The 144,179-nt window shown below is 35.1% G+C and overlaps 1 protein-coding gene across 1 annotated transcript; it reads left to right on the top strand.

Annotated features, from left to right (window-relative positions):
- The first annotated feature begins 72,709 nt into the window (after positions 1-72,709).
- LOC131845464 (dedicator of cytokinesis protein 1) lies at positions 72,710-140,580 on the top strand. Its single transcript, XM_059194529.1, has 39 exons — positions 72,710-72,848; positions 88,238-88,409; positions 91,149-91,251; positions 91,999-92,144; positions 92,982-93,105; positions 95,857-96,069; positions 97,744-97,835; positions 98,473-98,685; positions 100,065-100,188; positions 100,355-100,561; positions 101,132-101,230; positions 101,741-101,917; positions 102,439-102,628; positions 103,204-103,313; positions 104,878-105,041; positions 106,098-106,278; positions 106,888-107,018; positions 107,488-107,662; positions 115,415-115,519; positions 117,906-118,088; positions 118,680-118,900; positions 119,564-119,802; positions 120,720-120,872; positions 122,339-122,651; positions 123,199-123,385; positions 124,788-125,036; positions 125,590-125,725; positions 127,400-127,543; positions 128,542-128,640; positions 130,064-130,228; positions 131,130-131,279; positions 131,789-131,901; positions 132,971-133,095; positions 133,571-133,627; positions 134,086-134,158; positions 136,317-136,337; positions 137,066-137,212; positions 139,633-139,750; positions 140,269-140,580. The coding sequence occupies exons 1-39, from the start codon at positions 72,803-72,805 to the stop codon at positions 140,529-140,531; spliced, it is 5,928 nt and encodes a 1,975-aa protein (XP_059050512.1). The 5' UTR covers positions 72,710-72,802; the 3' UTR covers positions 140,532-140,580.
- Positions 140,581-144,179: the final 3,599 nt, after the last annotated feature.

Below are 144,179 nucleotides of genomic sequence, written 5' to 3'. Positions count from 1 at the left end.
ATAATGTAATAATAATATAACCACAAATATATAAGTATAATTTAAGAAAGCTATAAATTTCGTAGCATAAATCGTAACCTTATAGGTTAGATATCGAGAAACAAAACATTGAGACGTATGAGGGCGGCTGCCATTCGCTCGGACAGGTTCGCGTCAACGTTTTATCGCACCGCTCCCACACGGCGCCGCGGCGCCCTATACCGAAATGTCTATTATTTAATAATTATTTATAAAAATAATGATTTTACACTATCGATGTGCTAAATATTGAAATTGAGTGGCTAGGTGGCGCTTCTACATGTAACATAGCTCTCAGTAAAATTTAATTTTAAAAATACAAAACGTAAAAATTATCCATAAACTATAAGTGTCTTTAATTACTTACTATCTAAAAACCATGGGATACTGTTTGCAGATAAAACTATATACGTAAAGTAAATTAACAAAGTGGTTGAAGTCGAACTAAGTGTCAACTAGGAAATATAAACTGATGTGACTTTTATTGTTATACAATTGAGTGCTTTTAAATAGTTATATAGAGGGAAATATAAACTATATAAAAATATTAAAACTATTAACTATATAAGTACAAGTGTTAAATTAGTGATTTATCTGGATATTTAATTTTTATTGTAATGTGCGGGGTATATTAAACTCAGTGACATTTAAATATTCCGTACAACATAATTCAAAGAGAACATTATAACGACAAAGTAGTCTAGATATTCATACACAATTTTGAAAACAATATCAATTATAAGATCAGCTTAGTTTGGAAGTCGTCGGCTTTCTTGCCGAGAGGTTGTGTCTTCGAAACCGGACAACCGCATCTAGTTTTTGTATTGAAAAAAATTTTACCGATCATTCAATCTTGATCATCCGGGTTCAAATCTTACTGGATTGTTTTTAAAAAACTTACTAAATAGTTGTTTGTTCTTCGCCATGAATTTTCTGGATAACATTACTTTTCGAAGAATACGAGCTAAATCTGTCTCACTTAACAGTAGTGAAAATGAACAACTATCAGAAATACTTAATGAGTCGACAAATAGTCTACCCAATTTTTCGGACAATGACGACGATGAATTTCAAAAGTTAAAAACCCGAATTGATAATTTATCCGCTGAATTAGAAACTGCTCACAAAGAGGTTGAAACATTGTCATTAGAAAATATTACTCTTAAACGGCTGAACGACGAACTACAGAAAAAGAATAAACTACTAAAAAAAATTACTGACAGTCCTGCATCTAAAGTAAAATCTGCCACACCAAGAAAATGCCGTAAAATATTGCCTCAAAATATGGAATCTCAAACGGAACAGAATACACCAGAAAATATTACGCAAAACATGGTGAGAGAGAAAAATATTGATAAAAATAATGGGAAAGACAATCAATCATACTTTGCAAAAAAGCAAAACAATAAACGCAAACTATGTATATTAAGTACCAATAATACTAATAACATATTATCAAAAGCTGAGAATGCATTTGAAAACTTTAAAATAAAACATTATGTGACACCACATTGTGGAATAAAAATTCTACTAAATGGCTTAAATACAAAATTAAAGGATTTCACACTAGAAGACTTTTGTATTATATTAATTGGAGAAGAGGACTTCAAAACAACAGCCGATAATTACAATCTAATCTTGTATATAAGAAATACGCTTAAAGAAATAGACCATACAAATATAATAATTTGTTTACCCACCTTTAGATGTAATAATATTTCAAATATGTTTAATTGGAGAATTGAAAATTTTAATAGCTTATTATATTTAGATTCACTAACATATGAGTATGCGTACATTATTGACTCTAATCTAAATTTGTCATATGATCACAAAATGTTTAATGCATACAATACTGGGACTATAAATGATCATGGCATTAGGGTTATTTTTAATGACTTGTATAATTTAGTTAACGCTTTGCAAAAAAATTCTGACAATTCATATGGCTACAATTGTGTTATCAATAGTATTGACGATAGTAATAAACTTATTTCTGAGACAAATTTTTTTCGATAATAATTATATATACATACTACATCAGAATATAGCAGGATTAATCAATAAATCTGATAATTTAACTGTTTGCTTAGATGAATTATTGCAGAAAAATATTAATATTGACATTGTATGTATCACTGAACATTTTATTATGGCTGGTTATGAGAAGTTCCTTTATATACCTAATTTCAAAATGGCTGCAAGTTATTGCAGAAAGGACATTAAAAGAGGCGGAACATGTAAAAATATAATTATAGCGGGAGATTTCAATATTGACATATTAAAGGGGAGTGACATCGTTTTACAATTTGAATGTTTGCTTTCAACTTATAATTTCAAATTAGCAATACGGCAGCCCACGAGATTAAAAACCAATACATGTATTGACAATTTTGCTCACAATTTAGATAATCAGTGTAAATCGCAAGTTATAGATTTTGCGCTATCTGACCATACTTCCCAGTTACTGAAATGTAGAATAAAAAGAACTCCCATATTAAAATATTGGCGAGTTAAGCGACGAGATTTTTGCCAGGACAATATGACTAAATTTATAGAATGCTTAAAATCCTTCAAATTTAGTGACATTTACATTACAGATGACCCGAATGAAGCCTATAATATTTTTATTGACTACTTTAAACTTTTTTATGACTTGTGCTTCCCAACTAAACTGACGACAAAAAAAATGTTCAGTAAACCAAAATGGATATCACGAGGAATTAAAGCTTGCTGTAGAAAGAAAAGGAATCTATTATGGCATTACAGATTTAATCCAACAAATACTAATAAAGAAGCTGTAATAAAGTATTCTAAAATACTCAAAAAAATTATCAATCTTACTCAACTATCACAAAATAACCATAGGATAAATATGTCTTCCAATAAACCAAAGACGATTTGGCAAATAATAAATAAAAATAAATTAAACACGCCAAAAACTTCCATGAATACAGTGAAGCAAGATGGCAAAGTAATTAGTGATCCACAGAATATATCAAATGCTTTTAATAACTTTATTATTGACAAAATTACACCTAATCCAAACTCAGGGAATCAAGTAACGAATACCATAAAAACAAGTAAAAATTCAATGTTTATGGCCCCCAGTCTACCCCAGGATATATTAAAAATTATAGCATCCTTAAAAAATACTAATACTGTAGGCATTGACGATGTATCTACAAAGGTTGTAAAAACTGTTGCAGAATATATATGTTTACACCTTAGTCATATTATCAACCTTAGCATATGCTCAGGTATTTTTCCACAAAAATTAAAGACTACTGTCATAACTCCAATGTTTAAAAAGGGGGATAAATATTGTATGGAATGTTATAGACCGATTGCTTTATCTACAATATTTTCAAAAGTTTTCGAGAAATATATATATTTACAAATATATAACTACCTCGAAAAACAAAATATCTTAACATCAGAACAAAAAGGTTTCAGACAAAATAAAGATATCAACTTGGCAATTTATGATTTCTTGCAAGTAGTTTTAACAAACATGGATAAGAATATACCGGTATGCTCCATTTACTGTGATATGACACAAGCTTTTGATTATGTCGATCATACAATTTTATTAAAAAAATTATGTACGTATGGAATTCGGGGCAATGTTTTAAACTTATTAAAATCGTATCTTACAAATAGAAAACAATGTACTCAAATAACTAAAATAAACAACAAATTTAAACTAGAAGAAAACTATATTTCAGATCAACGAACTATCTTATATGGTGTACCACAGGGTAGTGTCATGGGTCCATTGTTGTTTATTATATATATAAATGACCTTCCCAAAATAACTAATAGACATATGTCACTATTTGCAGATGATAGTACAGTAACAATAGAGTGTCAAAATAAAGATGAATATGAAAATGACGTTAACCAAGCTTTGAAGAATATTGTAAAATGGTTAGATAACAATAATCTAAAAATAAATTTAAATAAAACTAGTACTATGCATTTCAGCCAGAGATCACCATTAAATAATAATATTAATGTTTGTTACCTTGACAATAAAATTAAAACGGTGGAGGATACAAGATTTTTAGGAGTCATAATTGACAAACGACTGAACTGGAAAGCGCATATAGATGATGTGTGCAAAAGACTGAGTTCTTCTGCTTACGCTTTGCATAAGTTAGTTCCAACCGTAAACAAATCGAGTATACTTGCTGCATATCATGGTATTGCTGGTTCGATTTTACGGTATGGTATTATATTTTGGGGAAATTCGACAAAGAAAGAATTTGCATTTAAAGCTCAAAAAAGGTGCATAAGATCCATGTTTAGACTTAAAACTACTGACAGCTGTATGCCTTATTTTAAGCAACATAACATATTAACAGTACCATCATTATATATTTATGAAGTATGTGTATTTGTTAAAATAAACAAGCACTTATTTCCACGACTTTCTGAAATTGTAAATCGCAATCGACGTGACATTGATAAATTATGTATTAAAAAATCTATGACAAAGCTTATGCATGACAGTATATTATGTATGGGACCTAAAATATATAATAAGTTACCTAAATACTTGAAGAGCCTTCCCAATAATGTATTTAAAAATAAATTAAAGAGGTTGTTGATTGACAAATGTTATTATAGTATATCAAACTTTTTAGATGATAAATTTGACGAAATGTTTTATTAATTTTATATTATTGTGCATATACTTAAGTTGTAGTTTTTGTATTATTATGACATCATTTTTTTTTTTATTATTGTTTAACATTTAAATTTAATATTTTATTGTAGCATTTAAATATATTGTATGCCATCTAGGCTAAACATGTCGGACAAATTCCTTGTATGTATATCATCTACTTATGTAATCACGCATGTTTTACAAATAAAGAATCTTGAATCTTGAATCTTGAATCTTGAATAATTAATACCAAATCTCAGTTAATAACATAATAAATACGAAATTCGACTATACTCCTAGTTATAAGTACGAGTATATTTTAGACAGAATCTAAATTATAGCAACTAGTGTTTACCGCTCAATGCAATATTTGAAGTTTGCTAGTTATCGACACTGATGTGAAGGGGTCAACGTAAATTGGTAATGATCGACGTTTTCATACAATATTACTTTCCGTCCAGTACAAGATGAAATTTTTCGCCAGGGATCAATGTCAATTGGTGGCTATCGACGTTTTCATAGAATTTTAGTATTCGTCCAGTATAAGTTGAAATAGAATCAATTAAAGTGAAAAATTGTAGTAAAATGATAACAATTTACCAGTTTCAGTTTTCATTTTTTCCTTTATATTCACCTAATTACCTATCTGCATGCCAAATTTGAACTTCCTAGGTCATCTGGAAGTGGGTTATAATTTTGATCTATACTTGATCAGTGATAAAAATGACGATTTTTGGACATTAATATCTAAATAACCGTTTGAGATATGTTTATGAAATTTGGAACACATATTTATCTCGCAAGTCTCAATATATGAACCAAATTTGACAGGTTTGTGTGATAGAGTTTTTGAGTTATGAGGGGGTCAAAAGTGGCTCCAAATGGTTCGTGTAAATATACACACGGTGCTGCAAGCCAGTTTACTTGAAACTCGGCTTGACACGCTGCCGCGTGTCTAGATGATCGTTAGAGGCTGTAGAACCTTTGATTACACATACATATGTACTTCACACTATTAACTTACTCTCGTATTATATAATATTTAATACTGTTAACCATTATTATATTTAAAATAATGTTTGGTGACGAAATGGACTCTGGTGACTTATTAAAATAGGAATATAATTTCTATTTCATTAAGCATAGTTCTTATTTAATTATTCATGTAGGTCTATTACAGATTCTTATCGATATGAAAATATAGATTAAAGAAATCTACCTGCATATCGCTGTAGGTACTAATTTATTAATATAGTTTTAATTTTTAACTATATCTATTAATAAATAACTCTGGACAATTAACACAGCGCCTCCTTAAACAGTCTAGATGTTTTCAATTCAAAATATCTTTATTCATGTAGGTCTATTACAGACTCTTATGATATGTCAAATTTACCGTCAGTTCGGAATGATTTCGATGTGAAAAGAACTGATAAGAAACTCAGCCCGTATTTTTTTCAAATAAATGTTGTACCTGTTCAGATTTGGTAGAATAGAGTGACCACCAACATATGCTATTACAAAAAACAAAAGATCTAATCAGTGTTCGTAACCTGAACAGACCAGTCCCCACAAGCAGCACCCGTTCACGAGTATGATGGATACATTTACATATAAACCGATATATGTAAACGTACAATGTTACTATACCTAATGTAAACAGAAACAGCAATTACGTGATGGTAGTAGGTACAGGATAAAATGAAACTGTCCAAACGAAATTCCCTTTAAAAAGTGCCTCATTGCAATTTTTAATCATCCCCATTACGCTGACACGGGTTGTAATTCACTTCCCGAGGCTATTTTTAGCCAAAATGTCAGATTATTGCAAATTTATTTTATAAAGAGGGACAAAAACAAATTTAAAATTAGAATATTTTTTATTTATTTATTAAGTATTTTTTATTAATATGGACTAAATATAATCAAAAACAAAAGTTAGTAATTGATTAATTAAATATATATTTATGACTACCTGTACACGCGACTTCGTCCGCGTGGAATTTAACTTTAATTTTCTAAAATAAAAGTGCCTAAGTTACTTCTTATTACATCAGCTGCCAATAAAAGTCCCGTCGAAGTCGGTCCAGCCATTTCAAAGATTAGCCGGAACAGACAGACAGACAAAAATAGTAAAAATGTTATTTTGGTGTATGTACCGTATTTATATTCATATATGCATGCATGTAGTAAAAAACGGTTATTTCAATATTACAAACAGACACTCCAATTGTATTAATTTTAATTCTATCCCCAAGGGAAATAATAAGTAGGGGTAAAAGTTTGTACGAAAATTTGTCAATTTTAAACCGATCGGGCTGAGACTTTTCAAGCATAAAGCTACTATGACGTAGGCATCCCCTAAGAAAGGATTTTGATAAATTCCATCCCTAAGGGGATAAAATAGGGGGTGCAATTTTGTATAAATCTTCTTAGATTTTCGACTGATTGAACTGAAATTAAAGATTGGAGCTACTATGATGAAGACGTTCGCTTAAATAGGATTTTGATACATTCAACCCCCATGGGGATAAAATAAGGGATGATGCAGGATGTAAATGTATTAATTTGAACCTAACAGTACCTAATGGAACGAATAAATTAAGACGAACAAAATATTTTTTAGTTCTTATGCTACTTTTATTTTAGAAAAATAACGTTAAATTCTAAGCGGACGAAGTCGCAGGAACAGCTAGTAGTATTATAAATATAAATATAATAATAGTATATTAGAACAATAATATAATAATATTATTAATAGAATTGATATAACGAAGAAATATATTAAAAAACATTGAGATTATGAAGTGGCAATGGGTATAAAACATAATCCTATAGAGGTATTATAAAATTTCCAACGGAGGACATTTTAAGTGCTTTTCTTTTAAGGATAATGTATCAGTGATCTGCCCTCTAATTCTTTTATGGATATTATGCGACCGAATAAGAAATTAAAACTGTTATAAGTATAAAGTCATAGATATAACGTATCATTACATAATATATTACTCACTAAACGATTACTTGAATGACGAGCGTGCATGGCAATAGTTGTTCATGCACTGAATTTTCATTTAATGTTAGACAAAGACACCTATATAAATATACATTGTAAATAAACTGGCTTTAAAAAAAAAGTAATTCAATTGAGTTTTTTGCCAGTTCTTCTCAATTGGATCTATATACCGAATTGGACGGTAGGGAAAAAAATTCTAATGTAAAAACTTGACGTTCATAAGCGGCTAAAATGTCCTACATGAATAAATGATTTTTGAATTTGAATTTGAATAGAAAACAAAGTCGCTGTTTCTGTCTGTCCGTCCCAATGTTTGCTCAAATCTTTAAAACTATTGAACGTAACGACTATTGAAGCGGTTTTAAGTAGACAGAGTAATTCAAGGAAGGTTTATATATATAATACAAATATATAGATTTTTTTCTAAATACATCCATATTATACATAGAAAATACCCAGACCGACACAAGCCATCATACTCATCAATACAAATTTTTGTGCCGTGCGAGGAATCGAACCCGCGACCATCGGTTAAGGTTGTGTATTAAACCACTAGACCATCGAGGCCGTTAAAACTAGAATTAAAACAAAATTAAAAGTGTAAGTTTAGTGAAATAATTTCTAATGACCAAAGAATGCAGAATGAAGAATCTTATTAGAGTTAGTTTGACGTCTCCATGTGGAATGCTGCCAACTCGGCAGAACATGTGTTCCGGATAATTTAATTACCACAGTAGTGGTAGTCTTTGAATGCCACATATGGTTTTATTATGCTTACGACTACATTTATTTTAATATTTATTTAAAAGAGTAACACACAATTTTCTTGTTTATTCTTCTTGTGATGAATCTGCATTCCGAATGAGTGGTAGAATAAAAAAACTTGAGTATTCAAAAGAGCTTATATTGAGTTTATTTGAATAATAAAGATTAATTCTGTTTCTATTTCTATTTCTACGAAATATATTCAAAAGTGCTTATATTAAGTTTATTTGAATAAAGATTATTTCTATTTCTATTTCTACGAAATACTATTAAACATGTTTCAACTAGAATTTCATCCTATTCAATAACAGTACTAAAAGTTCTTGCAATATTTATTTATGTCACATTTTTTTAAACGCGATAGTTTGTGAGTTTGAATGAGGATAGATTGGTTACTCTTTCACGCAAAAACTACTGAACAGATTTTGATGAAATTTTACACGAATATAGATTGTATATCTGAATAACACATAGGCTATATATATATATATTTCATAAGGGTGAAAATGCGGACATAGTGTAGACGGTAGTCGGTACCGAACTAACTTATTTTGAATCATATCTTTGTTGCAAATATTTCAAATATCTACTTGTCAGTTCTTCTCATCTCGAAATCATTCCAAACTGACGGTAGATTTGACATATCATAAGAGTCTGTAATAGACCTACATGAATAGAGATATTTTGAATTTGTAGGCGACTTAAATTTCATATTTACAGATTTATACGTTTTATATTTTATTAAATTATATTCACATATATAACTATAATAATATAAATGTATACATTTATACTCTTATTATATACATACACTATACTTATATACACATACAATCATAATTATTTTACAACAATAATTTAATTCATGAGCATACTCGAGCGAATAGTATGCGGTTGGCTGGACTTTCTGTGATGTACTTACCTGAGAGTCTAACAAATTTTGGGAGGCATCGCTTTGCTGCACCGTGCAACGTCCGCTCCCGCTCGGTTATAGCCAGTCGCGATTATTCTGTATTAGGTTATACCCGTGGCGATTGTACGCTCATTTCAATTAAATAATTACGAGTTTATTGGGAGTATTTTTAACTTTTACTCCAATGAATTGAATAAAAAAATTGAATATATAAATTAATAATTATTCTGGACAATTTACAAAGCGCTATCTACTCCCAAAATAAGCAAAGTTTATGTTACAGGTACTAGACAACTGATAGAAATACATAGATACCTAATTTGTAAATGCATATATAAAATATATAGAGAACACCTAGATCGTTACAAACAACTCATAAATATAAATGTTTGTACTGTGCGGTGAATCCGTCCCGAACACACTTTTACACACAAACACGACACCGTCCTCGCCGGCGAAGACGACGACCCCAAACACGCCATATCGCGCATTCAACCGGGCGCCTGAGCGCGCTCGGGCGTTCCAGACCGGCGCCCCCGGTCGCCCCTCCGATCAATCCCCCATCCAAATCAAACGGGGATCGATATTACGACCTCCTGCCTCGGCTCAGGCCGTCGTAATATCGAACTCCTAGCGGTGCCCTCATACTAAAGTCGTATCCGTCAGGCGGGAGTTAGCTTTCAGCCGCTCCATAAGTCCTTCCGCGGGTTTGGAATACCATCCGCATTCACCCTCTATCGTCCGGTGAAGCTGTAAAGGTCAGCTGCGGCCAATAGCATTAGAGTAGTCTGAAAAAAAATCTCCGATGAATCGAATCCGCGACCATCGGAAGTAAAACGGTATGCTAAACCGTTAGTTCACTACGGCCGTCGTTGCAATACTAGTATAAATTTACGTTCCACAAAATAACACCTATTTTAAAAACAATTTATTACGTGAAAACATTATAAGTGTAACATCAAAACAAATATTTCGAGCGCTGCCACTGTAATCCCTCCCGAATGAGTAGATTTCAGTTTCTGAACTTTACGAGAATGAAAACCGTAACTTTTGGTTTAGATAGTTTTTGCCCCATTTCAAAAACTATAGAATTATGTATGTATATATGTAATAAATGGTTGAGCGCAGTGATGGCTAGCTCACCCTTTATACTCGTGAACAGGTACTTGTAGGGACTAATTTAATAACTATAATGCTCTGATAAATATTACTGACTAGCTGTACCCGCGACTTCGCCCGCGTGGAATTTAACTTATTTTTATAAAAAAAAAATCTTAAATAAAAGTAGCCTAAATTACTCTTTATTACATCGGCTACCTGTCGATAAAAGTCCCGTCAAAATCTCTTTTAAATAATTTTATTGTTACTTTACTTTTTTAAATTGAAGTCTCATCACAAGATGAATGAGCAAGAAACTTGCATGTTGCTCTTTAAAATAATTTTATTGTTACTTTACTTTTTTAAATTGAAATGTGTGATCACAAGAAGAACGAGCAAGAAACTTGCGTATTGCTCTTTTAAATAATTTTTTTGTTACTTTACATTTTTAAATTGAAGTATGTGAATACAAACTACCGATTAGCACATTGTAACTGTAGATCTTTTGAGAAACTACGTGTATATTGTTAAAAAATATTCGTGGTATAGTATTATGGGAGATCTCTCGTGGCAAGAGTTCCTTATATATATAGTGTATAAATGTAAATATAAAAGTCTTCCATACTACATACGGGATAATATTCTGTGAGACAATTTATTTTTTCATACGTTATAGTCGTGAACGAGTGCTGCTTGTAGTGACTGGTCTGCTCTTATCACTACGACTGATTTAATCTTATTGTGTATTTATATTTGACACTAATAAATTAGTGCTGGTTGGTAGTTTGTATTCACACGTTTCGACTTGTAAATGTGAACTTACAAGGATTATTTAAAAGAGCGACACACACGTTTCTTTCTCGTTCCTCTTGTGATGAGACAGCCGAATGAGCGGTAGATTTAAAAATATGTCATGACTATTCAAAAGTGCTTAAATTAAGTTTATATGGATAAAGGATTTTCTATTCTATTCTATTTATTTAATTCAGGCTACATGGCCCACATTATAAATACCTTATAGACTAATAATAATAAAATGTAAATAAAATTGTCTCTATGATCACGGTACTGACGACGGCAATCTGCCACGGTAGCGCCGATACACCACAGCCTTCGGCCAGTAGTCCTCCTTCATGAAGGTGGGCAGCATGTTGGTGGGGCCCGGGCCACAAACGCCAATATAGTCACGGCACTAACGACGGCAATCTGCCACGGTAGCGCCGCTACATCACAGCCTTCGGCCAGAAGTCCTCCTTCATGAAGGTGGGCAGCATGTTGGTGGAACATGCTGCCTACCTTCGATCATGGAACACGGGCCGTAATGCAGCGTTTAATATGAATTATTTTGTTATAAGAAACTATTATTTAATTTTTATCAGTAATTAGCTGTTCCGAGTGGAATTGAACTTTATTTTTCTAAAATAAAAGATTTTTTCTGAAATTAAAGTAGCCTAAGTTACTCCTTATTACATCAGCTATAATAATAAATAAGTTCCGTCAAAATCGGTCCACTAATTTCAGTGATTAGCCGGAATAAACAGACCTACAGACAGACAGACAAAAATTGTAAAAATTATTATTATGGTGTATATACCGTATTTATATTCATTTGCATGTAGTAAAAAATGGGTATTTCAATATTACAAACAGACACTCCAATTTTGATTTATATGGATAGATGTATAGACTAGCTGTTCTCGGGACTTCGTCCGCGTGGATTTAACTTTATTTTTCTAAAATAAAAGTAGCCTAAGTTATTCCTTATTGCATCAGCTACCTGCCAAAAAAAATCCCGTCAAAATCGGTCCAGCCATTTCAGAGATTAGACAGAACAAACAGACAAACAGACAAAAATTAAAACAAAATGTTATTTTGGTCTATGTACCGTATTTATATTTATATGCATGTAGTAAAAATCGAATATTTCTATATTACAAAGAGACACGCCAATTTTATTTATATGTATAGATAGGACAGAGAGAGAGAGAGAGAGAGAGAAAGAAGAAAGAGATAACATGTGATGTAATGTTATATTTATTTAAAAGTAAACTCCACAAATATTACACCAATTATTTTAATTAAACACGTTCCTACTTTAACAATCCAGAGTCACTTTTGATATATAATATTATGTTAAGTACACAGTACTCACAAAGTTATAAGCAACCGAGTGTTATTCATAAAGTTAATATCAAAAATTACAAGAACCTAAAAGTAATCATTGAAATAACGATTATCTTGGAGTATTTAGGTAACTGTATATCTTATATATAAAATTCTCGTGTCACAGTTTTCATTCCCATACTCCTCCGAAACGTCTTGACCGATTCTCATGAAATTTTGTGAGCGTATTGAGTAGGTCTGAGAATCCGCCAACATCTATTTTTCATCCCCCTAAATGTTAGGGGCATTCCACCCCTAATTTTTTTTTATTTTATGGCAAAACAACGTTTGCCGGGACAGCTAGTTATATCTATACGTATATCTGTCTGTGCCGGCTAATCTCCGAAATGGCAGTACCGATTTTGACAGGACGTTTATGGGCTACAGCTACAGTAACTTAGGCTACTTTTATTTTAGAAAAATAAAGTTAAATTGCACGCGGACGAAGTCACGGGTGCAGCTAGTCTTATATAATATTTTTGTGACCAGGACAAATCACGTAGTGCACAAGTCTCAAGTTAAGCTGAACTTGTATTATGAGTTTATTACAGCACTGATATAAATATATAATTACTTTTTTTTTATAATTACAGATCAACACCAATAATTATACTTATAAATATAGATATTTATACTGTCCAAGGAATCGAACCCGCGATCATCAGAAGTACTAGCGGTGTGCGAAACCACTAAACCACGGAGGGTTTCAAATTGAAAAAAAATAAAAAATTACGTAATAAATATCAATAGTAACTCATGTTACAACGGCCTCGTTCCAATTAGCAATCCGTATGTACACTAACAAGAAGTTTTTTCACTCGAGTGATCATTTATACGGTCAACTACTCCAACCAATTCAGACCTTTATGGCCCATGAAATACGGACCGTAGGTACAAATTCGTGTTGCGGTTCAAGGGTCAGAGGTTTAAGAAACTTTCACCTAATTTATTACCAGTCAGTATCGAGGAAATGTGTCTGAATACAGACCAAGGGCAATGTCGGGAGAGAATAGATTTCTAGTACTGTATGAGTTTTATAATAAGCCTAAGCATTATTCCTGTAGGACATTTTAGCCGCTTATGAACTTCAAATACATAAAAATATCATAATAATCTAATCTAAATATATATAACTCAAAGGTGACTGACATAGTGATCTATCAACGAACAGCCCAAACCACTGGACGGATCGGGCTGAAATTTGGCATGCAGGTAGATGTTATGATGTAGGCATCCGCTAAGAAAGGATTTTGATTAATTCTACCCCCAAGGGAATTAAATTGGGGATGAAAGTTTGTATGAAATTTTGTCAATTTTGAACCGATCGAGCTGAGACTTTGCATGCATAAAGCTGCTATGACGTAGGCTTCCCCTAAGAAAGAAGTTTGATAACTTCCGGCCCTAAAGGGATAAATTAACGCGTGCGAATCCGCGGGCAAAAGCTAGTATTATATAATCTATAATAATACTGTTTTTGCTTCACATTTCCCCCGTTTTTACTAAATTTTTTACTTGTATTTTGCTACATTTCTCTTTTACTTTTTATGCATTTTTCACTATAACACGCAAGTTTTTTTGCTCATTCTTCTTGTGATGATTCTTTGTTCAGAGTGAATGGTAGAGACAAAAAAATATGACTATTCAAAAGTGCATATATTAAGTTTATTTGAATAAAGATTATTTCTATTTCTATTACAGCTACGCTCCTATTACTCGTAGCGTGTTGTTATATAGCGTATAGCCTTCGGTAATAATAATAACAATAATCTCAGGACAATTCACACAGCGCCATCTAGACCCAAGTTAAGCTAGATAAAGCTTGTGTTATGAGTACTAGATAACTGATACAAATACATAGATGTTTTTTTTGTAAATACATACTTATTATACACAGAAAACACCCAGACCGATACAAACAATCCATGAATGCTCTAAAGAGTTAAGAGTTTTTTTTTATAGCACATGGGACAAAACAGCTTGCGGCTCACCTGATGGTAAGTGATTATCGCGGCCAATCTGCACTCGACACACCAGGGAAATTGCAAGTGCGTTTCCGGCTTTCCAGGCTTAAGGACCTAAACTCCTTTATTGAAGGTTTCAATATCGTATTGGTTCGGAAATACCATTGCTATAAGGTGCTTCCACAATGTGGTAGTGCGTGACTTTTTTTTTTTAAAACGAGAGTCGGAGGATCGCCATTGTTCGGAAATGTGCGATAGTAGTTGAAGACCAACGAAATTCACTGAGTTTTTTTATACCACATTGGTGATTAAGCATATGGTCCATCTAATGGTAAATGGTGAAATCCATCCATGGTGTTTTAGGCATCGGTTAGTTTTACGGTAAGTTCGTTTAAAAATACCATGGCTGCCTTAAACACCATGGATGTCAAATGCGCATTCACGACTCTTAAGAGACTTAGATATACATTTAAATCCAACGTGATATGGTTAGGTCGTTACCCTATGATTTAATTGATTTGTAATTGGTGTTTCCATCATCGGTACGTCAATCAGAAATATAAGATTTACAAAAGAACACACAATGCTGTCAATATAATTACCACTTAGCTATATTACAAGTTTATATAGAGTTCCTGTTAATTTTTACTTCTCGATTGTTTCTAAATTTGGTTGAAACATTGAAAAATACGGATGTTAAGTAACCGATTGGCGTACTGCCAAATATTGCTTCCTTCCTAAATAGTAAACGTTCATCTGTCTGCCAAGAAACTTGAACTAGTCTCAGCTCTATTTTAGAACATAAATCAGTTCTATTTTTGTCCGATTCATATTCAAATTTATTGTGTAAAGTTAGTTTCATTTAGTTTGAGTAACACAAACACACGAGATACCAACGACTGATAGCCCGTAAGGGGTAATTGTCAATTGTCGACGTCATTGTAGTATGTGTGAGAAAGAGATGGAAGCATTATGTCGTCTCTATCACACACTGCTGGCGTCATGCGGGCATTAAGTTGTGAATGGCGAGTGAGAATAGAGGTGTGTATCTGAGGGTCGATAATTGGGAATACAAATAATAAAGTTATGATAAAATTTACTCTCCCGCGAAGGAAACACCGATAATTAAACATTGATCTAATAAACCCGCATATCTGTTAGGCCACTTCCTGCCATGTTGGATTCAAATATACCGAGTAAAATGTAGGCATGTTAAGTGTTGCTTTAACCATATAATCGACAGTTGACAATGCCTCTAGCCACCTCTTCTGGGATAACAGTCATGACGTTATATTGTTGTTGTATAGAAAAAAAATGTACATTATCATCACTATCATTATCACTGAGTAACACGCAAGTTTCTTGCTCGTTCTTTATGTCATGAGTCTGCGAATGAGTGGTAGAATAAAAATATGTGTGATTAATCATCATCACCATCAGCCTACTAAGCAATACGTAAGTTTCTTGCTCGTTCTTCATGCGATGAGTCATTAGTGGTAGAATAAAAAAATATGTCTATTCAAAAGTGCTTGTGTTTAGTTTATTTGAATAAAGAATATTTCTATTATATTACTACATATGAGAGCTATGTACTGTTGGACATAGCTCTCATATGTAGTAATAATTATTCTACATATATACCATTAGAAATAATTCTAAGTTTATTATTCGTCTGACCGTAGCGTTTCTATTATCTTAGGTCCGTATGTAATTATAAACCTAATGTATTTTTCCATACGCTTTAATTTCATTTCGACCTAAAAAGAAATATATATTTATACTCTCATTTTTAGTACATTTAAAATCTAAATAGACTACACAGAAATTCTTTTAAATAAGCTAGCGCAGTGGTCCGTGGGAATATGGGAGGCATTCATGTGGAAATATTTTTAGAGAGATTTTCCTACTGTACCGTACAGCCGCAAGCCAAAGCTATTTCAGTATACCATTTCAGGTTTTCAGGTATATCCAAATAGAGTATTTACGGTATGCATTTTTTGTATACGCCGGTCAGTTGCATTAGTCTGGGGAAATCGATGACGTTTTTTTTTAGAATTGCATAAAATATATTATTTTCTTTGCCCGCGGGTGAATCCGCGGGCAAAGAAAATAATATATGAAATTTATATCCTACTAGCTACTCGCCCCGGCTTCGCACGGGTGTACATGTATTATATATATAAACCTTCCTCTTGGGGGGAAGTTATTGTTAGTAATGTGTACTCATGACTCCATTACTAGCAATGTACCATGTCAGGTTAACCTCCACGCGGTTCCCCCTGCAAACCATCGTGATAACTTCTTAGTGAATTTGTCACGATGGGTTAACTCGTGTTCATCTTATCATCCTCCACTGGTGCCCCGCCAGCGTAAACGTATCATCCATAAAAAAAAACCTTTCTTGAATCATTACTAATCTATTTAAAAAAGCCGCTTCAAAATCCGTTGCATAGTTTTAAAGATTTTAAAGAAAGACGGACAGACAGCGACAGCGATTTTGTTTTATACTATGTAACAATATGTTATTCTGATGTATAAGCTATATTACTGTAAAGATTCATCAAAATCCGTTCCGTAGTATTTGCGTGAAAGAGTAACAAACATCCATCCTAACTTGCAAACTTTCACATTTATAATATGAATAAGATGATCGGGGGTTTAACACTAAAATTTTATTATAAACAAAGGTTTACGAGTGTTGTCAATGTCGAAGTTGCCAGAAGTTTGTTTAACTGCTACTATATTTCCAACAAATCACTCCAGTCCAGATATTACAGTCAGCTCGTTTAATAAACGGAAAAGTTTTATAATAACTATAAAATAGAATAGATATATTTTAATATTATAGTACTTTATTAACACACTATTTTAATTTTTTCACGTTAGGTCTACACTGGACTCGCAGGCCTGGAGTAACTATTGGTTGTATCTATATATATATATATATATATATGTAACTCAAAGGTGACTGACCGATCCGTCCAGTGGTTTGGGCTGTGCGTTGATGGATCACAACGCACAGCCCTAACCACTGGACGGATCGGGCTAAAATTTGGTATGCAGGTAGATGTTATGACGTAAGCATCCGCTAAGAAAGGATTTTGATTAATTCTACCCCCAAGAGGATAAAATAGGGGATGAAAGATTGTATAAAACTTTGTCATCAAACATTTGCATCATCTTCATCATCATCATTCTCGCGGAGCCTTTCACCATATCAATATATGTGTAATCCTTGTAGTATTTATGTAGTATAAGTAGTTTAATAACATAATTCATCTCATTATGTACAGTTTATTCATACTTAATATATTTTGATGAAGAGCTCGAAGTTTAATATTTATATATTTTTTTTAGTAATAAGTATAGGTAAGGAGCCAGCAGAATATCAGCGCTGCAGAGTTATCTGTAGCATTATGCTGAGTTGGCTGCCTTTTCACTTTTGCGGCACATAAAGCCACCTACATTTCTTTTATTAATTCGTGTTGTTTCTGTATCTCATGTATGTTATGTGTCTGTAATTGTGAATAAAGAATTTATCTATCTAAATCTGTGGGTACCCAAGTAACTTACTTTCTACAAACTCAACTCAGCAAAATCATGACGGTTAACCTTTGCCAAATCCTCCAATAATGGTAAATTGACCGTACATTAGAACGTTACTAAAACTGCACATAACCATTTTAATACCTCGATTTATCTTGTCATTAAACCAACATCTAATATATATGATCACGACTGTCGCCTGGAGGCCTGCCAATTTGGCAGGCTTACGTTAACTGCTGGGTCAGATGGTCACACATGGATGCTGTTTATTAAAAAAAAAAGCTCACTCAAATAGTCTGCGATATTGTTTTAATAAATTAAAGAAGAATTAAAGAATTTATTTAAACCAAAAACAAAGTTATAACAATAACATATTAAACGTAAACAACTACATTAGTTTACAAAAAACTGTGTTGCAGCTATTTGCGCCCATCTCCAGAGCAATTGTATACAATTTAAATAAAAACAAATGAAAATAAATGAATATTACTCCTTAAGAACATTTAGAGAAAGACAAAGTATATAAAATAAAACAAATGATATTTATAATTTATGAGCATTAGAACAAGAGTGTGTGTAAGTGAGTGCGTGTGTGTGTGTGTGTGTGTGTGTGTGTGTGTGTGTGTGTGTGTGTGTGTGTGTGTGTGTGTGTGTGTGTGTGTGTGTGTGTGTGTGTCTGTGTGTGTTTATTGCACCTCTGTATGCATTTTATGTATTCCTTTATTATTATTATTTTTTTTTTTTTGTTTTTGTATTCGCAAGCATAACTTTGTATCAGTTTTATGTGAATATATACTATAAATACAGCAATTAAACTATTAGATTTTCGGTTTCATCATAAGAGAGGTTCAATAACCAGTTAATTATTTTAATTTTACATTCGCGATGATTAAGGGAGTATATTTGTAAAATCTTATTCACTTGATTATAAACTTTAGAACTAATAAAACAAAAATGTCGATCCACAAGCCTGAGTCTACTTGGAAACTGTTTACAAATATGATCAGTCCTGCGCTTGTTCATAAATAAATTATGATCAAATACCATACTTGAATGTTTACGCAAAATTAGTTTCATAATAAACAATTTTCTGACAGTTAGAACTTTGCATTTACCATATAAATCAGTTGTTGGGTATCTAATAGGTTTACCTAATAATACCTTTAAAACAGCGCGTTGAGCTCGTTCTAGTCTTAGAAGCAAAGTTTTGGCTGCGCCACCCCAAGCTGTTATACAGTAGGTTAATATAGACTGTGTTAGAGTATAATATACCATTTTTAAGGTTTGTTCATCAAAAGAGTGTCGTAATAATTTAAAAACGAAAATCAATTTACGTGTACGGGCAATAATAGAATCTATCTGAGGTTTCCAACTCATAACGCTATCAATGAGAACTCCCAAATATCTTATACTATTTTCACGTGATAAAGGTGAACAATTACAGGATACAGGAGTAGTAAATTGGCAACTATGGGCGATGATAGACAATGATTGAGTTGGTTGTGACGCCATATTAGCAGAAAAAGTTACGAATTTAGTTTTATTTAAATTTAGAGTTAAAAGATTTTTGGCAAGCCATTTTACAAGAATATGCATTGCAAATTCCGCAGCCTGCTTGGCCTCAGTCCAAGATTTAGCTTTGATTAAAAGAGCAGTATCATCCGCATAAGATAAGATATTACAATTTGGTATAGACAGTTTACAAAGATCGTTAACGTATATTAAAAAAAGGGTGGGACCTAGGACACTACCCTGAGGTACGCCAGATGTAAGAAGTAAATCCCCACTAATATGATTGCCAATTTTCACTCTCTGAGTCCGATCACTAAGATAGCTTTCAAAAAGATTAAGTACAATACCCCTAACACCAATTTTCTCTAATTTATACAGAAGAGTAGGAACAGAGACAGTGTCAAACGCCTTGGATAGGTCGAGAAATATACCTATTGTTTTATGTTTATTATTTAAATCATTAACAACAGAGTTACAAAGATTTAATAAAGCATCCTCAGTCGATCGTCCTTTTTGAAAACCGAATTGGTTATTAGCCAATAATTTATTACTATTTAGATAATTAAGAAGTCTATGATTTAAAATTTTTTCCATTATTTTAGAGAAGGTTGACAAAATTGATATAGGTCTATAATTATTAACACTATCTCTATCCCCTCCCTTGTGTATAGGATGAATTATGGCTTTTTTGAAAACTTTAGGAAACACTCCACAAGAAAAACATAAATTAAATATATAAGTTAAAATAGGTACCAGCACATGGCGTGCAGCTTTAATTAGTGATGCTGAGATTTCATCCCATCCAGGTGAGCTATTTTTTAATTTTAAAATAATATGTTCTATCTCAGCTTCGTCAGTATTCAGTAGTCCCATGGAGTTTAAGTGAGACTGAAAATACCGATCAGGCTGAGACTTTGCATGCATAAAGCTACTATGACGTAGACATCCCCTAAGAAAGGATTTTGATTCATTCTACCCCAAAGGGATAAAAAAAGGGACGAAAGTTTGTATGAAACTGTGTCAAATTTAAACCGATCGCGCTGAGACTTTACATGCATAAAGCTACTATGACGTAGGCATCCCCTAAGAAAGGATTTTAATAAATTCCATCCCTAAGGGAATAAAATAGGAGATGAAAGTTTGTATAAATCTTCTTAGGTTTTATAGGCCCTAATTTCTTTCACACGCTAAACAAAAGTAAAGCCGCAAGAACTACACGCTAATTAATAATAATACTTACTACTACGCGAGCGAAGCCGCGGGCAAAAGCTAGTAAAATATAATTAGTAAAATTTCTATCTTGTCCGTCTTTTTGTCTGTCGTATTTGTCTCGTCAATGGTTCCGTCGGGAAACTAGGAAGTCACGTGTTATAAGCGGCCAGCAAGCAGTCCTGTCAAAAGACGCCGCAACAACTACTTTATGTAGTTTAATTAATTAACAGTTAACAAGCACAGTTACATATGACCATCTGAGCTCACATATGGATGGTGTTTATTAAAAAAGTCCACTCAGAAAAGTGTCTGTGCTATTGTATACAATAATAAAATACCTTATAGTGACATCACACTTAAAAAATAATTAAATAATAAATATTTACGATTAGTTGTATGTCTTATCGTCCGGTGAAGCTGTGTAGAAGTTCGAAAAAAAAATTATATATACACTCGAGAGCAATGAATGCAGGTCACCTAAAAAACCTATAAATCTCGGAAACTAAGAATAGCGTAATAAAATAAATAATGTTTAATAGACAATATAATACTCCTTAAATAAAAATAATAAAATTTATAAGTCACTACATTTTATTTATTAATAACTACATAAAGATAAATAATATACTACGACGATGACCTCGGTGGTCTAGCGGTCAAGCACACCGCTTTATGACCGATGGTCGCGGGTTTGATACCTCGCACGGCACAAACATTTGTATTCATGAGTATCATTGTTTGTATTGGTCTGGGTGTTTTCTATGTATAATATGTATGTATTTACAAAAAAAAATATCTATGTATATGTACCAGTTATCTAGTACCCATAACACAAGCTCTAGCTAGCTTAACTTGGATCTAGATGGCGCTGTGTGGATTGTCCTGAGATTATTATTATATTATTATACTAATAATTACGCATACTTAAAAAAATTATTAAATGAAAAATATATTTAATTACTTATGATTATTCTTATATATAGATAAGTATCTAAAACAGAACTCCCATATCCTTAAAACGTTGCAGTATGGAAGTAATTCTGTTTGTCACACCACCTGACGCGTTGGCTACTAGCCAAATTGATGACTGAGCTTGCTTCTTCTGACCATTCGAAACTGATTTTTATTTTTTTCATCTTAGAGCAACTCTTAGAGGGATGTACAATAATAATAATAAACACCCCATCAAAGGGAGAATGTAATATATATATAAAATAACAATAATAATAATGATAAATTTTATTTTGTGTCAGTGTGTGTAAACTGGAAAAGGTAAGTAATAATAATAATAATCATCATAGCATAATACAGAGAGAAAAGTGTACAAGAAATTAAAAACGAATATTGCGCTATGAGCTGAAAGTGGCTCCACTCGGTTGGTGCCGCATCGTGTAACTGCAGCGTTGCTTATCACCGGAATCGCTACTTAAAAAAAAACAAATAGCATTCTTGATATTTTTACTTTAAGTGTGTAATTGTAATATGAGTATAAGTATAGTATAAGTTATACTCAAACACATATTTACGATGAGAGCTTTTTCCATTTTAACAAACTTATTAATATATTTTTATACAATTGTTGTGTTGTATCGCAAATAGTATGTTATTAACAATTAGCATTATAATAGTATGGTAAACAAGCATACGTCCGATCTGATGGTAAACCTATGGACGGCGAAATTCCAGGGATGTCTCAACGCTTAAGAAACCTTAATATATCCGTCTAAAAACCCTATGCTATAGTCTCTAGAGAAAACCTCGTCAGACAGTTCATTCAGATTGTCGAATGAGCTGTACACGAGAGGAAGCTTCTCTGAAACCGCACTGTCCGAAACCACTTAGGTTCAAGTGTGAGGATGAATTCCCTGTCGAGCGGTTCGACGGTAAAATGTAGCCGTAGACATCACATCAAACAGTTCTTCAGGACACAGTCCGTAGTATATTCTATTTTTAATATGAGAGAGAGAGTAGGAAAATCCACATATATAAAAATGAATTGCCGTTCGTTAGTCTCGCTAAAATTCGCTAATTTTAGTCTTGAAATATTCGTGCAAGTCCAGGGATTGTTTAAACGGTTAATTTCTTCATATTTTATATGAAGAAATTGCATAGAAAATAATAAAAACAACAATATTATTTTCCCATACAAACTGCTGATACCTGTCAAAAATGGTGCGTTCAGAAATTTATTGCGTAAGTAAAGTAAACTTAAAAAATCCTCTGATATATTTAATTTTGAACCGAAACAGAGTTCGCAGAGTCATGTAATATATACACACAAATCAGAGTAACAAAGAAACACGTAAGAAGCAAGTAAATAAATACAATAACGAGTTTATCACGTCGGCGTCGCTCAAAACACCGTATCACATAAATCTTCATGAATAATAAACGTGAAATAAAATGATACTGTATACAGTTTTATTTTCTGAAATAACATTATTCACTTACTTTTTGACTTTTGGTGTATTTTATTTCATTCATAACCCGATGAAAACAAACCACTGGTTGCAAACAATCGAACGTGGTAATTCCAAAAACAAACCATCGATTGACAAAACGCCTACTGAATCTAGATAGGTTATACCTATATATATATAACCTCAAAATAATGATAAGGACAATAACGGGCCACTGTCCCTTAAATAAACACCTGTACACTATAGGTGCTACAGACAGTCCCCATTGTTTTTCGGGGCTGTGGGCAGTTTGTCGGGGCTGCTTTGAAGCTGAGGAAGCGGCTGCTCACGTAATGCTGGAGCGTAGCAGTGGACACACAACGAAAACAAATCCTCGGAACGGTGAGGTTGCTCCGTGAAGCCTGTCTAGGATTTTAATCAAAATCCTTCAACCCCCAAGGAGATAAAATAGGGGATGGAAGTTTGTATGAAACTTTGTCAATTTTAAACCGATCGCGCTGAGACTTTGCATGCATAAAGCTACTATGACGTAGGCATCCCCTAAGAAAGGATTTTGATAAATTCCACCCCTAAGGGGATAACATAGGGGATGAAAGTTTGTATAAATCTTCTTAGATTTTATAGGCCCTAATGTTTTACACACACTAAACAAAAGTAACGGATTTACTTTTGTTTAGCGTCTGTAAAAAATTAGGGTCTACAAAATCTAAGAAGATTACAAAACTACACCTAATTAATAATAATACTTACTACTACGCGAGCGAAGCCGCGGGCAAAAGCTAGTAAAATATAATTAGTAAAATTTCTATCTTGTCCGTCTTTTTGTCTGTCGTATTTGTCTCGTCAATGGTTCCGTCGGGAAACTAGGAAGTCACGTGTTATAAGCGACCAGCAAGCAGTCCTGTCAAAAGGCGCCGCAACAACCACTTTATGTAGTTTAATTAATTAACAGTTAACAAGCACAGTAACATATGACGGCTCGTTAAAAACACGCGGCCGTAAATCACAATTAAACTGTAATTAAGTGAAAGTTCTAGTTTGGACTGCGCAAACAGACTTTACTTGTGATTTACAGTTACACACATGTAAATTTGAAGATTTTGTGTACTTACATGCAATCGTATATTGTTTTGGGCCATTAAAAATGAATATTCTCGTTTCCAATGTGTTTTTATACTTATTAAGTCCAAAGTGTGCTCAAGCGTGGTGTAGACTTCACTCTAAAAACTATATATATAACTAGCTGTCCCGGCAAACGTTGTTTTGCTTTAAAATAAAAAAAAATTAGGGGTGGACTACCCCTAACATTTAGGGGGATGAAAAATAGATGTTCATCCGATTCCGATCCGATTCGATCCGATTCGATTCATTCCGACATCTATCTTTCATCTCTACCTACTCAATACGCTCACAAAATTTCATGAGAATCGGTCAAGCCGTTTCGGAGGAGTATGGGAACGAAAACTGTCACACAAGAATTTTATATATAAGATATAACAAGAAAATAACACTAACAATAACCCAATATTTAAATACATACATATAACACAAATAATGATGCTCATGAGTACAATTGTTAGCAAAATGCAAGGAATCAAACCCGTGAAGATTCGAAGTAAGGCGGTGAGCTAAACCACTAGACAACCGAGATCGTATGCGTAAACAGAATTTACGTCTGATATATAGTTACACACTTTTGTGTACTCATGCAATTGTAGATTGTTTTTAGGCAAATTAATTATGAATATTCTCGTTTTCATTATATATTTACCAGTTGACCCCGCAAATGTACTTTTACCATATGAAGTAAAATTGCTATTAAGAAATTATTAAATATTAATAAAAAAAATTATTGCGACATAAAAAAATATAATTCTCTAATGAAATAAAAATAAAATGTTAGGGATGGACAAGCCTTACCTACTCACTTAGGGGTATCAAAAATAGATAGTAGCCGATTATCAGACTTACTGAATGTGCACATAAAATATCATAAAAGTCGGTCCAGCCGTTTCAGAGGAGTATGATAACTAACATTGTGACTCGAGAATTTTATATACAGTAAAAGATTAAGATCAAACTGTATCTACGTGAGTGCAGTATGTCATTCTCTTCCACAGATCTCTATCAGCCGTCACATCTGAGCATTCTCTTCTTTTATTCATATCATCTCTCACACAATCCATCCCCTATAATTTAATAAGAAAATATTAATAATAACTTTAAACTATCCACACAGCGCCATCTAGTCCCAAGCTAAGCAGGTTTGTGTTATGGGTGCTAGACATTGCAGTTTCTTGGCACGTTGGCACTCTTCTGTTTAGTAAAATTTGGAAATCATCGTCCAATTAGTTACATAAAAGTAAATTAATATACTTCACTTCATACAATATAAGAATACGAGCTGAGTTTCTTGTCAGTTCTTCTCATCTCGAAATCTGATAGAGATATTCAGTGGATTACGTATACAGTTGTAAATATAATTTATTTCGTTCCAATTGCAGTTGCACGTTACACACAAACTGTTACTTAGCAACAATACTTATTTTAAATGTGATGGATTATACTTTTTCTACTTCAATCAATGTGCCTAATACGGTCCCTTAATCCATTACATTTAAGACATTCTACATCTCTACATTTAAATAACATACATAATATAAAACAATATACAGAAGAGTAAACAATAGAACTACTAGCAAAAAACATATCCAAAATTAAATCTGTTTAAATACTAACAATATCTGTTGGACCTAGTAAATATAATTTATTTCGTTCCAATTGCAGTTGCACGTTACACACAAACTGTTACTTAGCAACAATACTTATTTTAAATGTGATGGATTATACTTTTTCTACTTCAGTCAATGTGCCTAATAAAATCATTCCGAACTGATGGTAGATTTGACATATCATAAGAGTCTGTAATACACCTACATGAATAAAGTTATTTTGAATTTTGTATTTTGAATAAGTTATTCTTTTCTAAATGAAAACATTTTCAATATTCGCTTTCAGAACGAAAACTTCAGCATTGGAAACGTGGAAAAGTAACTAAAAAAAGAATCGTTTCAATTCCGCGCACTCGTTACTCACTACAGCTCTGCAAATATTGAATGGAATGCTACAGACAGCAGTGCCTACGAGTACGTAGCTATAGTACTTGAAACACATGAAATATGTGGACACGTAAACTATTGGACAAAGTAATATGAAACAAATGGTAACGTTTCCAAAGAAACCGACATGAGTGCGTCTAACTTATTTATTTTATTTACAGGACGATATTACGTTATTTATTTATTATAACTTGACGGCCTCGGTAGTCTAGCGGTTTAGCATACCGCCTTTCTTCCAATGGTCGCGGGTTCTATTCCTCGCATAGCACAAATATTTGTATTAATTGATTGCTTGTATCGGTCTGGGTGTTTTCTATGTATAATACGTATGTATTTACGATAAAAAATATATCTATGTAGTAGTAATTAGTATCACTTGTCTATTACCTACCCAGTAGCTTATCTTGGGTCTAGATGGCGCTGTGTGAATTGTGCTGAGATTATTATTATTAAAACTTTCATTGCATACAGTACAAAAAGTAACATATAATATAAGATATATATATATAAACTAGCTACTCGCCCCGGCTTCTCACGGGTGTACATGTATTATACATATAAACCTTTCTCTTGAATCACTCTATCTATTAAAAAAAACCGCGTCAAAATCCGTTGCGTAGTTTTAAAGATTTAAGCATACATATAGGGACAGACAGCGACAGCGGTTTTGTTTTGTACTATGTAATGATACCTTATAGACTAACATACATATGAATTATGAAATTGATACTAATATATTGTCTGCGTCGTCACGGTACAGATGACGGCAATCTGCCACGATAACGCCGATTCACCACCCCTTCGGTCAGTAGCCCTCCTTCATGAAGGTGGGCAGCTTGTTTGTGGGGACCCGGTCCATATATGCGACCAAGAGTAACCTGTCATTGAGGGTCTCCCAGCTGGAGAAGAGTCACAAGGTTTCAAGGCGTTTATGGCCCGGGACCCACACCTCGACTGCGTGACCCTCAATGTCAGGTTACTCCTGGTCGCATATATGGACCGGGTCCCCACCAACATGCTGCCCACCTTCATGAAGGAGAGCTATTGACCGAAGGGGGTGGTGTATCGGAGGAATAGATCTCGAGGACTAGAACCCACGACCATTGGAAGAAAGGCGCTCCGCATAATAACCATGACTGTTCTGTCAAGAACGTATCGAATGATAAAAGGTATAGGATATTGTGTTAAAAATAAAATGAACCACAAAAATGTACATTGAATGCGCAATTTATCAGATTTCTATAGGAAGCTCAACTCGTGGGGGCCATGCCATTTTCGTCTCAGATAATTATTCAGTGTCAAAGTGGGGCGAATTAAGGCATTCAGCGAATCATTAATCAAACTTGAGCGGAAAAAATCAATTCACTTCAGTGATAAAAAAGTGTTTCGAAATTGAGTTGAACGAATGCATTTTTTTTAAACACGACTAGTTATTGTCTGCACCTTCGCGTATTTCACCGATATTATGGAAACACGGCGTAAATTACTCTTTGCCAGCTTAATATTTGAAGTTGTAAAAAACAGACTCCGGAATATCTTTACGAAAAATTGAATTTCAGTTGTCGTCATTCACGCGGCGTTCATTTGTTCATAGAACGGCAGCATTAGTGGTAGTTTCCGCTATTCTGCTACGAAGTGCTGGAATAATATAAACTCCTCCTATAAAGGATATTTTAACTGTGCAGATTTTTAAAAATAAATTAAAAAAAAACTCCTCCTCACTCAGAAAACTGTGCCGTGATGTGTCTGCACTCCAAATGAGGGTAATGCAAGGTGTCAGCCTACTAGTGTCACCAGAACTTTATGTTTATTTTATGTTTCAGTGTGTAGTTACGTTTGATGTTTATTTATGTATGGTAGTATGTCGTAAATGTTCACTCTGTGTTATCCGCCTAGGTCTATGTATGTATGTGTATTATTATTATTATTTTATTATATTATATTAACCTATGAAGGTATCCGCAGAAACTCGTTACGACATATGCTGAGCGGAGACCTATTTGGTACTGTAAAATTAATAAAAACCAATAAAATGTAAATTAAAATTTAAAAATTATATTCAATGTACCAAATAAACAATTTTCTTTCTTTCTTTTCTTTTATTTCAGTTCTCGTGATATCTAAGTACTAAGTGAAATTTCATTAAAGTCAGTTCAAAAGAAAGAGATGAACTTCTTAGCATTTTTCATGCGTGATAATGGAATGGTACACCCGCCTGCGCTAACGGTCAAAGCTGGCGGGGCACCAGTGGAGGATGATAGGATGAGCATGAGGTGAGGTCAGTTAGCACATCGTGACAAATTCACTAGGAATTTATCGCGATGGTTTCCAGGCGGAACCGCGTAGAGGTCAATTTGATATGGTACATTGCTAGCAATAAGATCATCAATCCACATTATTAACAATTCAAGAAGGGGGGACCTTCTTAGCGTTTTTTTTTTATGGATGATAAGGAATGGTAAACCCGCCTGCGCTAACGGTATACGCTGGCGGGGCACCAGTGGAGGATGATAAGATGAACATGAGGTCAGGTCAGTTAGCCCATCGTGACAAATTCACTAGGAATTTATCACGATGGTTTCCAGGGGGAACCGCGTGGAGGTCAACCTGACATGGTACATTGCTAGCAATGTACCGTATTACGTTGACCTCCACGGGGTCCTCTCCGAAAGAGTTTCTTTGCTATTCCACATAGATATAAAAAATCGCTGTCGCCCGCACTGTGGACGCACCATGTCAGTGAGATATTTGAGAGTGACAAATTCACTAAGAAATTATCACGATGGTTTTTAGGGGGAACCGCGTGGAGGTCAACCTGACATGGTACATTGCTAGTAATGGGGTCATGAGTCCACGTTACTAACAATCCCCTTTCCCCCCCCCCCTTCTTAGAGTTGCATGGATTCACCGTGCGGGTGCCGGGTCCACCGAGTGGTAGAGAGGGAAACTCCGAGCAGTTCCAGAACTTGTGACCCGAGAATAGGTTTAAACTCACCTTCACCGCTCGTGTTTCTCTCCCTGTCCAGCCAAATCTGGTAGCGCGGTTTAAGATACACGTTCTAGTATAGAACTCTGAGCGAGTGTTAACCTACGTCGGCAAAGGCCCCTAAAACGTACACCCGGGTCACAAGTCCCGGGGACTTCTCGAAGTTTCCCTCTGTGCCACACGATGGACCTGGCTCCCGTAGCGTTAATCTATAGAACGTTAAGAAATTCTTCTCTTTCTTAACAGGTATATTAGTATCTCGTATGACGTTATTTTGCAGTTTTATTCTACGTCGGCAAGGGGCCCCTTACACCTACACCCGGGTCACAAGTCCCGGGGACTTCTCGACTTCTCTTCTTTCCCTCTGTGCCACACGATGGACCCGGCTCTCGCACGGTCATTCTATAGAACGTTAAGAAATTCATCTCATTCTAAACAGGTGCCCATATGTTATCCCGTATCTTGTATGACGTTATTTTGCAGTTTTATCACTTTCGCATTAGCTTTTACGATATTTTATATCAACAACGATGACATAAAATAGAAAGTAAATAGTCGTAACTCTCAAATATCTCACTGACATGGTGCGTCCACAGTGCGGGTGACAGCGATTTTTTATATCTATGTGGAATAGCAAAGAAACTCTTTCGGAGAGGACCCCGTGGAGGTCAACGTAATATGGTACATTGCTAGCAATAGGACCACTAGTCCCTATTACTTGCAAACGTCTTCCCCCTACCTCCCAGAGCAGGCGTGTTTTTTTTTTAATATGACAATGGAATGGTGCACCCGCCTGTGCTAACGGTTTACGCTGGTGGGGCACCAGTGGAGGATGATAAGATGAGCATGAGGTCAGGTCAGTTAGCCCATCGTGACAAATTCAACAAGAATTTATCGCGATGGTTTCCAGGGGGAAACCGCGTGGAGGTCGACCTGACACGGTACATTACTAGCGATATGATCATCAGTTCACATTACTAACAATCCCCTTTCCCCCCAGTGCAGGAGTGTTTTTTTTTGTGAATAATAATGGAATGGTGCACCCGCCTGTGCTAACGGTTTACGCTGGCGGGGCACCAGTGGAGGATAATAAGATGAACATGTGGTCAGGTCAGTTAGCCCATCGTGACAATTTCACCAGGAATTTATCACGATGGTTTCCAGGGGGAACCGCGTGGAGGTCAACCTGACCTCCACCTGAATCCACATTACTAACAATCACCTTCCAATCAATCAACAAACTGTCCCGCTGCAACTATCGCCTTGTTTCAACTTCCGCTACCTCTCTCTACTTTGTCCCCCTCCTCAGGGCGGAGTTAACCCAATACTAAACAGCAATCGTAAATTATTCCCCTAAACGTAATCTTTTGTTACAAATATTAAAAGAAAAGGACATGTTCATTCGGACGTAGCAGGTGCGAGTGGGACAGACATGTTTAGTAGTGCTGGACGTAAGAGGTGTCATAAAATATACCAATTTTCAGATGTATTATAACATCCAGAAAGTGTAAGAGACATTTATCATGGAATTTGGCGGGAAACCATAAAATATACGTTACTTTATGATGTTTTTGTTTTTATTAGAAGGAGACAAATATATACTAATAATGAAACTGAACAATTCACACAGCGCCATCTAGTCCCATGCTAAGAGCTTGTGTTATGGGTACTTGATAATTAATGGAAGTACTTAAATTTGTTCATAGTAAATACATCTAAATCGTGATCAGTATTACTGATATCTGTATATAGGCGAAGTGATCGATATCACGGAGATTTGTATATCGGATTTATGTATATAGGCGACAGTTCAGGTCTGACGACCTCGGTGGTCTAGCTTCTTTAGGTCCGCTTTACGTCCGATGGTCGCGGGTTCGATTCCTCGCACGGCACAAACATTTGTATTCATGAGTATGATTGTTTGTATCGGTCTGGGTATTTTCTATGTATAATATTTATGTATTTACGAAAAAAAATTATCTATGTATTTGTATCAGTTGTCTAGTACCCATAACACAAGCTTTAGCTAGTTTAACTTGGGTCTATATGGCGCTGTGTGAATTGTCCTGAGATTATTATTATTATTATTACAGTTACCACTTACCACTTACACTTTTACTGTGGAAATATTTTGAAACGTTTTAGTTCTCTTATTTCCATATCAACGATCTGTTTGGCAGTACGTTCAAGATGGTACCGCTCTAAGACGGTCCGCTGCTCTGTGACTGATCACCTCGTAATCCTCACGTACTGAACATCTGTCGAAGTATGCCCTCAATATAGAACTATATGCGTTGCAACGTGACGTGTATTACCATCCTGTTATATAGTACAGGATTTTTTTAATAGATGATAATGTAATGGTGCACCCTCCTGCGCTAACGGTTTACGCTGGCGGGGCTCCAGTGGAGGATGATAAGATAATGATGGCAAATTCAATAGGAATTTAACATCATGGTATCCGCGTGGAGGTCAACCTTACATACTACATTAATAACAATCCGCCCCCCCCCCCCCCTCCCGTAAAAAAATTTAATTTATTATATGTACCGTATTTATATTCATATGCATGTAGTAAAAAACGGTTATCTTCATATTACAAACAGACACTCCAATTTTATTTATATGTATAGATTTATAGATTACTATTATGTATGTTAGTCCATAAGGTATTTATAAGATGGGCCATGTAGCCTGAATTAAATAAAATAAATAAATAAAAATCATTATATCTTAGACCTCAGGAATAGTAAGAAATTAGTGGTACCGCGTGTGTAACATGATAACGTGATGTACGTAGTGCTGTTCAAGAAGGTACATATGCAACGGTTACAAATACCAGGTGGGATATCAGGTGTTGGATATTCCAATGACATAACAATTGTTACGTTACTGGGTCTTTACTGATAAGTCTTAGTAGGTAAGTGCTATAGAGAATATAATAAGTAGGAACACGGCTGTTTTACACTGCGTTTATTGACAGACAAGATGGGCGATGGGCTTCTTGTCCGTACGAAACGATCCACCCTCACAACATTATACGGCGCATACTCAACATTACATAACTGTAATGTTGAGTATGCGTACATAACTGTAATGTTGAGTATGCGCCTGAAGACGTCCGCGCCGCGATATTCGGACAGCCCAAAAACCTCGAAATGAAACACCACATACGAGGGAAAGAGTATAATGATATCAAAAAATGGTGTTACAAAATACTGAATAATAAAATTTTACAATTGTGTATATCAATCGATGAAAACGAAATAATATCGAGTTTCAGAAATCTAACAGCGCCATCTAGTATTCATTTCGGAACTAAATTACGTATACAACATTGGCATTCTACAGATAATCATTGTGAGATATATATAACTTATTTGCTACATTATTTTTATACTAACAGTACTATTTAATTATACAGATACTATATTTATAATTAATACATACTAGATATAGTGGCGCCCTCAACAGCGCCTTCTGATACAATTTACAGCGTAATTTTTCCCGTTTTTAAACAGCACTCGATACGTACTTGTTTCTTCAGGCCTTAAATATTCGGTTTTGTTTTTTTAAACCGCAAGTGTAGGTTATCAATTTACTTTGTAGTCATTTTTAGTGCCAAAAGCATGAAAAAATAATGTTAGGCACTAATAATAATTATTATTATTCCAATAAATGTTGAGTTTAACTACAGTACTACAACAAATCCAAAGTAACATTTCTTCTTCTTCTTTTCTTCTATGGCAATCGGTCGTTATTTTTAAGTAACATTTATTTAAAATGAATACGAGCTGAATTTCGTGTCAGAGCTTATCGTCTCAAAATCACTCTGAACTGTCGGTAGATTTGACATATCATAAGAGTCTATGTTAGGCCTAGATGAATAAAGATATTTTGAATTTGAATTTAACGGCACGGTACTTCGGAACCGATTTCATATTCATTTTGTTACTATTCTGTAATCTGTGCTACTAACAGTTCTAGTACCAGCCTAATAAAAGAAAACAGAAAATCGACAAACGATCGACTCGAAGTTCAAGCGAACTTAGGACGTCCTTTTCAAAGTCGGTTAAAACGAAAATTGCGATTGTTATGCTAGACTAGAAGCTATATGTTATCGTATTGAGAAAATTACATAGTTTGTATGCGTACGCCGTACACATATAATGAATATTGCGATTTTCATACATGACGAGTTGTGTTATATGTCGCTGTAGGGCGCCGTACTCGCAACCACGCTGTCTGATAGCTACATCAAATACTAGGGATGGCGATACAATATCGATTATTACTAGAATCGACTTCACCGGCCAGATGAAACTATTTTTAAATCGATATAGTACTGACTCGATTAAGTTTATCGATGTTTCACCCTAGAAATTCGACATTCGATTTTTATTGTGAAATCATCTATTTTTTTATAATTTTATGTGTAATCGTTTTAATCTTCTTTAATACCTGATACTTTGGTGGGTATTAAAAATAATTATTATTGTCGAAATCGCTGACTTTATTCATAAAAGGTCGTTTATTTTGGTATCTTTTCTTGTTTATCATATAATGTATTTATAAAACACTGACTTGAAATAAAAATCAGTTTTTATGTTAATCGATTCATCACCTTACGATTCGAATCGATTTAAAATCGACTACTTCGTAAAGAATAATGGCCAACTCTAAAATACATCGTTTTCATAATTCCGTCATCTGTTTTCTTTCTTTCTATATAAAATATTAAATAGTATAAAACAAACACTTTAAGGCTGTATGTCCCTATACCCTCTCCATACAAACCGTGATACTGTGAAAATTTTCTACAATAAATAATTAAACTCGATGAAATTTTGTTCACAGGATATCTAATATCAACTAATATCAACGTCACACTACAGTCTTTTTAAACATCTATGTTTTAGATGTATATACATAGACGTAACTGAAAACTAGATTTTCGCAATACAAGTTCGTATTTTAATCTATTTTGCATGAACAATCGAAGACGGTATAAAAAATTTAAAAATGTGTAAGAGGTTGAAAGTTAAAGTGTTAAAGAAGTTGTTGATGTAACTAACATCACAATTTTATCGTGTAAGAGGTTGTTGATGTAACTAACATCACAATTTTATCGTGTAAGAGGTTGTTGATGTAACTAACATCACAATTTTATCGTGTAAGAGGTTGTTGATGTAACTAACATCACAATTTTATCGTGTAAGAGGTTGTTAATGTAACTAACATCACAATTTTATTGTGTAATAGGTTGTTGATGTAACTAACATCACAATTTTATTATGTAACAGGTTGTTGATGTAACTAACATCACAATTCTATTGTGTAAGAGGTTGTTGATGTAACTAACATCACAATTTTATCGTGTAAGAGGTTGTTAATGTAACTAACATCACAATTTTATTGTGTAACAGGTTGTTGATGTAACTAACATCACAATTTTATTGTGTAACAGGTTGTTGATGTAACTAACATCACAATTTTATCGTGTAAGAGGTTGTTGATGTAACTAACATCACAATTTTATTGTGTAAGAGGTTGTTGATGTAACTGACATCACAATTCTATTGTGTAAGAGGTTGTTTTTCAGTATTCTATTCAGAAACCTTCCATCTCTCTCAGAGGAGTGTGTCTAACGCTCCTCCTAATTCTAACCTATGACGGCTTAAGTGGTCTAGAATTAGTACACTGTGTCTACGCCCAAAATAGAAATAAGGTTGGCAACACTGAACGAGTGTTGTCACTTCCGCATCTAATGTCATAGGTGGTCACACTGTAAAAAACTTATTACAAACAATAAACGACTTGAACTTTAAAATTGTAATTATTTTTTATCGAATCAACTAGTGATCGCCTTGATCACTGATCAATGCGATCACTGTCTTACTTTAAATGGTTGCAGGTTCGAATTCACGCACGATACACGTGTTAAAATCTGTCGCGTTAAAGCGCGAGGTTTTTGGTGGTAGCCAGTTCGATTCCCCGCACTATACAAATATTTTTATTCGTCCATATTAAAACCTGTCGCGTTAAACCGAGAGGTTTTAGGTGGGTAGCCGGTTCGATTCCCCGCACTATACAAATATTTTTATTCGTCCATATTAAAATTTGTCGCGTTAAACCGCGAGGTTTTTGGTGGTAGTCGGTTCGATTCCCCGCACTAAACAAATATTTTTATTCCTCCATTTTGAAATCTGTCGCGTCAAACCGCGAGGTTTTTAATGGTAGCCGGTTCGATTCCCCGCACTATACAAATATTTTTATTCCTCCGTGTTAAAATCTGTCGCGTCAAACCGCGAGGCAAAGCGAGTATAGACATAGGTATAAAACAGAAGATCAAAGAAACTGATATTACATCCCAACTTGCGACAGATGTTTCCGATATCTATTGGGAAATAATACGAAAAAATTCGTAACACCTTTATCTTGTTCGAGGGGAAAGTTAAGTGAACGAGTTTAACAAATTCCCAACAATAGTCGGGAAACTGTGATTTATATATATATATAGATATAGAAGTATATGAAGAAATTCTCTGTGGCTTAATGGTTTAGGACACGCGCGATAGTCTCAGGTTCGATCCTCGTAAAATACAGCTGCTTATTTTCATGTATACGTCTGTCTGGAAGCTTTTCATACAACTAATGTAATAATTAAAATATTATGTAAAACAAAATTAAGTATAAACCCTTTTGGAACTTAATTTTATCTGCATAACTATGAATGAGTGGAAGATATAAAGAAAGCTGTATAACTTATAAAACATGTTACAAGTCTCTAATTTCTTTGAATTTTCTTTTGACACAAGGATTGTGGCATTGTTTATATATATATAAGCAACGGTTCCACTTAACATCACGTGATTCATTTTTTTTATACTACTATGATCGCAAACAAGCTCGCCACAGTTTTCTCACGAGACTACATCCTAGGTCTTGCCATCATTTACCATCAGATGAGGTAAGACCAAGCGCAATCCCATTATTAATAAAAAAAAAAAGATTACAGCATGGGGTTTTATTTTTGGGGCAAGTATGGTACGACAACGCGCACTTGACACCCCTGGTGTTTCAGGCGTCCATAATCTACGGTAAACTTTACCATTAGATGGGCCGTATGCTTCTTTGCCGCCTAGGTGGTATAAAAAAACCTTCCTTACGTGTATGATAAACAGGGTCCTGTTCAATCGCTTGTATGTTTGACTTATTATATTTATGAAGTAAAAAATTTTGACTATAGAGGGAAATACGAGTAAAACAGTAAACAGGTAAATAACAATACAAACATAATGTTGTATGGATATCGGCGCCGTACAGATGTCTACGACGCGGTCGTGGCGTTTCATGAATATTCACAGAAGATTAACATTCTAATAATTCACGTTTCACGCTTATTCGTTTGTATTGTTTGGACCAATTCACAAGCGGAGAGCGAACATGAAAAAATCTTGGGATGGCTGGCTCATCCGTCATACGAGAAGTGCCGCTTGTAGAGACAGATCTGCTCTTATCACTACGACTGATTTAATCTTATTGTGTTTTTATATTTGAGCCTAAATAAATTAGTACTGGTTGGTAGTTTGTATTCACTTGTAAAATGTGAACTTACAAGGATTGTTTAAAAGAGCAACACACAAGTTTCTTGCTTATTCTTCTTGTGATGAGACAGCTTTCCGAATAAGCGATAGATTAAAAAAAAATTGTTGACTATTCAAAAGTGCTTAAATTAAGTATATTTGAATAAATGATTTTCTATTCTATTCTTGTATTTACACCCAACTAACTATTTCCACGTGACTTCGTCTGCTTTTTTTTTATACATATAATATAATATCTGGCAAACTTTAAAGAGAAAGGAAATCACTGTTTTTACATGTTCATACTATCAACTGACGTATACTACACTACGCTACAGCTATTTTTTATCTTCCATGTATAGGTTTAACTATGATTTTATATGTATTTGAACTGGGAGGAAATGGTTGGTCTTTTTACATGTTTACTAGGGTCATACTCCTCAACTCACTCTCGGAACCGCAGATGACTTTCAATAAGCTTCATAACATATTGTCACCAACTTAGAAGTTTTGGACCGAGAGAAAATTGGTCAATTTGAGTTATTCCTGGCTCGTTATTATATGTATTTCAATGAGGAAGCTTGCTTTCCTGTTGTAGTATAAACTTCCGTTCTATAGTCAAAATAGTAACTACGCTAGTTTCCTGTAACTTGTACTACACCACAATACCTCGTCCCATCCTCGAATTCCATTTTACGCATACACAGTCGAACGGACCCGTCAGGTGGGCAGGCAATAACTTCCAGTGGCCCAAATAAATATAAAATACATTATTAATGCTACACATTATGTGAAATTATTCGGATTGATACCAGCCGCTGAATTCCATCAAACAAACAGTTACGTACTAAAATTCCATTGCAACTATCTGGAATACAGTATGCGGTTTCATATATAATTTTTGGCATAGCATGCATTTTTTTTTAGATGATTGTAGTTCAGTAGTTTTTGCGTGAAAGAGTAACAAACATCTATCCATACTCACAAAACTTTCGCGTTTATAATATTAGATAATTATGTATATGATTAGAATGACAAACAAGCTGACGGTCCGCCTGATGGTAAATCGTAAATGGTCTAATATATTAACAGTACACCAGACATCAAGCAACGACTATGCTACCTCTCAAATGTCATCATTCTGGAGGACTACGAAATCATGCCTCTTTACGAGTATATTGAATTTTACTGCCATATCTCACCCAACCGAAACACATTGCACAACAAGCTGTGTGGCGACTGAAACAGGACAAAGTCACAATCATCATCTGCTTCTTCCTTATCCCATTTATTTGGGGTCGTCGTAATATATTTTTCCCTTCCATTCATCCCTGTTCGCAGTCATCTCGTTATTTACTCCCTATACAAAGTCTATGTCGGTAAATATGTAGGTATATCTCTTTATTTGTAACACCTAAACAAATATTAGATACGTACACATTCACTCTTCAGCACAGATGGAGACCAATTTAATTTTCTCTGCGCGGATACTTTGGAATATTTTCATACGAACTAGTTTTGTAGTATTTCACAAGGACTGTACCATTAGGATCAAGTTACATTGACATGACAGAGGCGATACGCACAAAATCGTATAGGAAACAATCAATTTACAGTTGTAGTCACTCGGCTCAAAGTTATGCTAAATTTATGTTTCTTTTACGGAGTTTCGATATTGAAAGCTTTAAGAAAGAGCTCATTCCTTCTTAAAAGGCCGTCAACTCACCCTGATGTTCTGGGTGGATGTGCTCAGGGGCGGCAGTAATCACTTACTATTAAATGAATCAGAAACTCAATTCTTATCGCATAGGGGATGCTATAAAAAATATATAGTTCTCTTTGAGTACAATTATTTTCAGTATTTCTACAGTAAATATCTGTTCAGGAAAAACTCTTTTATTATGGTCTACGTAAATATTATATTCCGATACAACAGTATTATAAGTTAAGCGTATAATAAGACTAATTGAGCTGTAATATTTGAATTTTAAGAAATAGAATTAGTGTAAATTTATATTTTAGTAATTACTATCAATTAAATAAAATTAATTCGAATAGTACATGAGTCATATCAAGTACTGCTCGCACAGCATCAGCTAGTTCCAAACTAACATAAGTTTTTGTATCGTGCGAGGAATCGCCCGAACTATTGAAAACGGAGACCGTCATATAGTATTTTATTCTGGACAAACACATGTCGAGGTAAATTTTCTTTTTTTTTTAGTCACGTGTGTCCTTCTAAAGAACCGCGTCTATCGCGCCATGTTTTCAATGTGACTCGGCCCTAAAAACGTCCAGTTAAGTGCTATAAATACGCAGCGACATATACAGCTACCTGTGCAGGTAGCACTCACGTCATTAAAACGTCGCTCTACTGTATTTATTTATTTAAACTTTATTGCACTAATCTATACATATAAATAAAATTGGAGTGTCTGTTTGTAATATAGAAATAACCGTTTTTACTACATGCATACTGTGCATACACCAAATTAACATTTTTTGTCTGTCTGTCTGTCTGTCTGTCTGTTTGTTCCGGCAAATCTCTGAAATGGCTGCACCGATTTTGACGGGACTTTTTTTTGGCAGGTAGCTGATGTAATAAGGAGTAACATGGGCTACTTTTATTTTGAAAAATAAAGTTATATTCCACGCGGACGAAGTTGCGGGAACAGCTAGTACAATATATAACTGTACCTACATATGGCGAACTTAACACCTAAGGGCGTTCTATACAAGTCAACCATAAGGCAAACAGAAGATTAGTAAGCGGCGCATTATAGTACAAACACTCACATGGTAACTTTACAATAATACATATTATTAGACATACATACGTAAATACGATGCATAAATATATATACATATATTTACAACGAAATTCACAAGAAACTAGCCGTGCCCACAGTAAAGGAGGAGATCTTTAATTTCAAAGAAAAGTATAAAATCCACTATGTAACCATCCAAATCAGCTGGCTGCTCAATTACTACAAATACTTTACCCTAAGCGACTAAAAAGAAGCGACATTGTATTATATTTGCAGTATATTCAAGGAGCAGACCCTCCCGCTGGGGTGGACACTCCATTCTTAGTTCTCACACCCAAAACATCTGCTCATAAATATCATGATCGACTACTACAACATATCCTCGCTGCAACAGCGCTGAATACAAGAAGCTCAACTTCAAACACGGATTATTTCCTATAAATGACATAAATTGTTATTATTGCATTTAATTTTAATTCTCTGATCTTAATTTTGGACATTTAACAATATAAATAATTATGACATTCGTTTGTTAAAATTAATATTAACATGAATTTAAATTTGCATGCTCAGAATGTAGCTGAATATGGAACTGTAAATTAATTAACAAATACATAAATAAATACCATAATCAGTCCCAGAACTATTTCTGGGACTGATTGCAGACAGGAAAGAGAAAAAGAAAAACAAACTTTAGATGCAGGACTATACCATCACGACTGTAATTGTATATGGGATAGACAGAGCTCTAGTCAAATGTCGATGTGGTAACAAATACAATTGACACTGGTCATCCGATCCCCCCCTGGAGGGATAGAGGTAGGAGCCTCAGGGTGACCCCATTACCCCGGCATCAAACAATTATTTGTTATAGAGAGACACTTTGTACAAAGTTATCCAAGTTAATACCTTTGTATAGTCTGACCTAATTCCGCTGAGCAGCTTACTTCCAAGCTGTGCTATCTAAAGCTTGAGATACGAAACTAAATTAAATGTATTCACTGTAGACAGTTTCTTTATTTATTTTGTTCACGTGATATTTTTGGACTATTTTACAAACAATTTGTGCATTCGGACTATTATAGAAATGTCTCTTGAAATATTTCGAAAAAGATTACGCAACTCGTTAATTGAGAGATGTTTCTATACAATAAAATAATTTGATAATTTTAATGGTAAAATGAGTTAAGAATTAGATTATATTAATATAATGACGTAATAATAATAATATTGACATATAATGACTACATAAGAATATAGGTACAATAATTTTTAAAATTGTATAATATAATATAACATAATAAGAGCAATACACTAGTTTCTTGCTCATTCTTCTTGTGATGAGATGAATCTGCATACTGAATGGGTGGTAGTATCAAAATATGACTATTCAAAAGTGCTTGTAATGAGTTTATTTGAATAAAGATTATTTCTATTTCTAGTATTTGAAACTGGACGGTAGGGAAAAAAATTAATATTATAATGTAAAAAACTTGACGTTTATAAGCGGCTAAAATGTCCTACATGAATAAATTATTTTTGAATTTGAAAGACAGATTTATGCAATTATTTACAGAATAGAAACATAACGAATATAAAATTTTGCATGTCTTCATATAAGACGGTTTATATGAAACTATATGCACTTTTTAACCTCAGTGCACACCACATTCCTCGCAAAATAAACAATTTCATTTCATTTCATTTCAGGTACCGACTTTCCATCAGATGGAATAATTAATTTCTTTGCAATCGTATTCCTAAATAATAAGCAAGTAAAGTTGAATAACATGCTACTCACCATCATCATCTGCTTCTTCCTTATCCCATTTATTTGTGGTCGTCGTAATATGTTTTCTCTTCCATTCATCTCTGTTCGCAGTCATCTCGTTATTTACTCCCTTTCCCACCATATCATCTTTCACACAGTCCATTCATCTCTTTTTCAGTCTACTATGTTCCATATTCTATCGAAAATACAATAAAGCGGTTTCCCACTTAGGGGCCGTTCAAGTATATAAATATATAAATGTATACAGAACAACACGCAACAAATAGATACACAACACAAAATAATGCAAGCAGCAAGTAACTGTGATTTTTTTTTCTGACTACTCTATAGCTGTTGGCCGCAGCTGGCCTTTACAGCTTCACCGGACGATAGGGGACGAGTGCAGATGGCACTCCAAACCCGCGGATGGACTTATGGAGCAGCTGAAGGCATACTCCCGCCTGACAGATACGACTTTAATCTGAGCACCACTAGGGGATCGAACCTAGTCTCAAGCCGAGATTTCGTTTTCTCAAATGAAATGCCTTTTGCACATTTTCCATTAATATTTATACTATAATCGCCAATCGCAAGTCCGAGGTTTTATTCTCGAATGATATAAAGATGTATTTTCTATGGATACATTTTATGTATTTATATATACAATCATACTCATGAATACAAATGTTTGCACCGTGCGAGGACGCAAACCCGCGACCATCGGAAGTAAATCACTGTGCTAAACCACTAGACCATTGAAACCATCAATAATAACCAAAAACACTAAATTGTAAACATTTGATTTAGTTAAATTGAAATTGTTAACAACAAATTTATTGGTTTACATCAAAAACTGTTGAGAAAGGTTAATGTATGTATTTATATATACAATCATACTCATGAATACAAATGTTTGCACCGTGCGAGGAATAGAACCCGCGACCATTGAAGTAAACCAGCGTGCTAAACCACTAGACCACCGTAGCCATCAATAATGAATAAAAACACTAAACTCTAGAAATTTGATTTAGTTAAAATGTTAACAACAAATTTAACACATTTAACATCAAAAACTGTTGAGAAAGGTTAATGGAGTAGAAGCATTTTAAACTCTCTCTTCTGAAGTTTATTTATTTCAATTAACCTGTCAGGTCGTCTAATTAAAATTTATATGAAAACCTCTTTAATTTATTCTTTGAATATATAAATCACTCCTGGAATGATAATTTAAGTCATCAATCATTAGTGCGTGCAGCAAGTCCTTTTTATTATCAACCCAATCTCAAAGTGTTTAGGGTTTAAATTTGAACTTAAGTTTGGACGTCGAAAGCCGTCTGAAATATCTCTTTATCACTTTGTAATGTAAAACAGTCCATTTTTCGTCTGGACTGCATAATTGTGTCCACAATGGAGATAGAACTGGGAAATTATTATTTTATTTTCAACGAAACTGAAGTAGAAATAGAAATAATCTTTATTCAAATGTACCGTACCACCCGCCAGAAATTAAAATACCATCCTGATCATCTGGATGAATGGCGGTCCTCCACAGTGCGGTTTTCTAGAAACTTTTTGCCTCGCACAACCACATTGTGGAATCACCTTCCAGCAATGGTATTTCCGAACCAATACGATATTGAAACCTTCAAGAAAAGAGCTTATTCCTTTTTAAAAGGCCGACAACGTACTTGCAATTCCCCTGTTGTTGCGGGTGCTCATGGGCAGCGGTAATCACTTAACATTAGGTGAGATGCATACTCATTTGTCCTCTGTTATAAAAAAGAGCAAGCCGGTAATGTAACCTACTAATATTAAGAGTCCACGCACACAGAGAGCGGTCAGAGTTCTGCGTTCTAGTGACCGTTGACCACCCAAGAGTTCTAACACACACAAGCGGTGTGCAAATTCTCACGTTCTAGTTTCGTTTGGATCTTTGCACATGCAACATGTCACTAGAAAGTTCGTCATCCCATGAAGAATCATTGCTCTTGTGCAGTTTAGCAGCTTCTAAAAAGAAAAGGAAGTATTGGGTGCACCTAATTAACACAACTAAATAATCATTTTATTGATAACATAATCGGACGAATATGCGAAAAAAAATGATGACAACCTTAAATCAATATTGAAATATTTGTGACGAGTGAAAATTGTATGATATGAAATGATCGGAAAATTTCATGTCATTGTCAGTTCGATGACAGAATCATGCTCTCGCTCTTTCACTTGATTCATTCATTTACCAGTTGAATTCTTCCAACTAGAGTTGGCAGAATTCCACTCGAGTTAACTCGAGTTGACACATCTCTAATACTGTAATGGTTCATATTGTGGTATTTGTGAACCCATTAAACTTTTGTCTTGAGGTAAATAGTATGTATTTTATTTCTCTACTTGTGTGTAGATATGGGTGTAGACTCAATAACGGTCGGAATTTGATCGCCATTGGAGAAGGTCGTAACGGTAGTCAAGTTTCCACACCGAATATTTGTGGTCTCACACATGCTAATTGTAGCGGAATTAAACAAAATAATATAAATCCATCGAGTAGTGATATTGACTTCCGCAAAATAATACCTAATTCGATTAAATCTTTTATTTCTACTAATAATAAAATTTTTGAGGCAACGGCGAGTGTACATTTTTTTTTATATATATTATGATGTTGCAGTTTTCTTTCCGCATAATAAAATTACCAACTACCCACAAGTGGATTACAAGTAAATCATTCACTTCCGAAAGCACCTCGAAATATGACCTTTTAAATGTTGCGAAGTTTAGCCCTCAGGGAAGTCTACTTACCGGAAAGTTTCTATCCTCAACTGTTCGATCACCTTACTGATTAATAGAAACCGAAGAATAACCTTTATCTGCAATGTAAGGTAAAGTCGAGGGACCATGTTATATCGGTCTGTTCAATCTTGTGATTATATGAGATTTTTAGTTAAATAATTAATGAGCAATGTGGTATGTTACTGTCTTTTAAAATCCCAAAAAATATACATACAAAATTAAAACAAGAAAAACGATTTTTTTTAGCTGACGAGGAAAAGAACTTTAAAACGTTCAAACAAGATAAGTTACTTGATGGTCATTGGAAACTGTCTAATAACAACGTTGGTTTCCAGGGGTACGGCGTAAAGGTTGACCGTCCCAAATGTGATAATGCCTGCAATATTGTGTATATGTTTATATATCAATTATGTGTTATACATATATACTAGCCTTTGCCCGATGCTTCGCTCGCGTTAATTTATCCCTTAGAGGTGGAATTTATCAAAATCCATTTCTAAGGGATGCCTACGTCATAATAGCATTATGCATGCAAAGTCTCAGCCCGATCGGTTTAAAATGTCAAAGTTTCATACAAACTTTCATCCCCTATTTTATCAACTTGGGGGTACAATTAATCAAAATCCTTTCTTAGCGGATGCCTACGTCATAACATCTACCTGCATGCCAAATTACAGCCCGATCCGTGCAGTAATTTGGGCTGTGCGTTGATAGATCAGTATGTCAGTCACCTTTGAGTTATATATATTTAGATATATATCACATAAATATACACACACACATACAATAACAATAACATAAATATATATACATTAACACATATTATGTGTTAACGTATATATATATTTTCTATTCTATTTATGTCATTGTTATTGTATGTGTGTGTATTGACCACGACTGAACATCAGGATTGGAACTTTTCATCAGGTGAATCATTTTTGATTATGATCAATATAATATCAAATTGCCTGAAATATTCGAGCAATTTGATATTATATTGACCCATATTATATATATCTTAAGGACTAATATAGAGAATAATAAGAGAAATGGAGTAATCATATTAATTATTCAAACACGCAACCCTCCCTAACTTATTAGAGAATTAATATATTTGCAACATATATATTTGTGCTGGCACAAACATAATTTTTTATGACCGTATATAACTATTTGTATAATTAAATTAGATTTCTATGATAGTATGTATTAGAATAGTTAAAAATTAAGAACATAGAGAGCGAAAGAGTCGTTTTGGTTTTTATTTTTTGATAAAACTAGATGACCAGGCAAACGTTGTTCTGGCAAATAAAAATTAACATGCCTATTAAAAAATAAGGGTAGATGATAGTTGAACAAAACTGTATTTTTATATCTACATCCTAAATAAATAAAATTTTCATTAAATAAATTTAAAAATATTGGGCTGGAGATAACAATCTATTCTTACACCTACCGAGTACATATATAAAATTTCACTAAAATCGGTCTAGTCATTTCGGAGAAGTGAAGAATTATTATTTTATTTGTTTCACCTTTTCGCACACAAAGGGTGAAACAAATAAAGTAGCGAGAGAGATGCATTTTATTAGAGATGATCCAGTAGGAGACAATGTATAGTATAATATAAGTAAGGAGCCAGCAGAATATCAGCGCTGCAAAGTTATCTGCAGCATTATGCTGAGTTGGCTGCCTTTTCACTTTTGCGGCACATAAAGCCACCTACATTTCTTTTATTAATTCGTGTTTTTTCTGTATCTCATGTATGTTATGTGTCTGTAATTTTGAATGAAAAATTTATCTATCTATCTATCTAAATAAGCAGTCACCATTTACCATCTGATACGTAGTCGGCTCGTTTACCATTCTAATTACATAAAAAAATAACATAGGTACCAACGTAGCTTTGTTTTACTGGCTACTACATACCATGTTGCATCCAGCCACCGGTATTAATTAAAAGGACGATACCCCGATAAATCACCGCGGGATACTCTTCTTAATAATTCTACCACATATATAGCTCACCTGTACAACTATACACCTATTTTATTACTCTTTGTTATTATTCTCCGAAAGATATATGAGAATATTCGATTAGCCTATTATTTATTTACTTTAGGTAATCAACAGCTTTTACAATTTAAAAAATGTTTTTGTAGAAAAACTTAAAATCCATAGCACTGACATTATTATTTGATTACACTAATAATGAGTGTGTAGCGATTTCTGTTGATTATCGCATGCCTCTTACTTGTTATACTGTAATTATTTATATAAAAAAAAACATCTATTCAAAAGAGCAACACACAAGTTTCTTGCTCATTCTTCTTGTGATGAATCTGCATTCTGAATGAGTGGTAGAATCAAAATAAGACTATTCAGAAGTGCTTGTAATGAGTTTATTTGAATAAAGATTATTTCTATTTCTATTTCTACACAATATATAGTTAGTAATTAGCCCCTTATTTATTTATTTACTTTTATATAATCAACAACTTTTACAATTTATACATAATATATAGTTTTTATGGCGCTGTGTGAATTATTCAGGGACATTACACATTTTCTGTAAATACATACATAATATATACACAGAAAACACGTAGACAATCATATTCATGAATATAAATGTTAGTACCGTGAGAGAGAATCGAACCCGCGATTATAGGAATGGAAACTGTCTGCAAAAGTACTACACCACCGAGGACGTCAAACACTAACTCCCAATCACAGTTATTCAGTTAATGTAACTACATTAATTAAACGCAACAAATATTTATTCAACGTTTGTGAATACGTAGAAACTAACGCGGTAATTAAACTAAATTTGTTGTTGGTAAAAGGCAAATTGTTCTGCGATACATACACTATACTATAAGTGGGTATACACTGAAAATAGGGCAAACTATTCAATAAGCATTAGGGCAGGCGCACACGAAAGGGAATTCATGACGTCATAGGATATCATAATTTAATCGACAATGTTTATTTTATCCGGCTCGAAGGCCAGTAGACGCATCATCCGATAAATAATGGCAACTCAATAAATCATACTCATGATTATTTAATTGAATTAGTGCTAATCGGTAGTTTGTATTCACACACTTAAACTTAAATTGTAGAGTAAGAATAAAATTATTTAAAAAAGCAACACATATAAGTTTCTTGCTCGTTCTTCTTGTGATGAGACAGCTTTCCGAATGAGCGGTAAATTAAAAAAAATGTGATGACTATTCAAAAGTGCTTCAATATAAGTTTATTTGAATAATAGATTTTCTATTCCATACTATTCTAACATCAGAAATATATTTAATCGGCAGTGGTTTTTTTTTATCCGGCTCGAAGGACCACCATTTGTGTAACTCTAGCGGATTCTTCTGTTTGATACTTCTTGAATTGGACCAAACTATTCAATAAGCATTAGGGCCGGCGCACACTAGAGAGAATTCCTTACGTTAGAGATTTCTTTATGTACCAATGCAATACTATGGCAAACAAGTAAACACATCATCCAATAAATAGTGGCAATAGAATAAACAACATTACGGATATCAGAAATATATTTAGTCCTGTAGTTTTTTTTATCCGGCTCGAAGGACCATTTATGTGCTCTAACGTACAAAAGTATAAAACAGAAGAATCTTCTGTTTTATACTTCTGTGAATATCATCTAATATTTATATACTAGAATTGGGTCAAACTATGCAATAAGTATTAGGGCGAGCGCACACGAGGGAAAATTCCTGAAGTCATTGATTTTTTCATGTACCTGGAATGGTAAATAAGTAGACGCATAATCCGATAAATAGTACCAACAGAATGAACAGCAAAACAGACGTCAGAAATATATTTAGTCGAGAGGGTTTTTTTAATCCGGCTCGAAGGACCATTTGTGTAGCTCTAAAGTTTAGCAATTTTGTTTAAAAAAACGCTTCTGTTACAAATAAATAAATACAATACAAATATTCCTGGACAATTCACGCAGCGCCATGTAGTCCTAAGCTAAGCAGACGTTGTGTTATGAATACTAGAAAAGTAATATATATATATATATATATATATTCATGAGTATGATTGTTTATGATATTAGTGTGGTGTGATAATAATCTAATAAAAAGTATTCATTATTTCGGCCAGCTGATAATGACAATTGTCGTTGGTGTTGCCAGTTGAAGAAGTTTGTAAGAATATATTTACAAAACATCCAGACCAATCTGGATGTTTTGTAAGTATATTCTGTATGTAATTAAAAAAATAATATTTTTAAGAATAAATAAAAGTATCCTAAGTTACTCCTTATTCATCAGCTACGTGCCAATAAAAGTTCCGTCAAAATCGGTCCAGCCCTTTCATAATTTAGCCGAAACAAACAGACAGACAGACAAAAATTGTAAAAAATGTTATTTCGGTGTATGTACCGTATTTATATTCATACGAGCTTCTCGCCTCGGCTTCGCCCGGGTGTACATGTATTCTACATATAAACCTTCCTCTTGAATCACTCTATCTATTAAAAAAAATGCATCAAAATCCGTTGCGTAGTTTTAAAGATTTAAGCATACATAGGGACGGACAGACAGCGACCGCGACTTTGTTTTATATTACGTAATGATGCATGTAGTAAAAAACGGTTATTTCGATATTACAAACAGACACTCCAATTTCATTTACACGTATAGATGTATAGATAATTTCCTTCAAATTTAAAACACTTATATAAATGTTCAATTATTTGGGTACAATGTGTATATCAGACAAATGTGAAAATATTCTCTAATTAATTCCATCTGATACACTGCCGGCCGACGAAAGGATACACGTGGGACCACGAAACTTGGAATAGTATGGAATAGCCACAAAAAGGGATGCCGGGGGAGCAATTGTGTTACGTTCTGGCTCGAACGAGAAGTGTCCTATTGGGTACACATATTATTTTGATAAAATAGCATTTAACGGCCGCTCACGTAACCCTGGAGTGCGAAGCAGTGACCACACAACGAAATCAAATTCTCGGAACGGTGAGGTCGCTCCGAGAAGCCTGCGAAGACTTCGCAGGCTTCTTAGCAGGACCAGGAGACTTCTGCGCTTCTGGGAGGAGCTTGGCTGGCTACGTTAGTAGCCTGGCTCTACACGCACAACGGCCCGAATGAGAGGCCAATTGCGGAAAATGGAGTCCAACATACATTGACATTGACATTGATAAAATAGCATTGTGGCTTAACAATGCTATTTTATCATCATTACATAGTATAAAACAAAGTCGCTGTCGCTGTCTGTCCGTCCCTATTTATGCTTAAATCTTTAAAACTACGCAACGGATTTTGTAGCAGTTTTGTTAGGAGATAGAATGATTCAAGAGGAATCTAAATATATATAACTCAAAGGTGACTGACATAGTGATCTATCAACGCACAGCCCAAACCACTGGACGGATCGGGCTGAAATTTGGCATGCAGGTAGATGTTATGACGTAGGCATCTGCTAAGAAAGGATTTTGATTAATTCTACCCACAAGGGGATAAAATAGGGGGTGAAAGTTTGTATGAAACTTTGTCAATTTTATACCGATCGGGCTGAGACTTTGCATGTATAAAGCTACTATGACGTAGGTATCCTCTAAGAAAGGATTTTGATAAATTCCACCCCTAAGGGGATAAATTAAAGCGAGTGAATCCGCGGGCAAAAGCTAGTGATATGATAATGATAAAAATAATGTCTTTTCCATTTCTATTCACTACACTTCTATTCTATATCAGTGTAGTGTTCTTGAATATTCATTTCAGAAAACAATTCCACATAAAATACAGCTGTTTACTAAGAGTTTTAATTACAATATGTAGATTTTGTATCTAAATAGTCGTATAAATTATAACGGCATTTGTAAACTAGTCTGTCGGTCTCGGCGGTTGAGCAGTCCGCTTTACTTTTTACAGTCGCGGGTTCGATTCGATCGAAAATAATTCTAAAATAAGAACAGATAATATTCATCATTTAAGTTATAGAGCATAAGGTCTATTTTTATTTAAAAAAATGTTTGAGATGGACCCTCGTTTCCTTAACCCATCTTTGGAACCTCAGCTGAGTTTCACTAGGAGTTATAACACAAAAAAAATTACGGTTATATTTGACATAAAGTAACACTATACATAGGGGTGAAGAGTATTGTTAGAATGTGGACTGATGATCTTATTGCCAGCAACGTAACATGTCAGGTTGACCTCCACGCGGTTCCCCATAGAAACCATCGTGATAAATTCTTGGTGAATTTGTCACGATGGGCTAACTGACTTGACATCATGCTCATTTTATCATCCTCACTGGCGACCTGCCCCCAGGCGGAAGCACCATTCCATTATCATCCATAAAAAAAATAATAAAAATACGCTATCAAGTATAGCGTATTTTTTTTAATTTATTACTAACTGCACCCGCGACTTCGCCGCGAGGAATTTAACTTTATTTTTCTAAAATAAAAGTAGGCTAAGTTACTCCTTATTACATCAGCTACTTGCCAAAAGAAGTCCCGTCAAAATCGGTCCAGCCATTTCAGAGATTAGCCGGAACAAACAGACAGACAGATAGACAAAATTGTAAAAAATATTATTTTGGTGTATGTATCGTATTTATATTCATATGCATGTAGTAAAAAAACGGTTATTTATTCTGGCTGCTCGGTTCTGAATGCGGTCAAATGGAAGTAGCTGGTATTGTGGTGCTCCCGCCCAGAGGTGAGAACAGTATTCCATGTGCGGCCGGATCTGCGCCTTGTATAATTGCAAGCGATGGGCCGCCGTGAAATACCGTCCCACTCAACTGAGCACACCAAGCTTTTTTGAGGCTATTTTAGCCTTGTCCTCCAAATGACCGCAAAACTGAACGTCACTGGATATATCAACGCCAAGGACCTCGAGATTTGGCTTCACATCGAGGAGAGTGTCTTGAAACTGAGGAGATACGATAAATGAAATCGTTTTAGCGGTAAACGCGCAAACTTGTGTCTTCAAACAATATTACAAACAGACACTCCAATTTTATTTATATGTATAGATTTATGGATGATATATGAATAATAAAAACAAACGATATTAATCTATGCTCAATTTAATCACAGACTAACAATAAACAACAGTGTATATTTACGAATGTGTGTCCAATACATAGGTAGTGTATATATATACACACAAAATTATACACAACACTATAGTGTTGTAACATTAACCCATACACTTTATCTTTAGGGTTACCATTATACGTAGAAACTTATATCTATATAAATATGGTAACTTTTTCATTAAGATGAGATTAAATTAATTAAGATTTCTTTACTAGTACTAAACTAATAATATATAATATGAAATATTATTACAATTTAATTTTAAATATCTAAACTGAACCATATTGTAGATAAGTTATATAAATCAGTCATAAATTTATATTGTCTCGCTTGCAACTTCATTGACTTTTATGATAATTACGAAAATACTTAATATCAATAGGGTTGCCACATTTACAACAAACAAAAAAACTTTTAATTAGGTGAGGTTGGTACCTAGTATTTGATAACTGATTATGATAAAAATAACATATCTTTACATTCTTATTTCTATTATTAATTATGATTTGACGAATAAATGTTAAGAAACTCTTGCTAGTAACTTATGCTGTTTTTATTTTAGGAAAATAAAATAAAATTCCATGCGGACGAAGTCGCGGGAACAGCTAGTGTATCATATAATTTCCACAACGTAGTCGTCATCTAGAAAATAGTCATCTTTGTATGGATAATCTGTGGACAAATAAACATATAATTAAGAAATTTTAATTTATTAAATATTTATGTTTGTACGAGTCTCGTCTCAAAAAAAGCATTTAACAACAAAAAATACCTTTTACGCGCTAAAATATCAAAGACCTCACGGAAACGATTTATTAAAACCTATATCTGGAGTATAGCCTTGTATGCGTGTGAGACGTGGACATTATATCAAAAGGAAAGAGACAAACTGGAGGCTTTTGAAATGTGGTGTTGGAGGAGGATGGAAAGAATTAGCTGGAAGGATAAAGTAAGAAACGAAGAAGTACTACACAGGGTAAAAGAAAAAAGGCAGATATTGAACACAATAGAAAATAGACGAGGAAATATGTTAGGACACTTGATACGGCGCGATGATTTCATGAAAATTATTATTGAGGGGAAAATAGAAGGAAAGAGGGGGAGGGGAAGACCAAGGAATAGCTACATCAAACAAATTGAGGACAAAATGGGAGTCGTGTCGTATCAAGAATTAAAGAGCATGATGGAAGATCGCGGAAAGTGGCAAGAGCTCCACCGACAAGAGCGTAGCTCTTAAATTATGAATGAATGAATGAATGAGTCTCGTACACTATATAAAAACATAAATATTTAATACAAATATTTATCTTTTTATATTGTGTACGAGATATAAAAACTCTTGAATTTATTTTGAATTTCGAATAGAATAGAATAGAAAATCATTTATTCAAATAAACTTAATTTAAGCGCTTTTGAATAGTCATAACAAATTTTTTTAATCTACCGCTCGTTCGGAAAGCTTTCTAATCAGAAGAAGAACGAGCAAGAAACTTATGTGTTGCTCTTTTAAATAATCCTCTTAAGTTTACATTTACAAGTCGAAACGAGTGTATACAAACTACCAACCAGCACTAATTTTATGCAATAAGATTAAATCAGTCGTAGTGATAAGAGTAGACCAGTCCCTACTAGAAGCACTCGTTCACGAGTATGACGGATGAGCCAGCCATCACTGCGCTAGACCATATTTTAGGGAGCCCAATGACCCGGCCCACCACGCCGCCACAAGTCTGGACATTTTGATTGCGCTACGTATTCATTTTTTTTTTTTTGTTTATTTATCCTTACTACTTATTATCTAAAAAATGTACAATTGGCAAGCTTAATGCCATATGGCATTGTCTACCAGCTAACTATTGGGTAAAAACAGAAAACGTTCAAATAAATTATGATGAAGATGTGAATAAAGGTTATTAAATAAATAGAGAAATTAATAACTTAAGAAATCACTTACGCTGATAATCGTACTCTGGTAAAGTAAAGCATGCCCCCATATGAAGGATTTGATATACTGAAAAAAAACTGTATTATTTAATAATAATAATAATAATAATAATAATAATAATAATCTCAGGACAATTCACACAGCGCCATCTAGACCCAAGTTAAGCTAGCTAAAGCTTGTGTTATGGGTCCTAGACAACTGATACAAATACATAGATTTTTTTTTTTCGTAAATACATACATATTATACATAGAAAATACCCAGACCGATACAAACAATCATACTCATGAATACAAATGTTTGTGCCGTGCGAGGAATCGAACCCGCGACCATCGGTCGTAAAGCGGTATGCTAGACCGCTAGACCACCGAGGTCGTCATATTAATATAAAAAATAGAAATAGAAATAATCTTTATTTAAATAAACTTAATATAAGCACTTTTGAATAGACAAGTTTTTTTATTCTACCGCTTATTCGGAATGCAGATTCATCACAAGAAGAATAAGCAAGAAACTTGTGTGTTGCTCTTTTAAATAAATATTGAATTACTTATATTTAATTTAATTATAGATAAATTTAATTATATTTAATTAAATTATAGTTATAAGATAAGCTGAACTAGTGTTATGGGTTCCAAACAATTGATAAAAATTATTTCATGTTATTTGTTGGCTTTGGTGGTCTATTAGTTTAGCACAGCATTACTTCCAATGGTCGCGGGTTCGATTCCTCGTACGACACAAACATTTGTATTCATGAGTGTGAATGTTTGTGTCGGTCTGGGTGTTTACTATGTTATTTATTTACGGAAAAAAATGTATCTATAGACAAGCTTTAGTTAGCTTAACTTAGTGCGGTGTAAATTGTCCTGAGATTATTATTCAAATTCAAATTAAAAAATCATTTATTCATGTAGAACATTTTAGCCGCTTATGAACGTCAAATTTTTACATTCTAATTTTTTTTTTCCCTACCGTCCAGTTCGGTATATAGATTCAATTGAGAAGAACTGGCAAGAAACTCAATTGAATTACTTTTTTTTTAAAGCCAGTTTATTTACAATGTATATTTATATAGGTGTCTATGTCTAACATTAAATGAAAATTCATGAACAACTATTGCCATGCACACTTGTCATTCAAGTAATCGTTTAGTTATCTTTAAATCTAGTATTAATATTATGAATCTATTATTATTAAGTCTTTACTTCAAAATGACTAACCTTGATATCTGTGCATGCAATTAACATAATCCACCATACAGTAGTTCTTGAAGGTCATCATTGCGTTGTACATGGTTCGAGCACATACTTTTCCAGTGCTGAAACCAACACCAGTAGAGCTATTCTATAAGCATCACTTACGAATTGACAGATTGTATTTTTTTTATGGATGATAATGGAATGGTGCACCCGCCTGGGCTAACGGTTTACGCTAGCGGGGCACCAGTGGGGGATGATAAAATAAGCATGAAGTCAGGTCAGTTAGCCCCTCGTGATAAATTCACCAAGAGTTTATCACGATGTCTCCAGGGGGAAACCGTGTGGAGGTCAAGCTGATAGGGACTTTGCTAGCAATAAGGTTGGCGCTGGCGGGGCAGCAGTGGAGGATGATAAGATGAGCATGAGGTCAGATCAATTAGCCCATCGTGACATATTCAACAAGAATATATCACAAAGGTTTCCAGGGGGAAACGCGTGGAGGTCAACCTGACATGGTACATTGCTAACAATGAGATCATCAGTCCACATTACTAACGATCCCCTTTCCCCCCGAGATTGTATGTTGGTATACTGCAAAACTCAATAGCGACTGTAGAGCCATTCGCTCGAGAGCGGGATGATGATAAAACAGGCAATAGAGATTTTCTTAAAAATATAGCCAAACTCAATAGTTCACGTATAGATATATATATATATATGTAAGAGCGGGTATTGATACCAGATGAATCATCCTGACGATTGGAAGATCTATTATAATGACGACGACTTAGGCTTTGAAGCCGGCTACCGCAAGGGGAACCCCAAGTAGCGCCCGTGACTTGTGACACGGGTGTAGGTTTAAAAGGCCCTTTTAGAATGCATTAACACTCACCTTCACTACTTGCAGCCCCCAGGCCCAATTAAGACCGGGATAAACCCATTTCTAATACAATTCACATTAATATCCAAAACACAACCGGCACGCTCTGCGCTCGTCGACTGAATGCCGCGGCTCACCCAACGAAAGAAGATTATTCAACTACCGACCTCCGTATTTATAGACCGAAGTCCATGTAGTTGGGAGTGAATCAGGTGTAATAGTTATCGTATGATAAACAACTTAGTTAGTTAGTTAGTTCGGTCTATAAGTACTAGATGGCGCTATTTTAAATTTATAATAATCCTTAACTTTAATATATCAATATGTTAAATATTAAATAACAGTGATTTGATCAATATAGGCCTGATATAACTAAATTAATCAACTAACAATGAAAATAGTCATTGTATTGAATTTGCGCTATCATATATATAACACCCCAGATATCTCATCATCATGTGACACCTGTGATACATGCCGTCACATCATATCCTACCCAGACTAAGAATTTATACATACATATTTCACAGCCGTAGCATATCTAACAAAGCAGACCGCTTAACGGGAGAAATAGGTGCCAAGAATTAACCGGGAGGTTAATGTGGCATGGTACCTTGCTAGCAACGGCGCCAATAGTTCTCATTACTAACAATCCCTTTAGAAGTAGTATGCATAAGACCCTTATACATACTACTTCTAAGGTATAAAAACAGACTTACGTATATGATTTCAGGGGGGACTCTTATGCATACTACTTCTAAGGTATAAAAACAGACTTACGTATATGATTTCAGGGGGAACCCTTATGCATACTACTTCTAAGGTATAAAAACAGACTTACGTATATGATTTCAGGGGGAACCCTTATGCATACTACTTCTAAGGTATAAAAACAGACTTACGTATATGATTTCAGGGGAGACTCTTATGCATACTACTTCTAAGGTATAAAAACAGACTTACGTATATGATTTCAGGGGGACTCTTATGCATACTACTTCTAAGGTATAAAAACAGACTTACGTATATGATTTCAGGGGAGACTCTTATGCATACTACTTCTAAGGTATAAAAACAGACTTACGTATATGATTTCAGGGGGGACTCTTATGCATACTACTTCTAAGGTATAAAAACAGACTTACGTATATGATTTCAGGGGGAACACTTATGCATACTACTTCTAAGGTATAAAAACAGACTTACGTATATGATTTCAGGGGGACTCTTATGCATACTACTTCTAAGGTATAAAAACAGACTTACGTATATGATTTCAGGGGAGACTCTTATGCATACTACTTCTAAGGTATAAAAACAGACTTACGTATATGATTTCAGGGGGGACTCTTATGCATACTACTTCTAAGGTATAAAAACAGACTTACGTATATGATTTCAGGGGGGACTCTTATGCATACTACTTCTAAGGTATAAAAACAGACTTACGTATATGATTTCAGGGGGACTCTTATGCATACTACTTCTAAGGTATAAAAACAGACTTACGTATATGATTTCAGGGGGACTCTTATGCATACTACTTCTAAGGTATAAAAACAGACTTACGTATATGATTTCAGGGGGGACTCTTATGCATACTACTTCTAAGGTATAAAAACAGACTTACGTATATGATTTCAGGGGGACTCTTATGCATACTACTTCTAAGGTATAAAAACAGACTTACGTATATGATTTCAGGGGGAACCCTTATGCATACTACTTCTAAGGTATAAAAACAGACTTACGTATATGATTTCAGGGGGAACCCTTATGCATACTACTTCTAAGGTATAAAAACAGACTTACGTATATGATTTCAGGGGGGACTCTTATGCATACTACTTCTAAGGTATAAAAACAGACTTACGTATATGATTTCAGGGGAGACTCTTATGCATACTACTTCTAAGGTATAAAAACAGACTTACGTATATGATTTCAGGGGGACTCTTATGCATACTACTTCTAAGGTATAAAAACAGACTTACGTATATGATTTCAGGGGGACTCTTATGCATACTACTTCTAAGGTATAAAAACAGACTTACGTATATGATTTCAGGGGGGACTCTTATGCATACTACTTCTAAGGTATAAAAACAGACTTACGTATATGATTTCAGGGGAGACTCTTATGCATACTACTTCTAAGGTATAAAAACAGACTTACGTATATGATTTCAGGGGGGACTCTTATGCATACTACTTCTAAGGTATAAAAACAGACTTACGTATATGATTTCAGGGGGACTCTTATGCATACTACTTCTAAGGTATAAAAACAGACTTACGTATATGATTTCAGGGGGACTCTTATGCATACTACTTCTAAGGTATAAAAACAGACTTACGTATATGATTTCAGGGGGGACTCTTATGCATACTACTTCTAAGGTATAAAAACAGACTTACGTATATGATTTCAGGGGGGACTCTTATGCATACTACTTCTAAGGTATAAAAACAGACTTACGTATATGATTTCAGGGGGACTCTTATGCATACTACTTCTAAGGTATAAAAACAGACTTACGTATATGATTTCAGGGGGGACTCTTATGCATACTACTTCTAAGGTATAAAAACAGACTTACGTATATGATTTCAGGGGGGACTCTTATGCATACTACTTCTAAGGTATAAAAACAGACTTACGTATATGATTTCAGGGGGGACCCGTATGCATACGACTTCTAAGGTATAAAAACAGGCTTACGTATATGATTTCAGACAATAATATCCAAGGTAATCGCAGTTTTCATCAAGGGACACCCTACTTGGAGTTGTTCTTCTTCGTTTCCTCTTTACACTCTCTTTGGTAGAGTATCTATAAAATAATAAAATCTAAATATATATAACTCAAACGTGACTGACGTAGTGATCTATCAACGCACAGCCCAAACCACTGGACGGATCGGGCTGAAATTTGACATCCGCTAAGAAGGGATTTGGCATGCAAGTAGATGTTATGACGTAGGCATCCGCTAAGAAGGAATTTTGATTAATTCTACCCCCAAGGGCATAAAATAGGGGATGAAAGTTTGTATGAAACTTTGTCAATTTTAAATCGGGCTGAGACTTTGCATGCATAAATCTACTATGACGTAGGCATCCCCTAAGAAAGGAGTTTGATAAATTCCACACCTAAGGGGATAAATTAAGGCGAGCGAAGCCGCGGGCAAAAGCTAGTAATAGTATAATAGTATGTATAAATCAGGTTTTTTACTCTTTCACGCAAAAACTACTGAACGAATTTTGATGAAACTTTACAGTAATATAGCTTATACATCAGAATAACATATAGACTATAATTGAAAACGATGTTATGTAAATCAGGCGATATATAATGATAAGTGTGATGCAGACAAAGTCACGGGTCAACTAGTTAAATTTAAAAGCACTTTAATTTGACTGCATACGGTGGAACTTCAACTGTCTCCAAAACTGGGGGAATTCAAACTAATGAAGGATTACCTTCCAGCAATAGCCTCAGCTCCTTTATTCTTGGAGTCCCTGGGTTTAGCGGTCCTGGAGCCGAGAAACTCCACGTAGGGTCTTGTCACATCTACCTTGTTATTACCATTAGGGCTTGTGAGAACGTGACTGTAATCTGCAGTCCTGCCTGACTTCTGGCAGTCTACGATTTGTACTATAACTGTAAATATAAATTACCAATAAAATAATTGTGTATAATTTATAGATCTATACATCTATACATATAAAAAAAATTGGAGCGTCTATTTGTAATATTGAAATAACCGTTTTTTACTGCATGCATATGAGTATAAATACGGTACATGCACCAAAAAATTTTTTTTCAATTTTTGTCTGTTTGTCTGTCTGTCTGTTTGTTCCGGCTAATCTCTAAAATGGCTGGACCTATTTCAACGGAACTTTTTTTGGCAGGTAGCTGATGTGATAAGGGTACATGCACCAAAAAAATTTTTTTCAATTTTTGTCTGTCTGTCTGTCTGTCTGTCTGTTTGTTCCGGCTAATCTCTGAAATGGCTGGACCTATTTCAACGGGACTTTCTTTGGCAGGTAGCTGATGTAATAAGGTACCTTATTACATCAGCTACCTGCCAAAAAAAGTCCAAAGTAGCCTAAGTTACTACTTAGGCTACTTTTATTTTGGAGAACTCTTTTATTTTAGAATAATAAATTTAAATTCCATGCGGACGAAGTCGTAGGTAGGTAGTTAGTTCTGAATAACATTTATTTAAAAGAGCAACACGCTCTCTTTCTCGCTTTCTTGCTCGTTCTTCTTATGATGAGTCTGCGTTCTGAATGAGTGGTAGAATAAATAATAATTTCAGGATAAGAGGTCTTATCATGTTGGCCCCACAGAATGGCAGCGCATGAGTATTATCACGGGCGCACTTGATAACGTGATATTCGTGATACTGTTTATGTATATAGGCGACAGTTACCACTTACCATCAGGCGGGTCATGACTTTCATATTCTAATTACATAAAAGTACAATACTTACTTAAGAAACTATGGACCAGTCTATATTTCATCTCTCTTTAATCTGTTTATCCCTTGTTGTTTATCTATACATATAAATAAAATTGGAGTGTCTGTTTGTAATATTGAAATAACCGTTTTTTACTACTTGCATATGAATATAAATATATAATAGTACACATACACAAATTATTTACAATTTTTGTCTGTATGTATGTCTGTTTGTTCCGGCTAATCTCTGAAATGGCTGGACCGATTATGACGGGACTTTTTTTGGCAGGTAGCATATGTAATGAGGAGTAATTTAGGCTATTAATTTTATTTTAGAATTTTTTTTTTGATTTAGAAAAATAGTTAAATTCCACGCGGACGAAGTTGCAGGAACAGCTAGTGGTAAATAAACATGGTATGCTTATTACTCAGATTATAAAAAAATTGTACTAAAATCCTTACTCCTTACTAATATTATAAATGCGAAAGTAACTCTGTCTGTCTGTCTGTCTCGCTTTCACGCCAAAACAACTGGACCGATTTAAATGAAATTTGTCGCGGGTACAGCTAGTACTATATATATCCGGTCATAACCGTACACGTTCTAATTTGGTTATAAATAATACAGTGTTGCTAGTTTATAAATTATACACACTTTCCAGTGTTACAACACTATAGTGTTTTACACTTTATCTTTAGGGTTACCATTATATGTAACTTATATCTATATAAGTATCGTAACTTTTTCATTAAGATGAGATTAAATTAATTAAGATTTCTTCACTAGTACTAAACTAATAATATATAATATGAAATATTATTACAATTTAATTTTAAACATCTAAACTGAACCATATTGTAGATCAGTTATACAAATCAGTCATAAATTTATATTGTCTCGCTTGCAACTTCATTGACTTTTATGATAATTGCGAAAATACTTAATATCAATAGGGTTGCCACTTTTATTCAAATAAAAAATAATACTTTAAGTTAGGTTAGGTTAGTAGTTAGTATTTGATTTTTTCTTATAACACAAGGGACAATCGAGCATGCGGCTCACCGGATGGTAAGGGATACCGCCGCCCATGAACACCCACAACACCAGGGGAATTGCAAGTACGTTGTCGGCCTTTTAAAAAGGAATAAGCTCTTTTCTTGAAGGTTTCAATATCGTATCGGTTCGGAAATACCATTACTGGAAGGTGATTCCACAATGTGGTTGTGCCAGGCAAAAAGTTTCTAGAAATCCGTACTGTGGAAGACCGCCATTCATCCAGATGATCAGGATGGGATTTCAGTTTCTGGCGGGTGGTACGGTGGTGAAACTCAGCAGCTGGTATTAATCCGAACAATTCCTCAGAACACTCCCCGTGATATATGCGGTCGAAAATGCACAGAGATGCAATATCACGCCGCAAAGCATTGATACATGGTTATGGTAAAAATAACATATCATTACATTCCTATTTCTATGATTAATTATAATTTGACGAATAAATGTATTTATGTATAGTATTTGTATGTATATGTATTTAGTATTCATATAATATTTAACTCTCTTTTTATAGTGCACCACTTACCTTTCCCTTACCCAATACTTTTATCTCCCAGGTTGTCTGTAAGAGATCGCTTAGAGCGATAAGGCCACCTTTTGTTCATATATTTTTCTTTCTTCTTTTTTTGTAATTATTTGTTCTTTTTTTTTACGCACAATAAAGAGTTATTATTATTATTATAAATAAAATTGAATTGACAAACGTTTACTTATTGCGATTGAATGGAAATCAAGCAATAATTCTCGTATAGCTGCAAACAGGCTTTATTAGGAAATACTGAAGTTTAATTGATACTGCAAAAGCAGATGCAGTGGTGTGCATCGAATCTATCCGGCATAGTTTCAGCGCAGCTGACTGAAAACATTACAAAATAGTTTAGACTTATCGAATAAATTAGTCTGGATGTTCTCTATGTATATTATGTATGTATTTACAAAAAAAGTACAGTTGTCTAGCACCCATAACGCAAGCTCTGCTTAACTTGAAACTAGATGGCGCAGTGTAAATTGTCGAAGGCTATTTAAAAAATCATTGAATTGTTTTATACTGCAATTTTTTTTTAATTTTGCAGGATTAAACTAATATTTATTTTATGCGTAATTTAGACCTTTCTATTTATGTTTTTTTATACATATACCCGGGTCACAAGTCTCGGAGACAGTTCGGAGTTTCCCTTGCCACACGATGGACCCGGCACCAGCCCCATGAACCCATGGATTGCAATGAAGTTCGTCTGATTTCCATTCTTTTTTTTGGTAATTAGTAAAGAATATTATATATACAAAGCAAAATTGTTTATAAACATTTATCGGGCAAAATATATTTGAATTACATTTTAAATATATATGTAGAGATTTGTACAGTTTTGAAAATTTCACCAGCTGAGTTATTGGACCATTCTCGACTGAATATTTATTACGAATGTATTGTATACAATATGGTATAAGTATATAAAAGCACATGAAATTGAGATTTCCAACGTGTATATAGGAAGAAAGTTTTTTTCAAATCAAATCATTGCTTATAGGTGCTTATAAGTGTATACAATTTATACATATAAATAAATTTGGAGTATCTGTTGATAATATTGAAATAACCGTTTTTTACTACATGCATATGAATATAAATACGGTATATACAGCAAAATAACATTTTTTACAATTTTTGTCTGTCTGTTTGTTCCGGCTAATCTCTGAAATAGCTGGACCGATTTTGACGGGACTTTTATTGGTAGGTATTTGATGTAATAAGGAGTAACTTAGGCTACTTTTATTTTCGAAGAAATCTTATATTTTAAAAGAATAAAGTTAAATTCCACGCGGACGGAATCGCGAGTACAGCTAGTATTTAATATAATTATAATAATTTCCTTAATATAACCACGTTACTCACTTATAAATAGTTATTTATGGAAACCATAAAGATGATGATAGAAGATTGTGGGAAATGGCAATAGCTTTACCGACAACAGCGTGCCTCTTAAATTATGATTTAATCAATGTGGTAAAAGAATTTTTAAAATCAGCTCAATATTTTTTATGTTTACGACAAAACAATCAAATCATTTCTTTCTATTTACTCCAAACCTATTCATATCAACTCTAAACATGTATTATTCGCTCCATCAGTCCGTACGTTTGAAATATACGTAGAAATAAGCAATATGATAATTCAAACAATTTACAAGAGGTACAGACAAGTTATATATTTCACATTATTTCCGAGCCATTTATTCTATTGTCGACAGTTTGGAACTCCCCAACTGATGTCGGATGATATATCCCTAATGACATACCTCTGTTCAACCCTGCAAAGGGTTTTCCGAGAAAAGACGATGTACATATATAACCTTGATCGTTTCTGTCGTCTGTACGTGAGTGGTAGCTACAGTATTGTTATATTTTGATATTCAATTTGATCATTATATTAATACGTAAATAAAAAAATTGTACCCTTTGTGGCGAATTATCACGCGGCAACCTACAAAATACAGAAAGTTATCCATTTTTTTACGACTTCATACACAATACTATAAGAACGCTATAGATGTTATTAATAGTTGATTTATATTTGTAGAATATAATTGTTTGGCTGAAAGGAGATTTCCAGGGCCGTAAAATAATATAATAATAATCTCAGGACAATTCACACAGCGCCATCTAGACCCAAGTTAAGCTAGCTAAAGCTTGTGTTATGGGTACTAGATAACTGATACAAATATATAGATATTTTTTTTTTATTAAATACATACATATTATATATAGAAAACACCCAGACCGATACAAACACATACTCATGTATACAAATGTTTGTACCGTGCGAGGAATCGAACCCGCGACCATCGGTCGTAAAGCGGTGTACTAGACCGCTGGACCACCGAGGTCGAGGTCGTCAAAATACTTCATAAAGGGGGGCCCAGCAATTTCAATCCTTTAAGAAATTTGATAGAAATAAAAATATTTTTTAACGTATATCGCTATAGTAAAACGGTACACGCTGGTGCTTCTGCACCAGTGGAGGATGGTAGGTTGCGCACGAGGCCATGCCAGTTAACCCATCGTAGCAAATTCACGAGGAACTTGTCATGATGCTGTCCAGAAGAAACCGTGTGGAGGTACATTCAACCTGACAAGGTACATTCCTAGCAACAGTCCACATAACTAACAATCCCTTTCCTTGAGCAACGGAGGATCTAGGAGGGGGGTCATGGGGGTCATGGGGGTCATGACCCCCCCCCCCTCTGAGCCCAGGACTTAGGTGGACCACTAATTGAACGTAATGATATATTTTGTCAGCATACAGATTTTATTAATATTTTTAAGAACAGTACATACGTACATTAATAATATGCCTACTTTTTACTTGTATCTATTGTTTTCAATATTAAATTATAAGTTCTTGATTTGACCACGACTATGTGACCCTCTTCTAGCGCCAAAACTGGATCCACCTTTGTCCTTGAGCTATAAAAATGTGTTGATTGATGGTTCAAAAAAGTGGTGACTCGCTACGACAGTTCGACAGTTGACAATGCCTCTAAACCTATCCAACAATACAGGTCATATATGTTAAGTTTCATAGCGTAAAATTTAATTATTCAAAAGGATAGCCCCAAATGCAGTCTGCCGTAACTGCGACCCTCAAAGGATATCTCTAATTCGAGATGCAAACAGCAGCATCGCTTCGTTACCTCGTCCTTGCAAATCACGAGCATACTGCATGCCACTAAAAGCGGTTCCGTTCCCTCCTGTGAAGTGCCTACAGTATGGAATTATCAAGTACCTAAATTATTGAGCACTATTGTGAAATCGCAGTAATTTTTGTGTAAAATTGTAAGGGGTCTTTCAAGTATTACGTAAGCAGATTTATTACAGTTATTTACCCCCATCCCCCTTATCAGCAAAAGTAAGCAAATCACTTACCCCCTCCCCACATGCTTATTAAACATTTTTCAATGAATGTGTTGTTTTTTTTGGCATAGACAATATGAGTTTTTTTTTTGTGAATGATAGTGGAATGGTGCACCTGCCTGCGCTAACGGTTTACGCTGGCGGGGCACCAGTGGAGGATGACAAGATGAGCATGAGGTCAGGTCAGTGAGCCCATCGTGGATTTTTTTTATTGGGTTGTTTGGGCTATTGTCAGATGTGTAGCACCTGTAGCACTGCGACCTACTAAGATCTATTGTGCTCGCCTTTTTCAAAGTTCGCTACCTAGACCCGTCAGGGACAAGAATTGAAGGATATTCTTAGGAGCGATGGTTTTTATCTCCTCGGGAAAGAGTGTAAACTTTCCAAAGGAGATATTTCGTTTATGCATGAGTGGGCTACAACCACAAAATGGTAAATTCGCCATGAATTTATCACGATGGTTTCCAGGGGCAACCGCGTGGAGGTCAATCTGACATAATACATTGTTAATAATGGGGTCATGAGTCCACATTACTAACAGTCCCATTTCCCCCCCCCCCCCCCCCCCCCAATGTGAGGATTGCATTTCGTGTAAAAAAGTAAATAACTAACGATGACGGAATCATCATCTAATCTCCCCTACCCCCCAAGTCATCCAAAATAAGCAAAGCAAAGACCCCCCCCCCCCCCCCACCTCATAGTGCTGTACGTTATACTTGAACGGCCCCTAACAATCCATCTATACATCCACATTCAAAAACTTCAACGTTTATAATATTGGTAAATTGTCTCTATTACGAGATTAAATATCATCAGCTGACGAGCATCCCATCATATTAAATTTATTTGAATAAAGATATTTTCTAGATTATATCTTTTTCTTGGATTATTTCTGTTACACTTTTATTTGAATAAAGATATTTTCTAGATTATATCTTTTTCTTGAATTATTTCTGTTACACTTTTATTTGAATAAAGATATTTTCTAGATTATATCTTTTTATTGGATTATTTCTGTTATACTTTTATTTGAATAAAAATTATTTCTTTTACAGCCAGCTGACAATTTTATTAATTCAAAATAGCATATAAACATCTGACATATTTTCGACTGGGAGGAAATCACAGATTTTTTTTACATGTTTGTGCTATAAACTGAAGTATAATACATATACATCTACACATATACATAAAATTAGAGTCAACAGTCAATAAAGATATGTTCTAGATTATTTCTTTTTCTTAGATTATTTCTGTTACACTTTTATTTGAATAAAGATATTTTCTAGATTATATCTTTTTCTTGGATTATTTCTGTTACACTTATATTTGAATAAAGATGTTTTCTAGATTATATCTTTTTCTTGGATTATTTCTGTTACACTTTTATTTGAATAAAGATATTTTCTAGATTATATCTTTTTCTTGGATTATTTCTGTTACACTCTTATTTGAAAAAAGATATTTTCTAGATTATTTCTTTTTCTTATATTATTTCTGTTACACTTTTATTTGAATAAAGATATTTTCTAGATTATATCTTTTTCTTAGATTATTACTGTTACACTTTTATTTGAATAAAGATGTTTTCTAGATTATTTCTTTTTCTTATATTATTTCTGTTATACTTTTATTTGAATAAAAATTATTTCTTTTACAGCCAGCTGACAATTTTATTTATTCAAAATGACGTATAAACATCTGACAAATTTTCGACTGGGAGGAAATCACAGATTTTTTATACATGTTTGTGCTATAAACTGGAGTATAATATACACCACGCTGTAGCTAGCTGACTATTTTTTATTCTCGATATGGTTAATTTGTCGATTTATTCTCAATATAAAAGTTTAGCTTTGATTTGATAGCAATTAATAACTGGAGGAAATAACAGATTTTTTTACACCACCTTCGAAATTACCAAAAGATATACTAGAATTACCTTTAAATATATTTAAAACATCTGTTATATCATACTTATCGAGCAGTGCCTATTACTCATTAAAAATTACTTACCTAAATGACAAACGTGCATGGCAATAGATGTTCATGCACGGGATTTTCATTTAATGTTAGACATAGACAAAAATATGTGCACAAAATATATAAAAAAAACTGGTTTTTCAAAAAATGAAATTCATTTGAGACAGTTCTTATCAATTGAGTCTGAATACGAAACTACCGTCCGGTAGGGAAAAATGTTAACAAAGAAATTGACGTTTATATGGGGTTAAAATCTATACATATAAACAAAATTGAACTATCTGTTTGTAATATTCAAATAACCTTTTTTTAGTACATGCATATGAATATAAATATGGTACATACACCAAAATAACATTTTTTATCTGTCTGTCTGTTCGTTCCCGCTTATCTCTGAAATGGCTGGACCGATTTTGACGGGACTTTTTTTGGCAGGTAGCTGATATAATAAGGAGTAACTTAGGCTACTTTTATTTTAGAAAAATAAAGTTAAATTCATGAAGTAGCGGGTACGGCTAGTCTCCTATATGAATAAATTATTTTTGGCTTGTAACCCTTCAGGCAGTCTCTTGATTACCATTCCGTTTACATTAAAATTGTAGGTTGTACTCCAATATAAAACACATTAAAACAAATATTCTCAACAAACGTTAATTACATTAAATAAAGTAGATGTAGATAAAAGATGTTAAGAGTGGATCCCTCGCTTTTATAGTAGTTAATGTCGGGTATGCCATATAATTTAATGACTGTCATGGGAACACGAATTACAGCGATCTGCCTGAAACAGAAATTCGCGCCAAAATTTTATTATATTTTTTTAATATTACGACGTTGGCAAACTAGTTCAGCTGATGCCTAACAGTACCGTATTTGTTGTTTCACATTAACGTGTATCCTGAAAGTTGTGCTTAAAAAAGTAGAAGCAAATCTGGAAAAAAATTAACAGAGGCTATTGTATTTTTTTTTTTGGACAATTCACACAGCGCCATCTAGATCCGACTTAAGCTATCTAAAGCTTGTGTTACGGGTACTAGATAACTGATACAAGTACATAGATACTTTTTGTTTTCGTAAATATAGACATATACATAGAAAACACCCAGACCGATACAAACAATCATACTCATGAATACAAATGTTTGTGCCGTGCGAGGAATCGAACCCGCGACCATCGGACGTAAAGCGGTGTGCTAGACCGCTTGACCACCGAGGTCGTCAAAAAAAACAGTTACCGTAGCCTATGGACGCCTGAACAACCAGTGGTACACGTGCGTAATGCGGACTGTTAAGAAACTCAATATACCAACTATACCAAGAATACTCAACCCTTCTTGAAAAACTCCAGGCTGTAGTCAGATGAGAAAACCTCGGCAGGTAGTTCATTCCACAATCTAAGTGTACGCGGGAGGAAGCTCCTCTGAAACCGCACCGTCCGAGACCGCTTAGGTTTCAGCGTGTGGGGATGAATTCCCAGTCGATGGCGAAATAACTCATTAAGGTATGCTTCCTTACCCTGTATCGATAATAATATCATCCGTCATACTCGTGAACGGGTGCTGCTCTCTTCAGGTTACGAATACTGATTAGATTTTTTGTTTTTTTCAATAGCATATGCTGGTGGTCAGTCTATTCTCCCAAATTTAAATTTAAATGAATCTGTATTATTATAAACATGTACAACATTTATTTAAAAAGAATACGAGCTGATAGAGCGAGACATCATTCCGAACTGACGGTAGATTTGACATATCATAATAGTCTGTAAAAGACCTACAAAAAAAATATATAAATTTTATTCCGGTATTTTCTGCCTACAGTTATTTCGGTTTTAGTACAATTTATAGAACACCTAAGCTATAAATTAGGCGCATAAATAAAAAAATATCGTAGATATTCCAGTTGACGTCTTAATTACAGTAATTTATTAGTTGAACTGCTATTTTACAATTCACCATTAAAATTCAGAAACAATAGTCCTGAGGCATTAAACGCAGGCTTCACACAAATATAAATTAGGATAAGGCTGTCTGGGCTGTATTCCTTTGCTTACGATATACATTTTTAATTCTTATACGACGGCAAAGTAAAATATCTGTCCATGTTCATATAAAACTTTTTAATGTATCGAAGAAATAGAAATAGAAATAGAAATAATCTTTATTCAAATAAACTCATTACAAGCACTTTTAAATAGTCATATTTTGATTCTACCACTCATTCGGAATGCAGATTCATCACAAGAAGAATGAGCAAGAAACTTGTGTGTTGCTCTTTTAAATAATCCTTGTAAGTTTACATTTACAAGTCGAAACGTGTGAATACAAACTACAAACATGCATTATTTTTTTAGGTCAAATATAAATATGCAGTAAGATTGAATCAGTCGTAGTAAGTAAGAGCAGACCAGTCCCTACAAGCAGCACTCGTTCACGAGTATGACGGATGAATTATCTTAACAAGTTGACTGCCACGCCAGAAATCTGTCCCAAATGACAATGTCAATTTAAACACATTATTATAAATTGTAATACTAGTGTAGTGTATAAGCATAAAAGTGTTTTTAAAGATCTACAAACAATAAAATAATGAATTCTTGAATTTAATATATAACTTTAATTTATATATTAAATTTTGTAATGGTTTAATTGTAGCTGCATAAAAAAGGCGAGTGTGCTTAGTTGACGGCCTCGGTGGTCTAGCGGTTTAGCACCGCTTTCTTCCGAATGTCACAGGTTTGATTCCTCGCACAGTACAAACATTTGTATTCATGAGTACGATTGTTTGTATCGGTCTGGGTACTTTCTACATACAATATATATGCATTTACAATAAAAAAGTAGCTGTGTATTTGTGACAGTTGTCTAGTAGCCATAGCACAAGCTCTTGTTAGCTTGGGACTAGATGGCGCTGTGTGAATTGTCCTGATATATTATATTATTATTATAAGTAGTTGGCGTCCTGGAAAAGCCTGCTGTGTCAAATTGTATAAAAACAAATGTTAATTTTATAATTAATTAAATTAGAGAAATTCTTCTATTCTATTTATTCAATAAGTCTTTTATTTTTTATATAATTTATGCTAAATGATATCAAATGGTTAACATGAAGTACCCATCAACAATAATAAGCTCCCGACACATCTATAAGTATAACGGAATTCGGTAAATTAGAATTCTGAATGCGAGCTTTCATATCAAAGTCAATTTTGGCCGACCTCCAGCTACGAAATGAGGGAAATGTTTAAACAGGCAACGATCAAAGGCATTTTTTTTTATCGTTTGTAGATAAGTAACAGAAGTGGCTAGTCGATTTTCAACCTATATTCTGGTTATTACTCCTTCGAGTGTCATTGTGAAGTTACATTTATTTTGTCACGAAATTATTACATAACGCTATTTTTTTTTCGGACTACTCTAATGCTGTTTGCCACAGCTGGCCTTTACAGCTTTAGCGGACGATAGACGGCGAGTGTAGATAGCACTCGAAACTCGCGGAAGAACTTATGGAGCGGCTGAAGGCCAACTCCCGCCAGACGGATACGACTTTAGTCTGATGGTACCGCTAGGGGTTCGAAGGTCAGGCCGTCGTAATTTCGATCCCCGTTTGAATTGGACGGGGGATCGATCGGAGGGGCATTTTCATTATGTATATCAGAATCAATCGCCTCGAGGAAGACCAGTGTACTAAACTGGTCTATATTGGCACTCAACCAAATAAGATTCATAACTCTAACTCAAACCATTATAATGTTATAATTATGTTATAATTTTTTTATATTTTTTTTTAATACTCGCTGGTGGCAAACGGCCTATCTGTTGGTAAACGATTACCTCTGAATACGATACGATACGCCTATGATTGTCACGTGCGCGTTGCTGACCCTTAAGTAACCTTAAATGTATATTTCAAACTGTTCAAAATCTACCCTGTACCATCGTAAGTACAGATTATTATATTAGAGTCCGTTAGTTTCTGTTTGCTTCCCCCCCCCCCCCCCTACCGATGACAGAACTGACCGTACGGCGGCCATGACGCGTGCGCATTTATTGTATATTAAAATAAATTAAAACTGAGTTAAACCTACTGTGAAACTGGAAAGCAGGCGAAAATATCTTCGAGACCCTGAAGCCCAAGAAATCCGCAGAACCATACAGGTACGAGACAGACGCTTCCACATAAAGTATTTTCCCTAACACAAACATATGTAAATACATAACTCACTAATATTTATATTGTGAGGGAATCTTACCGGCGATCGTCAAAATATGAAGCAGTATACAAAACCGCTAGACCACAAAGGTAATCGCTTGATCAGAATCTAGTCAGAACTTCAAGGAAATAACTCCGAATTAAAGGGAATAATAAATTAGCCTTAATTAGACAACTCGGTAATACTGATCTGGAACTGTTTGATACTGAGGTCCGTGCACTAAATAATGAATGAATCAGTGAACAAAGGTGAGAACGGTCTGCTTCTGTATCTTGAGCAATTTGTCAAGTTGATTTATTTACAGCCTTTCGAGAATACTGGTGGCTTCCAATAGATTGGTAATATACCTACGTTTTGTACTGTTATGTAATTGAAATGGCAAACAACTGAGGGTAAATGGTAAATCTATATACATGAATAGCATTCGGATATCACTTTACGATGTGAATTGTCACGATTGCATAAGAAGTAGTATACTTATGTGTTTAATATGTCATACCTCATATCCTATAATTTCATTTATTTCATCCTTTAAACGAAACACAGGTTTCGAATTTAGCTGCTTGGCGCTGAAATAAATAAAACTGAGATACCTACTCAGACTGTTTTACAGATTGAATTTGCAGATTTATTAACTGCTATTAAATAATAATGAATTTATTCATTCAATATTTATAGTTGTAAATTGTGCTGAGTAACACAAGGATTTGATTAGTGAATTTAAACAGCGCTCTCAGTCGTCTCAAACGCCTGAAAGTTTACAAATAGCAATGCTATAATTCGAATGCAGAATGCTAAGAGAGTTGGAAAGGATTACGCTTAATGCGATTTGGTCAGAATTTTTGTTTTGCGTTGGATTAGAATAGTTTATGCTTAGTACTAAATACCTAAATATAAACATAGAGGGAAGAAGACTATTAGTAATGGCGATTATAAACCCTATTGCTAAAGATATAAGGTACCTACATACACCACATTTACAAGCACGCAATCTTCCAATGGAAACCTTTGTAGTTATTACCTAGTAGTTTCATAATTAGCTACATAGCTTTTTATGGCAGTAACCCCAATAAATAAGCATCTTATCATTCATCACCTTATCTACTGTTATACACACTAAACAAATTACCACGAGTTAATAATGTACGTTGGCGATACAACTAATAAGATGTACTTCCAGAATTCAAAAAGTGGATTAGATTTTCGTTTTGAACTGCTTATATGGCTCTACTCTTTAAGAATTGACCTATATACTAACTAATAATGATATTAGCCAATTAATTCCATTCTTATTCCTTATAACGCCATCTTACGTTAAATAGATAAACTTTAACTAAAATGTGAACTTCAATACACACCGTTAGATGGCGTTACGATTTAGTAACGAAGGTTTTGTGAAAAATCCATTGATACTTTTCGTGAAAGAGTTTTAAAATTTAAAGGTATAAAATAGATTAAACATATTATAAAATACGTTATACACAATTATACATTATAGTACATTTATAATCGAAATCAATTAAACTGTACCATCGATTATAGTCGCGTTGTGTAGGGCAACACTAAACGGCCATTTTAATTAACCACAGACAAATTTGTTTTGACAGTTACGCTAGGGAGTGTTCTTCACTTCAGTTCAATGGGAGATAAAAATGATTATTTTCTTATTTCTGGGTTAAATATATAATAAAATATCGTGTGTTTTATCACCATGGGTTGTTGGGAGAAAGTGGAAAATGAAGACTGCTATGGTGTCAGTGAGTGTTTACATTTATTATTTTTTTCACAGTTTGGAAAGGTTTGATTTGACGATCATCATTGATAAACTTTTGCACTTACCTCCCGCCGAGCCAGATAAATATAAACATTGTATCATATCTCATTCTGTGCCGCTATCAGTGTTATCCTGATAGAAATTGGTGTTAATTTTATGTAATAGTGTATACCGTTTAACCTTTATTGGACCACTCCCTAATTTATGACGAACTAATATTGATAAATAGTTCAAAACATTATTGAATCTCATGTAATGCACAGTTCAAGGCTGTAGGCAATTGTATATTCATCATTTAAATAATTTAAATCCTTTAAATATTGTATATTCTTCATTTAAATTCTAAATCCTTTAAATTATCTACTTGTATGTCTAATTGCATTTAAACAAAATAAACATAAACAAATGTTTTCGTAATTTGTATTATGAGTTGATAGAATGTTAACTGTTTGAATGTTTATTATAAAGTAGATTTGAAGTTACATAAATTATTTGTTTAATATTGTTTGAATATGTATGTATTGTTTATTTTTTATGAATCAATCAAGGTCATAATACTTGACGAAAATAGATTATTATAAACTTAGCAAACATAATTTGAATAATGACAGCTCCTCAAGTTGATTTATGTAAAGATTGCAATAAAAAATGTATATCTGTTTACAGAAAACATGTTTGAGATACAAACAAAAGTGATTTTAATGTTGTAATTTTTTTAAATAAGTGATAATGAAAGTTATCTCAAACAGTAGACACTGAGGTACCAGTGGAGGAGAATGACCATCAAGTCTGATCAGCACGCCTATAGTAGCAAATTTCCCAGGAATTAGTATCAGTAGTTTCCAGATGGGACCACAAGGATGTTGACCTGAATTTGTTAGCGATGGGGTCGCTGACCACAGTAGTAACACACTCCTACCCCTGCTATTGCCCTTAGGGTCAAATATAGATTTGTTTACAATGATTGCATATTTATTACAATAAATCCTCAATGAATATATGAAACAGGGTGTTTAAGGTGTAGTTATTTTGTTAGATGTCACCTTAGTACCCAATGTGATCCAGGGGGACCCTCAGGAGTCCACAGGAGACTTGAGGGGGTAATATTTACATGTTTTGTTGAGTTTTGGGGATATGGTAGAAATATAGCTGCAGGGGTTACATATTCTATGAGAAAAAAAGTCTGGCCACCTCACTTGTTTTCCGTTAATTATATCTGTAGAACAGTTTATCACAGGACTGGTTTCCCTCGAGAAGGCTGACCTCATCTTGGACCCCATATGAGTGTAATTACGAATGCATATCTGTCTGTCTATACGACACTCTTCTACGAGTAACTGAATAGATCTTTACAAATAATTTTATATATTTTCTTCTCCTGTGAGATATTATATAAGTTAGTCCTCTCTTCAGTCTTAAAGTTAATGAAACTTCAAAAAACTTCTATCAATTATTCAAATATTTTATAGTTTTAAGTTTTTATATGTTGACTAGCTTTAATCTATAAATCATATATAACATAAATATATAATAATAATAATCTCAGGACAATTCAAATAGCGCCATCTAGACCCGAGTTAAGCTAGCTAAAGCTTGTGTTATGGGTACTAGATAACTGGTACAAATACATTTTTTTTTCTAAATACACACATCTTATACATAGAAAACACCCAGTCTGATACAAACAATCATACTCATGAATACAAAGCTGTGTGCTGTGCGAGGAATTGAACCCGTGAACATTGGACGTAAAGTGGTGTACTAAACTGCTAGACCACCAAGGTCGTTGATCTATTATTTGCAATAGATCTATTATAATTAACAACATATAATTAATCTTAAGTACATGTGTCATAACGTGTATCACAATAGGTTTGCTTAGTAACTGAAATAAGCTATATAAAGCATTGTGGCTTTTAATGAGAAAATGTGATATTTACTCTAACACTTCCTTGTTTTTGTTTCAATTTGTATAATAATGTAACATATATATTTTAAATTTTAATGAAACTGTAGGAAAACAATTATAAGTATTAAGTAATTAGTATGTTGTACATAAGTTAGTAATTATATATAGCTTTAATATATAAACACAAAACAATAGTTGACATCCTCGGTGGTCTAGAATTTAGCACACTGTCTTACTTCCGATGGTTGAGGGTTTGATTCCTCTCTCATTACAAATATTTGTATTCATGAGTATGATTGTTTGTATGTATTAGTTAATCACCACTCATCATCATCATCTGCTTCTTCCTTATCCCATTTATTTGTGGTCGGCGTAATATGTTTTTCTCTTCCATTCATCCCTGTTCGCAGTCATCTCGTTATTTACTTCCTTTCTTACCATATCATCTTTCACACATTCCATCCATCTCTTTTTCGGCCTTTCTATGCCCTTATAACTATCCACATTCATATGTAACCTTCCATAAAAGCCTACAATTAGCACCCGTTCAGGAGAATAATTTGAGTTGAGAATTTAATGAAAGTTGAAAATTCATATTGCTTGTAATATTGTAATAGTAACCTAGTGTGTACATATGATTAATATTTGTTTATTATAATAATTATCTTATCAGTTGTACTAAACGGTTTTGACGACCTTGTGAAATAAACAATCTAATTATTTAGTTTTTTATAATACACTAATTGAAAGACATATTATCATTACATAGTATAAAACGAAGTCGCTGTCGCTATCTGTCCGTCCCTATGTAGGGTTAAATCTTTAAAACTACGGAGCGGACTTTTAGGCGGTTTTTTAATAGATAGAGTGATTGAAGAGAAAGGTTTAAGGTTTACATATAAATGTATAATACATGTACACCTGGGAGAAGCCGGGATGAGTAGCTAGTAATATATGATACGTTTATAGCACATATACAATATATCATCTGCGAACTAAGACATTTAACCAGTCATAAATGGTATAGTGGTTTAACATGGTTGTTAAACACACTGCTTTACATGGTCGCTGGTTCGAATCCTCGCAATCGTATTCTTGAGTATGATTAAATAGTCATACTCAAGAATACGATTAAGATCAAGAAAAGATACATAGTGATCTGGGTGTTTTCTATGTATATTATGTATATAGATACAAGATTTTAATATTATGAATTATTAAAAACTTGTATCTAAGTATGCTGCTTAACATAGGAGTATATGGCGCTATATGAATTGTGCAGGCCTTATTATTATTACCTATATTAAAGTATATAGTAATAAGTAAAAATATACAGTCTTTATTTTCATTTATTTGTTCATTTTTTGCAAGTGATTATGATACGATTTTCACTATCAGTTTTAGAATCATCAGAAGGGTTTTATGTATAATACATATAGTAACATTTTTAGGACTGTAAACTCCTCCGATCGATCCCCCGTTAATTCAAACAGAGATCGAAATTACGACGGACTGACCTAAGGCTCGTATCCCTAGCGGTGCCCTCCCACTAAAGTCGTATTTGTCAACAGGAGTTGTCCTTCAGCCGCTCCATAACTCCTTCCGCGGGGTTGGAGTGCCATCTGCACTCGCCCTCTATCGTTCGGTGAAACTGTAAAGGCCAGTTACGGCCAACAGGATTATAATAGTTTGAAAATTGATTGGTATAGCAAAGTGATCAGAAATATGATAAAATAAATAGTTAATCTACCTTAAAAATAAGGAAACTCGTGTGAAGACAAGATGGGTTCCTAGTCATTAAAGAAAGATAAATAAACCTGCACTTTTTAATACATTTTTTTTACATATACGGCTTCGCACGAGTGTACATGTATTATATATATAAACGCCATTCTCTCACAATTATTTCAGTATGTTTTACAAGTACGGCTAAAATTATCTCATATAAACCTTCCTCTTGATTCACTCTATCTACCAAAAACAAAACCGCTTCAAAATCCGTTGCATAGTTTTAAATATTTAAGCATACATAGGGACGGACAGACAGCGACAGCGACTTTGTTTTATAATACTACTATACTATGTAATCTGCAGATTCTGCCAAACTGAAGAGGAAACGCCGCTTCACATCCTATGTGGTTATAGCCCACTCATGCATAAATGAAATATCTCCTTTGGAAAGTTTACACTCTTTCCCGAGGAGATAAAAACGATCGCTCCTAAGAATATCCTTCAATACTTGTCCCTGACGGGTCTAGGTAGCGAACTCGGAAAAGAGCGAGCACAATCGCACGCGCGCACGCGATCTATGTAGGTCGCAGTGCTACAGGTGCTACACATCTGACAATAGCCCAACAACCCATTAAAAAAAATGTAATGATTGTATTAATTTTTAACAAAATTATTCGTTAATTAGATTTTCTTATTATTTATTTTTTTATTTATTATATTATATATCCTGCAGTACAGAGTGCTTTCTGGCAAATGTCTACTCTAATTCCTTCCACTGTACTACTGTTTTGGGGTGGCCTTCTCCAGTATCTGCCCTGCTGTTTGCTTTTTTCGTCTTCCCAGCATCTCTATGGTCTCTTTCTTTTGCTACACGTGTGCTAGTCATTATATATACATATACTAGCTGTCCTGGCAAACGTTGTTAAAATAAAAAATAAAAAATTAGGGGTGGACTACTATTTTTCATCCCCCTAACATTTAGGGGGATGAAAAATAGATGTTGGCCGATTCTCAGACCTACTCAATACGTTCACAAAATTTCATGAGAATCGGTCAAGCCGTTTCGGAGGAGTATGGGAACGAAAACTGTAACACGAGAATTTTATATATAAGATTTATAATGACATATATGTATATGTCAGTTCTGTTCACTGAACGCAGCTGTAAAAAAGACACCCAAAGACATTAGTGCACATCGCGTCATAATGTTCTTAAAGCGGTCGCTACACTAATTAGTAAGTTGAATGAGACAGGGCCGGCGTCAGGGGTCTCGTCGAGGGGCTTAAATTTAATTGTATTTTTACTAGTTCCCCTACTTCTGGGCTTTTTTTATATCTTGGTAATTTTTTTGTTTATATTTTATTATATGATTCAGCATAAGAATACGTAAATCTTAAATTTTCACTCTTATACAATCAATCTCTATTTTTTAATAGTGATATTAGTACTTAATAATACGGCGGTAAATAACTGATTAATATAAATAAATTAAAATTTTTATAAAATAACTCCAAAAATTACAAAACTTTGGACCAATGTGGTATAATAATCTTTCAAACAAAAAAAGTGTTTTTGAATCGCTTGTAAAGTGAATGTAAACTCCACATTTAACAAATATTTAAAACAATAAATGGGACTAATCTGAAAGTATCTCAAATTAAAAAAATATTTTTCAAATCACGGTGTTATGATGTAACAAACATTAAAAAAATACAGCCTATTTGAGACTTCTTTTTTGGAGTCGGTTAAAAACAAAGTTTTCCGCGTCAGCTAGTATTAGTATAGATATGTTATGAAGTCACAGTCGGACACGTTAGTCCAATGACCAATGTTTTGCGTGGAATATTATCAAGCGGCGCGTGCCTTATCGTTATACATTTGGAACGGAAGTCTAGAGGGATGCATGGAGTTCTGAACGAACATATAAACATAGATATCATAATAATTGCTGGTGGTCACTCCATTCTCCCAAATTTGAATTTAAAAATCTGTATTATTGTAAACATGTACAACATTTATTTGAAAAGAATACTGACAAGGAACTCAGCTCAGTTTCTTGTCTGTTCTTCTCATCTCGGAAACATTCCAAACTGACGGTAGATTTGACATATCATAAGAATCTGTAATAGACCTACATACAAGATATTTTGAATATTGCATTTTATTTTTATTTTTTTTTAACGACTTCGGTGGTCTAGATGTTTATCACACCGCTTTACGTCCGATGGTCATGGGTTCGATTCCTCGCACGGCACAAACATTTGTATTAATGAGTATGATTGTGTATCGGTCTGGGTATTTTCTATATATAATATGTATTTTTTTTGTAAAAAATATCTATGTATTTGCATCAGCCTGTACACACGGTTTACGCTGGCTTAACCAGTGGGACTAGATGGCGCATGAGGTCAGGAATTATTATTATTATTTTATAAATTAATGTATTTAACACGATGGTTTCTAGAAATGATCCGCGTGATCGACTGACATGGTACATTGTAAGAGTCTATGGGGTTATCAGATACGCAAATCGACAATCTCTCGTAACCCTATAATATGTATTGTATTTACAAAAAAAAAATTATGTATTTGTATCAACTTATCTAGAAGCACTTTTGACACATTTTTTAGCTAGCTTAACTTGGGACTAGATGGCGCTATGGGAATTGTCCTGGAATTATTATTATTATTTTATAAAATTAATGTATTTAGTATAAGTCGTGCTAGAAATGATCCGCGTGATCCTCGAAACCAAGTATGTAAGAGTCTATGGGAGATGTGGATACGCAAATCGACAAGGCTCTCGTAACCATTGATTGTAAGGATATGTAGAACCGCAAAATTAATATTCAAATAAACTTAATAGAAGCACTTTTGAATATTTTTTTATTCTACCACTCATACGGAACGCAGACTCATAACAAGATGAATGTGCAAGAAATTTAATTATACTTACTTTCTCTTTCTCTCTCACTCTTTTAAATAAATATTGATCAAGAAACTTGCGTGTTGCTGTTTTAAATAAATGTCCTAAAATAAAGTAAATATATATGAAAAAGGATTAGGCAAGCGACAATCAACATAGAAATCGTTACGCATTTAATCTTTGTGCAATCAGATAATATTGTCAGCACTATGAACTTCAAAACTCATTCAACTCTCATCTCACATGATCTTATTGATGCAGTGATTTATATAACGCCTTATCTACAGACAGTCGTGGCTTCGATCCTCAATTTACTGGACTTAAGTTACTGGAAAAAACTTAGTCAACCTGTGAACAGATTTTTCCCCACAGACATACTTGCTCTTATTAAAGTTTTTTTCTTATATCATCCCGCGAAGCTTTTTATTCGTATTCTCTCATAACCGTTCGCAAATCAAATTCTTATAGATGCAGTGGTTTAGAGACTACCTCATTTACAGTCTTGGCTTCGATCCTCAACTTTTACAAAACGTAGTCAACCTACAGGTTGACTACGTTTTTTCCAGTAATGTCATGCTGTAGCATGCCCCCTTATTGCTACCCTGTTCGATCTTAATAGCTTTGTTGTCACTGAAGCAACGGTTTTGCAGTTTCAACAACTGCCGATTAATCCGCTTGGAATGACCCATATTTTAATTTAAAATAAGATCTATATTAAGAGCGCTGTGTAGTAGTTGTTTAAACTTCGACTTGTGAACTGGTAAATAAAGCATTCACACATGGCTTTCACGCATATTTACCATGAATAATTCCAATAGTTTTACCCAATAGTTTTTAATGTCCATTACCCATAAACATATTTATATTTTTAATATTATAACTTTTTTTATGGATGATAATGCAGTGGACCAAGTCTCCTTTAACGGCACTGAGACTGGTCTGTTCAAATTATGAGTGTTTTTTTTTGTTACATTATATAATGTCATACGCTATATTTATTTTAATTTCATATATATCTTATGTGTATATATAAAATTCTTGTGTCACAATATTAGTTACCATAATCCTCCGAAACGGTTCGACCGATTTTTATGAAATTTTATTGTTAACTTTATGAATTAGTAGGTCTGTGAATCGGCTACTATCTATTTTTTATACCCTAAGTGATAAGGGTTGTCCTCCTCTCTTATTTTTTGGTCAATTTTTTTTCCTTGTAATTTGGCTTAGGCTTGAAAAATACATATAACTAAATTTTGACCTACTATGACCAATTTGTATTCATGAGTATGATTGTATCGGTCTGGGTTCTTTCTATGTATATTATGTATGTATTTACGAAAAAAATCGTATCTCTCTAATCTATCGTATTCGTATCAGTTATCTAGTACCCAGTAGTAACTTTAGCTAGCTTAACTTGAATCTAGATGGCGCTATGTAAATTGTCCTGAGATTATTATTACTTAATTCCACGAAGTAAGGTTGTGAATCTTATTTTGAGCAGTACATAACGCACACATAAGCACCTGCTCCCGGCGCGCCTCCCCACCTGAGGAAGCGTCAATTAGGGTTATCAAAAGATGTGCCACGCCAATTTTAATTCAATACACCAATCATTTTATTAAACTGAGGGACAGCATCCATTTGATTTGTTTCTGTCGAGTTAGCCTTGATACTTATTAATTTGCAAATAAAAAATCGATTATTTTCTTTGTCTAATTTTGTTATTCTATTTCGAGAATGTACAGGGTTTTTTATTTATTTATTAGGAAAACATTTTTTATTTAGATTTACTCTTATTTCTTGTACTACATTTATATATATATATATTGCTTTTTGACGCGTATTTTTTATTGTACCTGTATACACGACTCCACAATTCTTTTCAGTCACTCAAAGGTTGACTTGTAGAAATCCCTCTTTTGGGATTAGTACCGCCATTGTACCATTTATTTTATTATTTTTTAAGATGTATGTATCTGTTAATATTTTATACAATAAAGAATTACAAACAAACAAACAAACAAACAATCTTACTTCTTACTAATATCATAAACGCGGAAATTTGCGATTGTGAATGCATGGATATTTCTCTTTCACACAAAAACTACTAAACGGATTTTAATTATAGTTTACAATAACATATATATATATATACTAGCTGTCCCGGCAAACGTTGTTTTGACATAAATAAAAAAAAATTAGGGGTGGACTACTCCTAACATTTAGGGGGATGAAAAATAGATGTTGGCCGATTCTCAGACCTACTCAATACGCTCACAAAATTTCATGAGAATCGCTCGAGCCGTTTCGGAGGAGTATGGGAACGAAAACTGTGACACGAGAATTTTATATATAAGTTATATATAACATATCTTCTACATCAGAATAACACATAGACTATAAATTTCACGCGGGGAAATATTAAACGATTTAAATAAATATATACACATTTATATTGTTTTCGCATATATACAATTTTTATTCTTCTGTTTAATCGTCCACAGAAACCCTAAATATGTTTAGAAGACTTAACACAATCGGCCATCTTGTTCAGGTCATCCTTTTTATTATAAATGAATGAATGAATGAAATGAATGAAAAACACTTTATTGTTCTTCTCACAGAAAGAATAATTACATAAATTAATATGTACATTAAATATGAAAATAATAACAAAATAATTATATTATAGAGGTAACAATGAGTTGCAGCTGGCCTTATCGCTAAATAGCGATTTCTTCCAGGCAACCTTAGGATGGAGAGGAGTGATTATAAAATGTATACGGAATACACATAAAACACCCAGATTGTTAGAAATATATATCACTGCAAATGTACTGTGAGAATCAAACCTGCAACCGTTGGAAGGAAATGTGCATCACCGCTAGACCACTGAGATCGAAAAAGAGAGTTCACTACTATTATTAATGTTATCAGACCAATTAAACAATTAGGAGGTCGCGTTGTATCTCTCAGGGTGAAGAGGCTATCGAAATTCAGCGGGTCTCTAGGACTGTATGTCTGTTTGTATATATGTCAGAACCTACTGACATTGTTTTTTTTTTAAACTATTCTAATGCTGTTAGTCGCAGCTGGCAGCTTCTCCGAGCGATAAGCGAGTGCAGGTGGCACTCCAAACCCGCGGAAGGACTTATGGAGCGGCTGAAGGCCAACTGCCGCCTGACGGATACGACTTTAGTATGATGACATCGTTAAGGGTTAGAACCTCGACTTGGGCCGTCAAAAAATTAGTACTGCTTGAATTGGACGAAGGATTGATGGAAGGAGGCACTCCAAATCCACTGAAGGACTTAAGGAGCGACTGAGGAACAACTCCCGCTTGACAGATACGACTTTTGATCCTCATTTAAATTGGATTGGGGAACGATTGGAAGTCCATGTCGTTTTATCAAATACTCGTGTGAAACAGTAAGGTATACTAGGGCCGTCATAGAGTTAGGTTTCTAAGCTATGGTTTGGTTATAGGATCTGATTAGTCAGTAAAATTCGTAATAGAATAAGAGGCATGACAGAATGGCAACGCAGAAGATTTCAGAGACTGTAGTAATCATTTAATTGTTAGATCATTAAGTATTTATTCATATTTAACTGTATATGAATATATATATATTCATGTATATATTATTTATATATATTTTTTCGACATTTATATTAGTGCACCGTCAACAATCTTTCTCTGCACCACTCATGGTTGCCTGGTAGATTACGCCGCTAGGTGTTAAGTCCGCCATATGTACACTTTATTTTTGTGCATCGAAGTTAAATAAATAAATAACTTCCGCTGTATCAAATCGCAATGGGAGTCTATGAATTTATAAATCCAAATATATAAAAAATCTGCGAAACAAATAAAATAAAAAAAGAAAAATAAAGAAAATAAGTGGTAGGTATCAGGGTCGCATAAAAAGATATAAAAAAAGAACTACGAAATGTCTATCATCGGATGCGCTGCGGAAATGAACTCGTGCGAAGACGGGACGAGCCGCTAGTTAAAAATATAATGCAGTGAGTTTTATCGTTCGTCTCTTTACAATACTTATCGTATAATTAATATAAATTGCATTACATATTTATTTTGGAATGTAGACTTTACCCTGAAAAATTTAAAGTCGAATATCAAAAATCTTTGCTCGAGTTATTACACTTTATAATTAAATTTGCGATGTATTATCTGTATAATGTACATTATTATGACAATATTATATTACTTTTAGTGTCAAATAGCAGGTGTCATGGTAGCATATAGGGTCGGGTTTCGGTAGACTTAAAAATGTAGTAGACACGGCTGTTTATAACAACACTTTATTAGACCCCTCCGATCGATCCCCTGTCCAATTCAAACGGGGATCGATATTACGACGGCCTGAGCCGAGGTTCGTCGAACCCCTAGTGGTGCCCTCAGAGTAAAGTCGTAACCGTCAGGTAGGAGTTGGTCTTCAGCCGCTCCATAAGTCTTTCCGCGGGTTTGGAGTGCCATCTGCACTCGCCCCCTAACGTCCGGTGAAGCTGTAAAGGCCAGCTGCAGCCAACAGCATTAGAGTAGTCCGCAAAAAAAAAACTTTATTAGATGAACATCTGTTTACTCTTTCTTTATTTAAATTTAATGTTATTTGTCTATGTTTATAATGACTACATGGTTATTGTTTTCAATATTATTCATCATCATCATCATCATCATCGCAGCTCGGAAGACGTGCTCTGCTGGACATAGGCCTCCCACAGAGATCTCCACGACGATCAGTACTGCGCTGCTCGCATCTAATGCCTTCCAGCGATCTTGACCAGATCGTCGGTCCACCTTGCTGGAGGCATTCCCACGCTTTCAATATTATTACGATGTGGTAAATAGCCTCTCTCTAATCGATCCCCCGTCCAAATCAAACGGGCATAGAAATTACGACGGCCTGAGCTGAGGTTCATACCCCTGCTTGTCCATTTATATTATATATATAGAAATAAAAGTGCCAGGTCTATGTGATTACAAAGGCTTACGGTTCGCTATCAGCATTGGTAGAGCGCGCAAGTCGTGCCGCGATTTGGTGCGCCCGCGCATGTGACTCACGCGCATTGTGTCCTATAATTGTAAGTACGTTACAATTAATTTAAATTCTTTCAGTAACGTCCTATTGCTATAATGGCGACTATAAATAGCATGTTTTATACAGTCAATGGAGGTAATTTTATCCGGTCGCATTGACTGATATTTATCTAGGTAATTTATAAATTACTAGCTACTCACGGGTGTGCATATATTATATATATAACCTTCCTCTAGAATCACTCTGTTAAAAAAACCGCTTCAAAATCCGGTGCGTAGTTTTAAAGATTTAAGCATACATAGGGATAGACAGCGACAGCGACTTTGATCTGATCTAATATATGAAATTCTCGTGTCACAATGTTAGTTACCATACTCCTCCGAAACGGATTTATAGATTTTTATGAAATTTTGTGTACATATCACGTAGGTCTGAGAATCGACCGATATCTATTTTTCATACGCCTCGATGATAAAGGTTACCCACCCCTAATGTTTTTTTTTAATTTTTGTGACTATTCTTTTTTATTTTATTACGTTTTGACATTAAAAATATATACGATCCTAAATTTTCATTCTTATACCACCAACCCCTATTTTTAATAGCCATATTAGTAAATTTATATGTGATGAGACAGCTTTTCGAATGAGCGGTAGATTAAAAGAATGTTAACTATGACTGTTCATTCAAAAGTGCTTAAATTAAGTTTATTTGAATAAATTATTTTCTATTCTATGGAAAAACAACATTTGTCAAAACAGCTAGTACCTTTACAATAATATTGTTGTAATAGTTTTTACTCATATATATGTAATTAATAAATATATTTCCGTTTAATTATTAGTAATTATTTGCTATAAATTTATAATTAAAATAAAGAATTAAATAAGTGGGTAAATATATATATATATATATTGTACAATAGTTAGGTGATTTTTTTAATGCGGTATTGTCCATATTACGAGGTGTAAGATATAGCTTTCTCTAATTTAAAGAATTTATAAATCTTTTAAATATTTTTTGATCCAGTACAAATAAAATGTCAGAACTTTTCTATTTATTTTGTATTAATAAAATATTTAAAATTTTATTATTGCTGTGATTCAGTTTATTAATAATGTTGGTGATATATAATAATTAAAATTATAATTAAAATAGTTGATAAAAATATATAAATATCATATATTATAAATATATGATATTTATATATTTTTATCAACAAATAACATTTGTATTAATTAAAACATTTACATATATATTGGTTTATGAGGAAAATAAAATACTAATCTGTGACTTTTAATAATGTTGCATTTCAGTAATATTTTATTTATATATACAATTTTATAATTTAGATAAGATTATATATAGATAGCAAAGATTCTATTATATATGAATAATTATGTATATTTTTAATTATAAGTAGGTAATATTTGCAATTTAAAATTGCCAATTGTTGGGTAATATTCATTTCGTGATAATCGAGTTGTTCTGATGTATAAGCAATATTACTGTAAAGTTTCGTCAAAATCCGTTTAGATGTTTTTGCGTGAAAGAATAACAAACATCCATCCATACTAACAAACTTTCGCGTTTATAATATTAATAAGATCATAAAAATAAAACAGAAGTAATGCTACTTGTATTCGTAACCCGAGACTCGATACGTTTCTACAAGTGTTGCCAACTTATATCTTGACACCACCTCTAAATAATTACTGATTTATATTATTTTGTTTATTCCGCTACCTAATAATCGATAAAAATTCAATGTGGATACCAGACCACCGTTACTGGAAGTGTTATGATCTTCCCTATTACTGATTAAACGACCGTTATTGGATGTACACGTATATTGCAACACGTGTTTGGCTTCTAAACTAGTCGTCATCAGGTAATTAATAGAGTTTAGAAACTTAGTGTTGACTGTTCTGTGAGTCGCAATTTGGTCGCCGAATAAGTACTAAAATGGACTTCGGTAAAATAACATCTAATTTGTTAAAATATACACCTTTAAATCTATATAGACATTGACATAAACATAGACACCTATATGACATAGACACATATATAACTACATTATAAATAAATTGGCTTTTAAAAAAAGAAAAATATTCTGTTGAGTTTCTTGCCAGTTCTTCTCAATTGGATCTATATACTGAACTGGACGGTAGGGAAAAAATTATAATATAAAAAATTTGACGTTCATAAGCGGCTAAAATGTTCTACATGAATAAATATCTTTGAATTTGACAAAAATGGAAATATATATATTTTTTTATTTTATTTCATTATTTATTTAATTCAGGCTACATGGCCCATATTATAAATACCTTATAGACTAATAATAATAAAATATAAATAAAATTGTCTCTATGGTCACGGCACTGACAACGGCAATCTGCCACGGTAGCGCCGATAGACTACAGCCTTCGGCCAGTAGCCCTCTTTTATGAAGGTGGGCAGCATGTTGGTGGGAACTCGGGCCACGAACGCTTTGAAGCTCGCGTTGTGACTCGATTCCAGCTCACCCTCAATGTCAGGTTACTTTTGGTCCGGATATAGTCGACAATGTCCTGTTCTTTGTAATATTAATAATTAATTATAGAATAATCTTGTAGAATCTCTATTCTATTTCACCAGAAACTAATTACACCTTTTATAAATCTACCAGTCCTAGTGGTAAAATCACTAAAGTGGCAACACCATTTGCGGATGAGTAACGTGATTGGCTCGCTTCTCGTTTTGGCGACACTATTGTTCACAAAGGGCCCTGCTATATGAGGCGCAGGATGCGATCATCGTAATGGCGGTGTCCTTCTCTAATTAGCGTGAAGATAGCGGTAGCGACTGTTTGGGACTATTAATGATGATATAGAGCTGCCAAATGTATACTAATAATAAACCAGGACAATTGACACAGCGCCATCTAGTCCCAAGCTATGCAGAGCTTGTATTGTAGGTACTAGACAACATAGAAAATATCCGGATCGAAACAATCAAACGTCAAAAGTGATGCTTACTACAGTATATATTTAAAGCCACACCAGAATAATTTATATATATTCAGGTTACACACTTTCTGAACTTAGCGCAAAAACAACCCACAAATGAATCAAAAATTACTTTGTTTCTGTTCTGTTACATTTATTTAAGAGAGCAATACGCAAGTTTCTTGCTCTTTCTATTTGTGACGTCTGTATTCCGAATGAGTGGCTGAATAAAAAAATGTGACTATTCAAAAGTGTTTAATAAGTTTATTTCAATCAAGATTATTTTTATTTCTATTTAATTGTTGTGATTATAATAATAACTAGCGTTTGCTTTCCCATGGGGGTAGAATTAATCAATATCCTTTCTTAGCGGATGCCTACGTCATAACATCTACCTGCATGCCAAATTTCAGCCCGATCCGTCCAGTGGTTTGGGCTGTGCGTTATAGATCACTATGTCATTCACCTTTGAGTTATATATATTTAGATGCTTGTTTATTTATTTATTAGCATACAAAACATTACAATCAATACAATAATAAAATTAGGAGTATGTAGTTCGGTACAAAACTGGATTGTAATCCAACACTATGTATGCCTAAAAGCTAAATTATATAGACGCATTCAATATACGCTAGATAAGGTTATATAATAAAAAGTAAAAAATAATATAATAAAAACTAAATAGAAAATAATATATAACTACGTTATGTTATGAATCATTATGTTATTAATTGACATCGTAATTGTTTCCAGCAATATACAACTTCCCCGGGAGCGGCGCACACCACCTCTCCCTGGATGTGGGGGAGCTGGTGCACATTGAACGCGAGGCACACAAGTGGTTCTACGGCAGCAGCCTCAGGAAAGACGCCAAAGGCATCTTTCCAAAGAGCTACGTGGTTATACGAGAGAGCAATGTTGAAAGGTAATCCATCCAGTTATTGTCCTTCCTAATTGTTGTGTGTCTGGGGATGTAGGTACGCGACAAGCGAACAGTTTTTATATAGATAGAGTGATTCAAGAGGAAGGTTTATGTGTATGATTCTTGTACACCCGTGCGAAGCCGGGGCAAGTAGCTAATAGCTGTATTAAGTAGGTACGTGTCAACAACAAAATCACGAGTTACCTTTTTAGGTAAAAAAGTTATCACAATTGGTTTAAAGTTCTTCATCATCATCGCAGCCCGGAAGACGTCCACTGCTGGACATAGGCCTCCCCCAAAGATCTCCACGAGGATTGGTCCTGCGCTGCTCGCATCCAATGCCTTCCAGCGATCTTGACCAGATCGTCGGTCTACCTTGCTGGAGGCCTTCCCACGCTTCGTCTTCCGGTCCGTAGTCGCCACTCGAGGACTTTACTGCCCCAACGGCCATCTGTCCTACGACACACATTGGTCGTAAATGTCGGTCTTCTTCTGCGGATCTTGATTCGATCACTGCATAGAAACTCTGAGCTTGTTCAATAGTTCTCTAGTGCCGTAAGTCATCACTGGCAACACACATTGGTCGTATACCTTCGTCTTGAGACACTGCGGAAATTTAATTTTAAAGTTCTTAGTTTCAAGAATTATATGGATAAATTTCTTATATTATACCGTTAGAACCTAAAATATTTAAAATTGTCGATTTCTTATTGCTTATATGAAGATACTTGTTAGACGACCTTGCTATATGGAATGCTAAATTCGTCTTAAAAAAAGGATTCACCGTGTAGATGCAGGGTCCATCGTCTGGTAGGGAGGGAAACTTAGAGCAGTTCCCAGGACTCGTGACCCGGGTGTAGATTAAAGGACCGCCGACGAATTTCCATCACTCGCTCATTCATCTCAATGCGAGATGGAATAAATTTAATTGTTGGGTTCGTTGACCTACGATGATCTGTGTGAATCATATGCCACTGTAGAAATTATACATATATTGTTAGTATTGGTATTCTGTATGCGTTTTATCAACTCATTTCACACATCGCTTCAATCAAGGCATTCGTACTCGTATCATCTATATACATATATATAAAATTGGAGTGTCTGTTTGCAATATTGAAATATCCGTTTTTCACTACATACATATGAATATAAACACGGTACATACACCAAAATAATATTTTTTATAATTTTTGTCTGTCTGGTTGTTTGTTCCGGCTAATCTCTGAAATGGCTGGCCCGATTTTGACTTTTTTGGCAGATACTGATTAATAAGGAGTAACTTAGGCTATCTAGAGGAAGTATGAAAGTTGCACCGGTGTCAGAGAGATTGATGAGTAATCGTCTATCATGGTATGGACATGTAATGCGTAGAAATGAAGATAATATTTTAAGAAAGGTGTTACATATGAATGTGGAAGGTTATAAAGGTAGTGGAAGGCCGAAAAAGAGATGGATGGACTGTGTGAAAGATGATATAGTAAGAAAGGGAGTAAATAACGCGATTACTGCGAACAGGGATGAATGGAAGAGAAAAAGATTATGCCGACCACAAATAAATGGGATAAGGAAGAAGCAGATGATGAACTTAGGCTACCTTTACTTTAGAAAAATAAAGTTAAATTCCACGCGGACGAAGTCGCGGGTATAGCTAGTATCTAAATTAATCACTAGTGCCTGTTTTACCTCCATCCCGCTCTCGAACGTGTGGCGCTGCAGTCGCTATCGAGTTTTAGAGAAAATCAATGTACAATGTCACCGCTTTCGAATTCATAAGTGATACTTACAGAATAGCTCTACAGTTCTGTACTACCGTATGTAGGTAATATTGTTGTTATATTTTTATATGTCATTGGGTATTACATATAAATGACCATGTTGATGGAAAATATTCGAATACCACCTAAACTCCCTAGACCTGGTAAATATAATATATTTATAGAAAATCTCGCACTAATTTGGGCTTCTAATAAACAGTTTATTATTCAAAGATGTCAACATATTTAGATTATTTTAATGTCTCAATCGAATCCAGGTTTTATGTAGGTAGAATTTTAAGTTGTTATTTATGTTTTGTTAATTGTAAGCACAAGATTATTATATAAATGTCGTAGTAGCCTATAAAAAAAGATTGTAATGTAATATATATAATGTAACAGTGTTGGTGAAAACCTTGTTGGTGACCTAATAAAATAAAAAAAAAATGGTGTTTATGGAATACTTAATAAAGTTTATTATGTTGTAAACGATTATTTTAATAATCGATCCGAATGAGTGGTAGAATAAAAAAAAATGACTATTCGAAGATCGATCGGAGGAAAGCGAGTTGCATCGCGGCATGCAACTAGTCACATTCGTCCCATTTCAAGACCTAATTTTTATGGTCCTTGTGGTGACGAGGTGGGAATACAATATTACCATTCTTCGAAATTAGTAAGAAGTCACAACTAGAACAAAACTCAAATACGTCACTGTAAAACAAAACTCCAAAATAAACCCCTTTGGCCTGTCCTGTTTCCTCATATATTCGATCGCTAGAGAGTTGATTTGCTCTACACCATCAAATCTGGGCTTTCGCCCTTGAAATCGTGGTAGCATGCAAATGCGATCTCATGACTACGGTAAGTGTAGGTACCTTGAAATACACCGTGTATTTTTTTAGTGAGTGAAAATTAAACTAGTCAGAAGAAAATAAATTAACCATGATTGATGAAATGATGAGTTGTTGTGATGAAATTTCAGATGTGGAGAGACGGTAGTGGCGTCTGCAGGCGGTGTAGGAGTGGCTCACGATATTGCCGTCACTCTCCGAGATTGGCTGCCGGACTGGAAGAATTTATATATTGTAAGTTATATTATATAACCGATGGACACACATTAGCTTTTTTTTTGGAATTATTCTAATGCTGTTGGCCGCAGCTGGCCTTTATAGCTTCACTGAACTGTAGTGGGCGAGTGCAGATGGCACTCCAAACCTGCTGAAGGACATATAGAGCGGTTGATGGCCAACTGTCTGACGGATACGACTTTTATCTGAGGGCACAGTTACCCCTGGAAACCATCGTGATAAATTTCTGATGAATTTGTCACGATGGGCTAACTGACCTGACCTCATGCTCATCTTAGCATCCTCCACTGGTGCCCCGCCAGCGTAAACCGTTAGCGCAGGCGGGTGCATCATTTCATTATCATCACAAAAAAAACCTCGGCTCAGGTCATGATCTTCGCCGGCGAGGACTGTGTACAATTAGGAAAAATCACGGGACATTATCACGTATTAATTATTATTGAGTTCCCGATATTTCGGCTGTGTTTCAACCGCCATGATCATGGATAAACTGTGTGTTTAACGTTAATAATACTTATGTAAAATCAAAAAGACGACATGTTTTATTGCCTTAACAAAAACCGAAGGGTCAAGGTTTTAGAGATTAATATATTCGAACAAGTAATGACCGCTTAAAAATCTGGTGAAGGTTTTAGAGGCGCCTTTCCAACATATTAACACTACAGGTCATTTGAGAAGAACTGGATCGTTATACTAAAAAAAAAAAACAAAGTCATATTTATCACATTGTTGGATTTTTTTCAGAATAACGATGAACGATTCAAGTTTATGGAAGTAAGCATGCGTGCGCTATTCGAGTTGCGCGCTCAAGCCGTCAGCGGAGCCCTACCGCAGGACCAGCTGCGTAGGGTCGCCAGGACCGCTGTCTTTACAATTGACAAGGGAAACAGGTATATATATGTTTTATTACACACACAAACACACACACACATAGGCCCACCCCTCTCAATCATTTTCCGTCATTCTTTTTCCATAACCATGTACTCTCTACTCTACTCATTTACCTATTATTTTCGTTTTGTTTTATATATCTAAACATTGTATAATTATAGTTTATATAGTGTAGTATACGCATCATAATTTGTTTAACTTCCATCACATTATGCCTTTCCATCCATTATTAGTTATGCCTATCTCAGATACCAGCACCTCACAGGTGTTGGTACGATCGATCTGAGATCGAATCGATACAAATAATAAATTTAAGTATTTTTTACTATAAATGCTATATACTAATATATGTATTGTTGCCATCATGTTCGTGAGGAGAAATTAATAAATTATATTTTTTTTTAAATGAGAATGAGAAAATGAAATATGAAAATGAGATAACGAAGTTTATCGTTTCAGATAAACTTCGTTATCTCATTACTGTGGCTTTATCCCATTTTTTATCGTCAATGTAGCGTGTCATCAATGCATGCTAATAACTGCCTTTATATTCGTTTTTATTTTTGAATTTGTTAATGAATCTGTATTATTGTAAACATGTACAACATTTATTTGAAAAGCATACGAGCTGAGTTTCTTGTCAGTTCTCATGTCGATATCACTCCGAACTGGCGGTAGATTTGACATATCATAGGAGTCTGTAATAGACCGACGATCTGCATGAATAAAGATATTATGATTTTTTTGTCGACAACTAAAATGTAAAATAAAATCTAAAATGGCCAGATGACTTGTAGACCGTTCGTAGGTGTTTATGTAGATATTGTTGTGTACAGGACATTAGGTAGAGAGCTGGCGGTGAGGACGGCCAGCGGTCACCTCGTGGATCCAATAAAAACCTCCACGTTCAAACTGAACTCTCTGCACGATGATGCGAACGCCCGCATCGAAAAGAATATGGTGAGTTATAAACTGTAATTGTTATGGTCTAGTAGTTTAGTACGCTGCCTCACCTGCCAATGGTTGCGGGTTCGATCCCCGTCTATTTATACATTTAAATTTAGCATTTATCAAAGTATATCCTGATTATATATAAAAACTAGCTGTCCCGGCAAACGTTGTTTTGCCATATAAATTAATAACGCTATAAAAAAATAGGGGTTGATGATAGAAGGGTGAAAATTTAGGATTGTATGTATTTTTGTATGTTGTATCATAAAAAAATATAAACTAAAAATTTTGTCTAAAAAATAAAAATAAGAAATTTAGGGGTGGACTACCCCTAACATTTAGGGGGATGAAAAAAAAGATGTTGGCCGATTCTCAGACCTACTCAATACGCTCACAAAATTTCATGAGAATCGGTCGAGCCGTTTCCGAGGAGTATGGGAACGAAAACTGTGACACGAGAATTTTATATATAAGATTACGTGTCACGTTGTTTGTACGCGATGGTCTCCTAAACTACTGAACCGATTGCAAATTTGATGTACATTGTATGCAATTCGATCCAACTTGAATGGTAGGATTGCTTACATCTCAATTTATAGTCGCAATATTGTTTTATTCAAGAACCTTAACCACAGGAACGCGTGGCCGGGTCTGCTAGTACATATATAGTACTTATATATTGCTAATGTAGTGTTAAAACCTCATAAACTTCTATAGCAAAACCAGCTAACTATTATTAATATTATATTTTACCGATGCGTTACATTGATTTATTTTTTTACTACCCGTCACAAAATTATATTCACTCATCAAATCACTTAGTCACTAAACTTGCATACTGTAAAATTTTATCTGGTTTTTGGGCCCCCTCCGATCGATCCCCCGTCCAATTCAAACGGGGATCGAAATTACGACGGCCTTAGCCGAGGTTCGAACCCCTAGTGGTGCCCTCAGACTAAAGTCGTATCCGTCAGGCAGGAGTTGGCCTTCAGCCGCTCCATAAGTCCTTCCGCGGGTTTGGAGTGACATCTGCACTCGCCCCATAACGTCCGGTGAAGCTGTAAAGGCCAGCTACGGCCAACAGCATTAGAGTAGTCCGAAAAAAAAATGGTTTTTGGGTACAATGGGACTGACATGTACTTAGATGGTACAAAAGTCCCTAAATTTAAAAAGAAATTAAAAAAAAATGTTTTTTATTGAAATACAAGGATATTTAATTACTTTTTTTAGTATTTTATTGCTCCACGTGTCATATGTACTAAACAAAAGACTTATAACTTTTTATAACTTTTCTTCCAATATTGTTACCATCATTACACCTCTACCAGACGCAAATCTAATCACTTCTCACCATCCTAAGTTTGCCTGGAAGAGATCTCTTTTTAGCGATAAGGCCGCCCATTGTTACCTCTTTGTCTTGTTTATTGTATTATATATTTTTTTTATCATTTTATACATAATTGTATATATAATTGTATTTTCTGTGAGAGGAACAATAAAGAGTTTCATTCATTCATTCATTCAAAAGATATATTTTAATAAATAGATCCATTATCTCAATGTCTGTATTTCTAACGTATAAACGATACTATTAATCCCAATATGCTTGTAAGAACAAAATAAATTAGCCTTGTTAATTACAGCAGACCATGTTGTGATTAACATTGCTTATTTCCTTTATATCTACATTAGCTTTTACTTCGCTCGTGTTAATTTATTCCCTTAGAGGTGGAATTTATCAAAATCCATTCTTAGGTGATGCCTACGTCATAGTAGCTGTATGCATGCAAAGTCTCAGCCCGATCGGTTTAATATTGACAAAGTTTCATACAAACTTTCATCCCCTATTTTATCCCCTTGGGGGTAGAATTAATCAAAATCCTTTCTTAGCGGTTGCCTACGTCATAACATCTATATGCATGCTAAATTTCAGCCCGATCCGTACCGTGGTTTGGGCTGTGCGTTGATAGATCACTATGTCAGTCACCTTTGAGTTATATATATTTAGATTTAAAGTTTCGAGTCGCAGAATCTTATAAATGGTAATTTTTTTCTTGAATGAATCTGCTTCTTGGGTTAAAGTTTCTAGTCACATGATCTTAAAAATGGGTATTCTTTTTCTAGACTGAATATGCTTCTGTATAGGTTTTGGTATAATCACAAAAGAGAGTTTTGAATAAATTTAACACGTTGAAGATCACATTAAGAAAAATATTTCTCACATTGGCCATTTTTTTTTAATGGTAATTACGTATATTATTTTTTAAATATGTTTTTAGTGTACTATGATTTGAGTTAGACATTATTTAACCCCTAGATTTATTTCAATTAAAGTGCCCACTGGTGATCACGCGGTCGCAACGTGTAAATATACTTTTTTTGTGGAGTGACCCACTGGTGGGAATGTGGTCTTTAGCGTGTTAAATGAAGATTAAATTTGAAGAATTCGTTAACGATGATAATGTTTTTATAGAAAAACTTAAAATCCATAGCACTGACAATATTATCTGATTACACTAATAATGAGTGCGTAGCGATTTCTATGTTGATTATCGCATGCCTCTTACTTGTTATACTGTAATTATTGTATAAAATAAACATCTATTCAAAAGAGCAACACACAAGTTTCCTGCTCATTTTTCTTGTGATGAATCTGCATTCCGAATGAGTGGTAGAATCAAAACATGACTGTTAAAAAGTGCTTGTAATGAGTTTATTTGAATAAAGATTATTTTTATTTCTATTACTTTTTTTTTTCAGGAAACAACTCCAGCTACTCCGCCTCCACCTGCACTACCGGCCAGTGCTCGAACGTACACGTTGGCGATACGAGTCAACAATTTCGTTTGTAGGATATTGGACAGGGCGCAGTTACTTCTCTCGTTGTATGACGGCGCTGGTAATAAGATCACGGAGAATTTACTGATCAACTGGCCACAACCGAATTTCAACCCTGTGCAAGCTGTATTCACGGTGAGTTTTTAATTGCTCTGTTATTGTAGAAAATCGAGGTTTTGGAGACCAGAAGCGTTTGTACTTATTGAATGAAATACAGTTATGAGGTTATAACCGTATATTGAACGAATGCAAAACCGTATCGAATTTTTTTTTTCGGACTATTTTTGCCCGCAGCTGGCTTTGACAGATTCACCGGATGATAAAAAAAAACATATCTCTATATAAGGTACAACAGAAACACATATAGCGCGTTTTAGAAATTTTGATGAAAAAATACAGCGCCATCTAGTTGTACTGGTATGAAACAATATTGACTTGAACAGTTATTACTATTAAAGGGTTGATGCAGCTTGATTTTTTTTTAATTTTATTTCAGCACAAACAGTCTATTTAACTGTGATAATGTATTTTATAAATGATTGTAGTAATAAATTGGATTTTAACTTAGACTTGGTATTATACTGTAATTGTTATATAAATAATGTAATTTAAAATAATTTAATATCGAATATTGTTGATATATTCAATAAATATTAATAATATTAATCTTAATAGCGTCTGTTAAAATATTTAACCAACTTCCAACGTCTATAAGAACTTTAAATAAGAATAGCCTATTTATAAAATACTTAAAGGATTTACTATGTAAAAAACAATATTATAATGTAAGTGATTATTTGAATGATGTATTTTAGTTTTTATGTAACATTTAATTAATGTATATTATAATATATAACTGGATGAATAATATTAAATTATATGTTATAACTAGTTATGATAATAGTAATAATAATGTTATGTTTGCGTGCCCTAACAGGGTCCATAATGATCGAAAACGTATTATAAACATCTTTCATTGTAATATTATGGAATGCAATAAATATTAAGTATTGAGTATTAATAATACAGTGGACCCGCGGTAATCCGGCCCCTGTCTAATCCGGCCCCCCTTGTAATCCGACATTGTCTATTATTTGTTATTGAATATTACTTTGACAATATACTTCAGAGTGCATATACATACATACATATATAACATACAATCTTATCACTGGATCTGTAATTTGTCGGATTACAAGATACTCTTTTGTAAAAAATTCCGGACTATAAGCAGAGGACCCTTAAGCAGCACTCTATAATCCGACAAATACGATGGTCCGACACTGCCCTGCAAAACGTTTGTCGGATAACCGGGGGTCCACTGTATATGTATATAATGTAAAGAATCATCATTGGATCTATAATTTGTCGGATTACAAGGTACTCTTTTGTAAAAAAATTCAGACTATAAGGGGTCTTAGGCAGTACTCTATAATCCGACAAATTCGATAGTCCGACACTGCCCTGCAAAATGATTGTCGGACTACCGGGGGTCCACTGTATTATAAACGCGAAAGTTTGTGAGTATGGATGTTTGTGACTCTTTCACGCAAAATCTACTGATCGGATTTTGATGAAACTTTACAGTAATATATGCATGAAAATAATATATAGGTTATATTTTTATTGAGATTTATACATTGAAATTGAAATTATCCTGGGTGAAACCGTGGGCACAGTTAGTTAATTATAAAGTTATAAGATAATTGACACGCCAGCAGGGTTGGCAGGTTTAGATTAATGATAACTTTATAACCTTTATGTATGTTCATATACATGTATGGGTATATAAATTGAATTTCTTTTCAGGATTTACCATGTGAGATAAAGAAGGAAAAAGTGTTTCTAGTGTGCCATATTGTGAGGATAGGGTCCATGGAACCTCAGTCTATAGACTACAGGTAATGTATATAAAATTCTCTTGTCACAATGTTAGTTACAATATTCTTACGAAACGGATCGACCGATTTTTATGAAATTTTATATGCTTATCAGTAGGTCTGAGAAGCGGCTACTATCTATCATATCTTATTATATTCCTAAATGATAAGGGTTGTCCACCCCTAAGTATATTTTTTTATTATGTGGATAAAAAAAATATTTGTTATTTTTTTATAATGTGGCGTTAATCAAAGATATGACTGGGTGGTCTAACGGTTTTGCACACAGCATTGCTTATTATTGTCCAGGTTCGATTCCTCAAACGCCACAAACATTTGTATTCATGAGTATGATTGTTTGTATCGGTATGGGTGTTTTCTATGTATACCATGTATGTATTTACGAAAATAAAATATATCTATTTATTTGTATCATTTATGTAGTACCCATAACACAAGCTTTAGCTTAACTCGGGTCTAGATGGCTCTATGTGAATTGTCCTGAGATTATTACTATTACAGATAAGATAATATTACATACAGATACCCCATTCCAGACAAGAAAATTCGTTCCAAGCAAGAACCTGATATAACATTTTGGACATGTAATACGTTTCTCGTGTGTATGATTGACTCTCACGTTTGTTTACGTGCGCAGACGCAGCTCAGTAGCGGTGGGCGCGGGCGCGGGCGCGGGCGTGGGCGCGGGCGTGGGCGGGGGCGCGGGCGGGGGCGCGGGCGCGGCGGGCGGGGCGGCGGGCGCGGGCGCGGGGGCGGGGCTGCGGCGGCCGGGGGGCGTGGCCGCCGCTGACGTCACGCGACAGCTCGCAAGCGACCACCCCTCCAAGGAGATACAGCTGCCCTTCTACCCGTAAATATGCCTTTATATCTAGCTCATCCAGCAACTTGTCATTTTTTATATAAATAAAATCTTTTCTTTATTCATATAAGTCTATTTTTTGTAAGCTATGATGGTGTCAAACAAGCATACAAAGCTGATGGTAAATAGTACCGTAGCCTATAGACGCCTGAAACAATAGAGGTGTTACGTGAGTCTATTCCAGGCTCTTATGATATGTCAAATCTACCATCAGTTCGAAGCGCTTTAGAGCCAAGAACTGTCAAAAACTCAGCTCTTATTCTTTTCAAATGAGCTTGTACATGTTTATAAAAAAATAGATTCATTTTTAAGTTCAAGGGATAATAGAATGACCACCAGCATAATGCAATATTGTGTATCTCGGCACATTACGTTTAGCGCGGGAAAATAAAAGAGACTTTTCTGCAGACATACAGATATATTGTTTTCTTCATTGTTAATTATTTTACTTTATTGTATATACTTGTTTGGCTGCAATAGGCTTTTAATTACATATACTGCCACTATTAACAGAAGGTCATAATCCACCAGTAGCAGTGGTCAGATTACCGCATTGAATATTAGTGGTGTCACACATATATGGTAACAGAATGAAACAAAATAATATGAATGCATTAAGTAATGTAACGCTATTCCCTGTATTATTACTGGCTTCCGCCCTTTAACCAAAATGTCCTACAAAATATGCTGCTTACCAGTACTTATGAAATAAATGTATCCACGCAGGTGACTTTAAAAAGTCTAATTCTTACTCTCCTTGACTAATATATCGCACCTCTAGATCTAAACAGGTATTAACTCAAAGAAACTCATTTTACAGGAAAGGCAAAAAACTGATTGCCAAGTCCCTTTGCAGAAGTTTTTTTTGTATAGATGTGTGAACATTAGTTACAGTTGGATATGATAAATATCAAGATTTTTGGGATTTAATAAAGGGTTGCATCTTAATATTGAATTTTTATAGTTGTTTCCTTATAGCATATCAATGAGTGTATATTGGCATTGTCGCTGTTTTCGATGCGTGGGGGGTGGGGTCGCTCGTTCAACAAAATAGGTATACAACGTCACCTAAGGTTGAATATGGGAAATAATTTTGAACCTGCTTTATTGGTCGATAGGTATTGAAATGACAAAGTCGAAGATGTCCAGAACACAAAAATTAAGATTTTTGAGTTAGTTCCCTTTAGATCTAGAGGTGCGATATATTCACGAGATTACAGCGTGGAGTTTTTCAAGAAGAGTATATTAAGGTTTCTTAAGTGTTGACAACGCGCACGTGACAGACACCCTTGGTGTTTCAGGCGTCGGGTCTTTTCGTCGTCGTTTGCCACCTACGTGGTATAAAAAAAACTAATATATGTACATTTCAGTTGTGAGAAAGAGAATATGGACTCATTACTGAAGAAGGTGATGACGAATCGAGACCTCAAAGACACAAAGCACTCGCAGGCACTGTGGGTGGTGCTGCAGCTGGTTGAAGGGGACCTTAGACAGGTAATATCATCAACTATAATATAAAAAGAAAATAATTGTCAGTCTGTAGATGAACTAGTAGTTCCTGAGATTAGCGCGTTTAAACAAACAAACAAATAAACTCTTCAGCTTTATAATATAGTATAGATTTAAGATTAGATTTATGAATTAATCAATAATCTTGCAGATCCGAGAAGAAAACCCGCACTTAGTTGTTGGTAATACAGCCATCGCCCGCAAGATGGGATTCCCTGAAGTCATAATGCCGGGTGACGCCCGTAACGATCTCTATGTGACACTCGTCTGCGGATCTTTTTCTAAAGGGAGCAAATCATCCGATAAAAATATAGAAGTCACCGTCAGGGTTGTCGATAAAGATGGAAATATATTCCCGGTAAGAAGAATATTTTTCTGTTTGATATTAGATTCTTAGCATTCCATGGATTCACCGTGTGGGTGCCGGGTCCATCGTGTGGTAGAGAGGGAAACTTGGCGCAGCTTGGGGACTTGTGTCCCGAGTGTAGGTTTAAGATACTCGACGTACGGCAACACTCAACTTCACCGCTCGTATTTCTCTCTGCCCAGCCATGTCTGGTGCCTGCTAGTGCACTTTTCCTACACCCATACCTTTATCGTCCGGTGAAGCTGTAAAGGCCAGTTGCGGCCAACAGCATTAGAGTAGTTTGAAAAAGAAAAAAAACGCCATAGCTTTACGTCTTCTAAAACAACTACTTCAAGGTCCTTTATCGTCCGGTGAAGAAACAGCATTAGAGGAGTCTGAAAAATAAAAAAAATCCATAGCTTTACGTCGTCTAAAACAACCACCCCAAGGTCCTTTATCGTCCGGTGAAGAACCAGCATTAGAGGAGTCTGAAAAAGAAAAGAAAACCCTTAGCTTTAAGTCTTCTAAAACAACCACTTGAAGGTGACATCTATATAATCTATATCAATTGTTTTTTTCCAGGGTGTGGTCTCGGTAGGCGAGGGTTGGTCACGAGTGGATGAGTATACCTCACTAGTGTACTATCACGACGATCGACCACGCTGGCAGGAAGTATTCAAGGTAAACGTTTTATTTATTACAGGAAATCCAGGGCTATACGAAAAATACGAAAAATAAACTAAAACACACTCAGGCTCAAGGAGAACAATTTCCGGTCTAAAACTTTTAGCTTAATCCTTAATAATCATATCACATAATTGACTTGGTTACATTTGAGTTGCAATGAAAATGTAGACTAGTACCACACTGGTAAATGAGACAACTGCAATGATTCTGGTAGCTCCATTTGACTCAGCAGAATTTGACTGCCTAAATTGCACTCCAGTTTCCGTACTTGGCTCTTTATTTTTAAGCATTTTGAAAATCCTTAAAGAGCCAAGTATGGACACTGGAGTTTAACTTACATCGCAAAATTTCGTGACTGCGTATATCAACCTTAGTTCAAAATTCTTAAAAAGTAAAGAGCTAAGGGTGGAAAAGGGTGTTCTACTTACATCCCAAACTTCCGCAATTATTGCGCATAAAATTTATTGTAAAAGTAGATGAACAGATATTATATTGTATGCACAGATTTGCCTCAACATCGAAGAGTTCAAGGAGGCTCATCTAGTGTTCCTGTGCCGGCATCGTAGCTCCAATGAAGCAAAGGATCGTGCCGAGCGACATTTCGCTATCTCCTACCTGCGGCTCATGCAGCGCGAGGGCACCACCACGCCAGATGATACACACAACCTCTGTGTCTACAAGGTACATTGATATGGACACACATGCTCTAACTTTACTGGCTAATGACGGAATATGCTGATTTTTCTCACTAAATTGGTAATTGTATGACTATTGTTGCGCACAAATTCATGTCTTTGGCTTGTCTGTGCATCTTCATAAGTTCTTAATGGTTTATAGTAAAACTTTCAGGTATCAAAGACCCTTTTATTATATAGTTTTCTCTCATGTTTATATTTTTTATATTATCTACGTTACTGCGTATATCTAAAAATACTGTTTTCTGGAAGGCCTTTGATAGAGTCACCACCAAATTCTTAATAGGAATATTTATGTGCTTTTGTACTGATATCTCTATTTATATGTCTATTTACGTAATAGTCTTATTTTCTCATGTTACATTAGGTAATTTTGTCACATACATTAGGGGTACGTCAAGGACATATACTCGGACCAGTCTTTACTTCATGGAATTAATAAGAATGTAAACTTAATCAATGAAATGTAGTAAACGGAGAATAATGCGAGCGTATGGGTGTCGGCAGATCGAGAACAAGCGCGGCGCGGCCGGCGTGGAGCGGGAGGCGGCCGCGGCGTGCCTGGCGCTGCCCGCGCGCCGCGCCGACCTCCCCGCCGGCGCCGAGCGCGGCCTCACGCGCGGCGTGCTGGCGCTCGCGCCGCGCGACGCGCTCTCCGTCGCCACCAAGCTCTGCTCCACCAAGCTCACGCAGCGAGGTACCCCCCGCCCCCCGCCCCCCCGCCCCCCGCCCCCCGCCGGCGCCGAGCGCGGCCTCACGCGCGGCGTGCTGGCGCTCGCGCCGCGCGACGCGCTCTCCGTCGCCACCAAGCTCTGCTCCACCAAGCTCACGCAGCGAGGTACCCCCCGCCCCCCGCCCCCCCGCCCCCCGCCCCCCGCCGGCGCCGAGCGCGGCCTCACGCGCGGCGTGCTGGCGCTCGCGCCGCGCGACGCGCTCTCCGTCGCCACCAAGCTCTGCTCCACCAAGCTCACGCAGCGAGGTACCCTGAGCGTGTCTCACTTCCTCCGTCGGCGCTGAGCGTGGCCTCACTTCCTTATTCGGCGCTGAGCGTGGCCTCACTTCCTCCGTCGGCCCTGAACATCCCCTACGATACGATACCTACAATATAATCCGATAAAAACAACAATTTGATGATTTAACCTATAATATAATACCTATTCCCCCGCCCCCCCGCCCCCGCCCCCGCCGGCGCCGATAACGCGCGGCGTGACTGTTGTCCACCGCGCGAGATCCTCCGTCGCCACCAAGCTCTGCTCCAGCTCACACCATGAGAGGGTTCGCCGCCCCGGTGCCCGCCCACCAACCTGATGCTGGTGCCGAGTGAGGAAATCGTGAAATTCCTCCAGGATATACTTGATGCTCTCTTCACCATATTGACCTCGGTAAGTTTTCTTACCTCATAATTAGTTTCTTTAAGCCTCAGAGAAAGAGTATCTCACTGCAGTTTTTTAAGAATTTTCTGTGAATTTTTTCTGTGAAAATGCCAAATAGCAAAGTTGATATAAATTAATAGTTATTGAGTATTCAATTAGTCATAGTTAACAGAGCAGACCAGTCCCTACCAGCAGCACCCATTCACGAATATAACGCGTGAGATGTTGATGTTATCATACTATATTTAGGTGGAAGAAGACCGCAAAACCTACACGGAGAGCAGTTACGCCGGCGCTAGTTCTGGACTGCGCGCGTGTGATATCACGCCGCGCGAGCTGATCACAAGTATCAACAAGCTTCCAGCCCGTATTACAGGTGTATATAGCCCCCCGCCCCCCGCCCCCCGCCCCCGCCGAAGCAGCAGTTTATGCGCGAGTATTTTTTTTGTACTACGCCGCGCGACAAATCTCCGTCTCCATCTGCTCCAACTCACGCAGCGTATGCCCCCCGCCCCCCGCCCCCCGCCCCCGCCGGCGCCGAGGTCTAAATCACGCGCGGCGTGTCACGCGCCGCGCGTTGCGCCACCAAGCTCTCCTTCAGAAACGCGCGGCGTGCTGGCAGCATTTCATTAATTCCACAATCTAAGCTGTAGTCACGCAGCGAGGTACCCCCGCCCCCGTGTAAGGCGTGGACTCCTCACGCGCGGCGTTTTGGCGACTACGCGCCGCGCGAGGTTTTCATTAATAAATCTGCTATAAAGACTATTGCTAATAATATAATTATTTACCCCCGCCCCCCCGCCCCCCATTACTATGCCGGCGCCGACTTATTACGCGCGGCGTGCTGGCGCTCGCGCCGCGCGATGGCTCTCCGTCGCCACCATTACATTACTGACTCCACTTATTACGACTAGTGGTCGCCCCCCGGTCCCCCGCCCCCCGCCCCCGCCCCCCCGCCGGCGCCGAGCGCTATGACTTACACGCGCGGCGTGCTGGTCGCGCCGCGCGATGGTCTCCGTCGCCACCATCTACTCCACTATGACTCACGCAGCGATTATGACTAGCCCCCCGCCCCCCGCCCCCCGCCCCCCGCCGGCGCCGAGCGTGGCCTCACTTCCTCCGTCGGCCCTGAACGTCTCCTACGATACGAGACCTACAATATAATCCGATAAAAACAACAATTTGATGATTTAACCTATAATATAATACCTATTCCATAACGATGACTGTTATCCACAGAGGAGATCCTATTATGACTGAGTGGTCGCCGCGGTGGTCTAAATGATGCTGGTGCCATAATTAATTTAAATTTGAACATTATTAAATTTCTAATTCAGATTACTGCTACACAACTTTATTTTTATATTCCTATTCTATATTACAGACTTTAACGATAAATAAAAGAGTATCTCACCGCAGTTTATATGTAATTGAAAAAGCCAAATAGCAATGTTGATATAAATAAATAATTATTGAGTAACAAAATCAGTTAACAGAGCAGATCATTCCCTACCAGCAGCACCCATTCACGAATATAACGCGTGAGATGTTGATGTTATCATACTATATTTAGGTGGAAGAAGACCGCAAAACCTACACGGAGAGCAGTTACGGCGTGCTAGTTCTGGACTGTTTGTTGCGTGTGATATCACTGGTAGCTGATCACAAGTATCAACACTTCCAGCCCGTATTACAGGTGTATATAGAGCAGAGCTTCTGTGAAGCAGCAGTTTATGAGTGAGTATTTTTTTTGTACTACGACGGTGACAAATCATAGTCTCCATCTGGTAAACTGGTACGGTGTAGTCTGTGGAGGTCTGAATCACAAGGTGTCACGTACACGTTGCCGCTCCTTCAGAAACCTTTAAAAACAGCATTTCATTAATTCCACAATCTAAGTGTAGTGTGTAAGTGTGTGAACTCCCTTCCGAGATTTTTTTTGAGACTACAGCATGAGGTTTTCATTAATAAATCCAATATATAGACTATTGCTAATAATATAATTATTTACACTGGTAGTGACTTTACATTACTATGACTTACACTTATTATGACTAGTGGTCGCCCAATGGTTTAAATCGGACCATTACATTATTATGACTTACACTTATTATGACTAGTGGTCGCCCAATGGTCTAAATCAACATTACATTACTAGAGAGACAATTATTATGACTAGTGGTCGCCCAATGGTCTAAATCGGACCATTACATTACTATGACTTACACTTATTATGACTAGTGGTCGCCCAATGGTCTAAATCGGACCGTTACATTACTATGACTTACACTTATTATGACTAGTGGTCGCCCAATGGTCTAAATCGGACCATTACATTACTATGACTTACACTTATTATGACTAGTGGTCGCCCAATGGTCTAAATCGGACCATAATTAATTTAAATTTGAACATTATTAAGTTTCTAATTCAGATTACTGCTACACAACTTTATTTTTATATTCCTATTCTATATTACAGACTTTAACGATAAATAAAAGAGTACATATGCTTATATGTAATATTTTTTTTATTAATGTAATTTTTTTTTTATAATTTAAAAAAATATTAGCATAACTGTACTCCTTTTCTATATAAACTAAGAGTGTAGTATATATGTACTGTATATAAAGTATGAGTGTGTGAACAAAATTTCATACTCTTCCATCTGCGGAATTTTCCTAAAAACGGATACAAAGTTTTTGCTTCAAGTATCCATATGTAGATTTCTTTTGGTCCTTCGCTATCCGGATTATTTCGCACTCATCTCATTGTGCCGTCTCGTTCGTACAGGAATCTGATTTCTGTGATAATATGGGTCATCCGTATGGCGGAGAACGACGAGGTGGCGCTGAAGCGGCTGCTCATCTGCATGAAGTGCGTCGAGAGCCTCTTCAGGGTGATCGTCCGCAGTCGTCAGTTGCGGAGCAAGCTTTCATACCACGCACCTGACTCATTCAAATCGCATTTTGAGGTCAGTTTATATAGTTTTTGAAGAAATTGGAAGCTGATGGAAAGTGATAACGCTTATCTATGTAACTAAGGTTATATTAGAATAGAATAGAATAGAAAATCATTTATTCAAATAAACTTAATTTAAGCTCTTTTGAATAGTCATAGCAATTTGTTTTTTATCTACCACTATATCAACATGCATTATAGAGAGAAACTTCTTAGCATTTCATGGAGTTACCGGGCGAAAGCAGTGTCCATGTCTTAGCGAGTTAGAGAGGGAAATTGCGAGCAGGACTGGGACTTGTGACCCGGGTGTAGGTTAAGAGGGACCTTGAAGACGTAAGTGATTATCGTCGTCCTGAGCATTCAGAGGATAAATTGCAAGTGCGTTGCCCGCTTTTTAAGACTAAGACACTAAGCTCTTTTCTTAAAGGTTTCAATATCATACAACAACAATTTCATATGGTTTTAATGTCATATTGATTCGGAAATACTATGCAGGAAGGTGATTCCACAATGCGGTTGTGCGTGGCAAAAATTTGTCTGGAAAAATGCACAGTGGAAATACGGTATTTATTAAAAAGTTTTTGTATATGTGTTAAATAGTTGTGTTATCTATGCTCCTCAGGATCTTCTGGAGGCGCTGGTCTGGCTGATGCGTTGCGGAGACCACGCCCTCACGTGCCAGGGCTCCGCCCTCAAGTACCTGCCTCATGCTGTGCAGCATGTCCTCAAAGTGTACCCCGACACCGATCTCAGGTTTTTATTATATTGGATCCTTTTTATTATATTGCCTGTTAAAGATAGAATACTGTAGATTCTAGATGAGATATGGTCATACGAGGAAACAATAGAAAATTTGCTTTGTTTTCATCCTAGAACCTTTAGTCTAGTTTGGTCGGCAAGAAACTTGGGTGTAATTAATGAAATAGAAATAATCTTTATTCAGATAAATTTAATACAAGCACTTTTGTATAGTCATATTTACTATTCTATCACTCATTTGGAACGCAGATTCATCACAATAAAAATGGGCAAGTAACTTGTGTGTTGCTCTTTTGAATAGATAAATATGAAACTTATGAATAATAATTTCTAACCAAGAATAACCAAGATTTTTTTATACTACGACTGTGGCAAATAAGCATACGGCTCATCTCATAGTAACCAGAGACAAGATAGAATAGTTTAAGCCTATAATATTTAAATAAATATTGTTTAATTTCAGCGCATTCTTCGTTAAAGCACTAAGCGCTTTATCGATGAATAAGCTGAGCAAACAACGTATGCTGGCCCTGTTGGAACTAGTTCGAGGGCCGCTTTGCCTCTCGGCAGCAGCCAGATCTCGCCTCTTACCCCATCTAGCGGACACTGTATGTGTACTGTTGAAGGAAAAAGCCGAGGTCAGTTTACGTAATACTCAATACATGTATACATACATGGTTTTATTTACGACTACAATTTTCATTTACATTCAATAATTTTTATGTTATTTATATTGTTAACTGGGTTTTAATGTGAATAATTTTATGGTAAATAAACCTCTCGGCGGTTCGACTAGTTTGCACCAGTTAAGTTAACAATATGAATAATGTGTGTTAAACACGAAGGTTTATAAATAACTATTAAATTCAACGATATTAATCAAACACATTTGCAATCATATTAGTACTTACATTCATATATAAACAACTAAAATGTACATCATTACATAATCTTTACTCACCTAAATAAGACTCAACATATGAGGCAATATGGTTCAATATAGCACTCAAGGTTATTTGATTGCCAGAATATTTTGCAATGAATATTATAATAACGGCTTCTATGCGATTCTGCTTTCACATATATTGTGCGAGAAGTCTCTACGTCCCCAAAATCAATTTAGATAATAAGAAAAAATCTTTACATTTACATGTCCCTATCATGCAATGAAATTTGCCGAGCTAAATCATCATCTCAGCTTGGAAGATGTCCACTGCTGGTCAAAGATCTACACGACGATCGGTCCTGCGCTTCTCGCATCCAATGCCTTCCAGCGATCTTGACTAGATCGTCGGTCCACCTTGCTGGAGGCCTTTCCACTTCCCAATTAATAAAATAAATATACATATGTTTCAAACAATAAGTATCTGGTACGATCCTAGAATATTCCAAATATCGTAAACCCACTCAGATATCTTTGGCTTTAATATGTAACATTGCTTTGAATAATTCTCGATTGTAATAAATTTTAATCGATAGATTTATAATATCATTTGAAAGCTGTAGCTCAGTACATAATTGCAACTATGAAATGGTCTTGATATAATTGCAAATTGGTAGATTTATTATCTGTTTCAAATGAGAATTGTTTATTACTGTGTTGTATAAATTTAAGCAACTATCCTTTTTACTGTGGGAGGTACAGAAAGGGATGGGGATATAATTTATAAAAATATATATTATTGCCCGATTTTTTACTTGTAAATTGAATTATTGTTATTTTTGAGAGGGGAATACCATATTGTGTTTCTCATCTCTCAACAATAACTCAACAATTTTCTTCTAGAAACTATCGTGGGTTAACTAAGTGTTTGTTATTCAACTGGTTTTAAAATCAAATAACGTTGCGGTCTCTATTGGACGGAGGGCTGTATTTTAGTGTTGTTTTTATAAATTAGTTTATAGTATTACAAGTATGTCTTATTCATAAAAATTGAGAAATCCTTTTAAAGTATCAATGCTATATTATTTAAGAAATTAGGTAAACGACAATAATTCAATAGCTTGAAAAGATGCTTTATGGTTTTATGAATAAGGTTTTATTTCATTAAAGGACTATTCTGTCATATGTATATGTAATGAATTAAAGGAGTCTCATGAATAGTATAATCTATATTACATTATTTCTATTCTATTAGAACTGCGATAAGGCCGCCGTTTACTTAGTACATTTATGTAACGTTATTTTTTTGTAAGCATTTTTCTGTGCACAGTAAAGAGTTATATTATTACATAATTGTACTGGTTAATAAAATTACTATTTAAAATTATATTAATACTATATAAAAAATAATTATTACATTACCTTTTCTATCTATATCATACTTTTATTAGGGTGTTATCTGTCCTTTAATGAATTATTACTTGATCGTTACAATTTATATTGACTATGACTACCTGTGAGTGCGTACGATTATGTATATGTAGTAACACTGTCCGTCCGTACACTGGTATGTACTCGCACCTGATAACGGTATGTATGTTTATAACTAGTGTGTTACGTTGTAGTACGGTTACAAATGTATGTACTTTGTAATTTTTTTTAACGTTGTCAAAATTGAGGCTGTCTAATTTTGCAAGATTTTGACAGTTTATTGTCGTCGTATATATACTGTCATTACTATTTGTATATTGCTATATTGGCTACCATAGTATGTGTAATACTTATTTTTATATATTCGCGTTTAGTAAACTAGATTAATATAGTTAACCAGGGTTTAACAGGAATAATTATATGGTAAATAAAGGTATTTACCTCTCGACGTTTCGTCTAGATTACACCTTTATTTACCATAAAATTATCCGTGTTAAAGCCCGTTTTAATTATATTAATAATATTCTGTATAATATTTTTACTTTCACTTAGACAGTCTTTATTTATTAACAAAAGCCACAATAATAGGCCAAGTTCATTTGGAAATTTATACAATGTTTAAAATGACAATTATCTAAATTATTCTAAATTAACTACTTTTACTAAAATCCTACAAAGGCCCATCATCAGCAAACATCAACCGTTAAATACTATTAAATTATAGTATATTTATATTGTTTTTTTATATATTTTAATATACATTTTTTCGATTAAATGAAATGGCCGTTTTAGTGAGGTATGGTCCACAATAGTCCATTAATCAGTATATATCATTAAACTATATTTATATTGATTTTTTATATATATTTATATGTATTTTAAATATACAATTATTATATTAAATGATATCGCCGTTAATAAAATAAACAGAAATTTTATATAATAAATTTAATTATAAACTCATCTGTAACCGTACTACAAGAAGCAGCAGGCGAGTTTGTGTCCGTCCGTACGTCAGCGACGAGGTAAGCACGCACGCCGATGCATGCGGCCCGATAGCACTATTTACATGCATGTAATTATGTGGAATATTGGGGGGTAGATCTTTTAAAATATTATTCTGTCTATAGATACTAACGTGTTAAAGTAACTTTTGTATAATCCAGAAGAATTCACACAGCGCCATCTAGTCCAGAGTACAACTTGTGTTATGAGAACTAGACAACTGATGTGTGAAATATTACGAGGTAGACCTTTTAAAACTCTATTCTGTCTATAGATACTAACATGATAAAATCTGTAACGTTTATATGTAATAATAATCCAGGACAATTCACACAGCGCCATCTAGACCCAAGCTAAGTAGAACTTGTGTTATGAGAACTAGACAACTGATACATAGAAGGTTTTTTTGGTAAATACATAGAAAATACGCTGACCGATACAAACAATCATACTCATGAATACAACTTGTACCGTACGAGGAATTGACCCGTGACTATCCGAAGTAATGTGGTGTGCTAAATCGTTAGCCGAGCCTGGCTTCAGGTACTTTAGTGTATATGTGGGGGTTTGAATCCCACAGTTCCGTGATAATGATATTAATAATAATAATCTCAGGACAATTCACACAGCGCCATCTAGACCTAAGTTAAGCTAACTAAAGCTTGTGTTATGGGTACTAGACAACTGATACAAATACATAGATAATTTTTTTTTCGTAAATACATATATATTATATATAGAAAATACCCAGACCGATCAATCATACTCATGAGTACAAATGTTTGTACCGTGCGAGGAGTCGAATCCGCGACCATTGGACGTAAAGCGGTGTGCTAGACTGCTAGACCACGACGAGGTCGTCATATTGATTGATTGATTCTAAAGAACCTGAACTAAAACGTAAATACTGCCCATATTCTCATATGAATATTCTATTATACATGTTTTACAATTTATATCCGTAAATCGTATTCTTTAGAGTTCCAAATCGAAAATTAGTGAGAGGCATTACACAGCATAAAATTAATGCGTAAAGTACGTGAAATCTGTTTTACAGGTAAAATGTCTATCGTTAACGTTATCTAACCAATGTACGATAGATTGGTTAGGTTAACAATAGATTCTGTACTTTATTTTTTATGTTTATACCAAGTTAAGACTGAACTAGTATAACCGCAATAATTAAGTTTAAAATTGAGTCGTTGAATTAAAAAATTGCTACTACGGACTGTTGTTAAGTTGCCTAATAAGTTTATTATAATTAGCCTAGTTAATTATATAGGCCACTAGTGATAAATAAATCTATTATTTAATATCGCTATTGTTGTAATTCACGCTCTATAGAACCATATGTCCATAGGCTGGATATATTAAAAATATATCCTATCCTTGATGAAAATTGTAATTGGGTGTTTATCGTTAAGATTTTAGATTATATATAATATTTATTAACACGCATGGCATGCCAAACAGAGTAGGAAAATAAAAACCATCAATAACTACATTTCCACGCCTTGATTATAAACATATTGTTTTGTGCATTGAAGTTAAATAAATAAAAATAATCGGTAAATAAAGAATTTATCAATAGAAATAGAAATAATATTTATTCAAATAAACTTAATATAAGCACTTTTGAATAGTCAAGTTTTTTATTCTACCGCTTATTCAGGATGCAGATTCATCACAAGAAGAATAAGCATTAATTAGCATTTCAAAATTTTCATTTGAAACGGATCGTAATTGACAATTTTTTTCGTATATACATTATATCTAACAGTAAGTTTCATTTCAAATATTGTTCAATTTTGCTTCTTATATACCTACATTATATCCGACAGTTTCTTTACAATTCTTCAGATAGCAAGTTCAACGTCAAAATATCTGTTATTTTGCCAGTTGGCCATAACTGATCTGGTCTTAGAACTTTCAATTTCAACTTATTTCAAAAGGAAAGGAAATGTGAGTATTTGCTATTAACAAACAGAAAACTTTTCCCACTTATACAAATATATTAAATATTAAATAATTTGCTAGACAGTTACCAAAATGACAATGGTTTTTATTTTTCTAGTCGACTCAACTAACCATTCATTTATTAACACACTTACATTATACTTAGTTTTTACTCAGCTTTATGTCTATATGTATATTTCTAGTAAATTATGCTTATGTGCTTATATTAGTATGTAATTTACGATATTATTCAGTTATTATCGCATGAATATAGCGCAGACATAGTATAATATAAAATAATGTAAGCTGAGTAATAGCTTTGTGGTAATGATGATGCTTATAAAAAATCGGCGCCCGCGTCGCACCCGCATCTTGGGAAATGCACACAACTCGTTCTAGCTAAGTATACACAAATATTATATTACACTATATTGAATATATCACATACAATATAATATATATTTTTAATATATCACCTTCATTTTAAATTGTATGTATTGTATAACTAACATCACCATTTCTGTGTGTGCGTGTGTGTGAGCATGTGTTACACGGTGTGTTTTTGTGATAATTCCTGTGAAGTCGCGGATTAGCTTAGCTTCTGGAGATTTATGGGAACGGAAAGAAAAATGGACCATATTTTTAAGTATACAAAGTATAATTCAGTTTTTACTGAAATTGTACAAAATTTAAACAGTGACCGACGAAGACCAATATTCTCGGATGGGTCACAAAATGAACAAGTACATAGTTTAGTATTTAGTAAAAAGGACAGTCTTACTCACTACTAAACTGATTGCTTATCCCCGCACTTTCCTGCATTCTTTTGCTTCTAGTTGGCAGATTTGAACGCACTGGTTCATTCCGCTCACATGATTATGTTTTTGACTATTGTTTCTTTATTAGATAGACATTCAACGACGTTGAATCCGTTAAATATTGAGTCAGCAAATCAATCGGACGGATATGCTATCAGTCTTTTAGACTAATAGATTTGTAGTGTTTGGGTTGGTGTATTTGTGTAATCAATTACCTAAATAGACTTGGTACATGTGGTCAACGTGGTGATCTATAAGTCACTTATTTCAACCGCCAAACAGCAGATTTATTTCTTTTGCTGTTTGGATTGTAGTTAGGGTTGCCACCCGTACTTTATAATAAAGTATTGTACGGTTATTTCAGATAATTGTACTCTATACTTTATGGGAATAATAAAGTTCGTGAAAATACTTTATTTCGCATGTTTTGATTTCATTGGGATTTTAAAAACTTTAGTGTATGTATTTTTTCATTAAACGAAATTTATTGATTAGTGCAGACTGGCAATTTAAATATAGACTGTAAAGATGCAGTGCAATTATTTAGAAATTAGTAGAGATACTAATTTGATACAAACTGCAAAAAGCAATCAAAATAATGTACTTTATTTTGATACTATGTACTTTTTTTAATAACCGATGTACTTTAACTGCAAAAAAAAAAGGTGGCAACCCTAATTGTAGTGTGAGACGAAGATGAAATTACAGGATAACCAGACATGATATGTTAGTTGTTCGGAATGGCAACGCATGAGTGGTATCACGGATGTCACTTGATAACGTGATATCCGTAGTACTGTTCATGTATATATGCGACCGTTACCACTTACTCTCAGGTGGGCCATCGATTTATTTGCCATTCCAATTACAAGACAAGAAGTTGGAGATTTTTTTTGAGTTGTCATCATCAATTAACCTTGTAATCAATGTGAATGTTAGAGTCAGTTATTTGGCCCATTTTAGTTACATTCTTAAACGTTAACGGTAGTTTAGGTTCAGGTTTCTTGATATATGTTATGATTTTATTAGTTTAATACTAATAACTACAATGGTATGGAGCATTGCAGTCATCATTCATTTGTACGTTATACAATCTCATATCACACTTAACACTATTCATATTTATTTATAAATATCTCTTATTTTTACATATCATTACATTTTGGACTATCACATCTCTATAATAAAACTTTCAAATAACAGTGCAACTATTTTTGCAGTATTTTATTTTATTTAATAAATAACAAGCGAGCACTAGATGTCGCTTGAGGACTAATTTGTGTGCAAACTCTTGATGTGTTGCATGTAACGCGCTGGCGAGCTGTCATTTTGACATTTGAACCGTCAGTTATGTCGACTGTCAAAATAGTGAATGACAACTGGCTAGCGAGTTGACAGGTCATTATATTTTGTAAGCCATTGAAATTATATTTGACATATTATTACAAGGATAGTATTTATTTATTAATATTTTATTTGCATATCTACTTGAACTTAAAAACAGTTTGGTTATATACAACCCTACGATGTCTTAGTTATAAAAAATTAATAATCATAAGATAGTTAAGGGGGGCACGCACAAGGTGCAGTAATATAAAGAAAAGGTCCAAAGTAAATACACAACACTACAACACATCAATGTATTGTTTGCTTAAGCAGTAAACCAGTGATTTATAAGCTGCCGAAAGTATCTTTACATAGAATAAAATGAAGTCGCTTCTACTGTTCTTTAGCTTAGATCATTTAAACTACGCAACAGACTTTCATCTAGTTTTTAGCAGTAGATTATTCATAAAGTTTATATGTATAATTCATACCCACCCGTGGGAAACCGCAGCGGGTAGCCAGTCCAATAATATATATCAATATATATGTATATTTTGTATACAGAAAGAAGAACATTAGAAAATAGAAAAAAGAAAATAAAATTGGAAATAATTTTACATACTAGTTATATTTTTATATATTATCTATCGTTTTTACATACATAATTTTTATATATATTTAGTGCTTATTAATTGTATTAATAATATGTGTCGTTAATTGTATAAAAAATATAATGACCAGTCTATAACAAATTGGTGTATGCTTTCGAAAGATACCCGAACTCTAGTCGCTAGTACGATATTGCGACAAAATCGACTTGCCAAGCCACACTCGTACGACTTTTTAATGCAATTTGTAATCATTTATATGAAGAAGTTGCACACGAGCGATTTTTTGTCGCAAACTCGCAGCGACTAGTAGTTGAGTCGGGCATCGGTCGCGAGCGTGCGTCAAGCTATCGGGTGTGACAGTTGGACCGCGAGGCTGTGCACAAGTCGCGTTCGGTCGACAAGGCGGCGCGACTTCTCGGTGCTGACACGTCTCGCCTGCAGGACCACACCCATCATCAGCAAATCGTATGTATCGTTAGAGCATACACCGCTTAAATGGATGGAAACCAGACGAAATATGAGAACAGAAGTAATTGACAGTCAATGGCCGCCATGTTTAATTTGTTATGACGTCGTCCTGTTCATTAGAATAATATAAATCCGAAATGGTACTTTTTGTGTGGCAGTTGGTTACAAACCAGTTTATCTGTATTACTATTTAGAATGTTTAAATTTTAACTTATTGAGAGAGTTACGCTATATGAAAATCTGATATGTTTCATGTTTCTTATCACAATTATACGGTATATGCTCTATGTATTGAACGAATTACAATGCCGTAATGCGGAATTATCGACTCCTAATTAAAATAATGACTCGGAGTAAGTTAACCAACATTCAAAATTTATCAACGCTTCGCCAGCTATATATCTATACAGCTTGTTATAATATAATATGTATGTTCTATGCAGCTATCTCGAGGTGTATAAGGTCAGTTGCAACAAAAAAATTAATATAAATTAGTTTTAAATTTGAAATATATATAAAACAGTTTGACGAATCATACAGTCGGGCAACATTTTGCAGCCGTTCTGTCGCCTGTGTATGTAACGTGTATGGTAATAGGCGCCGAGCCACATGCCAAGAATTCCATTCGTTGCCCGTCTGTATGGATTATAAAACTGTTTTACTATTATAATCCTGTTAGCATAAATTATTATTAAAACAAATATATATTTAAATACTGTAATATTTTGTATGTAGGTATGTAGGGTGATTTTGAACGAGAACGAATCCCGATCTAATCGAAGGGTTATTTAATACATATATTAGAAAATTTGTAATAAAATATATAAATCAAATTTTTTTGTGACAAAGACACATATTAAAGATTTTTTTTTGTAATTTTAGGATATATCAATTCCAAGTTTAAGTCGATAGACTACGTAAATATTCTCCTGAAGGTCTAGGAATGTAGTTATTGTTTATATACTGTTGTATCTATTAGTGAAAGGCTTTGAATCTCGGAAAGTATACTCATTACAAATATATTATATGGTATACCTAAGCATTTTTACAGGATAAGAGGCATGATATCTTAGTCCTCTAGAATAGCAACATATCGAATTAAAATTCAAAATATTTTTATTCATGTACATTCATGTAGGTTTATTACAGACTCATGTCAAATCTACCGTCAGTTCGGAATGATTTCTAGATGAGAAGAACTGTCAAGAAACTGAGCTTGTATTCTTTTCAAATAAATGTTGTACATGTTTACAATAATATAGATTCAAATTCAAAATATCTTTATTCATGTAGGTCTATTACAGACTCTTATGTCAAATCTACCGTTAGTTCGGAATGATTTAGAAATGAGAAAAACTGACAAGAAACTCAGCTCGTATTCTTTTCAAATAAATGTTGTACATGTTTACAATAATACAGATTCATTTAAATTCAAATTTGGGAGAATAGAGTGACCACCAGCATATGCTATTGCACATGATAACGTGATGTACGTAGTGCTGTTCTTGTATGTAGGCGACGGTAACCGTTTACCATCAGATATGCCGTCAACGTGTTTGCCGTTCCAACGTATTACTTATAAAAATTATCAATTTATAAAGCAATTAAAAGATATCTAATTTGTATGTATGACTGAAGTATCATTTTTTGAAAACACGACTTTAAAGCTTTTAATTTAAAATCTATTTTCATTATTTGATATTTAAGATTATCATTAAGTGAGCGTAACGATATCATTAAATTATAGTATAAAAACCCGTCAATAGTTTTGTTGTTCTGTGCATTAAAATGTATTCTTTCATTTCAGCCAAAGGTTTTAGTGAAATCAAGAATAAGTCAATTGTAGTCGATATATCTTACAGATACTGTAGTATTATATTTAGAGTTTCTCAATCATTACTCAGATTAAAATGTATTCTTTCATTCAATCCAATAGGTTTTAGTGAAATCAAGGTTTTAGTCAATTGTAGTCGATATATCTTATAGATACTGTAGTATTATAAATCATTATATTTAGAGTTTCTCAATCATTACTCAGAATCATAAAAGGACTTGGAACCTTTTTCACCAGGACCCCAGAAATATGGGAACGGTTGCATCGTAACTTGTAGGAAGTGTAAAGCAGATTTTTATCCACAGATTTTTTAATCATCACTCAATATCATAATTGGACTTGGATCATTTTACACTAGGACCCTAGAACTGTGTTATACGTTTACATCGTAACTTGTAGCAAGTATAAATTGGCTTTTTATCCACAGAATTTGTGAATAATTACTCAAAATCATAATATGACTTCGACCCTTTTTCACTAGGACCCCAGAACTGTGGGAACGCATGCATCGTAACTTGTAGCAAGTGTAAACCAGCTTTTTATTGACAGCTGGAATTGTGCGTGGAAGCACTCGGGGAGGTGATGACTCTCCTGGCCAGAGATGACGTGGGCCCGGTGGATACGGACAGGGCAGAGTTGGCCAGGTCTCTCTTGCCTACTGTATTCCATACAGCCACGACAATGCTAAAGGACAGAAGTAACACTCAGGAGTTTGTTGATGATCCGTTACTGGTGAGTTATTACTTGTCCAATGCTAATCAAGTATTATAGTAGTAATGAAAATAGAGGAATAAAACAAAATGATACAAATCTATTAAATAATGAAATAGACTTCCTCAAAATATTTATTATTATTTTTTTAATTTTTCCTGAACAATTGACACAGCGCCATCTAGTCCCGTGTTAAGTACAGCTTGGTTAACGGTACTACACAACTGATATACATATATATTTTTTATATACATACATAATATACATAGAAAACGGCCATTCCGATACAAACAATCATACTAAATAAATAACCTGAACAAATCACACAGCGTAATCTAGACCCAAGTTAAGCTAGACAAGCTTGTATTATGGGCCTAGTGCCCATAACTGATACATATATATATACTTTTTTTAAATACATTCATATTATACATATAAAACACTCAAACCGATACAAACAATTATACTAATGAATACAAATGTTTGTACTGTATGAGGAATCGAACCCGCGACCATCTGAAGTAAAGCAGTGTGCTAAACCGCTAGATCACCGAGGCCGTCAAAAAATAGCATCTAATTCGATAAAATATATACCTCTTTTTTGATTTTCAGAGGCGACTCATCTGCGTACTCCTCGATATGGTTCGCCAGATGTCCGAAGAGCAATATTGCGTGATCGTGAAAGCGCTAGAAGCGGAAAGACTGGGCGGCTCAAGGTCATTACTGTCAGATGCACTGGAACTGTTGTCCGCTATACTCCAGCGACCGGTGTTCAGAGCGCACTGGGCTGATATGCTGCATTTACAACACAACGTCATGTTACATGCCTTGAGGTGAGTGTACAAGCCTATACATGAATTACCTTTAAGTAAATTTAAACATCTGTTTTTGTCTCGGTGGTCTAGCGGTTTAGCCACCGCTTTACTTCCGATAGTCGCGGGTTCGATTCCTCGCATGGCACAAACATTTATGGTAATGAGTATGAGTGTTTGTATTAACATCTGTTTATGTATCCATGTTTCATTACATAGTATAAAGTCGCTGTCACTGTCTGTGCGTCCCTTTGTATGCTTAAAACTACGCAACGGATTTTGAAGCGGTTTTTTTAATAGATAGAGTGATTCAAGAAGAAGGTTTGTATGTATAATACGTGTACACCCGGGCGAAGCCGGGGCGAGTAGCTAGTTATTAGATAGTATAAAACAAAGTCGCTGTCACTATTTGTTCGTCCCTATGTATGCTTAAATCTTTAAAAGTACGCAACTGATATTGAAGCAGTTGTTTTTTAATAGATAGAGTGATTCAAGAGGAAGGTTTATATATATAATACATGTACACCCGGGTGAAGCTGGGGCGAGTAGTTAGTTGCTAATTAATCTTAAATATTGCCTTAGATCCGTCCCTATGTAATGTATGTATGTTTAAGCATTTAAATCTTTAAAATTACGCAACGGATATTGAAGCAGTTGTTAAGAAATAACTAAATTTGGCCTCAGATTACTATCATTAACCCTTCGCGAACGCCTGGAAGCGGTGGACATATCAGACGGTGAGATGGTCGAGACAGTATACTCGATGTGGCGGGAGTGGTTCAACATGGCGTCGTTGCTGGCGACGTCGCCGGTGTTGCAGCTGGAGACGTTACCGACGCCGCGTAAGCAACGCGTCGTCGCGTTGTACGGAGACTTGCGGCGCGACATCGCTGAACTGATCAGCGACATGTGGTTCGGACTAGGTTTGTGGATATGCGAATATATATAATTTAACTATCTATTTGTAATTGTAAATACATATGAAAGTATATACGCTTACATATAATATTATTATATTTTTTTTTGGCTTTAGTGTAAAAAGTACCATATATCTCATTTCTAATTGAACAACGCTATGTAGTGACAAAAATGTAATACAAAAATTACCACTGAGTCTTATAAATGAGTTGATATTCGACCACAATAAAATACACAAAATCTTTGATCCGGCAGTAAAAAATGTATATTTTTAAACTAGATTTTTTTCGGACTACCCTAATGTTGTTGGCCTCAGCTGGTACTTACAGCTTCACCGGATGATAGGGGGCGAGTGCAGATGACATTCCAAACCTTATGGTATTAACCTATAGAGCGGCTGAAGGGCAACTTCCGCCTGAAAGATATGAATTTAGTCTGAGGCCACCGCTACCTGTTCGAACCTCGGCTCAGGCCGTCGTAATTTCGATCCCCGTTTGAATTGGACAGAGGATCGATCGGAGGGGAATAAACAAGAGTATATGTGCCTGTGTGTGAAATACAACTGTGTATAATGTTTTTTATTGTCTTAATTATTTTTTTAACATAATTAAAAAAAAATATTTTGCATTCCTCTATTTCATTTGATAAAATGAAGTCGCCTTTTGCTGTCTATTAGCTTAGATCTCTTAAACTACGCATCGGTTTTTAATGCTAATTTTAGCAATAGATAGAGTGATTTAAGAGGAATGTTTATATGTATAATATAACACCCGCTCTGGATTTGCACACCCTTGCGAATCCGAGGCGGGTAGCACAATTTATGTAAAAAGGGGTGCAAAGTTTTTGTTCCACCTGTTAATATAGTGATTCCTTAATGTATTGTTTAGAAACTGTAGGTTTCAAGTTATATATTGTTTATTAGATGACCACCGGCGCGCGTTCATTCCTTGCTTGGTGGGCCCAATCCTGGAGGTCAGTGTCCTACGAGACGACGAGGTCCGCCATAAGACCATACCGCTCTTCTTCGACATGATGCAGACAGAGTATACGCATAGCGTGGCTAAAGGAGAAACCGGTTAGTGGTGTTACATTAGCTTCTTAACAGAGCTTGGATTTTTTTAATTGGCAAACCAGGTTGACAGGTTGAGTGTGTACCTGGTACATGTGAGGTGGAGAGAGCTGATTGATAAGTTATATTTGTATCTGGTACATATGTAACGGATGGTGTTGTATTTGGTACAGAGTAAAGCGATGATACTATATCTGGTGCATAGTATATAGTAAAAAAAATCATGGTATGGACATGTAATGCGTAGGAACGAGGATAATATTTTAAGAAAGATGTTACAAATGAATGTGGATGGTAATAAGGGCAGAGGAAGGCCAAAAAAGAGATGGATGGACTGTGTGAAAGATGATATGGTAAGAATGGAAGTAAATAACGCGATGACTGCGAACAGGGATGAATGGAAGCGAAAAACATATTACGCCAACCCCAAATAAATGGGATAAGGAAGAAGCAGATGATGAGTATATAGTAAAAAAGGTATGGTAAGGTATGGTGCAGAGTATAGAGGGTTATCTGCGCAAGGTGGAGCGCTAGTTAATCGATAAGTTGGACGTGTACAGGACGTACACAGTATATGGAAAATGTGGTAATAGAGCAGTGTGTACTTGTGTACAGAGGGTGTACTATATCTAGTACAGAGTACTTACATAGTAAATAAGGTAATTGGTGGTATAGTCCTGTGTATGGTCACCTGTGTGAGGTGAAGAGAGGGGGCTGATTGATAAGTTGGACGTGTATCTGGTACAGAGTATGTAGTGAGATAGGGGTTGACATGGTTCGATAATAGACCGGTGTGTACCTGTGTACACAGTATATAATACTATAGGTAACGGCCGGTGTACCTATATACGAATGGTCATTTGCGCGAAGATATATATATATATATTGTTAGGGAAAATACTCTCTGCTACCAAAATGTTAGGGAAAGTACTATGTATATATATTGGGAAGCGTCTGTCACGTACCTGTATGGTTCTGCGGATTTCTTGGGCTTCAGGGTCTCGAAGATATCTTCGCTAGCTTTTCAGTTTCACAGTAGGTTTAACACAGTTCTAATTTATTTTAATTCACAACACAATGCGCGCGTGCGTCAAGGCCGCTGTACGGTCAGTTCAGTACTAGGTAAGGGAGGGGAAGTGAAAGCGCGGGAACAGAAAACTAACGGACTCTAATATAATAATCTGTGCTTACGATGATACAGGGTAGATTTTGAACATTATATAAGTCACAAAATTGATGGAGTCCATTATTTAATGGATGATGTTGTACTCAATAGAGAGTATATAGTAAGAAAGCTAATGAGTGGTATTGTATTTGGTACAGGGTAAAGCGATGGTATTGTACTTAAACGGTGTGTACCTATATACAGAGGGCCACCTACGCTAAGTGGAGAGCGAGTTAATCGACAAGCTGGACGTGTCCGATACAGAGCGTAGTCAGTGGGGTAATAGAGCGGCGTGTACCGTGTACAGAGGGCCACCTGCGCGAGGTGGAGAGCGAGCTGATCGACAAGCTGGACGTGGTGGCGGCGCGCGGCGGCGGGGACGCCGGGTGGCGCGCGCTGTCGGTGGCGCTGTGCGGCGCGCTGTGCCGGTCGGCGGGCGGCGCGCTGGGCGGGGCCGCCGCCGCGCTCGTGGCCGCGGCCGCGCGCCAGCTGGACACGCTGCTGCAGGACCGCGCCGCCGCCGCCGCCGCCTCCTCCGCCGCGCGCGACCACCGCATGCACCTCACCGCGCGCGTGCTCAGGTTCTACGACCACATCGACCGGCAGCACATGTATATACGGTCAGTGGTCATACCTCTACTGATGTCAATTTATTAAATGAATACTAGATGAGAAAAGTGTATTTAGCTTTCACGGTTAAAACATACGGTCGGTAGTAATGATACTGTACTCATGATAGCTATGCTAATATTGTAAACACGAAAATAACTGTGTTAATCTATCTCGCTTTCACGCAAAAACTACTGAAGCTATTTAAATTAAATTTAGTACATTGGGTAGTAAGAGATTAAGAGAAAGGGGAGATCGAAGTTTGGTTGGAAGTATTATCATTTTGAAAGCTAAGAGATTAAAACTTATTGTTTAGGGTGTTAAAGTATTGAAATTCAAAGTTTATAAAAATTTCACCCTACCTAATATGAAATAGAGATGCATGTTTATATGGTAAATCAAAATTTTTGAATAGACTTTTTTGAACCATAACTTATTAAATGTTTTTTCTTTATTTAGTCACTATTCCACGCAGACAAAGTCGCGAATGCAGCTACTATAATTTTACGGCTTAGTATACACCCTTTCCTTAATCACCTCACCCTGTATGTCACGCAGATACGTGCACAAGCTGGCGGGCATGCACCTGGCAGCATCGCAGTGGACGGAGGCAGCTCTCACGCTGCGACTGCACGCGCGCGAGCTGCGCTGGTCGCACGAGCCGCTGCCGCCGCGCCTGCGCCTGCCGCCCGCCGCGCCCGCGCTGCCGCCCGCCGCGCCGCACCGCACGCACCGCGACCTCAAGGTACGGTACACTACACCACGGTACAGTACAGTAGGGTGGGGGCCGACCGCGAGCTGCGCTGGTCGCACGAGCCGCTGCCGCCGCGCCTGCGCCTGCCGCCCGCCGCGCCCGCGCTGCCGCCCGCCGCGCCGCACCGCACGCACCGCGACCTCAAGGTACGGTACACTACACCACGGTACAGTACAGTAGGGTGGGGGCCGACCGCGAGCTGCGCTGGTCGCACGAGCCGCTGCCGCCGCGCCTGCGCCTGCCGCCCGCCGCGCCCGCGCTGCCGCCCGCCGCGCCGCACCGCACGCACCGCGACCTCAAGGTACGGTACACTACACCACGGCACAGTACAGTAGGGTGGGGGCCGACCGCGAGCTGCGCTGCGAGCACGAGTGCGAATACTGCGGCTGCAAGATTAGGAGAAAATTATTATTCGGAATACAATAAAGAATAGTGGACATTAGTAAAGATGTAATTCAAAAAGTCGGTCAGTCAGTGACGATAGACGTCATAATATTAAAAACGTACTACAACACTCCCTACTTCCAGCGCTACGCAGTTCCAACCACTACTAATGTTGCAATTATCTTAGATTTATATTATCTTTAAAGGAAAAAAATAATAATTATCCGGCTCGAAGGACTTAACTTTATTGCCCGCTCTCTACCTTCAGCGCCACGCTGCTCAAACCACTACTGATATTGTAATTAAATTATTTCTATATTACCCTTAAACGACTAAAAATTTAGCAAATTATCCGGTTCGAAGGACCACAACGTGGTGCCAAACCCAAATATTCAGCGATACGCAACTTTAATAACTAGTTATGTTGCATCTATCGGCTCAAAGTATCACAAGATATATCAAATTATCCGGTTCGAAGGACCAAATATGAAGTCTAACTTTATTTGAATTTATTCTCAATTAATTCCTTTAATCATGTACACAACATTTAAAAAACATGTAGAGGAACAACAAAAGAAAGACAATACAACAGAATGTACTGAAACTATATGCATACATATTTACAATGCTTGCTTAATTTTGTTAAGTCACTTAAGTTAAGTTAATTACTTCTCAGTAATAACAACCTATAAGAGTGTCACTTATTTTATATTAAATTTTGTGCTGATAATGTTTTTATGTATAATATATATATAGATAGAGTGTTTATTCAGCAATTACAAACATATAGCATACATGAGGTACAGAAATATAATTACAAAAAAAAAACAAAAGGAGACAATTAATATCAAAATGTAAATATTTCAGATTACATTTAGAGAGAAAGTCAAAACATAGCGCTTTGTAGAATTTGTGCAACTCCATCTAGCGTAAAAAAGGTGAATTAATCCCAACAGTAGCTTTATGTGTTGCAACCAACTATGATTCAAGTTACACAAATACCTTTCAGGAATTCCTGTACATTGAAGTAGCGGAGCTTCTCAAAAAGGGACGTCAATGGGAGTTAGCTGTGGAGATAATAAAGGAACTGGTGAACGTGTATGAAGATGAAGCGTTAGGGTACGGGGTACTGGCAGACCTGCACGGGCACCTAGCGACGCTGTACAACTCAATAATGATGGAGCAGAGATGCCATCCGTCGTACTTCCGTGTATTATACTACGGGAAAGGATTCCCGGAACACTTGACGGTGGACTTTGTGAGTTTACAAACTATATAGCTTTTATACATCTACGCTTCTTTCTTATCACATTCATTTGGCGGCGTAATGTTTTTCTCTTCCAGTCATCTCTGTTCGCAGTCATCTTGTTATTCACTCCCTTTCTTGCCTACTAGCCAATTAAGGGTGAAATTTAACATATTTATATACAAGCTTCTAGCTTTAAAAATTACGATACTTCCATACAACCTTTTGATCTCCCCTTTCACCCCCTTACAACCCATATTTCGCAATAAAAAGTAGCCTATATTCTTTCTTTTGGTCTCTGTACTAAATTTACATTTTGTATCGTACTAAATTTCATTTAAATCCGTTCTGTAGTTTTGACATTAAAGTGCGATAGACAGAGAGAGTTACTTACGCATTTATAATATTAGTAAGGACCTCGTAAATACAGAATAATTAAATCAAAGAGAACACTATAAAAAAATACGTGTATCGTACATTTTGTGATGTTTGTGGGGATTATTAATGTGTGGAGTCAAGTGGCTGTCTGCTTCTTGGCTATTTGTTATAAAACATTTGTTCCCAGGGATTCGTATACCGCGGTAACGAGTATGAGCAACTGGCAGACTTCACAGAGCGATTGATGGACGAATGGCCCAACGCTGAAGTACTCACCAAACTAGATGCGCCTGGAGATGATATTATTAACTCTAATAAGCAATGTATCCTTTATAAATTACTAGCTGTGCTCGCGGTTTTACCCACATCAAATTTATAACCTATATGATATTCTGATGTATAAGTTATATTACTGTACTACGGCCCTCACAGGACACTGCAAATTAAATAAGCATATGGCTAAACTAGGCCTATGCACGACAAGTATCTGCAGATTCTGCCAAACTGAAGAGGAAACGCCGCTTCACATCCTATGTGGTTGTAGCCCACTCATGCATAAACGAAATATCTCCTTTGGAAAGTTTACACTCTTTCCCGAGGAGATAAAAACGATCGCTCCTAAGAATATCCTTCAATTCTTGTCCCTGACGGGTCTAGGTAGCGAACTCTGAAAAGGGCGAGCACAATAGATCTATGTAGGTCGCAGTGCTACAGGTGCTACACATCTGACAATAGCCCAAACAACACAATAAAAAAAAAATACTTATATTATACTATACATAGTCTCCTACTGGATCATCTCTAATAAAATGCATCTCTCTCGCTACTTTATTTGTTTCACCCTTTGTGTGAGAAAAGGTGAAACAAATAAAATAATAATTCTACACTTCTCCGAAATGGCTAGACCGATTTTAGTGAAATTTTATATATGTACTCGGTAGGTGTAAGAATAGATTGTTATCTCCAGCCCAATATTTTTAAATTTATTTGACAATAGTCCAAACAATCCAATAAAAAAAAATATATATATTACTGTAAAGTTTCATCAAAATCCGTTCAGTAGTTTTTGCGTGAAAGAGTAACAAACATCCATCCATACTCACATACATTTGCGTTTATAATATTAATAAGATTAGCTGTCAAAGCAAACATTGCTTGTTGTTTAATATCGTATAGGTTTAGAATACCGTTGCTAGAAGGTGGTTGCACAATATGGTTGTGCGTGGCAAAAAGTTCCTTGTAAAACGCACTGTGGAGGACCGCCATCTAAATATATATAATTGAAAGGTGACTGAAAGAGGGTGTACAGTATATAATACTATAGGTAACAGCCGGTGTACCTATAGATGGATGGCCAATTGCGCGAAGATATATATATATTATAGAGACTTATATAGTCTCTGTATTCTAATCTAAATATATATATATATATAACTCAAAGGTGACTGACGTAGCGATCTATTAACACACAGCTCAAACCACTGGACGGATCGAGCTGAAATTTGGCATCCAGGTAGATGTTATGACGTAGGCAACCGCTAAGAAAGGATTTTGTTTAATTCTACCCCCAAGGGGATAAAATAGGGGATGAAAGTTTGTATGAAACTTGGTCAAACCACTGGACGGATCGGGCTGAAATTTGGCATCCAGGTAGATGTTATGACGTAGGCAACCGCTAATGATTTTGATTAATTCTACCCCCAAGGGGATAAAATAGGGGATGAAAGTTTGTATGAAACTTGGTCAATTTTAAACCGATCGGACTGCATAAACTACACTTTGCATAAAGCTACTATGTCGTAGGCATCCTCTAAGAAATTATTTTGATAAAGGGATAAATTAACGCGAGCCAAGCCACGGGCAAAAGCTCAAATTCAAATTAAAAAATCATTTATTCATGTAGGACACTTTAGCCGCTTATGAACGTCAAGTCTTAGCTCGTTAATACATATCTAGATGTAGTCTTTAAAAACAAGTTTCCTTAACATAAACATTAGATTTACAAATAAACGCTGTGGAACCATTATTAAGTGATAAGCTGAAGCGTCTCTCAGACAAGCCGGTGTCGGAGCAAGTGCTGTCCTACTACAAATATAATAGCGTTGACAAGTTCGTGTTCTCGAGACCGTTCCAACGACAAGGTAAGCGTTGTCGAATCGTAAGTATGTAAAAGAACTCGAGTACTTAAAATACGTACCGTATTTTAAGTACTCGAGTTCTTTTATGTATGATATGGTCGCCGAACAGTAATGCGTAGGAACGAGGATAATATTTTAAGAAAGATGTTACAAATGAATGTGGATGGTTATAAGGGCAGAGGAAGGCCAAAAAAGAGATGGATGGACTGTGTGAAAGATGATATGGTAAGAAAGGAAGTAAATAACGCGATGACTGCGAACAGGGATGAATCGAAGCGAAAAACATATTACGCCGACCCCAAATAAATGGGATAAGGATGAAGCAGATGATGATGGTCGCCGAACAGTCATTGGGCCCCCAAACTATGTCCACACTCTACAACTCTATCACACTAGAAGCGAAACACGTGTCGCAATATAGTATAATAGAGGATATTATACTATATTGCGACACGTGTTTCGTTGACAATTCACACAGCGTCATCTAGTCCCAAGCTAAGCGGATTTAGCTTTATGGGTACTAGACTACTGGATACAAGCTAAGCTGAGCTTGTGTTATGGGTACTAGACAACTGATAGATATATTCAGATATTTTTTTTGGAAATACATGCATAATATACATAGAAAACACCCAGACCTATACTAAAGTTCTGAACTGTACTAGATATAGATCCTATATAAGTAAATAAAACCCAATGATAGTTTTAAACATGTATATTCGTTAATAATAATATTCTTAATTAAATTTTTTTTCTTAGATCATATTAAGTATTTAATATGATCTAAGAAAAAATTTGTAATCGAAAAAAAAAGAAAAAATCTTCCCATCGCGATTTAGAAATTAAACTTAAATGACGCAGCGACATGTAGTTTACTTTTCGGAACTATTCTATAATTAACTATTAGCGTAAACAGATTATATACATGGTGTATCTGAAAAAAATCATGTACACCATGTATATGAAGTTTTGACTAAATTCCAATATGTTTTATACAACAGAGGAATCGGTAGATGGCACTACAGACGACCCCAATCAGAACAAGTTTGCTACTCAGTGGCTGCTGCGGACCGAACTAGAGATCAGTGACAAATTGCCCGGTGAGTTGAATTCTATTATGATTATGAAGTAGAATTACGACTACTAACTGCAGGAGTTCTTCACAGATTTATTTTATAGTCTGTGGTATTTTTAGTAGAAAACTGTACTGAGAGAAATAAGGAGAAACTGGGACTGACCGAATGGACTAACTTGATGAAGAGTTGAAAGACGTGTATTACGGCTGGCAACGGCAGTGAATTAGGGTAAAATAAACATAATAACTTACCAAACTTGTAGTAATGTGTTTAGTGGCAACGTATGACAAAATAGAAATAGCTATAAAAATATTTATTTTACCCTAATTCACTGCCGTTGCCAGCCGTAATGACGTGATGGTTCTTGAATTACGACTACTGCAGAAGATCTTCATAGACTTCTTCTGTAGTTTGTGGTGTTTTCAGTGACAGAAATAAGGAGAAAGTAGGACTCACCGACTGGTTTACTTGATATAGAGTTTAAGGTTTTGGACACCCTTTATCATTAATTCCAATTCCACACATCACTAACAGTTTGATTTAAAATTAGAACGAACTGGATACGTAAATTTATTTGTCGATGTCAAATTATGTTACTATAATGGTAGCCAGAATTATAATATGTTAACCGTATCCGCGGCGACCGCGTGTTATAGTGACCTTGACCAAATAATCATAAAATCTGACTCAAAATGGCCAAACAAAAAAGTTTCATCGTCCTAAGTTTATAAATGACGATTTTGTATATAAACTTTCAACTAGAAATTTTCGGGTTTCACACGGTCGACACCGATCAGCGGGAAAATTTGAATTTGGAAACGGTTGAGTGAATGAAATGGTTCACACGTTCACACAGCTGTTACCAATTGGCGGGAAAACTTTGAATTTGGAAATGGTTGAGCGAATGAAACAAATTATTATTGGTGATACGATAGAATGTCAGATGACCAATGATTTTAAATTAGGAACTTTTTGATAACTTTTTTTTTTATTTCATTATTATCAATGTCAATTGGAAGGAAATTTTTAATTGGACCGTATGCACAATTATGCGTATACGAACTTTGTAATTATTTCTTTAACTAAATAGAATCATCAGTCTTAAGTGGAATGTTCGTAGTGTATTACGAATGCCGAAAACGTAGGTCGTTGCAACCCATGTTACGTATGTTTGTATCAAGTCAATGTGACCAATTTCCTTCAAGTTAAAACTTCTATAGTGGTTAAGGTTGTGTAAGTATTCTGAAACCTACTGAACGTCTGCCGCGGAAACAAGTGGTTGAAGGAGTAGGACACTTGCAAACATTAAAAAAAAATATTTATTGACAAAAATTGATTTTATGGTCTATAACAAGTATCTTCATGATTATAAGCATTCGGCTCATAGGAAATAATTGAAGAAATTAGTCTCTGGATCGGATATAATAGTGATGGTGTGTGGTGGCAGGCATCCTGCGCTGGTCGCAGGTGGTGCGCGTGCAGTCGCGCTGGGTGTCGCCGCTGCAGGCCGCCGTGGAGGCGCTGCAGGCCGCCAACCTCGAGCTGCGCGCGCTCGTGCTGTCCTCGCGGGCGCCCTCCGCCTCGCTGCACCCGCTCACGCTGCGGCTCAACGGTACGTACAGCGCTGCAGCCGCTGCAGCCGCCGTGGAGGCGCTGCAGGCCGCCAACCTCGAGCTGCGCGCGCTCGTGCTGTCCTCGCGGGCGCCCTCCGCCTCGCTGCACCCGCTCACGCTGCGGCTCAACGGTACGTACAGCGCTGCAGCCGCTGCAGCCGCCGTGGAGGCGCTGCAGGCCGCCAACCTCGAGCTGCGCGCGCTCGTGCTGTCCTCGCGGGCGCCCTCCGCCTCGCTGCACCCGCTCACGCTGCGGCTCAACGGTACGTACAGCGCTGCAGCCGCTGCAGCCGCCGTGGAGGCGCTGCAGGCCGCCAACCTCGAGCTGCGCGCGCTCGTGCTGTCCTCGCGGGCGCCCTCCGCCTCGCTGCACCCGCTCACGCTGCGGCTCAACGGTACGTACAGCGCTGCAGCCGCTGCAGCCGCCGTGGAGGCGCTGCAGGCCGCCAACCTCGAGCTGCGCGCGCTCGTGCTGTCCTCGCGGGCGCCCTCCGCCTCGCTGCACCCGCTCACGCTGCGGCTCAACGGTACGTACAGCGCTGCAGCCGCTGCAGCCGCCGTGGAGGCGCTGCAGGCCGCCAACCTCGAGCTGCGCGCGCTCGTGGTATGTACAGCGCTGCAGACGCTGCAATGGTACGTACATGTCTACAGCTGCTGCAATCTAATCCAGTGTATAGCTACGTGCCTCGTTGGCTCGCCGAATGTTACAGCGCTGAAGCTGCTACATGCAAAAATATGTGTACTGCCGCCATATCCTGCAGCTGCTTACCTACATACTTATATACATTGTTCTACTGACATCGGTATGCAACATTACTTACATGACCTCTAGAGTACCTGCACTCACTATAACTTTACTTTCTTTCATTATTATATAATTTTTCAATTTCTATCCCCCAGGTATCTTGGACGCAGCTGTTCAAGGTGGTATTAAGAACTACGAGAGCGCGTTTCTGACACCGGCGTACGAACAGCGACATCCAGAAGACGCACCGGTACTAGCGAAACTGAAGGATCTCATCGTGGACCAGATACCGTTACTCAAATACGGTTAGTTTGGCTAGATATATACAGTTATTAAATAATTATAGTATTTTTTTTTATATTAAAACTGGTTTTTTTATGGATGGACGCTGGACAAATGAGTACTGATTTATTTTCGTTCACAGCGTTTGAATGTATTTTTTTTCAAATTTTATTCTAATTCAAAATATCTATAGTCATGTAGGTCTATTACAGACTCTTATAATATGTCAAATCTACCGTCAGTTCGGATTGATTTCGAGATGAGAAGAACTGACAATCACTAATTTCTTTAATTTTTTATAATTAAATGTTGTACATGTTTATAATAATATAGATCCATTTTTAAATTCAAATTTGGGAGAATTGAGTGACCACCAGCTTAGAAGACATATTTATTATATATAATATATTATGTTTTATATACAATATGTTATAAACAATTGCAATATCTGACTATTGCAACTATGACGTCGATCATCTTGTAGTGCTTAACTCATGTATGTGTACATAGAACATCTGCGTTCGTTGTTCAGGTCTGGAGGTGCACGGATCCCGAGCGCCGCCCTCCCTGCAGGCGCTGCACCAGCACCTCGCGCAGTGCTTCCGGCAGATGCAGCTCCACGTACAGCATCGGTACGGGGTCAAGGTACGTATTAATAATAGTAATATTCCTCTCATCCACAAGTATCTTTTCTAATCACCTACATCACAAACTGAAACATTAAATTTTCAAAAATACTACATCACCCTTCCAAAGTGCTGCCATTTGGAATAGCTGTAGAACTGTCCGAAAATTACAGGAAATATATGAAAATGACAAAATATCTGTCATATAAATGAAAGGCTCGCAATAAGTACACACACATACACACGCACGCACGCACGCACATAAAGTATAAGATCATGTGTTCTGCCATATAGTCTTTGACAATAGAACCTTAATAATATTCAAACATATAATTTAAGTTAATAATTAATATGATATTAGTTAAAAAGGATGACAACAGCAGAATATTTTTTTTATAGGTAAAATACATTATTAACCCATCCTTTGAATAGCTAATATATTTGACACAAGTATATAATTACACGAAAGATATAAAGGTAAAAAATTGGATATTGTTGCGGGTAAATTATACTATGTTGTTGGTTGAGACGATGCATATTAAAGATGATAACAGACTGACAATATGTACATAAAAATATTGATCTTATATACTAAATAACAATAGAAAAATGTAAGGTGGGGTGACACAGTTTAGACACGGCAGTACTTAGTAGATCATATTGGATTTGTCTTACTAGCAATTATTAAAGGCAATTATTATTTCGATGTATCTAGGTAACTGTGTCCCATAGACATAAAAACAGTTCAGAATAAGAAAAACTTATAAAAGATCTGTCGACTCCGTTGGTATTATTCTTATTGTGAATTACTACTACTATTTTGTGAATTAGTGCTGGTTGGTAGTTTGTATTCACACGTTTCGTAAATGTAAAATTACAAGGATTATTTAAAAGAGCAATACACAGGTTTCTTGCTCGTTCTTCTCGTGATGAGACAGCTTTCCGAACGAGCGAAAAAAAATGGGATAACTATTCAAAAGTGCTTAAATAAAGTTTATTTGAATAAATGATTTTCTATTATATTCTATTCTAATTATATGCGAATCCGTGGCGGTAGCTAATCATATTGTAACTTCAAATATTTGCAGATGACGGACTTGGAGCCTGAGACGCCCGAGGTGCAGCTGAGGATGCGTACTCCAGCCAGAGAGACCAGCACGTCAGACCCCAATAACTCCAATAACAGGATCTCCGATATATCAACGGGCAACGAGTAAGTTCTATTATTATTATTGTTGCCTTGTTTTCAATTGGAATTTGGTATTATAAGGGTTATGCTTGTTAGGTATACAGTATATCGTCGATTAAATAGAAAAATTACATTTTTCAAAATTGGAAGCTAGAATTGCATCCTTTTATATAAATCAACTAAATTAACCACGCCGTCTTAATCATTATCTAAATAGTTTTTAAATGACATAATATTTCTGTGTAAAATTGAAACTTTAAAGGGAAAAATAATTTATATAAATTTAAAAACTTTAAATGCTTGTCTTCAAGACAAGACCAAAATGTACATACTGCCATTTTTTTATTTAACCGACGATATGAAGACCGTGTTTTTTTTTATTTTAATTATATATTTTTTTTCTAAATACTATGAGGAAAAATATTTTAAGTAAAGAAGTGTTCTTTTAGTTATTGGATTAGTAAGTATTGTATTATAGTTTTATGCTTTTTTTTTACAGTACTTCGTCCCGGCTGAAATTTTTCAGTTTCAACAGTGCCATAAATCCACTCGTGAGGTAATCCATATTTTTTTATAATAATAATAATATCTCAAGTCAATTTATAGAGTGCCATTTAGTCCCAAGCTAAGCAGAGCTTGTATTATGGGTATTAGACAACTGATATAAATAAATATACAAATAAAATACACCCAGACCAGTACAAGCAATTATACTCATGAATACAAATGTTTGTACTGTACGATGAATCGATCCCGCTACCATCGGAAGTAAAGCGCAGTGCTAAACCGCTAGACTACCGAGGCCGTCGTAATAAGTAATTAAGAAAGAACATAATATCAAAATAGTAATCTATAAACGTATAGATAGATACACACATAAAAATATAGCCTAGAAAAAAGTCCAAATGGCATTGTACCATAAAAAATATACAGTCGAATTGAGTAGCTCTTTTTTCCGTTTAAAATACAGTCGTAAGGGTTAAAGTTTAATGAAACGGTTATTTTGCTTAGCAGAAATAGCAGTGGTGGATATTTCGGCACCTTGCAAAATCCACCCAGGAAACGGGACAAGCGACGCACCAGAAAGGTAAGTTGATACCGTGATGACGTGATGATCGGTGGTGAGAGTAAACACGGACAGTAGGGTTGAAACTTGTGTATATCGATTCTTAGATGATGCTACTCTAACATATAAATACATTTATGTTCATTTAATATACAATTTATTAGCTTTTACACGAAATCTCTGACGCGGGAATAGGCCTCCACCCAGAAAAGTGTATGTAAATGTAGACCAAAGACAACGAGTAAGACCGCGCGCAAACTGAGTGTATTCCCGTGTACAACAATCGTGCGTGCCTTAGTGCAGTGAAGTGGCAATGGGCAGGGCACATAGCTCGTAGGACAGATGGCCGTTGGGGCAGTAAAGTCCTCGAGTGGCGACCGCGGACCGGAAGACGCAGCGTGGGAAGGCCTCCAGCAAAGTGGACCGACGATCTGGTCAAGATCGCTGGAAGGCATAGGATGCGAGCAGCGCAGGACCGATCGTCGTGGAGATCTTTGTGGGCCTTTGTTCAGCAGTGGAAGTCTTCCGGGCTGAGATGATGATGATGAAGCCCACAGTTCCGTGATAATGATATTAGTTGATATATTGATTGATGAGGGGTTTTTGCTGAATAAAACCGCCTTGGTTGAATGCTATTCGAAAATAGATTTTCATTACTAAAAGAAATATAATGAGGTGAAATTGCATTTGTCGGCAATTGTGTATATTGTATATCATAAAAAAATAGAAACTAAAAATTTTGTGTATTTCATAGTAGAAGAAGTCATTTTAATTACTTAATGGCAGGCATGTGCAGTAATAATTAATTACCACTGCAAAATGGCGGACATCCGGCTATGGAACAAAGAAAGTAGTAGAGAGTTGCTGATAATAATAATTTCATTTATTTCACAAATTATGTGAATGAAATTTCTCAATCAAAAATCAAAGTGTATGAAATTTATGAAGTAGACTTTTGAGGCAGGTATAGAAAATACTTGTGATTCAAAAGTCAATGTCCTCTTCCATATTGTGATGTACTTTTGAGTGAATTTTCAGTTTATATTTCAGATATTTTACAATCTATACATATAAATAAAATTGGAGTGTCTATTTGTAATATTGAAATAACCATTTTTTTACTACATGCATATGAATATAAATACTACACTAAAATAATAAACATTATATTTTATACAATTTTTGTTTGTCTGTCTGTCTTTTCTGGCTAATCTCTAAAATGGCTGGGCCGATTTTGACGGAAAATAAATAAAATAATACGGAATTGAACTTTGTTTTAGAAAAATAAAGTTAAATTCCACACGGACGAAGTTGCAACTACAGCTAATTTATTATTGTATATAGTTCTTAAACGTGTCTTTGGAAAATAAAATCTGTGGATGGAAAATATTTTTTTTATAACAAATTGCAGTGACATGAATTCCACGCGCAATTACGCGCGAAAGAGTGAACACATGATGTTATATATATATTGATACAGCGGTTACACCGCTACACCTCATGGCCTCACGGCCACTTGTATTTAATAAACAGTATGCTTGTAGCAGTCCTTGGTTTTACTTGTGTCTCGCATACACAACACATAAAATAGTAAAAGTCTTTCCCGCTCTAAATCGGGCATGTTCTTGATTTCGCGTGAAAGAACGTCTTGTACAGGCAGCTATTAGGACTATGTATACTAATCTTTCACATGCTAATGGTAGCGGAATTAAACAAAATAATATAATACCGGACTTCCGCAAAATAACACTTAATTCGATAAAATATATGTAAAAGAGCGTGCCATGTAAAAGCAGCTATTAGGACTACATATATACTAAACAGTCTCACACATGCTAATGGTAGCGGAATTAAACAAAATAATAAAATCCATTAAGTAATTAAAATGACTTCCGCAAAATAACACTTAATTCGATTAAATATATGTAAAAGCAGCTATTAGGACTACATATATACTAAACAGTCTCACACATGCTAATGGTAGCGGAATTAAACAAAATAATAAAATCCATTAAGTAATTAAAAGATAAGATATGTGTAATGGTACTCGGGAATGTTCTTAACAAAGATCTTTCGTCTCTTTCTTCTTGTTCCTTTTTTCTTTTCTTTTTCTTTTATTTAACGATCACAGCACCTCACTAATGGTTCATTTTAACATTGGCACAAATTTATTTTACAGCAGAGCGTTTACAGTATAAAGGTATTTTGACACTCCATTTTCAATTGCTTTTGTCGCATCTAACACTCTCTTTTATTTCAATTCTAACAGCTGCTTTTGAATGTATTTTGTGTTCTATTTTTAATTATGTAAGACTTATTAATAATTTGTAACACTCCGATTGATCCGTCCAATTCAAAAGAGGATCGAAATTTGTTATTATATATATTTATATATAGATTTAATCATTTTAGAATGTAATAATAGTAATGTTAAGTTGAATAAAGGAATTTTTTTGTTGTAAATAGTAAACACAACTGACTTTTTTTTTTTGTTAACTCACTGTCTATAAACTAAAAGGTAACTAACGTTTTTGTCATCAATACGTTATTAATATATACATACTTATATTATCTGTCCCGGCACACGTTGTTTTGCCATATAAATTGAAATACTGATATGGCTATTAAAAAATAGGGGTTGGTGATAGAAGAGTAAAAATTAGGGTTGTATGTATTTTTAATGCCACATAAAAAAATGTCCAAAAATTAAAAAAAAATGTTAGGGGTGGACAACCCTTATCACTTAGGGATAAAAAATAGGGCGAAAAATAGATAGCGGATTCTCAGACCTATATGCATATAAAATTTCATAAAAATCGGTCAAGCGGTTCGAAGTATGGTAAACTAACATTGGTACACTAACAAGTGTACTAGTTTTTAATGCTAGATGGCGCTGTGCGAATTGACCTGAGAGTTTTTTTTTTTCAGAGTGAAATCGGCACGCCAGCGAGCGGAAGTCAATGGTACACGTCCCATTCGACTCCAAACGGTAACAGCAACAGTAATACATCGGTGAACACTATCAACACGCCCGAGACGCCCACATCGTCGCCACTGCGGGAACTGAGACAAGAGGTACGTTGCGTTTACTTATATAAAGCCCCCCATACACGGTACGATTGTTACAATACGTCGTTCAATGTTAACATACGTTACATAGAAGTTACATAAAAGGTAATTTGAAATGTAGCTAACGGTGGTCAGCTGGTAGATACATGACACAACTATAAATTAGATTTTTTTTTTTACGTTTTGACACAACAATAATGACAAAAAAACAACAATTTACACACATTACAAAACAAGAGTCAATATGGACCACAATTGGAAATATGGTTTCCGGAGCTGACTTTCAGTTGAAATTGAAATTAAAATTAAAAAATCATTTATTCATGTAGGACATTTTAGCCACTTATGAACGTCCAGTTCGGTATATAGATCCAATTGAGAAGAACTAGTAAGAAACTCAATTGAATTACTTTTTTTTTAAAAGCCTGTTTATTTACAATGCATAGGTATTTATATAGGTGTCTATGTCTAACATTAAATGAAAATCCCGAACATGAAAACTATTGCCATGCACGCTCGTCATTCAAGTAATCGTTTAGTGAGTGAGTTGGGTTGGGGTATAAAATATATATATATATATACATACATATAACAAAATATTATATACCTAATATAATATAATTGTGTATAGCTAATAGCATATAAACCAACCACGTGTAATCAAATTAATGAAGTAAAACATTCAATAAATTAGTAGAAATAATACGAATATTGATTTTTTATTCGAATATTGCTTTGTTTACCTTTTATGTAAGTTCTATTCCAACGGAGTAGAGTTGGTTTTCGCATGTGTTGTATATGATTGAATAATATAAATCTGTCCGTGTATGGGGGCCCTAATGTGCGTTTCGAGCAGTGTGGGTCAAGTGTGTTTAGCTTCTGTTTATTGTAGTCACGTGTTGGTAGAAGGACTTTTCAATATACAGGATTACACGATAATCAACGCGATTTATCAATAGCGATTATAGTACACCCTGTAGATTTATAATGATTTATGATTCGAATGGTAAATGTCACATACAAAATAAATGTGTTTTATTTTTAAAATAAATCTTAAACGTATCTTTACATCCTGTACATTTATGATTCGAATCATAAGTCTTTTACAAAATAAATGTGTTCTATTTTTAAATAAATCTTGAACGTATCTTTAGACCCTGTAGACTTATGATTCGAATCATAAATGTCTCATACAAAATAAATGTGTTCTATTTTTAAATAAATCTTGAACGTATCTTTAGACCCTGTAGACTTATGATTCGAATCATAAATGTCTCATACAAAATAAATGTGTTCTATTTTGAAATAAATCTTGAACGTATCTTTATATCCTGTAGATTTATGATTCGACATTCCACAATCTAAATGCACGCGGGAGGACGCTCCTCTGAAACAGCACTGTTATGAATGCTACTGATTTTATTGTTAGCGAAAAGTATAATAAGGTGAAGCATGTTGGTTATTGGGTAGTGCGCAGTAAGGGATGATGTGGGTTTATCCGTACGATATGTTTATATTTACTTTTTTTTCGGACTACTCTAATGCTGTTGGCCACAGCTGGCCTATACAGCTTCCCGGGCGATAGGGGGCGAGTGCATGTGGCACTCTAAACCCACGGAGGGACTTATGGAGCGGATGAAGGACCCGCCTTACGGATACGACATTATATTTACATATTTATTTGTGTATTCTGTGTATTGATGAGTCCTGACGGGTGATGGTATTTTCTTTTATTTTGGTGGTGGCTATTTGAAATGTTATTGGTAGTTATTACCCGCGACTTCGTACGCGTGGAAGTTAAATTTTTATTAAATAAATGTAAGCTAAGTTACTCCTTATAATATTAGCTACCTGCGAGTGAAGATCTCGTCAAAATTGGTCCAACCGGTCAGAGAATAACGAACAGACAGACAGACAAAATAAAACAATATTTTTTTACTTAAGTTTATACTATATAATTGACTGACAATATGTACATAAAAATATTGATCTTATATACTAAATAACAATAGGAAAATGTAAGGTGGGGTGACACAGTTTAGACACAGCAGTGCTTAGTAGACAATATTGAATTTGTCTACTATTTATTGAAAAGCTGTTAATTTGAAACTAACATAGTATAGAATTCAAATTGTAGATGAATTTTTCAAATTAGTCCAATAGTTTTAGATCCCATTCAATGCAAACAAACAGTCAATACAAATCTCCTCTTAATAATATTAGTATAAATGTCGTCAAAATAATTTCAAATAATATATTCGTAATACAATCCTTGTTATTGTTAAGGAGAGCTCCCCTTCATTCCCTATTCATACTATGTTAGCTTTTTCGAACAATGAATATGAACACATAAACACATGAGCCACGCTGCTCGTGCTCACACGCAGCAATGAGTAGCTGGCCAAGCCAGTAAGGGCTATTACTAGAACTTCCACCAGCTGGTGACGGAGCGGCCCCTGCGAGCGGAGGTGGAGCGGGAGCGGCGAGCCTCGCAGCGAGCCAGCCTGCTGCCGTCCGCGCCGCCCTCCAACAGGGACTCCATGGGTGAGTACCGACACCGACACCGTCCTCACACTGCAGCCTCACTAGGGCTGCCACCGCCAATCGTGATTCGTAATACACGCTGACGGTACACCGCGCCGTGGTCTAACAGCACAACAGGGTATGGTTCTTTGTATTAGTCTGGTGTTTTCTATGTATATTATGTATATTTTTACAAAAAAATGTAGCTAAGTAAATCTATCAGTTGTCTAGTAGGTCAGGTCAGTTAACCCGAGTTGTAAATGCAAAACCTAAGATACATATTTTGATGGGTGTATGTTCTCGGAAATATTGGAAATATTTTTTGCTTTCATCATGTTTGAACTCACTACTTTTTGGTCTAAATATTTTGCTAAGTGGACTGTAGTGCTTATTACAATGGTACACAACTATTTCACAACAAAAAGCATAATTAAAAAAAAAGCAAAGCTTTAATTCATATTGAATTTAATATATTTATTGCAAAAATGCAATAGTTTTAAGTCATGCAGCTTATGTTGAATTTGATATTTGTTTGACAGGCACAACCGACTCGAACCATGACGACGAGGAGCCCCCGCCGCTCCCCGAGAAGCAGTCCCACCGGTACTCAGACGGAGATAACAACAACAACGGGGACTCGAACCCGCTACCAGTTAGGAACAACTACGACCTGGTGATGCCACCAACTAGAGGTTCATTCCTATACAATTCACTAGCGATCAGAAAGAATACGACGGCAATGGGAGAGAAGCCACCAACACCTCCGCCTAAAAAGAAAAACGTACAAAACAACAATCTGTAACTTTATAGCATAGGGGACATACGAGCTTGCGGCTCGCCTGATGGTAAGTGATTACCACCACCCATGAGCACCCGCAATACCAGGGGAATTGCAAGGGCGTTGCCGGCCTTTTGAGAAAGGACAATATAATCTCAGGACAATTCACACAGCGCCATCTAGACCTAAGCTAACTAAAGCTTGTGTTATCGATTCTAGATAACTGATACAAATACATAGATATATTTTTTTAGTAAATAAATTTATATTACTTATAGAAATCACCCAGACCGATATAAACAATCATACTAATTAATTCAAAAGTTTGTGCCGTGCAAAGAACTGAACCCGCGACCATCGTAAGGCGGTGTGCGAAACCGCTAGACCACCGAGGCCGTCAAAATATATGCTTTCTTCATTTAATTTGGTACTAAAATCTAGCATTACATTTTAATAGCTCAGAGTGAAAGTCCATTTTCGAATTGACCCCCTTAACAATCAAGTTGCCCCCCTGTGGGAAGTGGGCCCCCCGTTGGGAAACACTGGTCTAATGTAATGAATGGCAATTAAATATGTAATCAGTTCCAGTTACAATTAATTCACTGCCAAAACTCACTTTTAAATGAGAAGAAAGTAAAAGAAAATCGTAGGTCGTAGTATCTACTACATCTGATTCGTATACGCAATTGGAGTTTTTTTTTATTATTTCTAATTGTCGATTCTTTATTAGTATTACTCAGTAATCACAAGAATTATGTACAGTATTTATTTTTTTTAATCATGTATTAATAAGAATATGTTCAAAGATTAAAAATATATATCATATAATGATACAGAAATACTTTTAGCCCCCCTATACTTAACATATGGGGCTATTGAAATGTCCTTTTCTTACCAGTTACTATTTTAATTTGTAAGAAAGAGACAAAAGTATTTCTTATTTCTAAGTAAGGGTTTATTATTAGTCTTTGACGTCCGTTGATGTCAGTTTTGACCCGGAATCGTCCACCGTGTGTTGCCAATGAATATGTAACTCAATGACTGTTGTTATAAGAACGATTTTTAATTGACGATAACAATTTAATTTAAATTGCTAGAAGAACAAATGATGTACAGTTAATTTTTATAATACTCCTAATATCGATATTTTAATGGAAATTGTATTGAAAATAATATAATTTGATTGTTTTTTTTATATTATTTTGAATTGAATTATTTATACAATATATTCAAATCTGTAGATGATATCCACGATATGGCGTATATCAGATTTTATAATTTCGTAAAATAAATATTTATAAATAATTATAAATATATGCCTGTACCCGCGAACTCTGTTTCGCCTAAAAAAATAAATAGTCAAAGGTTTTTTGAAGTTTATTTACGCAATAAATTTCTGAACGCACCCTGTTTGACAGATACGAAGTTTCTAAAGTTTGTTTGGGAATATGAAATTATTGTTTTTTACTATTCTCCATGTAATTTCTTACCACTTAAATCTTGCTTGGAGTTCTACAAACGTTTAAATACCCAACTTAGCCAAATAAAAAAAAAACGTCATTTCATTTCTATATATAAGAGAAAGAACTATCACTAATACACATATTTTTGTCTGACTGGTCAAATTATGTGCCTTAAGGTTGAATTTTCTCTATATGTATATATGTTGCCTTCTTAATACAATACAGCATTAACTCAAAAATAACAAATTTTTAGAAATAGACTTTAATGTTTTAATTATAAAGATACATTTCAAAAATTAATGATTTATATGTTAGTGCATTATTATATTAAGTGTGTGATATATATTTTACGATTTAATAATTTAACTTTCTATTTAATTGTTAAATTATTTACTTATATTTTAACAATATGCACGTATTTTAAAGAGATGCAGTTGTTTCATTAGTGCCTACATATGTATTTATATAATAAATTCAGAAATATATACTTGAGACTGGTGTTGTATAAGAATATATTGATATTATTCCAGTCTATATTCAATTCAATTCAAATTCAAAATATCTATTCATGTAGGTCTATTACAGACTGTTAAATATGGTTAAAGTAGTTCTCCAGTTATATATATATATATATATATTGTTATATAATTAATTTTATAATTAATATTAATTTACATAATATCTCCTATGTGTTAATAGCCTAAATGTTATTCTGATGTATAAAAGCTATGTTACTGTAAAGTTTCATCAAAATCCGTTCAATAGTTTTTAGGTGAATTCAAAATATCTTTATTCATGTAGGTCTATTACAGACTTATGACATCAAATCTATCAGTTCGAAATGATATCGAGATGAGAAGAAGTGGCAAGAAACTCAGTTCGTATTCTTTTCAAATAAATGTGCACATGATTACAATAATACAAAATAAGAAACATCCAACCATCCATCCATCCATCCATCCATCCAAACTCACAGACATTCATGTTTATAAATTAGTAAAATACAGAAGTATTTCTATCTGTCGGTAAATAATCTCCGATTGATCTTAATGAGAGAAGAAGTAAGAAGGCAGAAGGAAGAAGGTATGAACTAATAATTGTTATAAAAACTGACTAAACGATCTAATCAAAAATATTTATCGGTGCATATAAAAAAAAACTATTGCTCATTTTTTTTATTTATGCAACAACCACCGAAATATAAATGTAACAATTGTATTATGTAGATATATAAAATCAATGTATATAAATAAATTGTGATTGTAAACACTGAATGCCATACATCCAAAGCGTTTTATATATATAAAAAAGTTATATTGTATAATTTTAATTTATAAGTAAAGTTAGAATTGTGTTACCGTTGTTATTAAGAATGTTTATTGTATTATAAATTATAAGTGTATAGAAATAAGATTGCAATTTGAAGATCACAGTAAAGAGGTAAGAATACAAGAATATTGTTTTATTTTTTTCCTTAAAAATAATAAGTGTTATCATTACATAGTATAAAACAAAGTCGCAATCGCTGTCTGTCCGTCCCAATGTATGCTTAAATCTTTAAAACTACGCAACGGATTTTGAAGCTGTTTTTTTTTAATAGATAGGAGTGACTCGAGAGGAAGGTTTATATATATAATACATGTACACCCGGGCGAAGACGGGGCGAGTAGTATTAGTAATAAATAAAATATACAAATTCAAATTCAAATTCAAAAATAATTTATTCATGTAGGACATTTTAGCCGCTTATGAACGTCAAATTTTTACATTATAATTTTATTTTTTCCCTACCGTCCAGTTCGGTATATAGATCCAATTGAGAAGAACTGGCAAGAAACTCAATTGAATTACTTTTTTTTTAAAGCCAGTTTATTTACAATGTATTTTTATATAGGTGTCTATGTCTAACATTAAATGAAAATTCAGTGCATGAACAACTATTGCCATGCACGCTCGTCATTCAAGTAATCGTTTAGTGAGTAATAGGCTTTGCTCAGTAAATATGATTTAACATATGTTTTGAACTTATTTAATGGTAATTCCAACATATCATACAAACTCGACGGACTTAGATATAGCACACTGTCTTACTTTCCTATAATAACGGGTTCGATCCCTGTACGAGACAAACTTCACAGGAGACAACTTCATTAAATAAGCAGTATTTCACTCAATGGACTGTAGACTCTCATTGCTATCTACCAACCAA

This window comes from Achroia grisella, unplaced genomic scaffold (assembly GCF_030625045.1).
Source record: "Achroia grisella isolate CSIRO2021 unplaced genomic scaffold, CSIRO_AGI_Agris_v1 utg474, whole genome shotgun sequence".
Classification (NCBI taxonomy): Eukaryota; Metazoa; Arthropoda; class Insecta; order Lepidoptera; family Pyralidae; genus Achroia; species Achroia grisella.
The sequence above is the reverse complement of the archived record's forward strand: the minus strand, read 5'-3'. Positions and strand labels throughout refer to the sequence as shown.

Bases quoted from the DNA above. Each gene is read 5' to 3' on its own strand.
- LOC131845464 (XM_059194529.1), top strand. From the start codon at position 72,803: ATGGGTTGTTGGGAGAAAGTGGAAAATGAAGACTGCTATGGTGTCA. The intron at 96,070-97,743 runs GTGAGTTTTTAA...ATTTCTTTTCAG, and splicing joins CTGTGCAAGCTGTATTCACG to GATTTACCATGTGAGATAAA. The intron at 106,279-106,887 runs GTCAGTTTATAT...TATGCTCCTCAG, and splicing joins CATTCAAATCGCATTTTGAG to GATCTTCTGGAGGCGCTGGT.